The 136,929-nt window shown below is 34.6% G+C and overlaps 23 protein-coding genes, 1 non-coding gene and 2 pseudogenes across 33 annotated transcripts in view; 19 read left to right on the plus strand and 7 right to left on the minus strand.

Moving 5' to 3' along the window:
• Positions 1-270: 270 nt before the first annotated feature.
• LOC102612077 (CDPK-related kinase 7) lies at positions 271-6,980 on the plus strand. The gene is made up of 11 exons (XM_006482005.4): positions 271-1,440; positions 2,447-2,577; positions 3,090-3,131; positions 3,227-3,335; positions 3,730-3,808; positions 3,890-4,186; positions 4,460-4,572; positions 5,774-5,881; positions 5,961-6,023; positions 6,121-6,288; positions 6,423-6,980. Exons 1-11 carry the CDS (start codon positions 958-960, stop codon positions 6,558-6,560), a joined length of 1,731 nt encoding a protein of 576 aa, XP_006482068.1. The 5' UTR covers positions 271-957; the 3' UTR covers positions 6,561-6,980.
• A 1,934-nt stretch (positions 6,981-8,914) lies between these two features.
• On the plus strand, positions 8,915-13,937 carry LOC102612379 (uncharacterized). Of its 2 annotated transcripts, XM_006482006.4 has the most exons (7): positions 8,915-9,318; positions 9,617-9,709; positions 9,904-10,137; positions 10,883-10,985; positions 11,268-11,309; positions 12,442-12,671; positions 13,412-13,937. In XM_006482006.4, exons 1-7 carry the CDS (start codon positions 8,993-8,995, stop codon positions 13,632-13,634), a joined length of 1,251 nt encoding a protein of 416 aa, XP_006482069.1. In that variant the 5' UTR covers positions 8,915-8,992; the 3' UTR covers positions 13,635-13,937. The 2 variants fall into 2 exon arrangements, with proteins under 2 accessions (XP_006482069.1, XP_015386942.1); XM_015531456.3 differs by lacking the exon at positions 11,268-11,309 and having other exon boundaries at positions 8,916-9,318.
• A 2,802-nt stretch (positions 13,938-16,739) lies between these two features.
• Positions 16,740-21,999, plus strand: LOC102612683 (uncharacterized). Its single transcript, XM_006482007.4, has 7 exons — positions 16,740-16,805; positions 17,515-18,009; positions 19,482-19,534; positions 19,703-19,767; positions 19,881-19,959; positions 20,932-21,237; positions 21,463-21,999. The coding sequence occupies exons 2-7, from the start codon at positions 17,567-17,569 to the stop codon at positions 21,615-21,617; spliced, it is 1,101 nt and encodes a 366-aa protein (XP_006482070.1). The 5' UTR covers positions 16,740-16,805; positions 17,515-17,566; the 3' UTR covers positions 21,618-21,999.
• A 111-nt stretch (positions 22,000-22,110) lies between these two features.
• Positions 22,111-26,452, minus strand: LOC102612986 (rhomboid-like protein 20). 3 transcript variants are annotated; one of them, XM_006482008.4, is made up of 8 exons: positions 26,244-26,447; positions 26,048-26,148; positions 25,021-25,161; positions 24,715-24,781; positions 24,041-24,192; positions 23,859-23,960; positions 23,231-23,353; positions 22,111-22,683 (listed from the first exon to the last, which is right to left on the minus strand). In XM_006482008.4, the coding sequence occupies exons 1-8, from the start codon at positions 26,266-26,268 to the stop codon at positions 22,516-22,518; spliced, it is 879 nt and encodes a 292-aa protein (XP_006482071.1). In that variant the 5' UTR covers positions 26,269-26,447; the 3' UTR covers positions 22,111-22,515. The 3 variants fall into 3 exon arrangements, with proteins under 3 accessions (XP_006482071.1, XP_006482073.1, XP_052299630.1); XM_006482010.4 differs by having other exon boundaries at positions 24,044-24,192; positions 26,244-26,444; XM_052443670.1 differs by lacking the exon at positions 25,021-25,161 and having other exon boundaries at positions 26,244-26,452.
• A 1,184-nt stretch (positions 26,453-27,636) lies between these two features.
• On the minus strand, positions 27,637-30,466 carry LOC102613677 (F-box protein At2g32560-like). Its single transcript, XM_006482011.3, has 5 exons — positions 29,514-30,466; positions 29,286-29,365; positions 28,990-29,162; positions 28,748-28,822; positions 27,637-28,243 (listed from the first exon to the last, which is right to left on the minus strand). The coding sequence occupies exons 1-5, from the start codon at positions 30,144-30,146 to the stop codon at positions 28,056-28,058; spliced, it is 1,149 nt and encodes a 382-aa protein (XP_006482074.1). The 5' UTR covers positions 30,147-30,466; the 3' UTR covers positions 27,637-28,055.
• Positions 30,467-35,917: 5,451 nt separating this feature from the next.
• LOC102613974 (uncharacterized) lies at positions 35,918-40,454 on the minus strand. 2 transcript variants are annotated; one of them, XM_006482012.4, is made up of 7 exons: positions 40,295-40,454; positions 39,929-40,064; positions 38,255-39,115; positions 37,990-38,130; positions 36,761-36,852; positions 36,570-36,638; positions 35,918-36,374 (listed from the first exon to the last, which is right to left on the minus strand). In XM_006482012.4, exons 2-7 carry the CDS (start codon positions 40,050-40,052, stop codon positions 36,045-36,047), a joined length of 1,617 nt encoding a protein of 538 aa, XP_006482075.1. In that variant the 5' UTR covers positions 40,053-40,064; positions 40,295-40,454; the 3' UTR covers positions 35,918-36,044. The 2 variants fall into 2 exon arrangements, with proteins under 2 accessions (XP_006482075.1, XP_006482076.1); XM_006482013.4 differs by having other exon boundaries at positions 36,058-36,337.
• Positions 40,455-41,570: 1,116 nt separating this feature from the next.
• On the plus strand, positions 41,571-42,055 carry LOC102622975 (uncharacterized; annotated as a pseudogene).
• Positions 42,056-44,039: 1,984 nt separating this feature from the next.
• On the plus strand, positions 44,040-48,172 carry LOC102614459 (pentatricopeptide repeat-containing protein At1g80270, mitochondrial). The gene is made up of 3 exons (XM_006482014.4): positions 44,040-44,186; positions 44,612-45,200; positions 46,513-48,172. Exons 1-3 carry the CDS (start codon positions 44,152-44,154, stop codon positions 47,758-47,760), a joined length of 1,872 nt encoding a protein of 623 aa, XP_006482077.3. The 5' UTR covers positions 44,040-44,151; the 3' UTR covers positions 47,761-48,172.
• A 698-nt stretch (positions 48,173-48,870) lies between these two features.
• Positions 48,871-49,810, plus strand: LOC102614743 (hypothetical protein). Its single transcript, XM_006482015.4, has one exon. It carries the CDS (start codon positions 49,067-49,069, stop codon positions 49,646-49,648), a length of 582 nt encoding a protein of 193 aa, XP_006482078.1. The 5' UTR covers positions 48,871-49,066; the 3' UTR covers positions 49,649-49,810.
• A 2,290-nt stretch (positions 49,811-52,100) lies between these two features.
• LOC127903142 (putative pentatricopeptide repeat-containing protein At1g09680) lies at positions 52,101-54,827 on the plus strand. The gene has a single exon (XM_052443831.1). It carries the CDS (start codon positions 52,221-52,223, stop codon positions 53,979-53,981), a length of 1,761 nt encoding a protein of 586 aa, XP_052299791.1. The 5' UTR covers positions 52,101-52,220; the 3' UTR covers positions 53,982-54,827.
• A 4,205-nt stretch (positions 54,828-59,032) lies between these two features.
• LOC102615336 (aspartic proteinase PCS1) lies at positions 59,033-60,858 on the minus strand. Its single transcript, XM_006482017.4, has one exon. It carries the CDS (start codon positions 60,661-60,663, stop codon positions 59,338-59,340), a length of 1,326 nt encoding a protein of 441 aa, XP_006482080.1. The 5' UTR covers positions 60,664-60,858; the 3' UTR covers positions 59,033-59,337.
• A 5,792-nt stretch (positions 60,859-66,650) lies between these two features.
• Positions 66,651-67,561, plus strand: LOC102615619 (uncharacterized; annotated as a pseudogene).
• Positions 67,562-68,103: 542 nt separating this feature from the next.
• On the plus strand, positions 68,104-70,635 carry LOC102616212 (uncharacterized). Its single transcript, XM_006482020.4, has 4 exons — positions 68,104-68,264; positions 68,814-69,280; positions 69,540-69,646; positions 70,242-70,635. The coding sequence occupies exons 2-3, from the start codon at positions 68,840-68,842 to the stop codon at positions 69,630-69,632; spliced, it is 534 nt and encodes a 177-aa protein (XP_006482083.1). The 5' UTR covers positions 68,104-68,264; positions 68,814-68,839; the 3' UTR covers positions 69,633-69,646; positions 70,242-70,635.
• LOC102615919 (protein GAMETE EXPRESSED 1) lies at positions 69,601-71,985 on the minus strand. Its single transcript, XM_006482018.4, has 6 exons — positions 71,350-71,985; positions 70,668-71,255; positions 70,460-70,586; positions 70,186-70,372; positions 69,946-70,093; positions 69,601-69,856 (listed from the first exon to the last, which is right to left on the minus strand). The coding sequence occupies exons 1-6, from the start codon at positions 71,823-71,825 to the stop codon at positions 69,601-69,603; spliced, it is 1,782 nt and encodes a 593-aa protein (XP_006482081.1). The 5' UTR covers positions 71,826-71,985.
• A 1,222-nt stretch (positions 71,986-73,207) lies between these two features.
• Positions 73,208-75,657, plus strand: LOC102616693 (probable transcription factor At4g00390). Of its 2 annotated transcripts, none has more exons than XM_006482021.4 (2): positions 73,208-73,982; positions 75,299-75,657. In XM_006482021.4, exons 1-2 carry the CDS (start codon positions 73,291-73,293, stop codon positions 75,375-75,377), a joined length of 771 nt encoding a protein of 256 aa, XP_006482084.1. In that variant the 5' UTR covers positions 73,208-73,290; the 3' UTR covers positions 75,378-75,657. The 2 variants fall into 2 exon arrangements, with proteins under 2 accessions (XP_006482084.1, XP_024955299.1); XM_025099531.2 differs by lacking the exon at positions 75,299-75,657 and adding an exon at positions 75,202-75,241.
• Positions 75,658-77,904: 2,247 nt separating this feature from the next.
• LOC102617208 (stemmadenine O-acetyltransferase-like) lies at positions 77,905-79,549 on the plus strand. Its single transcript, XM_006482023.4, has one exon. It carries the CDS (start codon positions 77,982-77,984, stop codon positions 79,260-79,262), a length of 1,281 nt encoding a protein of 426 aa, XP_006482086.1. The 5' UTR covers positions 77,905-77,981; the 3' UTR covers positions 79,263-79,549.
• Positions 79,550-81,611: 2,062 nt separating this feature from the next.
• Positions 81,612-82,937, minus strand: LOC102623263 (stemmadenine O-acetyltransferase-like). Its single transcript, XM_006482316.3, has one exon. The coding sequence runs from the start codon at positions 82,935-82,937 to the stop codon at positions 81,612-81,614; it is 1,326 nt and encodes a 441-aa protein (XP_006482379.1).
• Positions 82,938-92,209: 9,272 nt separating this feature from the next.
• On the plus strand, positions 92,210-93,219 carry LOC102623563 (stemmadenine O-acetyltransferase-like). Its single transcript, XM_025100120.1, has 2 exons — positions 92,210-92,461; positions 92,557-93,219. The coding sequence occupies exons 1-2, from the start codon at positions 92,210-92,212 to the stop codon at positions 93,217-93,219; spliced, it is 915 nt and encodes a 304-aa protein (XP_024955888.1).
• Positions 93,220-98,887: 5,668 nt separating this feature from the next.
• Positions 98,888-102,387, plus strand: LOC102617503 (protein trichome birefringence-like 33). 2 transcript variants are annotated; one of them, XM_052442943.1, is made up of 6 exons: positions 98,888-99,319; positions 99,577-99,793; positions 101,015-101,186; positions 101,295-101,494; positions 101,607-101,765; positions 101,903-102,387. In XM_052442943.1, the coding sequence occupies exons 1-6, from the start codon at positions 99,049-99,051 to the stop codon at positions 102,240-102,242; spliced, it is 1,359 nt and encodes a 452-aa protein (XP_052298903.1). In that variant the 5' UTR covers positions 98,888-99,048; the 3' UTR covers positions 102,243-102,387. The 2 variants fall into 2 exon arrangements, with proteins under 2 accessions (XP_052298903.1, XP_006482087.1); XM_006482024.4 differs by having other exon boundaries at positions 98,889-99,313.
• A 4,012-nt stretch (positions 102,388-106,399) lies between these two features.
• On the plus strand, positions 106,400-111,343 carry LOC102617976 (uncharacterized). The gene is made up of 10 exons (XM_006482026.4): positions 106,400-107,000; positions 107,103-107,240; positions 107,824-108,012; positions 109,040-109,177; positions 109,275-109,396; positions 109,559-109,691; positions 109,785-109,914; positions 110,004-110,083; positions 110,203-110,337; positions 110,710-111,343. The coding sequence occupies exons 1-10, from the start codon at positions 106,551-106,553 to the stop codon at positions 110,926-110,928; spliced, it is 1,734 nt and encodes a 577-aa protein (XP_006482089.1). The 5' UTR covers positions 106,400-106,550; the 3' UTR covers positions 110,929-111,343.
• Positions 111,344-114,403: 3,060 nt separating this feature from the next.
• LOC102618255 (gibberellin-regulated protein 5) lies at positions 114,404-115,537 on the plus strand. The gene is made up of 3 exons (XM_006482027.4): positions 114,404-114,613; positions 114,949-114,979; positions 115,100-115,537. The coding sequence occupies exons 1-3, from the start codon at positions 114,539-114,541 to the stop codon at positions 115,279-115,281; spliced, it is 288 nt and encodes a 95-aa protein (XP_006482090.1). The 5' UTR covers positions 114,404-114,538; the 3' UTR covers positions 115,282-115,537.
• A 2,543-nt stretch (positions 115,538-118,080) lies between these two features.
• Positions 118,081-123,846, plus strand: LOC102618540 (senescence-associated protein AAF, chlorolplastic). Of its 4 annotated transcripts, XR_371072.4 has the most exons (14): positions 118,081-118,232; positions 118,725-119,123; positions 119,668-119,820; positions 120,268-120,341; positions 120,791-120,867; positions 120,962-121,033; positions 121,541-121,609; positions 121,877-121,923; positions 122,045-122,174; positions 122,260-122,328; positions 122,434-122,537; positions 123,154-123,229; positions 123,325-123,591; positions 123,726-123,846. XR_371072.4 is itself a non-coding variant. In XM_006482028.4 (13 exons), exons 2-13 carry the CDS (start codon positions 118,789-118,791, stop codon positions 123,496-123,498), a joined length of 1,380 nt encoding a protein of 459 aa, XP_006482091.1. In that variant the 5' UTR covers positions 118,081-118,232; positions 118,725-118,788; the 3' UTR covers positions 123,499-123,846. The 4 variants fall into 4 exon arrangements, 3 of the variants coding, with proteins under 3 accessions (XP_006482091.1, XP_006482092.1, XP_052299448.1); XM_006482028.4 differs by having other exon boundaries at positions 123,325-123,846; XM_006482029.4 differs by lacking the exon at positions 118,081-118,232 and adding an exon at positions 118,246-118,553 and having other exon boundaries at positions 123,325-123,846.
• A 2,476-nt stretch (positions 123,847-126,322) lies between these two features.
• On the plus strand, positions 126,323-130,379 carry LOC102619124 (myosin-binding protein 3). The gene is made up of 4 exons (XM_006482030.4): positions 126,323-127,776; positions 127,886-128,095; positions 128,201-129,639; positions 129,733-130,379. The coding sequence occupies exons 1-3, from the start codon at positions 126,540-126,542 to the stop codon at positions 129,601-129,603; spliced, it is 2,850 nt and encodes a 949-aa protein (XP_006482093.1). The 5' UTR covers positions 126,323-126,539; the 3' UTR covers positions 129,604-129,639; positions 129,733-130,379.
• A 393-nt stretch (positions 130,380-130,772) lies between these two features.
• On the minus strand, positions 130,773-132,711 carry LOC102619412 (uncharacterized). The gene is made up of 5 exons (XM_006482031.4): positions 132,460-132,711; positions 132,323-132,372; positions 131,798-131,924; positions 131,615-131,719; positions 130,773-131,533 (listed from the first exon to the last, which is right to left on the minus strand). The coding sequence occupies exons 1-5, from the start codon at positions 132,569-132,571 to the stop codon at positions 130,908-130,910; spliced, it is 1,020 nt and encodes a 339-aa protein (XP_006482094.1). The 5' UTR covers positions 132,572-132,711; the 3' UTR covers positions 130,773-130,907.
• On the plus strand, positions 132,156-132,228 carry TRNAE-CUC (transfer RNA glutamic acid (anticodon CUC)). Its single transcript has one exon. It is a non-coding gene; the product is annotated as a tRNA-Glu (tRNA).
• Positions 132,712-135,095: 2,384 nt separating the features above from the next.
• Positions 135,096-136,929, plus strand: part of LOC102619719 (HMG-Y-related protein B-like) — a 1,861-nt gene continuing 27 nt past the window's right edge. Inside the window, exons 1-2 of the mRNA XM_006482032.4 lie at positions 135,096-135,360; positions 136,244-136,929. The exon at positions 136,244-136,929 is cut by the window's right edge and continues 27 nt beyond it. Coding sequence (XP_006482095.1) covers positions 135,310-135,360; positions 136,244-136,747 — 555 coding nt within the window. The 5' untranslated portion in view covers positions 135,096-135,309 and the 3' untranslated portion in view covers positions 136,748-136,929. The remainder of the gene's footprint in view (positions 135,361-136,243) is intronic.

Genomic DNA, 136,929 nt, shown 5'->3' on the forward strand with positions numbered 1-136,929 from the left:
AACAAAAGCAGGTCAAAGGAACACTCACAAACAAGGACAGTCACACAAATAGTTGGAACTTGGAAGCTTCAGTTTCTTTAAGTGCTTACAATGTTCACACAAACAGATACATACATACATGCAATTAAAATTTTGCTCATATTCATTCATTTTTATCTCAATATATGTGTATGCGTATTATTTTTTCGTGATTCAATAAAAAGACAGGCTGGAAGGATCCAAAATACAACCCCACTTCCATTAATTATTAGAGAGATGACATTCAACCCAACCATGAACCATCCATTCATAATTCATCTCCTTCTCTCTAGCAAAACAAATTGATATTTCCACACACAACACGCATAACAAACCCATTCACAAAAAAAGCTTACAAAAAGCAGAAATAAAGAAGCATTGTTGCTTCTTTTCTTTTCTTTAACTCCTTTTCTTGTTGCCTCTGCTTAGCATCTTTACCTTTCTTTTTCTTTTATTCTTTCATTTTAATTTTTTTTTTTTTACTCTTTTCCTTTTTCTTTCCCCTGTTCTTTTGCCTCTCATTCTATTCTTTCCTTCGTCTTTGAGTAAATTTTCTTGCTTTGTTTCCTATCATTCTCTTCTCTTGCCTCTACCAAATTGCCTTCTTGTTTATTTGATTAGTAAAGTAGAGTTGCTTTAGTTTTTAAGTAATTTTCTCATCTGGGTTCTCTCTTTCTTTTTTTGCTTTGAATTTGATCTTCTTGGGGATTTTACAGTGATGATCTTTTCTGTGTTCTGCTCATCAAACTGTAAAATAACTCAAGAAGAAGCAAATTTTCTTTGTTGGGGGAGTTCATTTTTTTTCTTGCTGCTACTACTACGGTATAAATTTCTTTTACTTTCTTTGTTTTTCTTGTAGTTTCTTTGATCAAAATACTTAAAGTTGTTAACTTTTGTCGAGGATCCTTGAGTTTCTTATAGCTACAGTTCTCTGTTAACATGGGACTCTGTCATGGAAAACCAGTTGAAAACTCACAAAACAGATCACAAAACGAAGCACTCCCTTATGAAAACGAACCTCAGCCAAATTCCCAGAAATCAAAAACATCAAATTTTCCATTTTACAGCCCAAGTCCACTACCAAGTCTCTTCAAGAACTCACCAGCAATACCAAGTGTAAATTCAACTCCTTTGCGCTTTTTCAAGCGCCCATTTCCTCCTCCTTCGCCTGCAAAGCATATCCGTTCATTGCTTGCAAGGAGGCATGGTTCTGTGAAGCCTAATGAGGCCTCAATTCCTGAAGGAAATGAAAGTGATATTGGTTTGGATAAGAATTTTGGATTTTCAAAGCAGTTCGTTGCTCATTATGAGCTTGGAGAAGAAGTGGGGCGTGGGCATTTTGGATATACTTGCTCTGCCAAGGCTAAAAAAGGAAGTTTGAAAGGCCAGGATGTGGCTGTCAAAGTTATTCCTAAGTCTAAGGTCCCTGTTCTTTTTAAAGATTTTCTTATCGTTTAATTAATTATTTTGATCTTTGTGGTTCTGGGTATGTTTGTTTGTTTAAAAATGCAAAAGCATTGTTGAATTTTCTTTTAGCTTGACATTTTGTTTTGCAGCTTTAATTGCCTGTTCTCTTCATGTCTAGATGTATTTGTCAATTGAATTGCGTAATTGGGGACTTTTGATCAAAATATTATGCTGGGACTTGTGCTTTAACTTTACTAGATTTAGCTTCAACTTTGTTTTGTTCCTTCGGTGAAATTTTTGTGGACTTTTTTTTTTTTGCTGATTTAGAGCATCTTTAGAGATTGAATATATTTTGCGATTGTCTGATTTTTTTTTTCGTTTCGTTACCTGTTTGAATTGTTGGAAGGAGTGGTGGTTACCTTAAAAGTGATATTGGATATCATCATCTAGAAAATATTTTATATTCGGGGTTACCCATGAAGGAATATTGGATATCATCATCTAGAAAAAAATTTATATTCAGCTAAAATATTGGATGCAATCAGTGAGTGTGTTGCTCTTGTGGGTAACGAAAGAAACAATTTTTGTACTAATTTAAAGCTCATCAATGGTTTTCTATTTCATCGTGATATTCATATGCTTTCTTGCAATGTGACTACGATCCAGCTGATGAACCTCAGTGGTCAACAATCCAGCTGATAAACCTCGGTGGTCCCTATTAGTTAGTGACGATTGGACTTCAATTTTTGACTTAGATTATTTTGAAAAGCAGTAATAAATTAAAAATATAGTAGTGATTATGTCATTCTATCATAACCTGGTCCAACCCACAGTAAGGGCCTTGTAATCTTCTTCCTATTGCTAAACTTCACTTGTTGACAAAGAAAAGGATGATTGGAGTCATTTTCCTTCAGGTTCATCATCCCAGGCATGAAAATCACCAATTCACCATTCTTGATGAGTACTGTTGTCTGTTTGTTTGACTGAGGAAGGCATTGAAGTATATGTTAATATCTGTCAGATGACTACTGCAATTGCCATCGAGGATGTGAGACGAGAAGTGAAGATATTGCGAGCTCTTACAGGGCATAAGAACCTTGTGCAGTTCTATGATGCTTATGAAGATGATGACAACATTTACATAGTAATGGAGTAAGTCTAATTTCCTCAACATTTTCTTAATATAGACTCTTGTGCTGTTCTATTATTATTATGTCTTAATGGTTCTTGATTCTGATACAAGGACTTGCGTAAACGTCTGTGTTTCTTGGCTCCCTCGGATAAATACAACAGTCCATAATTCATACTAGATTGTGACTGAATTTGACTCGACATAGTTAGTTAAAAATATTGTTCGTCTGTATATTCCTTCCTTGGAAATGAAGATTCGCCGGCTAAATGGTCTTTGCTCAGTCAAAATATTTGAGCTTTAAGCTTTTAATATTAACTGGGGAAATAAGTCTTTTCAAGTGGCATATGCTAACTTATTTGGTTTGTCCTTTCTTCTTTGTATTTTTTGGCCTCTCAATGTGTTTATTTTCTTCCAAAGTCATGACCAAGATCCATTGGATGTTTAGAAACTTCAATTATTTTTTAAGCAAAATATTGGAAGCTATGACATAAGTTCTTCACGTTCTGACTTACCCTCCATCTAATGTTGCAAGATTGTGCAAAGGTGGCGAGCTATTGGATAGAATACTTTCAAGGTACACATATCTCTTGTCTATTTTCCCCTTCATGGTGAATCCCTGGCCCGTTTGCCGACCTTCTGACTAACTTACTCTCCATTTTTGTTCTCTAGGGGTGGAAAATATTCAGAAGAAGACGCAAAGATTGTTATGGTTCAAATTTTGAGTGTGGTAGCGTTTTGTCATTTCCAAGGTGTGGTCCACCGTGATCTCAAGCCAGAGGTAATTAACTCATGCAGATAATCATTTATAACTTTTTGATAATTCAGAAATTCAAATAATTTTGGATTAGCTTCCTGTATGTCAGTTTGATTGTAAAAATATATATCGAGTAAAATTAAGGTTTCATTGAACAACGCTAACAAGGATTATTTTAGAGTTAATATGCACTGCTGTGCTTCCAGTGCTTTCGTTTCTGGGTCTCGCTATGTGTTTCTTAGATACTGCTTGTGTTTTCCTATGGCACACTTAATATTCTTGATCAATTGCTGGATGCAGTTATTGAGGACTTCGTTTTAGTTTCACATTTCTTTTTCTTTTTAATTTCAATCCAAGTTTATTTACTCTCACATTGTGATTTCCTCTTCTTATTGTATTATGTTTTTTTCTGTTATAGAATTTTCTTTTTACTTCTAAGGAAGAGAATTCATCCCTGAAGGCCATTGATTTTGGACTCTCTGACTATGTAAAGCCAGGTCAGAAATACTTCCTGATGCTTTCTTCCTAGTTTATGTTGAAAATGCAAATTGATTTTTGACCATTGGAATCTGTTTCAGATGAAAGGCTGAATGACATAGTAGGGAGTGCATATTATGTAGCTCCTGAAGTACTACATCGATCATATGGCACTGAAGCTGACATGTGGAGTATTGGTGTCATTGCTTATATTCTGTTATGTGGAAGCCGTCCTTTTTGGGCTAGAACTGAATCTGGAATCTTTCGAGCTGTCCTTAAAGCAGATCCAAGCTTTGACGAAGCCCCTTGGCCTTCTTTATCCCCTGAGGCGATTGATTTTGTGAAGAGATTATTAAACAAGGACTACCGCAAGAGACTAACTGCTGCTCAGGCGCTGAGTAAGTCGCTGATTTAATCATTTATTTGCAGTTCAACGGGTTATCATCCATACTTGTAACGAAATCTCTCTTTGACGGTCGACAACTTGAATTCCATCTTTTGTGGTTCATTTTTGGTACAGAAAAGTATTAATTGCAGACAGACTAAGAATGTGGCTTGATTATCTTGCTTCTTCATGTATTGAGCCCCATAAGTACATGGTTATTTATATTCTTGTTTGACAAAAGATTTCTTGGAATTTTCATGGATACTGTTGGTTATATTTTGTTTAGGTCATCCATGGCTGGCCAATTCTCATGATGTGAAGATACCATCAGATATGATTGTATACAAGCTCATAAAGGCTTATATTAGCTCGTCTTCTCTACGTAAAGCAGCACTGGGGGTAAGTGTGACTCATGGCCCCTATTTGTTACTGTTGTATTGTTTTCATGTTTTGACATATGGTAAGTTTGAATCCTAAAATATCTCTTGTATCTGCCACTGATTTATAATTTTGATCTTATTTGTGTGTGTATGTGTGTCTACACACTAACACTTTATAACCAAAAGACCTGTCTAAACACAATTCCTTAGTTATAGTTTATTCCATAATGTTTGATTAGTAGAATCAAATGGAAAGGAGATGGAATCTGCTTTCTACTCCCTTGACTATTCCAATTTTTGGTTGATAATATTACCAGGAATAAGGATTCCTTTGGAATCAGGAATTTCTGACTACTAGAAAATTTTAATTCCAATTCTAACTATGGGTTAGGAATCCTGATTCCTTCTAAAATTTTGTTTCCAATACATTTCTTATATTAATGTATTTGAGATGAAATAGCTACATAAGCTTCCTTTTCAGGAGAGTAAAGCTTCTTTTACAGGAGATTACTGTTGAAATTTAAATTTTGTAAGGATAAGAAATAATGATTCTTGACCCGTAAATCCAAATACCTTTGTTGGCTGGAACTAGGATTCCTCCTTATTCCAATAGAGTGCTGACTCCTAGTAGAATATCAACTAAACATAGGAATTGCTGTGAGTCGGCTATTCCTCCAACCAAACATAGGTTTGAGACAACCCCGAGGTGTCAATATTCAGTAGACAGTAAAAATATTGGGAAACGAGAAAAAAGTGGTTAATTCTGTTTTCTATATTTGTAACTTTGACGTAGGCACAACACACGGGGAAAAGTTTTCATGAAATGATCATCTTATTGTCGCATCTTAGTTAAGTTAAAAGATGCACATTTGGACTGTGTCGATAAAGTGAGTCTCAGGTGGGCCAGTCGCACCACCTTAGTACACTGAGGTGGTACACCCAGCCCACCTAAGACTATCTGTGATAAAGTTGAATAGACAGCAGTAATTCCATTGCCAGAAATGGTAAATCAAGGGATGACATTGAAACTGAGATCAACATATTCAATCATCCTGAGTGAGAAACAAAAAAATTGTTTGGCGTGAACATGTAGCCATGATTATAGTAACCAAACTTCTGCTAATTGTCTGAATTCTTTAGATTTACTTGTATCCTTGTCGGAAAATTTGATGCTTAAATGTGGGAGAAAATAAATTGGTTAAGTTATGCTATCCTGACAGGCTCTTGCAAAGACATTAACAGTGCCTCAGCTTGCTTACCTCCGGGAACAATTTACGTTATTGGCGCCAAACAAGAATGGATTCATTTCTATGCAGAACTATAAAATGGTGAGATCCTTTTAATACTCTTGTCATTTGAATCTTCTGTATTTTCTCTAGACAATCTAAACAGTGTCAGACTTAACAGGCAGTGTCGAAGAACTCCACTGACGCAATGAAAGACTCACGGGTTTTAGACTATGTTAACATGGTAAGGACTCTTTCCACTTTCGTTAACTTCAAATTGATCTACTACAAAGATAAAAATAGATAGAAAAGAGCTTATTTTAATGTCTTAAACGCTGCAGATTGGTTCTCTCCAATATAGAAAACTTGATTTTGAAGAATTTTGTGCTGCTGCCATAAGTGTGCATCAGCTGGAAGGAATGGAGACTTGGGAGCAACATGCAAGACATGCCTATGATTTATTTGATAAAGATGGCAACAGACCCATAATGATTGAAGAACTTGCCTCGGTATGCTCTCTCTTTATTTCTTTACACAGGCATTGATGCTATACAGAAGATACTGACTGATACTTATGTAGACATATAAGAAAATGATATCTCCTGTTATGTAGTCTAAAATCTGATTAATTCACTTCTTACAGGAGCTGGGACTCAGCCCATCAGTACCTGTTCACGTTGTTCTCCAAGACTGGATAAGACACTCAGATGGCAAGCTTAGTTTCTTGGGGTTCGTTAGACTTCTACATGGGGTCTCCTCTCGCACATTTCAGAAAGCTTGAACAATAGAAACTGTTTTTCTTTCTTTCTCACTCCAACGTCTCAACGGGACAAAATGCATGCCCGGCTAGCTTGAGAGCTACCCTGAATAACTCGGCATTCATCTCAATTGTCGAAATGGGTGCCTCAAGTTAGAAGTACGGCCAATCGGCATGCATTACTCGTGAAGCCATCCTTGGCAAGTCATCATCTAAAGTTTTTCTTAGTCTTCTTCCCCATATTATATGAGGTTTTGGTTTCAAGGATTTAGTTTTGTGGTTGTCATTGAAAAGTAGAGGATTGTACAGATTAAGAGTAGTTGGGCCAAAATGTATGTAGTGTAGAAAAGAGCTTAAAACTTGAGTGAGTTCTGTGGCTTTGGGGTTTATCCCCTGGTGTACCCCTTGCCTCTGTCTCTCATAATAAATTATTCTTGTGCCCTATCTATGGTGAACATTTATTCCATGGTAATTTTTTCGGCTCCTTAATTTTTCTTGGATTTACCTTATACTTCTTTAATTTTATTTTTTAAGAATAGGTAGGGGGCAAAGCTTAAGTAAATTTTCAGCCCTCTGCATCTCAAGAATTGAATTCGGGTGATCATTTAAAGGACGTTAATTGAAAATTACACGATCAAGCCTTGGAATCAGGAGCTTATCAGTTAAAATTAAAATCAAGGTAAAGACATTTCTTTACATTTATTATGTTTTACTTTTTAATGTGTTATGTATGATTCATTAATAAAAATTTGCTTATTGGAAACATACGATGAAATTTGCATGCAACAATGCGAGTTCATTAAAATTAATCTGATGAGATAATTTTGACTTGCAAAACTTTCTTCGTATGTGTATATGATTGAGCGCATTAGATTATAGATTCGAGTCCAACGTGTTAGAGCTCAATCATATAGATTTGAGTCCCACAAGAACTGAAAAATATTGTTGACAAGTGTTAGAGCTGGTAGACTGTAACCTTTGGTTGTGTTCGAGAGTTTAGGATTAAGTGTGGGATTAAATTAGTTTTGAGATTAAATATTTTATTTTATGTTTCGCAACTTTGTTTGGATTGGATTAGAGAGGGTTAAATTTAAATTTAATCCTTAAATTATGAGATTAACAATTTCAATTTATAAGTGGGTTTAGATGGGATTAGAATAAGAAAAAAAAATTTGTTCATTTGTACTATTTCTTTCATATATAACACCATTTTTTATTTATCACTTAACATTTAATTAATTAATTAATTATTTTATTCATGATTTACTTGAAATTTATTTTTATTTTACTTTTATAATCTAATTAAAATAGTACTTTTACTCCAATAAAATTAACTATTTAATAATTTATTACAATAATTGATTGTATTAAATTTAATAATCACTGATGCGATATTAAAAATAATCATGAAAATTAATAATACAAGTAATTAAGTGATTTTATATATATTATTTGCTAACCTTTTGATAAAATAAAACATATCTAAAATATCTTATAAAAATTAATTAAATAATTAAATAGTTTTATTAATTTATATTTATTTATTATGATTATGACTGTCCAATAACAAATTTACTATGTATTTAATTTTCTAATTAATTACCTTTAAATTAATTTTAATTATTAATCTTAAATATTCATAAATATTTTTTGTATTTAAATATAATTTATACTATCCAATCTAATATTGTACCATACTTAACATAGTATTATATAATTCAACTTAATACAATCTAAATTAATTCAGTCTAATCATGATATTTAGTTTAATCTAATCTTGCGTGCCAAACGCAGTCTTTATACTTTATCACAAATTTTTTTATTATACCCAAATTCTAATATATTTGAGGTTACAATATCTCTAGTCTAGTAGTCTCTTAATTTTTTAAAATTAAAAACAAAAGAATAAAAGGCTTAAAAATCTTTTTTTAAAAAAATGAATTTCGTATACTCTTTCTGTTATTGGGCATTACAATTATGTTGATAATTTATAGGATGGTGCATAAAGTTCTTCATTAAATATTGAAAAAGTAAAAAATCAATTCTACAACATGACATATCAACAGACAATAATAATTTCTTTCAACAACTAGCACTCAACTATGCCAAATAAAGTAGTTATTTAAGACAATTTTCACTCAAAAGTAAAACTTACATATTAGGATTAGATTAATTAATTAATGATTAAATTGAAGAGGTCAATTATGTTCTTGTTAAAGAGAAAAAAATGGGAAAAACAAAACAGTAAACGAATTTTACATCACTGCCACGTCGCGCTGCATGGCCATATCGTGTGCCGACATGGCAAGTATCTGAGGGCCCCATGTGATGACCTGGCAAGATCTAACTCACAAAACGCCCCAAATCTAAAGCGTCTTTTTTCTTCCTTCTTCGTCAAAGGCATCGCATCATACCTGTTCAACCAACGCTTTCATGTTCTTGTTTCTGCAACTTCAATGGCGACAGTTCACAAAACGCAGAGGCCAAAAGCAAAAACGGCAGCCAGATCCCCAATTCTGATTCTCTTCATCTGCATATCCGCCATTGTATTTCTCTGCGTGTACTCCTCTCAGCTTTCAACAAACGGGTTCTCGTTCTCCAAAATGACCATAAGAAACCTGATGAAACCCAAGCACAAGAGGCATCACACTCTTCACGATAAGTACTTGTATTGGGGCAGCAGAATTGACTGTCCCGGTAAGAATTGCGATAAATGTGCGGGCCTCGGTCACCAAGAATCCAGCCTCCGGTGTGCGCTCGAAGAAGCCATGTTTTTGGGCAGGTATGTTAAAAAAATTAAAAAATTTCGTTTCATTAGAATTTTTTGAAATTGGGATCTTGGCAATTGCTCCAAAAATGAGGTAGCTGTATGCATTTTGCTTCATTTAGTAGTGCGCTTGTTAAATGACAGAATCTTGGATGAGATTGTTATGGTAATGACTCAAATGGGGGTGTATTGAGGCTTGTTTGTCACTATGTATATGTGCAATGGATGGATGGTTGATTGTGTGTTGTAAAGAAAATGTTGTTGTTTTCTTGTATTTTTTTTTAATATTAATTTGTCTTTTGACTGTTAGCAGAACATTTGTGATGCCTTCTAGGATGTGCATCAATCCCATACATAATGAGAAAGCAATCTTTCACCGTTCTGATGATGGAAATACGGAGGAAAGGTAATTTCCTGGAACTATTTTCCTGTTGTATTATTTTCATGATGGTTGTGCGTTGCTGTTTCAAAAGGAATCTCCTTTTAGGGTTATCTTTGAATTTTTTTTGTTTCTTGTTCTTGGACGTTTCCAAAAATAAAAAAAATGATCAGGTAATTAACACAAGTGAAACTTGCTTTTTTTTTTTTTTTATTTCGTAGGTGGGCTGGTACTACTTGTGCTATGGATTCCCTGTACGATTTGGAGCTTATATCAGAAACTGTACCAGTAATTCTAGATAATTCAAAAATTTGGTATCATGTGCTGATGACAAGTATGAAGCTGGGAGCTAGAGGGGTTGCTCATGTTGAAGGAGTTAGTCGGGTTAATCTCAATGATAATAGGCGCTACTCAAATCTCTTGCTCATAAACAGAACTGCAAGCCCTCTGTCGTGGTAATTTGGTGAATTTTATTATGGTGGCTTTTCTTTGCCATTTTGTTTTGTTCTTTACTTATTTTCTACTTGAGACTCGGAACCCGAGATTGTTACCATTAGGTGCCAATAGAGAGGGCGGAAAGGAGGGACAGGAGGGAGGTGGTCAGCTGGGTTCTGGGGTTAATGCAATTTGTCTTGACAAGTTTAAAGAAATAGTTTTTCTCAGAGTATTCTGAAAACTTAAGGAAAGGGTGTGGAATATTTTTTACATATAACATGATTTACATTGAGAATTATTTGAGTTAAGACTTTTTTTGCATTTCACTAATTATAGACTGGGTATACAAATGATTTGGAGAAAGTGGATATACGGTGGGAACTTTTTCCTGTGTATGACCTCTGGGTCTCGTTTTAAGAGTTAATTCTGACATCCTAATGCCTTTTCTTTTCTCATGTATTAATTTAATTGAATATTGATTGAAATAATTGTGACCTGTGGAGCCTCGTTTAAGGTTTTACTTAGTGTAGTTGACTATTGGCTTGAAGTGCTTAAGAGTCTTGAATTATTCTAGTCAAATTTGAACTGGGATTCTTATGTTGCAATTGATTTTTTGTGGTGCCATTTGAATAATTTAAGACATTGTTCGTCTTACATAACTATTTCTTGGTGGAAAATTCTTGTTGTTTCTGTTTTTTATGGATCAGTTTGAGATTATTGAATCATCCTACCTTTGCGAGACACTAAATATTTGTAATCATTCAGGTTTATGGAATGCAAGGATCGGAAAAACCATAGTGCTTTAATGCTGCCACATTCATTTCTCCCATCGATGGCAGCTGAAAAATTGAGAGATGCAGCAGATAAGGTTTGTTCTGCAATGCCATTAGTGTTCTTTTTTCAGTGGGGGAAAAGTATTTATTGATTGTCTCCTGGATGGTGCAGTCTATTTTTCATGTTCTGTTCTAACAGATCTGCAAGGAACTTGATGTGTTTCCTTGGGTGCAGGATAATTAATGCATAGATGCAGCTACATTTTATAGGCATTACTCATAACTTAAGTATTTTAGTAATTTGAATATATTTGTGGCAAGCTTGTAGTCAGTGAAGTTAACTCATCTTCTTTGATTTTGATTTTACATGTTTGAAGAAGAAGAAGAAGATGTTTTGGGGTGGGGGGACGACAATGGTGGTTAGAACTCATACTCCAACCTTTGTACCATGCATAAATCAAGTTTGCCAAACATTTGGATCTTGAATACTAAAATTTTAGAAGGAGGTGTGCTAAGTTTGGGTTTGATTCATCCTCTTTTAGATCAATGATGAGCCAACAGATGCTAATGAGGACTATATATATTTGGTTGCTAAGATGGCTAGGTGGTGGTTAAAAAGGACGGGGTTGATGGTCAGCACAAGTGGATACAAATAAGATTGTTCCCTTTAGGTTGCACGATACAACATTGCTGGTAGAAGTGATTTGTAATTGTGTTAAAAGATTATTTGCCTGTGATGGCTCTAATGTGATTAAATCAAGGACATCCACTGGTTGGAATTGAAAGAGCTATTTGTCTAAAAGAAGTAAAATGAAAAAGAAAAACTTTGGGAGAATTGGAGGAAGCAGGACGAGTTAAAGAGAATGCTAATATTATTAAATTCTAAACCTTGTTCTTCATTGAGCAGATGATTTGCGATATTCAAATGGAGGAGTGGATTTACTGATCATTTCTTATTAGTCATATAAAGAAACATTGGCTAATTGTTTTACAATTTGAAGCAGTTTCTTAAATTTGGAAACATGTTGTGGGTTGTCAGTGCTTGTCAAGATGTGTGTACATTCTTTTATGATTCCATAGGCCATTAAACCAGTCCTAGAGGTAATGCTTATAGTTATTTGCTGGGAAATAAACTCACGACTATATCCAAAACTAGTTAATCGAAATCAAGTGAGTGCTATCTTTATGGATTTCCTGCATCAGATAGTTTAGATAAGGGCGCTTTGCCTATCTATCATAATTTAGATTGATGAGTTTTATTTGTTATCGATGAATTGACTAAGAGAATATTAACCAATTAAGGTATACCTGTAAAACACTACTTTAAACACTCTTATTAATATTTGCAAGGTTCAGCAGTTTGTGTCTTTGCTTGCTTAACATACTGCAGTTTATAGTGTTCGTGGAATTCCTACTGATATTTGCAAGCTCTGGCAGTTTTGTGTTTCTCCTTGCTTAATATGCTACTGTTTATCGTGTTTGAGGAAAGACTATCCTTTATAATGCTCTTTCAACCTAATACTTAGGCCATGAAAATTTTTGTATCCACAGATAAAGGCGCTTCTTGTTGATTATGATTCCATCCATGTTCGTAGAGGGGATAGATTAAAAACCAGAAAGGACAGGTATGGGGTTGACAGGAGCCTATTTCCTCATCTGGACAGGGACACGCGTCCAGAGGCTATCCTTTGCAGGATAAAAAACTGGGTTCCACCCGGACGGACTCTTTTTATTGCTTCAAATGAGAGGACGCCTGGTTTTTTCTCCTCACTTGCTGTCAGGTAAAAGTACTAGTGCACAAATGGTATCTGTTTTTTGAAATTCAGCTATCATGATTTATATGCAAAGCAGAACTAGTTATTATCTTATGGGAACGCAAAAACTTTCTCTTATCAGACATGTCTGAAGCATGTACAGATTATTTCTTTTATATGTTCGGTTCACAGTTAGATGATGGATATTTATAGCATTAAGAGAGACTATTTTTCCTGCATGAGGGGTGGAGGGGATCAAGCTGTCTGTTATCCATGTAATGTTTTAACTACTACCAGTACATATAGGCTTTAGCAACCATGATCTGAAAGGTTCTTTTTGTCTGAAAAATGGCAAAGCACATTCAAGTGTTAGTGGCATACTGCCATATTAGTGATGGGGTAGTATTGATGGTTGAAGCAGTGGAGAAAATGGAGGTAGCTGAGATGTTGTAGTGGTCACGGAGAAAGAGGGTTGTGCATGTATATGTGCGAGTGTATAGACGTTGGGTCTCTCTGATGATATAGCTTAGATGTCGTGGTAGTGAGGGCAATGGTGAGATGATAGAGTAGCAAGCCAACTATTCAGACTTCTTTTAGATTCCAACAGTTTGCATATGATGGTCATTGATTTTGTATTCGATGCCTTTCATTTTGCTTTCTAAAGATATTTTTAGCATGCTTTTATATCAATGAGGGCTTGAAACTAACAATGAAAATTGTTCAAGAATTTCATCCATCGGTAATTTGACCTTATATTTCTTTTCCAGATACAACCTGGCATATTCCTCGAACTTTAGTGACATCCTGGATCTTGTGGTTGAGAATAACTATCAGTTATTCATGGTTGAGAGGCTTATCTTGGTGGGAGCCAGAACATTCATTAAAACATACAAGGAAGATGATAACGATCTCAGCCTCACTGATGATCCAAAGAAGAACACCAAGAACTGGCAAATACCTGTTTATACCATGGAAGATCAGGAATGCTGAAATTGCTTTCATCGGAATCCCTGCATCGACCGACTAGTTTGCTACCATTTTTTGGTGCCAGGATACACGGAGTTGAATATCAAAATCTTGTACCTTCAAGCGAGAATTAAGATTACGGGGGAAACTGAAATCATCCGCGGTTTGTCATGTAAATTTTGCTGAAAAGGACTACACAAGTGATATGTATTCTTTAATTATAGTACATTTTTTGTTTCTCAATTACAGAAAATTTAAAACCCAATTTTGTATGTACAGGAGTTGGCTAGTTCCAGCTGTTATCAATTTTTTTTATTCTTCATGTAATTCTCACAAGTGTATTTAGTCACCCATATACTTTACTTTATCCTGAAGCTTGATCGATGATGTTACCCTTCTTATCCCTATAACATAATAACATATACCCGTCCAATTTGCGAATGCGAATGCAAATGCCCATATCTTATGCCCACAACATTGGTTAATTGATGCTCGATAGCAACGCTGTACACTGCTTTCGGCTAGAGCCACCAATATATTTTCCGGCACGGACTAGACAAATCTTGGACCCATCACCAACAAATTTTCTTTTATTTCTCCTTCAACTGCCATGTGCTATTGGTCCATTGGATCCCTCAATACCTAGCACTCTCATTTTCTTCTAATATTTTCTTTAGAGCAGTTATCTTCGTCATAGGTGGCAATGACTTTAGAAAATATTTGGCCTACCTTACATGATATTTATTATATATAATTGGAATCAATTCGTTATCACATCTACTTTTTTTTTTTTTAATATTTCCAAATTATACCCGAAAATGCACTTCATCAAAGTAACGTATGTGTGGCCAATTTCGCAATTTGGGGCCTAATCAATTATCAAGAACCAACAAGCAGAGTAAGACGGCAACTCTAGTCGCTACACAAGCACACAGCACACTCACCATTCGCCAATATAGGAAAGAAATGTGTTCGAAGAGAAAATCTTGCGCTTGATATGGACATCAATTTGTACCTCTTTTCAACGGTTTTAAACCATAAATAACTCTTTTTTTTTTTAATGTGTGTTTGTATATTTCTTTTAAAAGATAGACATTTGTAATTTGAATCTATTCCTTAAAAAGGAAAATTTATCTATAACCCAATCAGCTCTCACCATATAAATTCTCTCACGTCTTTATCATCAATTGAAGTGAATTAAATTGGGGGTACAACAACATTATTGATCTTGATAATAGAAAACCAAGAAAGTTCTTATAGGAAATATCTGGTTGAGGATTATTACATTTTCTTCCTTAATTTTTGAGAAAATTACACTTTTTCCCTCATACACTTTTGTTGTAATAATAATAATAATAATAATAATCCCAATACAGTGATTTTAAGAATTTGTTTATATAGTGATTGAGCCTTCAACTTCTAAGTTGCCTATTTAGTATAACTTATCTAATAATCATAAATGTTTATTTAATCCTCATAAGTTCTTATAAAAAATTATTATTATTATTTTTAGTAGAGCTTTTGAAAATTAAATAAGTTTTTTGTTTTTTATTAGCAAAACCTCAAATTTTGGCTTTTGAAAGTAGAGGTTAAAAAATCTTTTTTAAATGCAAAAATATCTAAAATATACTCTACTTATTTAACAATCTTATTTTATACTTTTCATAATATAATTTTTTATAAAAACTCTTTTTGACAATTAGACAACTAGATTCTTTTGATTAAAAGCTCTAATTGTAAAGTTCTACCAACAAAAACTTTACTTAAATAAAATTTAATTAAAAAGTTATATCAAACAGAGTTTAAGTTAAAATATTGTGCATGAAGGTGAATTTATAAATTGATTGCCGAGGATTTCAACTATATTAACAGTGACCTACCTACAAAGACAACAACCTATTAAATGTACTGAATATTTATTAGATTAAATGAAATAATTGCGAATAGAACGCACTTTTAAAATGTGAAGCCAAATTTCGAGGAACAAAAAAGAGATATTTTTAAGTTTATTATATCTTACAAACATATTTTCAGTACCAAAATAAGTGACAGAGCAATGAAATTCTAAGTGAGCCAATTGATGAATTCCTTTTTTTTTTTTTTTTAAATGACTTAAGGAGGAAAAAAAAGGAAAATTTTTAAAAACCTCTCCTGAGGTTTGAGGCTGTTGCAAGTAGATAGTGAAAATTATTTTATTTGTAAAAGACCCCCTACCATTAGTTAAAATTTTCATTAACTAACTGTTGACTTTAAAAAGATAATATTACCTCCAATAATAATTTACCCCTAATAATAGTTTACGTCAGTTAAAATTTCCTTAAAATCTTAAAAAAAATAAAATTACAAACTTAAAAAAAATTATATTTTTATATCAAACAATTAAGATTTGTAATTTTATTACAAACTTTAAAAAATTATATTTTTATATCAAATAATTAAGATTTGTAATTTTATTACAAACTTAAAAAAAAATTTACGTCAGTTAAAATTTCCTTAAAATCTTAAAAAAATTAAAATTACAAACTTAAAAAAAATTATATTTTTATATCAAATAATTAAGATTTGTAATTTTATTACAAACTTTAAAAAATTACATTTTTATATCAAATAATTAAGATTTGTAATTTTATTACAAACTTAAAAAAAATTATTTTAAGATTTGTAATTTTATTTTTTTAAGATTTTAAGAAAATATCAATAACTTGATCATGGTAAAAATAATTGTTTTAATTACTTATAAAATTGTAAATATTTAGAATTGTAAATATTGGGGGTAATATTATTTTTTCAAAGTTAACAGTTAGTCAATGAAAATTTTAACTAACAGTAGGGGACCTTTTACAAATAAAATAATTTTCATCATCTACTTACAACAGCTTCAAACCTCAGGAGAGGTTTTTAAAAATTACCCGAAAAAAAAAATGTAATGGGGCCAGGCCTATTTTTTCACGTTATCAGACGGCTTTGCTTTTCAAATTTATTTTAACCAAAAGCAAATGGTGGGGGCCTCCGGTTTATCTCTAACACGTGGAAAGCCAAGACTAATCTCACGTAACTGGCACGTGCCATTCGTAACATCAGTTACTCGCACGTACGCAGCAGTATATATATAATGCTCATACCGTCAGCGGAAATCAAGCGAGGAAGAAAAGAGTCTTGAGATTACACCATCGCCGGAATATTCCTTATTTTCAGGTGAACGAGATATCTTTATTTTTTAAATTTAAAAATAAGATTGCTTTACACAATATTTAGTGATTCTAAATGAAGAAATTTTGAGTTTTGTAAAGTAACTGAGGATCGTGTAACTTGAGTGTTATTGTTTCTTCGTTCTAGAGATTGAAAATTTTCAAGTGCTTAATCTTTATTCAAATTCCGAATCCATTATTGCCTGATATATTATTTCTGTTGAAACGTATTCGATTGTGATGACAATAGTATTCTTTTTGGAGTAATTTTGACAGCTTCAAATGCACTTTTGGATTTTGTGTCAGTTCTCTAGTGTTTGGGTGAACTACACATAAATGCTTTCTCACTTTCTGACATTTAATGAAAACTTCAAGCATTTTTTCAGAGAAATAATTGAGAAGTGCTACTCTAAACGGTATCTGTTTTTGGAGTAAAAGAACACTTCATTGGTGATCTTTTAGTATATATAAATAAATAAATGTATATTATTGTAAGTTCTGTACATAATGTTAAAGATTGGAAACTAGTTGTTTGTAGGTCATGCTTCGTCTTACATGTTATGATTTTCTGATATTCCTTTGCATTCTTAGCGACCAAACAGAGCAATATTCCTTTATGGGAGAATCTTAACTTCTAGCCTGTACCAGCTAGATTGTTTTCAAACATCTAAAAAGTGTATAGGGGATGTGAACGGTAATTTTTAAGCTTTTTGCAGGGCGAAAAGGTGAACTAGCTCTTTGCTAAAGAGCCATTGTTCTTCTGTTGTCATGCCATACCTTGTCCGTGAGCATCTATTCATTGGAAACATATCGGATGCAGCAGACATTCTCCAAAATGGTAGCTCTGAAATTACACATATGCTATCAGTTTTGAGCTCTGCATCCATATCATTTTTCACTGAATGGCGTAGCAGTCTTACGATCCCCTCCAAGGAGATTAAGAAGGTTTATGCTGGTGGATCCGGTGATGGTGGTTCGGGCTCTGTGGATGATCTAGGTGATGGGTCAAGAAGCTGTTTGTCCCCCACAAAACTCTTGTACTCATTGGAATATGCTGGCAAGGATTTGAAGCTGGTGAGAATGACTGTGCCTATAAGAGATATGGAAAGTGAGAATTTGTTGGATTATTTGGATGTATGTTTTGATTTCATTGATCGGAGTAGAAAGGAGGGGGGTGTTTTGGTTCATTGCTTTGCAGGAGTGTCCAGGAGGTATGTTCGTTATTGATTTTCCATATTTTATTTTATCAACATATCTACTCTTGTATTTTCATTCCTAGCAATTGTAATGATATACTAGTCAAACTCCAATGTGACATATAAACATTCTGTAGCTTAAAGGCCAAAGGCTAAGTCTCACTTCTTGTTACCACTCTTTTGTGCATATAATTTTTGGATATTTGCACAAAAACACATTTTTATATAACTTCAAGGTTATTGAAAGTAGCAACTTTCTCCTTATTATCATTTTTTTTTGTTGGGTTTTCTTACATGGTTCCTCAATGCTGACAAATTATTATTAACTTGAGAGTTTTTTGTTGTCATGAGTCAGTCCCTTCAATACTCATGCAAATGCCCCAAAAAAAAAAATCCATAAATATTTTTATGCTTCTTCTGCTCTTAGATTGTAAAATTTCTGAATACTACTTTATTTTCCATAAAATCTGGGATATATACATTATATATGTTCAACTCTATTGACCTGAATTGGCATTAATGAGGATGACAGCAATGAGTTATAGTATCTACAAGAACTAGTTCTCAACACTACCTGTTAATTAATTTAAAATAACCTTAAAAGGAAAGAGAACAAAAAAAAAGTTAAAATGAGGTGCAAATATAGTAATGCTGTTTATGATCCGAAAAAACTGGAACATAGATCGTTATTGATTGTAGACAGAAACCTCCTCATAATCCTTTAAATTTTCTAAGAACTTTAATGTACCTGAGGTTTTCATATCACTGAATTTATGCTACTGATGATAGCACTGGAAAACTATCTAGTTTTTGAGCTTTTTGGAGCCTTCTTTTCTAATTTAGATATTGATGGACATTGTTATAATAATTTACGACTTACTATACATGCAAAATCATGGCAATAACTTATACTGTTATCTGTTAATTTGATTTATTTATGAGCTAAAGTGGATAACTATGAATGTTACAGAAGATATTTTGAGAGCATCTCACTGAAATAATTACTTGACTGCCCTGTATTTTGAAATTGATTAATTATAAGTTGACCGATGACAATTGATAAGACACGTGAGTTTTGATATTGGAAAGCGAAACTTTTAAATTGCCAGTAAAATTCATTTTTGAGAACAAACAAATTGGTTATTGCACGTCCTTCGAGTTTTCCAAGCTGGCTGAAATACTTTTGCTATGTTTTTTTAATTTTTCTGGTCAATGGTGTCCAAAGTTTGTACGTTTTCCCGCATTCTTATTACCCACAAAACTATTATTTGCAGGAACAGTTGATTGCTTATGCTTTTTTTTTGGGTTGTTGTGTGTGTGTAGCACGTTTAATCATCCCTATGTGTGAAAGTAATTTTGGTTAATATGTTACTTTGCTAATATATCAGAAATTGTCCAGAAGAGGCCTACATTGTTATAACTTTTCAAGTTTCCTGAATTGTCAAGTCTTAAGGGTTTACACCCGTCTTTGCATGTGTTCGTTGCAGTGCAGCTATCATTACAGCATATTTGATGAGAACTGAGCAACTATCTTCAGAAGGTTTGAACAAATTCATTTTTTCTTTGGAGTACTATGAGTCTACACAGTCGTATTGTCTGTTTCTGTCTGATGAATATGAAATATGTGATTGTCATTTCAAACTTACATATTTTTTGTTCTCTTTTGCCCTTTTTTTTCCTCTTTCATTTTGTCCATGCATTCCTGCAGGTGCACTTGAATCTCTACGGCAGAGCTGTGAGTCTGTTTGTCCCAATGATGGCTTTTTAGAACAGGTGATTTTGACATTGCATTAGCAGTCTGTGGTTTATACACTAACACTAAGTTTGAACTCATGTCTTAAAAGCTGTCATATCTTTGTAAATATATGCCTTTTCCCCTATTGCAGTTGAAAATGTTTGAAGAAATGGGCTTTAAGGTCAATCGTGGTAGCCCCATTTACAAGCGATTTCGCCTGAAAGTATTAGGTTAACTCCTAATCTTTCTTCACTTTCCTGCTTTGTGCAGCCTGATATGTTTAAAGATGCTTTTGGGGATAAGCAATGCATATTGATTTCTGTGTATTAGTTATGTTTAGATAACTTAGAAATTCTTGATACTGTCGCAGTGAAGGTTGTAAACTTTTAGGCAGATTTGAAACTATGCTGGACACGAGAGAGAATTACTATAGATGTTGTCTGCTGGGCAGTTAGTGCAATGGTTCAAGTGGCTTCAATGTCAGACTGGATTTAAGGATTATATGTTTCTAAGTGATGGGGATTTGTTGAGACTGGCTGCGCATTAGTGTGGTGTCTTGAAGGGTTTTTTCCTAGTGAGAATGGCCCTGCTAATAGACTATGTTCATTTTCATAAACATTTTCCTAGGTCATGATGCCTAGTTGGAGCACAGAATATGAATCTTTTGACTTTGTGCTTGATTACTTGAATGGTGGAAATTATTGCACTTTCTGTCCATTCTAAGTTTACATGAATGGCAGTATCGATTGCTTATCTCAGTTGTATTCTTTTTACTCCCTCCATTAATATAATAGATAATAATGTAGAGAAACATAGAATAGATAATAATGTAGAGAAACATAGAACTGTTTGACGTAAAAGTTTGTACGAATTCACCTTTTTTGCTATTCTTACAGTACTTTTTGGCAAAAGAAAAATTATCATAAAATGCCTAAAATTTAATGACTGTCCTAGTTATAGTTATTTGATGACTAAGAAAATGCAAATAGTTGAAGTAGACCAGAGAGATCTGTGAGATAGATTGTTAACTGTACTACCTAGGCATGGTTTTGCTTTGCCATGTTTTCCCATCGAAGCTATTGGTTTCTTAGGGCAACCTATAATGGTTTTGATAGGGACAAACTCTACAATTTTCTGCCCTATAATGCTGTGGTTCATCACTAAGGAGTCGTTAACAATGGTTTTCTGCCCAATGTTCTCAGGTGATTCTTATAATCGTGGAGAGAAAATAGACAGTTCCAAATTTGGAGCTGATCCTGGCTTGCCAGTGGAAGTTTTGTCAGGAGTAGAAGCAATTCCAAATGGAGGAGATAATCGTACCCCTGCGTACCGGTGCAAGAAATGTCGAAGAGTTGTTGCCTTGCAGGAGAATGTCGTGGATCACATTCCTGGTGAGGGTGAGACATCCTTTGAGTGGCACAAGCGGAAAAGTGGCAATCGTTTTAACAGATCTGATGAGTCTGAGTGTTCTTCTATATTCGTTGAGCCCCTTCGGTGGATGACAGCAGGTAAACTTGATACCTACTTTCTTACCTGAAGAATTTCTGATATTCTTGGCCGCCTTCAATATAAATATTGATATGGATGAATGTTATACCACAATCTGAAGCCATATTGATAACCTGCTGCAAACTCAGTCCAAGGTTAATTCTAAATATCAGTGATAGACAATGATAGGTTTTTGTACACTTCCAAGTTTTTATTAATATTTTTGCTGATTGTTGTCTACTCAGTTGAAGAGGGTGCATTGGAGGGAAAGTTATCCTGTGCCCATTGTGAAGCACGCTTGGGTTACTTCAATTGGTCGGGCATACAATGCAGTTGTGGAAGCTGGATCACCCCAGCTTTCCAGCTCCATAAAAGCCGTGTGGACAAGAGCACCGTCTAATATTTGAAGTAAAATCAAAAGGGAGCCCATCAGTTCGCCCTAGAAGATCAACAGCCAATGCCTTGTGGCGTTTACATATACCAATTATACAGTCATATAACATCCAGGAAGAAAGTACCCCTTGGAGGAGTTCAACATTTGCTTGCTTATGACGTTGTAATTTGCTGGGGGGTTGCACTTTGAATTGTGGGGCTTTGATAGTATAATGTTAAAAAACTGTCGTTTTGAGGGATTTCAAGGCTGAAATGTGAAGGCGGGGGGGTTTCCATCCTTTGGCATAATATTTGAGGCGGTTTCTGATTTTGTTTGTTAGATCAACTAAATAATTGCAAATCAGGACTTTGCTAAAATAATTCCACTTCGCTTTTGTTTTTCGTTGTTATTTTGGTATTGCATTTTTAAGATTTCAAACAAACTTTCCCTGCGGTCTAATACTATACATTGGGAATTTCATGTTTCATTCAAGGCACGGAGTCTCGCCAACAATCGTGCATCATGCAAAACCATGGGCTTAATTGTAGAAGAAACCAATTAAGGATCAAAGAAAATTTACATGCCCGAACAGCCTGCACGCGTGAAACAAGCTCTCTGAAACTTTTCGGTGATATGCGTGTTTTCCATAATGGTGTAAAAATTGTACGGGCTCCTAAACTGCTGCGATATTGGTGTGTGTCAGTCAAAAATCAAAGCTACAAATCTAGATAGGCAGTTACGAAGAGAAAAGGCAGGCAGAAGCCCATCAGAATTGATGGTTGCCACGGTGAATTCCTGCAAGCAAATGGATTGCTTCACCATCATGTGTATATCAGTATCAACCATCACATCTTGATGCCAATGAAATCTTGTCTCCAATTTGAAAAAGTCCAGGTTTAACATTCTCATCAATCTCGAGATTAAGTTAATGGGGCTGTGCTTCAAGAAGAATGTTCGTGGCAGCATTGATGTCATTTCTAGCCTGCACAAGCGCCTGTCTGGCTGAGTTCCTGTCAAATCCCATAGAAACCAGCATAGCAATGGAGTCTTCCGGTGGCTCTATGGTAGAAGGCACGGGCAAAGAGTAGTTACTCTGAAACCAAAGAAATTGTCTGATTGATTGTCATTAACCATGATAACATTACCGCCAGAGAAAAGCAATTTACTACAAAAAGTAATTTTCTCAAGATATGTAGCAATTACATGTTGACAACTAAGCACATTAAACCTGATAATCCAACTGCTGATATATGTACATGATTAACTTTCGTTCCAAATTATAATGCTCCTAACATGTAGGGTTCAATATGGCACCAAAAATAATCAAATAAATCATATGTGAAGCACTTGAATATGACCTACAGACACATATATCATGTAATTCATTTGCCAAAATTCATACTACATAACTATGCCAGAATAAAGCATCAAATTAAAGTGTCCTCAGAGCAGGAAAAATGCCAACAGATGTGTCCCTTGCGAATGAGATGAAGTCAGGGACAAGGGGATCAGAGCACCTAAGTTCTCAACTTTTAGTAAATAAATTCTCAGATTGTGCATCCCACATGGTACTCTTAATACAAAATTAAAACATGCTTTAGACAGATAGCAGAACTAAGACATTCATCCAAAATACTTGCCTCTGCTTGTCGTCCAGCATGGGATGGAATACTTCCACGAACATTCCTACTTGGTGCTGCAGGCGGATTCCCCATAGATGGCAAAGAAAGCCGTGAAAAGAATGAAGTGATGAACTCGGGGAACTGTGTCACAAGAAAATACACACACACTCGTTAACTTTGAATAATCTTGAAGAAAACACAGATTAACAAAAACAATGCTAAAAGAAAATTGAATTTAATACAAATTTAATTTTAGAAATTCCGATTTATCGTGGCTGAAATCCTATTGATACCATCGACTCCAATGATAGCCTTCAAGCATATGTACAAAAGAATGTATCACAACAAAATACACCACAACCACACCAACTAATGCACTAATGAAGCAAACCAATGTTGAAATATTTATTTTCAATATTCTTTTCTTTTTTAATTATTTTATTTTTTATTTTTCCCATTCAAGAGAAAAAGGAGGGAAATCTCATTTTGATTCTAACTTTTTGTCCTGTTTCTTTCCCACACATCCTTCACTACCATACTTCCGAGGGAAAAGCATCTATTCCAACAGCTGAACAGAATACCAAAAAATTGTACAGTAGTTGCAAACAGAACTTTTCTGGTTCAAATATCATGGTAGAATAATTACCTTTGCTTTTCGGATGCGGAAAAAATTTGGACGATACAAAGAACCAGCAAGGATGCCACACATCCCAGGCAATAAAGATCTGTTCAAGGATGATATAAGAAGCTGCAAGACAAAAAGCAAGTGAGATCTCTGAGGCCAGAGGTAGAAAGGGAGGAGATATCGAAAATTTATTACACCCGCACCACCTGAAGACCAGCAAGATATATGAAAGACTTATCAGAGAAGTGGACTCCAAATACACGAAACCTTGTTGAAACTGGAATGTCAAAGTAAAATGGTACGAAGGAAGCAAATATCAGACCATATGGTCCAGACGTGAGTTTCATTGCAGGATCTGTAAAAATAGAATATATAAGTGAATTCTGTTGTTCAACAATAAAATTTGAACTACACAATAATATAGGAATGATAAATGAAAGCATAGATGCTAATATAATACATCTCATCCTTTGAGCCCATGTTATAATGGAAGAAAACTCTAATTAAAGCTAGACCATGAAAATTGATGTACCAAATCATAGCATTGAAAAAGTGAACACGATATCTATAAAAAAACCATTCACTAAACCGTATTGCTTAGCTCTCTCCAAACTATATCCTGTGACTATTTCCATTCAAAACCATAATGGCTTAAAGGAAAACAAGAAAGCACGAGTTTTGAGTTTCCTTTTGAATTCAGCAAATAGAAAAAACTATCAGATAGATAAGGACTAGGTGAGTAAATCCTCAATGACTGAGCAGGATCCAGCAATGAAGGTCATGTCTTGTATTATGCATCACAGAAAGCTTCATGAAACACATATGGAAGAATTTGAAACTAGAAGAGAATTTAAGCAATCATAGAAAGCATGCATACCTTTGAGCAGTGCTAATGTAAGGACCTCAAAGAGAAAAGAAACTGTTATAGAGAACAATATGAATACCTGCACAAATGGAACATATTTACTTAACTAGGACCAAAAAATAAAAAGAAGACAAAGAAGAAAACACCCAACAGTTCCATTCTTTTATTTTTCTCAGTTCTGATTATACAGTAAAATAATACAATTCCAATTCAAAACTCCACATGAGAAGTACGAGATGCTTGTAATTAGTTTTTGAAAGAGGTAGTTCATAGGATAGAACGACAACAATGAGTGGTATCATATGGATGATTACTCACTGAGTACTTGTTGGAACCTATCTGCCTCTCAAACACCCTAAAGTAATATAGCAGGTAGAGTCCAAACATCAGTTCTGGCGCAGATGAAAAGGCAAAACCTGACACAATCAACCTCCATAATCGAAAGTTCTGGAAAATATCCTGTAATTAAATAGAGGATATCTAATTAACAAAACAACAATCATATTTCATTCAATCTCGTTCTAAATCATGCATGGTATATCCCCATTAAGAACTCCACTATTAACCCTCAAAAGTGATAAAAAAATATACCAAAAAAATTGAAAAGAAAAAACAAAAGTATAGAATATTGCATACTAAAGGAGAAAGAAAGGGAACAGAGTGCAATCAATTAAGTTTTACGAACATAAGGTTACCATACCCAATTGCACTTGCATGTTAAATGCATATCTTTCAAGACAATTAAAATGGAAAAAAAAAAATCCCAAATGAAACATAGCAGTAAATGAATAATAGAAAAGGCAAAACAGAAACGCACCCACAAACATCACAAGTACTGAAAAAATGAAACTAAAAGAGTACAATCTCATGCAAGCTATCCATACTCACATACAACACAACAATGAAATAGCACAAGGCATGTAAAGGAAACAGTCCGACCAGCTCTACCCAATGCACAATACATCCAATATAGTGAAGCCCGAGCATGTTAATTTTTATTGAAAAGAAAAATAGCAACAGAATCCAGTCCAAATTCAAGTTTTCTAGCCATAAAAGCACAAGACACATCTAATTCATCTTGAAAGCAAATCAACCTAAGTACTATTAACATACCCAATACTAATCTAAAACAACTGAATTGATCCGGTAATGCAACTTAAAAAGGAATTTACAACTACACTCAGACTCGCACAAGTAAACTCCTGCTACCATCATAACATGCACATACAAACAAACCAAAAATAAATTTTGATCGTGAATCAAGCCATAACTACCAAAAAAGCAAAAACCCAATTGCAATTTCACATTTTAAAAACAAAGAAAAAACCGAAAGAAAAAAAAAAACCTGATATGACAACCCGAGCTTATTAAAGCGGCCTTGGATCCCAAAGAAGACGGTGAAGAGGGCACAAGCGATGACGAACGCTCTCGTGACTGGAGCATTATCTGTAACGTGACCCACCAGAAAAACAAGAAAAAACAACAAATTCAAATTCAATTGATCAATATAAGCATGCTTTGATAAAAAAAAAAATACGTACTAAAACCAGAGGGGCCGCCGTTCATCTTCTCTTTAAAGAGAAGGAGAAACCAACGACCAAACTGCTTTGGATTTTGACTTTGATATTGATTTTTTTTTATTTGCTTTCGTTTCGTTCAAGTTTTTGTTTTGTTTTGTTTTGGTTCGCGACTGAGACTCCTCTCCCTCTCTCTCTCTCTCTCTCCTCTTACTTTCTCGTCCTCCTCTTTAGTTTTTACTTTCTCTCTTTTTTTTTTTAATTATTATTTTGCTTTAAGTTTTGACAATCGGGCCATGTACCCTAATGGGCTTCATCTAGACTGACCTAGATCAAGCCCAATTTGAAGATGGGTCACTAGCATCGCACGCCCATCACTTGTGATTTTCTTTTCTTTATTTTTTAATATATAGGTTTTTACAAGAGGTGATTCTTTTTTTTTTTTTTTTGATAAAACAAGAGGTGATTCTTAATTCTTTACAAGTAGGCTATTCTATTCAGGGTATGGAAAACGGGTGCATTGGGTCCTTGTTTGTTTCTTGGTTCTCAATTCTTCTCTTCATCACGGCGTAGAGCGGTTTGGTAGCTCGCAAGGTTCATTAACTTGAGGTCACAGGTTCAAATTTCGTCTCCATCACAAAAAAATGAGGTTTGATCTCATTAATTATTAATTAATTTAATTAATTGACACTTAATCAATTGCTGATTTTTGTCTACCCGTATGTTACATAAAACGTAACTTAACAAGACCTTCGAATTCGTTTATTAAATGTATCTAATTTCGTTGTCCTGTTTTCTGCACGTAGATGGTTGACTTGTCCAAAATTTTTAACCCTATTTAACATGCTCTAAGATAATAATTCAATAACAACGGTAACAATCTTAGCAGTTAGCACTCGTGTACGTTAACAATAGACAAAAAAATTAGATTAAAAAATAAGGATATTATGTCTGATAGGGAGCAACTATTACCCTGTATAACATTCTTGAGTGGTTGGTGAAAAATTTTTGCGCGGCAGGATTTGAATTTTTTTGTGAGACAACATGCTTACAGATAAATAGATAATCGAATAATTATCAAAAGACCCGTAACTTGAAATTTTCAACACTAATATGATAATGATAGAATTACTAGACAAAAGTCACGATTTATGGTAATCTGCCGTGACCTAAATAGTCAGCTTTGATTACTCTTGATCTTAAAATCTATGACATCACTTGACCATTGGCTTCGAAATACTGCAACTATTGTAATGGAGTTTAGAGAATGGAGCTAACACTATAATTGACATCAAACTATATTGCTTAATATTAGCAGCAGAGACTTTTTTTATTTTATCGAAAGGGAACTTTCATCTCATTCTCATCAGAAATTATTATCTTTGCTTCCAAAGCAAATGTCAGACGCAAAGGAACATAAAAGAAAAATAACAAATCAGCTTTGATTTGAGAGCATAACGTCTCGTATTTGAAGAGTGTGTGGTAACAAAACAACTTCAAATCTCAGCAAATTAATACTACAATGCATATTTATGTACTTCTAAACAAGAGAGACATGCCTTAACCCTGAGTATGTTTCTAATTTGAAGCTGAAAAAACCATCCAGCTTCAGATAGTACAACTACTAACAATCATGTTCATTGCATATCTTGGTGCAGAAGATACATCCAAGTTTTACTCTTTCACAGCCTCTTAGTGAAGGGCTAAAATAATTTAATGTACTCTATGATCTTCTTCGAACTTCTCCTATGAATTTAATGCTTTGTAATTCACAGTTCAAGCGGGGAAAAAAAGAGAGGGATTGTGTATGTACAGAGTCAAAAGCCATTCATCGTACTATTCCAAGGCATGTCTTGGCCACAGGCTCTTCCACATTGATATCTCCTCCTCTTTGTAAATCTTTCTGATTCCTCCATAAAATCCATCAGCTTCATTGCCTACTTCCCGATGATCCTTCCTGTTAATCATCATTTGCCTCCATCTTGAGCCAGTCGGGTACTGGTTAAACTCCAAAACCACCGTATCTGTCGGCAAACTCATCTTTGTCAGATTCTTGACCGCTAATGAGAAAATTTAAACATAGAAATAAAAAATGAAAGAGAAGTAAGATTATAGAAGACGTGCTTGATATCAAGCGCATCGGTGGAAATTGGATGATCTATAAGATGTCCTAAATTTGAGCATGATGAATCACTTCAAGCACAATTGTAGCTGACAATCCTTTTGACCTCAAATACAAGCAAGCAAATCCTCAAAAGCAAGAGGCTTTCCAGGAAAACTACATAGTTAACAATAAGCTACAACCAATGGTAATGACACGATAATCCTCCAGGTAGAATATCATAACTTGACAGAAAACCAACAATAGGTCCGTAGGAAAAGCTACTGGATTAAGTGTCTAAACTGGAGTGGCAAAACAGAGGTCTAATACAGAGAATGATCAAGAGAAAAATAGACCATATACTCTTGCGTCCCATGTGCAACAAACTCATTAAGATTAATTACAGAATCTAATATGATTTACATACCCTTATAGAAGCAAAGGCAGTGATGTTCATTTCTACCACATGATTCCAAGTGCCCAACAACACCGTACCACCAACCTGCATTACAATACGCTCAAATTATTTCTCTATTCAACCATCATCGTGTCCAATTACCTACCGTTCTGGATTTGTCATATTTGAGAAAAAAACTGAATGAATAGGGAAGAGCCCAATACTATTCAGTCCACAATGAATAGAGAGCAAAATACAAGACAAAAACGCACCATAAGGAAATTCTTTGTTTCTTCTCCACTGGATCTCAATGTGGTCACCAGGCTTTAAGTCATGTAAACAATCTGAGTTGTGAAGAACATGTGAAGGAGTATCAACTGCTGGTGCTCTCAGCCTATCCCAGGATATATTTTCCTCTACCATTCGTCGTCCATGGGGTGAGTACCTGCAATACATAATGAATGTCAAAATTAAAGTTGAAAATGCTAAGATATGTTCTCCTCTGTTGATTGTAATTTGAAAATTCTGAATGTTCTAAGGTGTAAAAGATGGGAATCTCTTTCAATACCTTGCCCGAAAAGTATCTGTCCGGGAATCATAGCTGAGCTGAGCATCGTAACAAGACAGCATAAACCCAACATGCCCATTCTGCCACCAAAGAGACAGAGTTTAATTCCGTTGTCCTAGATCAGTATATAATAATAAAGCTGCAATCAACAACATGCATGCAAACAGAACAAAAAGGAACAATTTTTTCAAAGCTACAATTAAGGCTTGAAGCAAATTATTTAATTACCTCACGGTTATAGACCTGAGCTGGGAACCAGAATTTGCCACTTTCAAGAGAAACATACCAAGCCATGATTGAATCAACTGGTAATGAACTTCTCGGCTCAGTATTGCTCTCCGTCTTTCGTTCACTCCAAGAAAAAGGCCAACAGCTATAGAGAGACCAGAAAAATCCTGTTTGTTTCTTGTTATTCATAAGGCTTGATCTCTGTCTTGAGACCAAGTGCCATTGCCATTCTCTTTTGGCAACATCACCAATAACTCTCCCCCATTTCTGCTTCATGTGTTTCTCCCACAAACGATCACTTGTACATCTATCTCGAAGAGAACTGCAAACTCCAGCCATGTTACACAAACCAGCTGGTGAAAGCTTCTCAAGAATGCATTCCAAGGTTAAATCAGGCAAATCCAAGAGGGAAATTTTCTCTTTCTCCGTATTTGCAGGTTTTGATCCAAAACTCATCTTCTGCTTCAATGGCCTAATGACAAGGCCGCCTTTTTGAAACCACGAAACCAAAAAGCTTGATAATTCCCTCCAAAACCATGGAGACAACAATCTCCAATCACTCTTCATCGGTGGTTTAGCCAAAGACTTTGATAGTAATATGACAGAGAAACAAGAAATCAAGAAGAAAAGCATGGAACTCGGGAGCTAATTTCTAAATGGGTTGGTTCAGTTTCAGCACTAAATGCAAATGCAAGGGAACATATAAAAGCAGCAGGCTGTCAAATGAAAAACAATGGTGTCATCGTATGAGGGCATGCACATATTGAACATGTCACGCATAGGGAACATGTTGTGTACATAGATTTTTTACAAGGAAAGATCCACCAATGGGAGTCAAAAGAGTGTTGGGTTAGGAGAAATCAACGGAGTTATCAAGTGAAGCTTAAAGATTTTGAAAACCTATTATTAAAGTATTGGGATCTCTGTAGACACCTCAACCGACAAAACATTGATTGCTAGTTGGTTATGATGCCACCAACCTGAAGGCTTTGCTTCTTAAATGCAACAACGAGACCGAGAGGGGCTTGGCTGCTTTTGCATTTGGCATCTACATACACTGAATTTCCCACAAATTGTAACGTGAATTGTACGGAGTAGAGGACAGCTGGCAGTTCCAGATTTAATAATTTTTGAGAGGTGGGATGAATTAAGAAAAATCATGCGGGGGAATAAAATCCAGGGAATAGTGCTTGTTAGATTTGGCTTTGATATGAATCCATGAAGATGCCACATGTCAATCTCTGTGAACGTCTAGAGAAGCAGCCGAAAAAAAATAAATATTTGAACATAAAAAAATAACAGAGAATATTTAGATATGGTTTGGTTAACAGTTAACAGAAAATAAATATTAGACCCAGAATTAGGTGAAATTAGCAAAATTTCAGCTTAACTAGAAGTGCTTCTAAAGTTGGTAACCACCCATCAATCGGGTAGTAGACTACTTTCTACATCTGTACATTTTTTGAGTAAAAATTTTCTTTCAATTATTTGAGGTTATATCTTATTCATCTTAAGTAAGTTTTTGACTTTTAGATAGGTGAAGATTTTTACATTTATAGTAAAACTCTACAAGTCTATATAACAAGGAATCAGCTCTCATTATTTTTAAACAAATAAATAACCCAACAATTATATCCATGGAGACCTAAAACCCCTACTGCTGATATGAAAAAGAAGTGGACGGCGGAGGGTTGCAAGTAGGGGTGAATAAAAAAATCGTAGTCTTAAAAGTATCGAATCGAACCGGTGGTTTTTTCTAATTCGGATCGATTTTTATTTTAAAAAAAATCAAAATATATCATTTGTAAAAAAAACCGAAATGTCGGTTCAGTATTTGGTTCACTCAGCTAAACCGAAAAACCGAATTAATTTTAGATTTTATTCAAATCGACATGTGTTAAATTTTTTTTATAGATCCAAATATTGAGTTGGAAAACGCCTAAAATTGATGTTGATATTGATGAAGATGGGAGAATGTTGTTGGCGTTTGTTTCTAAATTTTCTTTTCATTTTGTGTTGTAAGTTGTAATTGTTGTTATTTTTATTTGTCTTTACAACATTATGATTATGTTTATGTAGATGGAATATTGGAGTTTGGTAATGTATTTTGAAATTTTAATATTTTATATTTTGTGAGTATCTTATTAGTAGTTAGTAAGATATTAGTGATAAAATGTGTTTTGAATACTTTGTATTTATTATTAATATTTATAATGAAATTAGAATGAACTAATTGTTGAAAAAAATTATTATATTTATGAGACTCAATGAGCTAAAAATTTAAAAATTCAAAATAGACATAATAGGCCTAAAATCAAAAAAATAAAATTAAACCGAATCGATCTAAAAAAATTCAGTTAAATTTAATTTTTATTGAGTTCGATTATTATTAAATACTTTTTATAAAATAACTAATTTAAATTAATTCTACTTAATTTTTATTCGAACCGTGCCCACCCCTAGCTGCAGGAGATGCAAATAGTTGAGAATTGGCATTTTCAAAAGAAAGAAAGGATAAACAACTGGTACCGCGGCATCATGATGACTGATGATTGATGAGGATGAGGATGAACTTGAAGTGGGACCTCTAATCGCAAAAGAAGAAAGAGACTGTTATCCAATTAATGGTCATTCATTTGAGAGGCTAAAGACTTGAGAGCATTAAAAGTTATTCACTTGTTTGATGGGTCGTGACCAATATGAATGTGATACGATATGTACAAAGCCATAAAAGCTCACCTCAATTCCTTGCCTAACTCCCACCAAACTCTCAACACTCACAACGAATCGCATTTCAGCCATGGAAATTGGGAAAACAAATCATGCTCAACAAGGTAAGTGAATAAGAAGACTGTGATTGTTGATCTCATGGCTTGCTTTGAATTTGAAGCCAATAAGTTCAAATTTTACTGGTCGATTAAAAAGACACTTGATGGGGTGGGGCCGTTGGGGGGCCCACCCAACGGCCCCACCCCATGTTGTTGTGTTCTCCCATGTTGTTTTTTTTTTTTTTTCACCTTTTGCCCTATTGATTTATTTATTGAATTTTGTCATTATCTAAATGTGGCAATTGTTTATAACAAGATGCCACCGTCTTTCTCTTGGTTTGTGGATTGGGATCCCCATTAATCGAAAATGTTTATCGCGATTCAAATAATAAAATCATGCTTTTTTTTTCTTTTTGGATGCATGTATTTGATGATTCTTCGAGCATGGTCAAATCTAGCCTACTACTTTTTTATAATTTGCTTCTGAAACTTCAATGCATGAATTTTTTTTTTTTCCTTTTGTTTTTAGATTTAAATATTGATGTTGAGTTTCTGTTGGGGGGTTTAAGGTTTTGTATTGAGTAATTACTTAAGGAGATAAATAAAAAAGAGCTCTGGAATGGACAAGAAAAATGATTTGACGAAAAAGAAAATGGAAGAAGAGGAAGGGGGAAATGAGAATAATAAGAGCCCTGTAGTGACAAAATTATTGAAACTTTGGGATTTTACCCAATGTTCCAACATTTTTGGGATCTCTTATCGGTTTAGGTTTATGTCTTTATTAGTTCATTAATAAGGGTTTACTTTGTTGCCAAATTTTTCTGGTTACTTTAATTTATCTAAGGAAGTACATTTTGCCTGGGTTGCTATTAAAAGTTAAGTAGAATGAGATGTTCCCATTTCATTTCACATTAACTTTAAGTCTATTTTTATATTATTATTTCATGAAGCTATAAATTACTACACATGATGGTGCCACTCACAAGAATATGATTTATTTCATCTACTAAATTATTATTAAAAAAACATACACACACACACGCAACTGTGAATAATAATTAGTTGTCCTGTCACAAGTTTATATGAATTTTAAAATGATATTATCCATCAGAATTAAACTAGTAAAAATATGAGATTGATTATATGGGTAGAGGGGACCACCCCCCACCCCCCCCCCACTCGTCAAAGAAAATTTTGATTTTGATTTTTGATGCTCCATATCTTTTGATTCACTAATTTAGTCTGCAAAAGAAGAAACTCAATTAGATTTTAGACCACCATTTCATAAAGGCCAAAAAAAAAAAAAAACCCACCACCAATAAGATTTAATATTAGTTGGCGTGATGTCAACATTACCAAATGGATTCCACGAATTTAGAAAAAGAAAGGGCCCAAAGCCCAAAATTAAATTATAGCTTTTGAAGATAGTTTAAGTGGAGCTTTAGAGTCAATGAATGAGGTTCAGCGAGCATTATGATTTGTTATGTTTTAGGTAATAAAGCAAACAACCAGATTTGGATTTTTTTTATTTTTTTTTTCCCACTCCTTCCTTGATTATTGTAACGAGATTTGGATGATAGGATAATGATGTGGGTCCTTTTTTTTATTTTTTATTTTTATTTTTTTTATGATGTGACATTGGGAATCTATTCCATGTGGCTGATGAGAGAAACATATATTCCTTAAAATTTCTTTTTGTTATTTTAGAATTTGGTTGAACTATTTAAAAATTTTAGTTGGAAAAAAAAAAAAAAAGGATGCTCGGTCCACATGTAGTCAACTCGAAGCTTTGCTTTAGACGAGTCATTCAAAACTAATTGCCAAAAAGCTTTTTCATATTTTTTATACTTATTTTGTCGATCACATGTTGGAAAATTTTCAAGTGGCTGAGATTATGACTTTAATTTCAAAATTGGTTGACCATGTTAATCATTCAGCTATTTATTCTTAGATTATTAAACTATTTTAATCAAAATTTTTTAAAAAAAAAACTTTTTTTTCAATGCCAAATGATTTCATTTGAAAAGAATAAAGTAATTAAAATAAATGTCAATTTCTTTTGGAACGTCCTCGACCACACAAGAGATTTCGAAACAGACAAAGTCATTTTTGCTATACCATGAGCTATAATTGAATTACAGCAGGAACTAGGAGTATCTTATATTGATTATCCTTTTTTCACTAAAACTCTAAATTAATTTCAATAATTATCCAATCCAACTCTCGCCTACTAGAGGTACCATTGAGAATGAAGTTCGCAACGTTCTTTAAATCTCACACTGTAATTAGAGGAGAGAAACACCAGCTTCTTCTTCAGCCATCTGACTTCACATAGCTGAAGCCTCAACAGTTTCCACATCTCCTGAACAACGTTTCTTTGATGTTGCAGCTGGCCATGTAAGCACTTTCATAATTTCTAATGATGCACCCCAAAAAGCAACAATACTGTCTTCTTCTTCTTCTTTTTTACAGCATTATTAAGCTTTTATACCAAGGAGGTTCTGGAGGATACCAAATATTAGTTCGAGGAGGGAAACAATTTTGCTAGAGATAAGTGTGCTTTGGTGACCCTCATTTGATAGACTTCAACAGGATTCCAAGAAGCCCTCATAAAACTTGAGGACGACCCTCCCTTGAATTACTACTATACACAACTTTATTTCGAGATTTCCAAATTGAACAAGCCTCCCGCACAAACAATACAAACATTTCTTTTTAATCATGTGATGATTGCCGGTTCAATCACATGGGATCTATCTAACCAACCACTTACAAGTTTAAATCTGGGTTTACAATTTATTTTTTCACACGTAATTTTTTTTTTTTTTTGTGGGGGGGTTAGTGCGCCTTGTGAAGCCACTTTATAAAGTTAAACATTTTTCAATAATAGAATATAATGGATAGAGAATTGTTAGATAAAATGATTCTAAATTATATGGACATGTAGTATGGAGAATTCACAATCAAATTATCAATTGGTTGTAAGATGACACACGTGTGCTTTATTACCGTGACATCAGCTTTATTGTACAAATAAAATGTTGAAAAAAGAAGCTATTATTCTCCATTCAACTTATACAAATTATTTGGGTAGTCAATCAAGTGGCTCAATCTCAAATCACTAGCAATAAAAAAACTATCGTATTCATATCCTTTGCAATAATGCAGGTAAATGTGACGTTGGAAAAGTTAGCCTAGTGTCCGAGCCCTGGCCCTGGCCCTTAGCCATAAAGGATTCATGCAACTGATGGTATTAATTATATCCTCCAAAAACCAAAACCATAGCGGCTTTAATTAGCTTTTATATTTGTTTTGGGGAACTCGGTGCTTTTAAAACTATGCTTCAAACATCTTTAACTTCCGAATTAAAAATTAATGGTTGCAACCACCGGACATGATAAGGTGCCGTGTGGTCCATCTGGGCTTCCTTTTGTTGTGCCGCTGTCACAGTTGTAGGAGACCTGCGCATTATGAACGCTCTGAAACGCAACTGGGGACCAGGTGGGGTTTTGCAACTTTAAAATCATTTCTACGACTACAAATACAATGATTTTGAAATTTGGATTCTTCTAATTTCTAAATCCAGTGGGTCAATTACTTAAATTTACTGTGTCTGTGTAAAAGATAAATAACACATTTTTAATCCGAAACCATTTTAACTCTTCTAATTTGCCGCAGCTCTTGTCACTACTGCTGTCTTGTTGCCATCATTAGAACAACAGAGACAAAACATTCAAGAGAGATTTAAAAAAAAAAAAAAAAATCAACAGGCAACAGATGAGAAGTTACCTAACAAGCCATATAACAACATAACAAACTGGGTTCTTAAACACAAATACAACAGAATGTCACAAAACATGGTGGAGAGAGACCTGAGACATGCACTCTTGATGCTTACAGACCTAACCCAACTGTGCGGCCATCTCTCCTTCGAAGTCCAGCAGTGTACTGCTTCTCCAAATCTAGCTGAAGTTCCCTCTGCTTCTCGGCTTGGAGGTGACCGCCACCATCTTGATCGCCGGGCCTGTGCCCTACGCTGGCATTGCCCTTCACACCCTACAATTGGCCATATGCACCAAGGCAACCTCAGACTCTAAAACAGTGTTAGTAGGCGAATAAACTCTAATTGAGAGCTACTCAGACAGGGACATCCAACAATTGGTTCTATTTCATTGTAACCAATGCAGGGAGAGAGGAAAAAAAAAAATCATACTGGCAGGATGACACTAGGGGCATTAAAACACATGCATAACAGCTCATACAACAAAAGGCTGAAAGTGGAATGTACCATGAGTTTGTTGAACTTCTCTTGTCGATCCTGATCACCAATTAGTGCAGTATCCCACCGACGAGCAGACTGCAAAATTTGTAAACCGGAATTTAACTAAACAACTTTGCAAAGGAAAAGGATAAACTGATGGTAAATAGCAAAAAACAATCCAATAAGATGGATATAACTAGGATAGTTTGCAAACATACCTCTTCTACAGGTGTGCTCTTTTTGTTCCCCCACAGTAGCTTCTTCTTTTGGTCGGTGGACATGTAACTCCCTCCAACAAGGTTTTTATTAACTGCACAAGTCAAAAAACTTCCAAGTGAGAACAACTTCAGGATGATCATGATTATTGCTTCTTTTACTTTAACGCGAACAACAACCAGTGTGTGCAGGAATTATTTCCAGAAGCATTTGCAGAACCACACCCCCCCCCCCTTCTCTCTCCTCTTGATACATAATAGAAAAAAGAAAATCCACCAGTGTAAAGCAAAGCAGAATGAGTTGCAGAAGTTGACCAAATGAAAGCAAAAATCAAACTGCGGCTACAGAAGTAACATAACAAAAGAAAAACAATGTCCAACTGTGCATGATGAACAAACTGGCCCTATAACCCAGCACAAAACTGCCCTCAAAAGACAACCATAAGGAAACCCTTTCCCTGTTTGAAAAAATGAAAAGGAAGCACGAATCTGGGAACTTCATTGATATGGAGTTTTTTTTTCCCAGAAGCAGTTGGAAAACAAATTAAATATGCTATCCAATGAATGTATTCCTGACTTACCACACTCATGATGTGTTCAATAGGAGTATAGGAATAAAGGTAAAGGACAGTCTGGCAAGCAATTATTAACCTCTCCAGGTAGAAGATAGATATATTATACCATCAAAAGTTCATTCAGAAACAATTAGCAAGAAAACCAAAAACCGTGCTAATGTGTGCCTACAGAGTTTAAACATTAACCAAGTTCCATGAAAATTTTCATTTGTTCGTGACCCAAAAAACCATACATGAGAACCAGAACACTGGGACAAACAAACTCAAAGAAACTGTTCATAATCAAAATCTTAGGAAATATTAATCAATTTCATTTGGCTTTAGGACAAATAATATTAACGACATCATAATTACAATGACATTAGCATCTATCGAGGGATTTGATAAAAAAGGAGTCAGATGGAGAACAGAGGATATAAAAATCAAGCACTTCACTCCTAGACAACGGCTATGCCAAATGCTAATTCTCGATCAATCCATAAACAGGTGAAAGAAATAACTCCAAAGCATTTGGTCTTGAGGCACAGACGTTTAAATCACAAAGAATCCCAATCATATAGTAAAATTGAGAAGTGCAATTAAAACGTTTCAAGCATTGTGTTGAAATAAACGCAAAACCTCACATGGAGGTGACATTAGTATGCAGGCAAATCATACCTAATTCTGCTGCTCTCATTGCAGCGACTTTTGCCGCATCTAAATCATTGGCAACAGCGTCATTGGCATGTGACTGTGCAAGAGCATCAGTATCACCAATATCCTGAGATTGCATTGAACTTGAGGACATCGTCCCGGCAGCTACAGTTGTAGATGACTTTTAAATTAATCATACAGCAATGAAATAATGATTAAATGCATATCAAACAAATTGAAACAACTATAGATAACAAGTAATGCAAGAAAATAAGAATACTGATATTACCATCTTTCACATTGTCAGCACCTTTGTCCCAGTTAGAAAACCTTTGTTTTTTGGTTGGATTTTCTTGTTTTCCACTTGCAAAATCAGGTTTATCTGCCCTGTGGTATCGGTCCCTGTCCCTATAGGTTTCACTGTCATTGTGTTTCTTTTTTTCCTCATTGGCAAGCTTCTGACCATCCAGTTCCTTTGGGTCACTCCTGTGAGCTTCTTTCAAGCGATAACTGCCATAGTCCCTCCCAGAAGATGAGTAATTTCGATGACCTCTGGATTCGTCATATGTGACTGTGCGATCATTTCTATGATCTCCAGAACTCCTACGATAATCTCTTTTTTCATCTCGGCCATCTCTGTCCCGCTTATGCCAATCTCTATCCAACTCTTCTGAATAGGCGACTGTGTGTTTTCTACCAGATCCAGCTCTGTCAGATGAAGAATCTTTATCTTTATTTTTCTGACGCTCTAGATATGATGATTCCTTCTCCTTATCCTTGCTTCCATGCCCAATAACATCATACTTATCATGGGATGATCTCTCCTCACTGCTCAAATAGTCTTTAGACCTACTATGATCCCTTGACTCTCGACCAGAACGAGAGGATAACCTCTGATAGTTTCTATCTTCATCATTTTCATGCTTGTCATGTCTGACATAGTCATCATGCTTAGAGTAATTATGGGAACTCCTGGACGATTGACGATCAGAATGTCTATATGAATCACTGCCTCTACCATGGTGACTTCGACCAGAATCCCTGTCTAATTCCCTCTCATCATCCTTCCTTCTTTGTTGATGTTCAGGGACTTTTGAAGGATCATCCCTTGAATAGATTGGACTAGCATTATGGTCACACTTAGGACTCCCTGTATACAAACAAATGTCATCATTAAGCACAAATTAGCCAATCAGAACTGCGGGTAGCAAACTATCCAAAGTACAAAGAGATCTTTAAAATAAAATTAGGACATCACTTCATAAAGCACTTTTGTTCACTGTAAAGCACCACTGGTAAAATTATTAATTTTTTTTTCGTTCTTTGGGAGAATATAGTAAGAAATATACTAAGCGAAGTAAGATATACAGATGTGGACCAGGTGTTACAAAGAAACAAAAAGTGAAAAAATAGGAAATACACACACTTAACACACATACATATACATACACACAAAACAAATCAAACATTCCATAAAAGTATCCACCCTTCCTACCCAAAAAAGTTTTAAACAAAACTGCCACCAAAAGAAAGAAAAAAAAAACTCCTTAATTACTTCTTATAAAAATGCAAATAGACTAGAGGTTGAATTGTCCAACCATAATCCCAAGGTTAAAACCCAATGCAAATGCGCAGGTGAAGCTGAGAGTTTTTCTATGAATCTACATAGACCCTAGATAACACATGTATCGTCTGCAACAAATCATTTCCATCCCGCAGCATAAACTTAACAAATTTATCTGCTACTATTTTACTAACTTTTAAAGTAAAAGGCAGCCACATATGGATTGTTAGAGATATATATAATTTACAATTACACAGCACTAACGACTTAATAATTACTTACTCATGCAACAGACGGTTCATAAGAGAAACCGTAGTTACCAAAAAAATTTGAAAACAAAGAGTATAAATTTGGCAACATCACAGAACTAGAATATGAAAGAGCATTTGAAAGACAAACCATCAGATGAAGACGACCCATTGGCCGGCGAACGACGACGATATCTCCTATTAGCTGCATCATTTGAAGGCTTACGAAATGACGCTTTTGTGTCCGGAGTATCAGGAGGCGACGAAGATTGCATCCTGAGAAAAACCTAAAACAAAATTAAAAAAATATAATAAGCATTCTCACTTCATCTGACACATTTTCTCAGCAGTCAAATGGAACCCAGAAATCCTTTCAGCACAACATGTCATCGAATAACAAAAAAATTTACAAAAAAAAAGGTTTAAATTCGAATTCACTGCAATAAAAATCGCGAAAATTGAAAACGTTATGGCTGAAGATTAAACGAAAGATACTGCGATAAAGTGAATACAGAACCTGGAGGAGTCTCTTGACTTCAATTGAAGAGATATTGGTTCATTGACTTGGTACCTTCTTCTTCTTAGGATCGATTTGGGTTTAGGGTTCGATCGTTTGTTTATTTGTTTGTGAGGGGAAATTTGGGACTTCAAAAGGGTAATTTTTAAAAACCTTCCTGAGGTTTAGGCTTATTACGAGTAGATGGCGAGAGTTAATTTATTTATAAAAAAAATTTTATCGTTAATTAATATTAATATTGACCGTTAGTTAACTATACAAAAATAATATTACTCTTAATAATAATTTGTAGATAAAAATAATTAAAAAAAATTAAAATTATTAATTATTTTACCCTTTTTAAATTATTGATATTTTTTTAAAGTTTCTACAAGAAAGATAAAATTTAAAATTTAAAATTTAAAAAATTCTCTTTAAATTATTGATATTTTCTTAAAGTTTCTATAAAAAAGATAAAATTAAAAACTTAAAAATAAAATAGTTATAATTTTTACTTATGATATTGTAAATTTTTGAAATTGACAAGGATAAAATTATCAAAAAATAGGATTTGTGCTTTTCGCGCCAACAATTTTAATTTTTTTTTAGTTATTTTCGTATACAAATTGTTGTTGAGGGTAATATTATCTTTGCACAGTCAACTAACGATCAATATTAAAATTAACTGATGGTATAAAATTTTTTATAAATAAACAGATTCTCGCTATTTATTTACAATAAGTTCAAACCTCATGGGAGGTTTTTAAAACTTATCCGACTTAAAAATTAAGCTATGTGCAGACAAGAGTTCTGATCGGCCTAGCTCCAGTATGCCGTGGGGTACTCCACGTGTTGCTTGCACATTATTTCTTAGAAATTCAATTTTATTCTTTTATAAAAATCTTATTCATCCTTCCTTACAAGTTATGGATATTTTCGGATACGGTTATATAGACTCCGAATGTACATTCATTTATTAATTCTAAAAAAATAACTATATTTTATACACTTTTTAAATACCAAAAAAATCTTCACTTAATTTTTTAAAAATTAATTATTTTTATTTACTTTACACACCCATAAAAATACTATACACACTTAAAAATTTTCTCTACGTGCTTTTTTATTATTAAAATTTAATTATTTAGTTATATAATAAATTTCACCAATAAACAAAGAATAATAAATAAATAAATAATAGAAACAGCTAACGAAACGGTCAAAATATTTCACCAATGAAAACATGGTGAGAAATAAACATTATAAACCAAACAAATAAATCGATTAACCAACATAATACACACCGACTTTGTTACGACTCAGCAGTAAAGCAAGAAAACGAAACCATGGTGTTGACAAATGGATCAGATCATTCTCAAAGCTCCTCGCTTCCTCCCAATCGCTTGTACCCATTTCAGTGAACAAGGCTTTCCACTCAACTGGAGTGAAGAAGATGGGGGGGGAGGGACGTGGGCATAATGAACCATACTACCTTCAGGCCAAGCACATGCTATAACTTAGACAGGATGAAACATCAGGGGCTGAAGATGCCTCTTCGTTGTTCTCCCTGCCTTCGGCATCGGTGCTGTTGTTCCTATTTGTGTTGTCATTTTCCAGCTAAGAAAGACTGCGTCTGGTTAAGACATACGGCTTATTTTCTTGGCTGCAATAGCAGAAACAACTTTGAAACGTACCTGTAGCTAACTGTTGCTGTATTGGTGGTTTTATTTTATGGCAATTTCACAATATCAAGGCTTTCTGTCTTGTCTTTGCTGCGGGATGTTTTCATTCTTTAGATCTTTAATAGGAATTTCATTTAATAATAATAATAATAATAAAAATCAATCAACCGATATAAACTTGTTTAATATCATCATAATACAACTAAAAAGGAAGTAGTTATGGTCATTCATACAAAAGTAATTAATCTTCCAAATAAAAATATATCAAGAAACTTTTAGAGAATTAGAGTAGCTAGACACTAAATATTTCCTTGAAATGAGTGCTACGTGTAATAATAGAATTACATATAGTCGTAATAAAGTGTCCTTAATAGTAATTTATATCATAAGAATTTTTGTAATAAAAAATTTATAAAAATATGAGTGTTCAAAATAATTTTTAGAGTGTATATAATCTCATCCTTTTCTAATTTTCTCAAATATAACGAAAAGGGTAAAAGTTCGTTTATTCCTTATATTTTAAAGTTAGTGTCCGTTTAGTCCCTATATTTTTTAAAATACCTCAAACCATCCCTACCATTAAATTATTGACACTTTTGCCATTATCTTTTGTTCCCTTTAACTTATTTTTATAATATTGCCCTATTATAATAATTTTTAGACATTATTAAAAACAAAAAAAATAAATTACCAGTTTAACACCAAAAAATAAAATAAAATAAAATAATATATATTAATTTTTGTGGAACACACTCTTGAGTTAAAATATTAATTTTTCTAAAAAAATTGATAATGTAATTTTTTACGATATTAATTTTTTAGACATACGTGAGCTTCCACAAAAATTAATATATACCTTTTTTGTTTTTATTTTATTTTTGAGTTTAATTTGATCATTTAATTTTTTATTAATATGCAAAAAAGAAAAATTATTGTAAAAATGTAATATTGTAAAAGCAAGTTAAAAATAATAAAAAATAATGGCATAAGTGTCAATATTTAGTAGCAGGGACGTTTTGAGGTGTTTTTAAAAATACAGGGACTAAATGGACACTAACCTCATAATATAGGGACTAAACAAGTTTTTACCCTAACGAAAATTACATAAATATAAAAATAAAAGAATATCTGAGAACATCTGAAAAAAAAAAAAAAACAAATTTTTTTAGAGAAACCATTTTTAAGTTATATTTAGTTCATGTTGGGCTATGTTACTTAACAACCAAAAAAAAAAAAAAAAAATTGGACTCTGCTCTTATAGGTGAGAAGAAAATTTGCATTAAAATTAAAAATACTAAAAAAAGGATTTTTCTAGAATTTTGTATGAATTTTTACTATATTAATAGGATCATTACGGTCCCTAGATTTAAATGTTTTAATTTTCACCATTATTTTGATTTAATGGATAAATGACTAATTACTTAATAATTAGTAGATAATATTTAATTTTATGGATAAGTTTTTTATAATTTGATTAATATATTTCTAAATCACCAACAAAATTAAAAATTAAAATATTTTAATATAAATTAATTTAGATGTGTAAATAACAAATATCGACTATTCAATCTTCAACAACACATGTTAATATGTATCATTTTTGTTAATCATAATTAAAAAATTATAATTTTTTGAAGAAAGATAACAATAACAAGATAAACTAAGATGAGTTGTCTTATTATTAAAATACATAGTTTTTACAAGAAAACATAGAAGTTTCAATAGAATATGCTTGTTTCTTTTTTTATTTATTTAATCTTAAAAAACACGCTAACAGATTTGATAATCAGTAAGTTTAAATTTTAAATAATTGAAATTAAAATATTATCCTTACTAATTTTTAATTTTGTGAATTGTTGAGCAAATCTAACAAAATACATTCATGCTACTATTAATGTTGTAATTGTTATAACAGGATTAGTGACCCTTTAAAGAAAGTTAGAGTAATAATTTTTATTACCAAATATCTTGGGGCTACGATGAAATAATGGACCTTTTTTGCCCCCTCCAGCCCGGCCCGACGGGGCCCAAATGTTTTTTGAAAGGCGGCCCAATTAATTTAACTCCCCAACCAAAAATCGTTTCGAGAGGGTTTTTAGGGTTTAAGACCTCACCTCACTTTTTCTCTGTAGGGTTCGAAGTTCATTTTATCATTTTCTCTCGCCTCAATTGCTCCGTTTCTCTTTCGTTTTCACCATGTGGGCACTCCGTCGAGCTTCAAATCCTCTTAAGTATCTCTCTTTCTCTCGCCCATATTTACTGGAATTGTTTTTTAATATATTTTGTTAGTAGTATGAAATTAAATGTTTTCCCATTGGATTTTATTTGTGTGTAATGAAACATAAATATTTGATTTAAATGGTGTATCAATGCGTTTGCGGTGGATATATTACGGTAGTTAATTTTCTTTGTTATCTCTACTGCTGCCGGGAAATGAGGAGCGTATTAATGTTGTTTCAAGAGTTCAATATAAGAAAAATGAAAATTTATTGCTAGTGGCTTTTGGTTGTATTCTGCTACTGTCCACAATTACTTGTAATTACACATCATCCGTGAGCTGCTAATATTTTCTAAGAGCATTCATATAACAGCGTGATGCCCTTGATTGTTTTTTGCTAAAAGATGAGATAATATATTTTTTTTCTCCTGGTTTTAGGAGTCAGGGATTTGGACTTGGAACTGCTCGTGCTTGTTGCTCAAGATTAGAAGTATTGTGTGGTTGTGTGGACGATGAAGCTGTTATTCTTGCATCTCCAAGAGCAGTTTCTGATGGACGTTTACCTTTATTGAGATTTTACCACCAGCCTCATGATTGTTCAATTTTCTTCGGTGGGAGGCGTGGCCTTTCCTCACAAGCCGGTGCAGAAAGCAGTGGAGAAGAAGATGACTGGGAAGAAGGGTTTTCTGAACTTGAAACACCTGCTACTACTGATGCTGTGCAAAAGAGTATTGCCGATGATGAAAAGGAAGATGGATTAATTTCTGAGTCTGAACTCTCTGGTGATCATGATGATATTGAAAATGATCTCGAGTTATCAGAAACGGAGACTGAGCCAAGTAGGAAAACCACACCAAGTAAGAGGAAGCTCTCAAAACTGTTCAAAGCCATCATGGATGCTCCAGATATTTCTAATAATAGTACTCTTACTACATATGTTGAAGAAGGCAATGATTTGAGCCGTGCTGAGATTTCATTAGCCATGGCCAATCTTCGTACGCGTCGAATGTACGGGAAAGCCTTGCAGGTGATTTGGCATTCTTGTATTATGAATTTCATTTTCCTTTATGTGATGCCGTCAATTGGTTTATTTTGTGTTCAATTACTGATATTTCAGGCATTTGCTATACTTTGTGTAGACACATAGAACATAGAAATGATGCAGTCCATTTGCTTGAAAGCATACATTTCATTTTTATTATCTCTGAAAGATTCCCATACGGTTATTACATTATGGTTGGATCTTGATTCTTGAATTTTCTCTTGTGCTATCAACCTCTTGGGGTGGTACAAGAGGTCTGAAGTTTGAATCTGCTCACATGGATGGGGTGGGTGTTTTACTTCGAGTCATTCTATGCTTTGCAAAGAAAGAGAGAGAAAAAAATCTTTCTGTTGCCAGTCATATTGTACAGGTTCAACATTGGACAGAGCTTGATTTTGGAACCTGCTCATGTTGTTGCTATAAGATTGTATATAACCGCAAAAAATTACAAACTGTAATTGTAGTAATATAATCTTGTAGTACGAATATTTGTTTTTCATATAGGTTATTGTGAAATTTGATAACTAGGTTCGTCTGGGGACCAGTTAGGGCTGCTAGATTTGATTGGATGAAGGGAACGCTAAAAAGATATTTATGCCTAGGTGAAGTTTACCTAGAATATAGTCTCTGGTTATGATACATTCTTGCTGTAGTTTACCCCATTCTAGGAATTAAGTCAATGAACAAGCTCTTCCTGTAAGTGTGACGTTTATTTTGGTGGATAAATTTGGCATTTTCGGAACTTGACAGGCCAGACTTGCTTCATTACTCATCTTTGTGCTTCCTTTGCTTATTTTCTAGGAATAAAGAAATTTTATTGACACAAGAAGAAATGACAAACGGAGATTTTCAAAACACCCAAAACAATAACATAATTACTTCAACTTACACGGGAAGCCTCAATGTGAGCATACAACCAACCTGTTGGTCTTCTCCTCTGAAATGCATCATATGTGTTAAGCTTAACAAGTGATGCCAACCAAGCTACAATTTGGATCCTTGGAGGCACCGTAGCCTTCCAAATCACTCTTGCTGGTTGAAACAAGGAACCACAGAATCATAATGCTAATTTGTACTGATTTTATTTACTAGCACAGCATCTGTGGGTGTGCATGTACATGTCTGTTGAAACAAGGAACCACAGAATCATAATGCTAATTTGTACTGATTTTATTTACTAGCACAGCATCTGTGGGTGTGCATGTACATGTCTGTTCTTTTGTTCTGATTCAGATTGTTCTTGTCCTGCTGCATATTTTTGCTTTAGTTAGCATTTAACACAGTATTGATATCTCAGTTCTCAGAGTGGTTGGAGACAAATAAGAAGCTTGATTTCATTGAGAGAGATTATGCTTCTCGTCTTGATTTAATTGCAAAGTTACGTGGCCTCCAAAAGGCAGAAAGCTATATCCAGAAGATCCCAGAATCCTTCAGAGGGGAGGTAGTCTACCGAACTTTGTTGGCCAGCTGTGTTGCTGGCAACAATGTGAAGAAAGCAGAAGAAGTATTCAATAGAATGAAGGACAAAGGATTTCCAGTTACATCATTTGCTTGCAATCAGCTGCTCATTCTCTATAAGAGACTTGACAAAAAGAAAGTAGCTGATGTCTTATTATTAATGGAGAAAGAAAATGTCAAGCTCACTCAATTCAGTTACAAAATCTTAATAGACATCAAAGGCCGATCCAATGATTTAACTGGGATGGATCAAGTTGTTGAGGCAATGAAGTCTGAAGGCATTGAACCTGACTCCGGCACACTAGCAATCTTGGCTAAGCACTATGTCTCTGGTGGGCGCAAAGAAAAAGCTGAGGCTATTCTGAAAGAGATGGAAGGGGACAACTTAAAGGAACACCGTTGGACATGTCGGCTCTTGCTTCCCCTTTACGCAGAGCTTGGGAAGGCTGATCAGGTGGCGAGAATTTGGAAGTTGTGTGAATCAAATCCTTGGCTTGACGTGTGCATGGCTGCTATTGAAGCTTGGGGAAAGCTAAACAAAGTCGAGGAAGCGGAGGCAGTTTTCAAAAAAATGTCTAAGACATGGAAGAAACTCTCTACAAAGCATTATACTGCACTCTTGAAGGTTTATGCAGATCATAAGATGTTATCCAAAGGGAAAGATTTGGTTAAGCAAATGGCAGAAAGTGGTTGTCATATTGGACCGTTGGCTTGGGATGCTCTCGTGAAGCTGCATGTGGAAGGAGGAGAGGTTGAAAAGGCTGACTCTATTCTGCTTAAGGCACAGCAGCAAAACAAATTCAAACCTATGTTCAGTTCTTATATGCTCATCATGGATCAATATGCAAAACGGGGTGATATCCATAGCACAGAAAAGATTTTCCATAGGATGAGGCAGGTTGGTTATGTGGCTCGATTCAAGCAATTCCAAACATTAGTCCAAGCATATATAAATGCGAAGACTCCAGCATATGGAATTAGGGATAGAATGAGAGCAGATAATGTATTCCCAAACAAGGCTTTAGCAGCACAAGTGGCTCAGGTTGATGCATTTAGGAAGACAGCGGTGTCAGAGTTGCTTGACTAAGGCTTTCACTCATTCTGGACGTCCAAGTCTTTATCTATGCACAGCCTATATCTGTCTTATAGAGAGACATTTTTAATTGCTTGTATTGACACTTCTAGGATTTCAAGAATTAAGCTGCTAGTTGTTCTTAGTTTATTTGTCTTTCTTAAAAGTTGGCTTCCCCTCTTGGTCGCAAATATAAATGCAGCTATCAAGGATTTCAAGAGTTGAGCTGATAGTCATGCCTAGTTTATTTGTATTTTTCAAAAGTTGGCTTCCCCTCTTGTTGGTCGCAAATCTAAACGCAGCTTTCAAGGATTTTAAGAGTTAAGCTGCTAGTTTTATTTATATTGTCAAAAGTTGGCTTCCCCTCTTGGCTTGATGAAGTGTGATAAGAGAAAATAGAGATCCAGTAACTAAGTCTTTCAGATCATTGATACCATTATACAGAATGCATGGGGCCTTGGTTCGTTGGCGATCTGGTCACATATATGCATTAGCTCTATCGCTCTATTGCTGGTCGCTAAGAATGTCTACCGTTTGAAGCACGATTTGCTGTGTTATTCTACTGAGCTCTGTCCCCCAGTTTAGCATTTTATGTAGAATTTTATTTTGACTTCTGAACTTGAGCTCGCGAAATTGTTGAAAATATATTAAAAGTATGTTGAGATATCTACTGACACTGACACGATTAAAATCTTCTGGCGTTTGACTGTTCACTTTCTTTCTATTTAGACAAGTCATAAGAACGCTTTATGCTGGATTTTTAGAACAAACCAGCTGAGTTTTTATGAAAAGAGACTCTAAAGTACAAAAGAAGTAAAGTATTAATGTATATATGTATAAATAGTGTTCTTCTTTAATGAAGATATCCTCATCTTATTAACTTTTACACTAAAATATAAAAAAAAAATATATATATATATATATATATATATTTTAAGATATTAAAAATTATATTTGTTATTTATTAATATATTAAAATTTATTTATTTTTATTTGTTTATCAGTGGTAATCAATAAAGTCAAAATGTCCTCACTTTAAAATTGGGTGTAGTAAGTATATGTAATTGAGTGTAGTATTTCCCGTTCATTACAACCTCGTCTCCGACCTAATGCCAACATTAAGCTTTAAGTGGACCCCAATGCCAGTTTTCTTTATTCAATTCTGACAACAAAATCCTCCAAAGACGGACCCCTTACACATACCTTTCTTCGCAAAAACTTGATCCACCAGGCAAAATAATAAATAAAAACCACCCTCGCTCTCTGCAGCCAACTTTTTCAAAACTGAATAGCGTGGAGGTTGATATCTCCACATATCCTCATGCCAATTACAACAACATCCTTCAACTCTTTCATGGCCAAAAAGAAGCCCAGAAGCAGCACGGATGAATTGGCTGTTGTCAAAGCTGCTGCATGGGCATGGTACCAACGTGGCTCTGGCTCTGAAGGCAAGCCTATGGGTGATTTTGATGTTGCAAGAACACGGAGGGTTGTTTATAAGCCTTCACGTTACAAGCTGGAAGCCATGAGAATCTCAGAGCAAGAAGAAGCTCAAGCTGCTGCTGCAGAAGATAGTATTAGTATTGATAATACTAATCATTCTCTTCTCGACAGATATGAGATTGAGAGCATTTCCAAGAGATTTGATCAGCTTATAAACTCAAGTACTGCTACGAAATTGTTGAAAAATGCTTCACAGAGCAGTCAGAGAACTAACGGGTTAACGATGAATAAGAAAAAGTCCAAGATTCGGAAAGGTTTCTGGCCGAGGCATGCAGTTGTTTGTGGCACAAGGCAAGATGCCGTGATGGATCCAAGAATTTATGGCGTTAGTCGGCAGCCCGAAAAGCGTGCTCCGATGGTTAAATTGGCTACCTGTCGGCCACGGCTTACTCATGCTTAACCAATTAATTTGCATTATTGGGTTCCTGGTATGGTCGTTGGCTATAATTAATTCGCAATTTTTTTTACTACTTTTGAGTTTGAGATGACTACACAGCAAGTCAGCAAGTAGACATGTAACCTGTACATTTTGGTATAATTTAGTATTGCTTTCTTTCTTTTATTTTCGTGCCAAAATCAATGATATGAAATTATAAATGGTATTAATCTGAGGAAGGTTTCATGGCTGTATATTTTTGTGCATGCGCAACGGTTCACATGGGTTTTCCACGGGTCCTGTTACTGTTAGTGACTGATATCTAATTTGTATTATGCTCATTGTCTTTTGTTAGGAAGGAGACAGAAATTTCATTTTCATAAATCAGAATTGTGAATTTCGTTAGGAACAAGAAAACGAAAAGATTACAAAATGGTACCCACCATTTTTTATGCGGTTGATGAATTATTGTACATTTTGTGTGTAGTGCCTGGCTTGGCCCCAGAGAAGAAAATGATTGGATTTACAGGCCCTTTCTAACTTGTTGGGTACAATTTTTTTTTTCTCTCGTGCAATTTTGAATTTTTGATGAGTAAACAGTAAATATAGTTTGGTAATTATGTAGATCACGTTTAGTATTTAGCATTTATTTCGCTCCAATTCCATTGAATCTGATTACTTGAATGCGGTGAACCTCCTTCACGGGAAAATTTTTCAGCAAGTGGGGCAGTTGCATTGGATCATAAATGAAATTAACACTAAAGCTCTCGCAGGCTGTAGCAAATACATCCTAAGACTGTGAAATAAGAGGTCATTTCACTGTTTAGCTCGCATGTGGACTCATCTCTTTTGTAACCTCATATTTCGTATTTTGGATATTTATGGTGAAGGAAGTGGAGTCTTTGCTGTAATCTCTTGTTCTGTTTGAGTAACATTCTCTTTCTTCCAAAATAATAATATTAATAATAAAGTTATATTGAATGCATTGAAAATTGAAATTTTGAGTGGTATAAAAAAATTCATGTTACGATTTCATTGGGTAAAATAGCAAAACCTCCCAATTTGTTTAATAAAACTAATTGAAACTCTTCAATTGTTTTAAAACACATTCGCATCTTCCTCAATGCTTTTTTTTTTTTTTGGCTGATCTTACCATTTTGTTTTTGGTAGCTATTTAACATTAGGAAAATAAATATTTCTAATTACTTAATTAATTGAATAATTTTTTACATATAATTAATTGATAATTTAAATCAAAATCACGGGAAGAAGTAAAGGGAACTGTCATAATTTTCAATTAATTGTTTTTTTAGAATTAATTGAAATATTTTAAATATAAAATTAATATTTAATAATATTTAATTAATTATGATTAAAAGTTTTTTAATTAATTAAATAATTAAAGATATTCATATTTCCAACATCAAACAAACAGTAAGGGTAAAATAGTAAGATCAGTGAAAAAATTTGACAATCTAAGGGGTTTGAAAATGTTTTAAAACTTTTATAGAGTTTCGATTATTTTTGTCATAAAACATGGAATTTTAGCTATTTTTCCCCAATTTCACTCCTATATAATTGAGCACACGTGTTTTTAGCTATTGCCTGCACTTAATTTTCAAAGAATAGTAATCAATTGTGCTATCATTTTTCTTTCAAAACTTTGTGATAAGAGGTTCAAGTTTTGTAAATGACAAAATATGAGTAAATTCTTTTATTATTTATTTGAGTAGATTCCGTAAAGATTATTGGAGAAAAATGCCATAGGCAATTTCAGTACACTACCATGTCAATATATTAATTTTCTCATTTAATTCATGTCGCTACATATACACATGCGTAGCCATACACACACAATTGGATAGTATTATTGAGATCGTTTAAGACTGTTTTTGGGGTTTAAAGTGAATTTTGAAAATTAAAAGTTAATTATGGTATTTGGCAAATTTTTTCAAAAATCACTTTTGCCAAAATCTCCCTATCTTATTACAGATTTTAAAAAGTAAGAAAATAATAACTTTTCAAATTTTAATTTTAGGAATTATTTATATATTTAATACAATTTCATACATATCCTCATATATATTATAAAAATTTAAAATTATCCTTATTTAGGAAATAAAATCATTAATGTTAACAAAATTATTATTATTATTACTAATTATACTGAGATAACAAAAGTAAAAAAATAAAATTGATAAAACTACAACATTACTAAACTAATCGTGAGTTTTTTTAGATATGATTGAGATATGATGACAACGACGAAGACCTTATACTTTCTAACTACCTTCATTCTAAGTGGAGTTGTTTTAATCATCCCTAAAATCATTAAATAGAATATTAAGTAATTCATTAATTACAAAATTGATCATCTAACTTAAAACTTAGGCGAAAATATTAAGATATTACAAAAAAGAAAATTGTAATATTTATATTCACTTAAAAGATATACAAAGGGTTCCATTAGCGTTTCAACATATAACATGTTAACATATGTCTGACCGTCCAAAAAATTAAAACAAGTTTTACAAAATTAGTATCTTCTCCTATCTTTATTTTATTGGATTGGCAATTTCAGCAACGAACTCAAGCGATGGCGACACTCAAACTCTCAAGGTCAAGAACATCAATTTCTCAGAGAAGCCTGATCATTTTGAACAACTACTCATCGTGGTACTCTCCACAATCACCTTACCAAGACGACCCAATTCTTAAAACAATTTCTCAAGCAATAAAATCAAACAGTTTATCTTCACTCACAAAATTCCTCCCTTCAATTTCATCCCTTCAAGTTACCAATCTCATTACCCGCAATCCTCACTCCCTACCCCCTCACTCTCTCCTTTCCTTCTTCAACTTCCTCTCCTCACAGCCCCACTTTCGCCTCACTCTCCATGCGTATTCCACAATGGTCCATTTCCTCGCGGCCCACAAAATGCACTCCCAAGCACGGGACCTTCTTCATTTGATCGTCTCCAAGAAAGGAATGGGCTCCAGTGCTTCCCTTTTTGCTTCAATTCTTGAAACTCGAGGTACCCATTTGCCTGGTTTGGTTCTTGATGCTTTGATGATTGTCTATGTAGATTTAGGGTTTTTAGATGATGCTATTCAGTGTTTTAGGTTGCTTAGAAAGCATAATTTTCGGATACCCGCTCGCGGTTGTAGGTGTTTGATTGATAGAATGATGCGTACAAACTTGCCAACGGTGACTTTAGGATTTTATTTGGAGATTTTGGATTATGGGTATTCGCCTAGTGTGTATGTTTTTAATGTTTTGATGCATAAATTGTGTAAAGAAGGTAAAATTAAGGATGCCCAAATGGTCTTTGATGAATTTGGGAAGAGGGGTTTGCATGCCACTGCTGTTAGTTTCAATACTTTGATTAATGGGCATTGTAAAGCTAAGAATTTGGATGAGGGGTTTAGGTTGAAGAGTGTTATGGAGGGGAGTGGCATGAGACCTGATGTTTACACTTACAGTGCTTTGATTAATGGGTTGTGCAAAGAGAATAGGTTAGATGATGCAGAATTGTTACTTCATGAGATGTGTGAGAGAGGCTTGACACCCAATGATGTTATTTTTACTACCTTGATTGATGGGCATTGCAAGAATGGGAGGATCGATATGGCAATGGAGATTTATCAGCTAATGCTGAGGAAAGATTTGAAACCTGATTTGATAATGTATAACACACTCACCAATGGTCTTTGCAAGGTTGGGGATATGAAGGAAGCAAGGAAGATTGTTGATGAGATGTGCACGAATGGCTTGAATCCGGACAAGATTACTTATACTACCCTTCTTGATGGTTTTTGCAAGGAGGGGGATTTGGAATCAGCATTGGATATTAGAAAAGAAATGATTAAAAGAGGAATTGAACTTGACAATGTGGCCTTCACAGCCCTTATTTCAGGATTTTGTCGAGGAGGGAAAGTAATAGAGGCAGAGAGAATGTTGAGGGAGATGTTGAAAGTGGGTTTGAAACCAGATGATGCCACATACACCATGGTCATTGACTGTTTTTGCAAGAATGGGGACACCAAGACTGGTTTTAGATTGCTCAAGGAGATGCGAAGTGATGGGCATCTACCGGCGGTGGAAACCTATAATGCCCTAATGAATGGGCTTTGTAAACATGGGCAACTCAAAAATGCTAATATGCTTTTGGATACTATGCTTGATTTGGGGGTGGTTCCAGATGACATTACATACAATATTCTATTAGAGGGTCATTGCAAGCATGGAAACCCTGAAGATTTTGATAAATTACAAAGTGAGAAAGGGCTTGTTTCAGATTACGCTTGTTACACTTCTCTTGTAAGTAAATCATCAAAATATCGCCAAAAGAGATGATTGTCCTGTGTCAATGAATTCCAAGCCTACCAAAGTAGGTTAGTTTGACCATCAAGTGAATTCAAGTCTGTTTCATGAATACGGAGGAGATTGAGATGATTACTATTTTACTAACTTATCAATAAAGTAAGATTGACAAAAAGGACCACAGTGGTTAGAGATGGAATACTTACTACACATGCATTTTGGTAATTGCATCTCAACTCAGGAGCAGTGATTAAGAGTTTATTGAGACTCTCACCATACGTTGGAATAACATATACTATTTGTTGCAAAACCTTGAGAAAATTTGAGTTGATAATTTCCGTCATCAATCAGCATTGAAGTCACTCGATTCGTAAGTTGTGATTTGACGGCTGGATGAATCGTTCAAGCGGTTGCATTTATTGCAACCAGGTGGTTTGATTGGCACCTTTGGCAATAAGAATTTATTACTTTCTGCAGGACCTTTGTGATCACCGCTCGCAGTTTGCAGATACCAGGAACCAGCGGACCAGACTGAAAATGAGGCCCGTGGTTGGCAAAGATTTGTTTTCAAAATTTTCTGGGCTGACCCTTTTTGGGCTTCCAATTAAGGTTTCGCGTGGGCTACGATAGTGCTATGGCAACATGCGTTAGATAACATGCATTTTCACACCCTTTAATATCCTCATCAAAGCCCATTTTTGTACTCATAAAACCGCATTCTTGTAACCGTAGTTTTCTTACTGGATGAAATTACATTAAAGGACAAAATCTCTTTGCAAATCATCAGCCCTAACTATCTTTAAACGCTAACATATGATAAAATTATTATTTTTGGATAAAATGAAAATAATTTTAACAACGAAAAAATAAATTCCCTAATAGTATGAATTTATTACGAAAAAAATATTTACAATTTAATTAATTTATCCTGGATCATTGTAGCTTTAATTAAATTATTTTAAATTATCTTTTTTTATAATTTTACCTGAGAAAGAGCTCCACTGAACAATATCAAAAGTGGGGTTTCACAGGATTTCTAGAAGCTCCACTGAACAAGCAAACCCCGAAACTCCATAATAAAAAGCCAAATTTTTTCATTACTAACATTTCAAATTTTATTATTATGTAATGACTTATCGTAAGTCGTGGGCAACAAAAGCTTCAAAACTAAGAAAGCATGATAGAACTGGGTGAGAACACTACTGAATTAAATAAGTGTTGGAATGTAGTCATTCATTCTTTGATAATTTGAACAATTATTGTGAACTTCCTTTTTCTTTACGTTGTGGACCTTTGCCTCAAGCTAATCAAGCCAAGGCAACCTGTACATATTAAGGGTGTGTTTGAAATTGAAGTGTTATAGTTTTTACGTTATAATTGTTGTGAAAAAAATTATAATTATAAAATAAAAATTAATAATACGTAGTAAATATAAATTTTAAATAATAATTTTAATAAAACTATTAAAAATATAATAAATTTTATAATATATAAATAAAAAATTATATAAATATAATTTTTAAACTATAATAATTAATATTTATCAAATATTTTAATATTATTTTTTTAAAATTATAACTGTTTAAATTTAATCCCAAACGCACCCTACAACTAAAGGAGCAGCTGGAAAATGGGATGCAGAATTAAGAAGCGTGGAAAAAGAGTACGATGGGGACCATTTCCCACTTGAGGCTTCAAAATTTTCTCAGTGAAAAATAGCTAGTATCCACTAGCAGCACTACACAGCAAATTGTTTTGTTTGTGGGTTTGGTTGCTGTTGCTTTTTTTTCAATATTCAAAGGGCGGTGTGGCGTTTCCTTCCAGAAATCATTGCTTCGATCTTCCTTCTTTTTTTTTTCTTTTTTTTTTTAAACCCTTCCCCCCCTTTAAATAAATAATTCATTTAGCCATAAAGTGAGATTCTAAGAGCGTGCATGGAAGTGTTCGGTTGTCGAGAAAAATTGGTTGAAAGTGATTTATTTACAGGAATTGCAGACTCTGTTTATTAGCTTTGCCAGCTGTTCTCTTCTTTGTCTTTTTTAACTTTACTGCTATGAAATTAAAAATAATAATGCTGCTTCCAAACCTTACAAGTTCTTTCTTTTTTAGCACTTTTGTTTTGTCCACGTGTTTAGGGGTTTTCTTATATTCTTATCCTTTTGCCTTTTTCTTTTTTTACCTCTTGAGTAAAAGAGTTGGACCTTCATGCATATATTTTCTTCGTGATTTAGTTTAATTCAGTCAAGTCACGATGATGATGATTGATTGATTGATTGATGTGATGACAACCTCACTTTTTAGTTCTGAAGATTTGGGACATTGGGCAATTTTGGGCTGTGTTAAAAAGTAACACAGAGTATTAATTATAATGACACCTAACGTTGAAATACATGTGCTAATTATCCTTAAAATACATGTGCGCTCACTTTTACAATTAAAAACATAACATTTGCTTCAAGAAAAGAAAAGCCTACCCAAAGTGAGCTAGTGTATTCTAAATTGTGTAATTTTCTTATTATTTAATTTAATAATACTTTAACTTCGTTATCACTCGTATGTACATGATTTAAACTGTAAAGCGTAGATACTATTGAATAATAGTAATCTCCTAATAATAACAATAATAATAATAACACATTATGAGTTTTTGAAAAAATAAAAATACATGTCATATTCTCATTAGTTGGTTATATTACTTTTTAATGTTAATACGTTTTTATTTCAAAATTACGGTAATCATTTTTCAAATTATGCAACACACAATTTCGAAAATTATAATTTGTAATAATAAAAAAAAAGAACAGGATAATGACATCTTATAATTTTGGGAAATGATAGACGACTTGGGTGGACACGTTTACCACCAGGTATAACAACAGTGGAAAAAAAAAAAAAGAATAATTATCACTGACCCGTTTCAAATCAATCATGTGGAATGTCCAGTTGATAATCTCATCTGAAAACGATCTGAATAGTCGGCGGATGAATCCCTAGACATGCATTCCACTTGGCATGCATCTTTAACTCCAATGGGCCCCACTCCCTCCTCCTAGATTCATGTCGCATCTACACGCCTGACACGTCTTAACATCAACCTTTGTTTTCTATATATATATAAATAAATAATTCTGGCTTTTGAATTTTCATTATTCTTTTTTGCGGTCAGTCAAAAGCACATTGACTCTAGCGTATTATGAATTTTGTCACTCACATACCGTCCTCGTCCTGGCTGTAAAAATTTTAATTAATTTTATCTTATTATTTTGTGTGTGCTCATTTAAAATAATAACACAATTACTTGTTGGTCATGGCTATATTAGAATACATCTAAAGTAAAATGTGAATCATAACCACACATAAAAAAATAATAAATAATAAAAAATAGCTTATAATTTTAATCGTGTAGTTATAAAAAAGTATTCCACCTATAGTGATTCTAACATAGTCAAACCCTTATTTATTTTATAATAAAATTCATACATATATTTTATTATTTATGTTGATTGAATTCACGAACTTAGCTATGGTACAACTATAATACTATGCCATAATTGCATCTAACAATTGGATTCAATTACTTAACCGTTAGATCTCTTACCATAACTAAATTCAATGACTAGGTATAATTATGGTATGATATCACAGTTGCACTATAGTTGTACCCTTGTATTGACACTCAATTTAGAATGTTAAAGCAGCCAAAGTGGGAAATCATTGCCCTAAACTTATCCAAAAAAGAAAATGTAATTAAGTTTGTTGAGAAGAGAATTTATTTCGAGAACACAGTGTCGCTCTATTCATTGGTGCCTTCCTACCTTGCAGTTTTCCATAAGGTACAGCATGTGAAATCATAAGATAGCCGCTAATAATTTGCCACGTGTATTTAACACTGAGTTAACATCATACACTTGACCGATTGGAGCTGGTTGCAAAATTTTAGTTTTCCATTGTTTCTTATGTTTCTCTGCAAATCTTCTTCTCTATATCCTTTGCTTCTGCTGTTCTCATTCTCCCAATATAGACCCTTAATTTACTGTAATAACTTGAAGCAATCTCTTGTAAATGTATATTTGGTCGTGATTTCCGACTCTTCTCTATATTTAATTAATAACGGATAATGCTGATTTTAAAGTTTAATTAATTATTTTCTTATATCAATATTGGGAATGAGCTCTTGTACCTTGTTGGTTAATTAATTTTTACAATACGGGGGGGGGGGGGGGGGGGGGGGGGGGGGGGGGGGAAACACCAATATGGGTGGAGGAAATTTCATCTGCGTCCACAGAGTTTTATAGACGAAATCAGATCTGGAGTCATGATTTCCGACTCTTCGTAAGAAAAGTTAAAAAAACTAGAACAAAATATATCATTGAGAAAATTCACTGTAAATTTAATCAATCATGCCCTTCTCTTACATTTTTCTTCATAGTAGAACTAATAGTGGAAACATGAAGTAATGTAACTTTGTTTAGGCAGTACTATTAGCCATCACACGTGTGTGATTTTTCAATTCAAAATCCAAATTCTGCATTTGCTTTAAGCCTTTGAGCAAATCTGAAGTTGAGTTATTTATTTACACAAAGGATGATGAAAAGGGAAAATGCGATGCAGCTGAGATCAAATTATCTCCGATCAGCCAAAGTGAAGGTGGTGCGTATTTTCAACCGTGGAGCAGCCACTTCGGGTGATGAGAGTTTTTTGTGGTTCAACTAGTTGCCCATCACACATTCACACTTCAAAACCAAAAAGGATTTCAACCGATTGCCGGCTTGTTACTTATTTGCGTTAGTTATATTGTATGTAAACCGTTGGATTAAGTTATTCTAAATCAAATGCTTGCAATTGACCAGATTGTTGCATGCGACAGAGCACTGCAAGGTAGCAACACCCCATTAAATAATTCATTAAATGTGGGAGGGGCTCTGTTCAACATAATGTAAGATTTTTTTTTAATATCTTTTACCAAACACTAATTAATTTTCAATTGATATGGACAAAATTCAATCTTAATTAAGGACTCAAGTCTCCAACAGACATTTGGACTTTGGATTATAGCTGTTTAATATTTAGAAGGCAAAAGGAAGTTAGGAAAATAGTTGCATAAATATATATATATATATATATTATCCTCGTATGTACATTGAGTACTAGTCTCAAATTATACAACCACCGTAGTCATAGAGCGTGGGCTTACATCAATACATCATGCCAACAGTGGGACACCATATGCCCCACTTCTTAAATGCCCCGATCTCACTTAATCCTGGCCCTAGCTTTACGTAGCCCACAGAGATGGTCAAGCCAGATGTTTTTGTGTACAACATTTCACGAAAATATCTTTTATGTACATGTCCCTGCCCGTGAACATAGGTAATCCAGCACCACGTCTCTACGCTGATCTGCTACACTCAGCCTTAGCAAAACCCACCCTCCTGCTGGCAAGATCAAATTCCACCCACAGATTCTGCTGGTGAAAATTCCCGAAAATATTACTTGCTAGCCCGAGCATTTCCGACCGTCCAATCCCCACGCAGTGGACCCCACCACCGACATCAGCTAATACTCTTTCTTTTTCAATCAGAATCTCCACGCCTCTCTCAAATTCGAATACCATGTCGCCTATCAACCGCCCGACCTCCATCGCATTTCCATCGAAACACATGTCGGCTACTCCACCGTACACGTACCCCTTCTTCATCCTGGGTCCCGCGAGCCTCACGATTTCTTCTTTAATTTTATTATAAGCCACGTCCACCAAGTAAGTGAACTCGGATCCCGAATCGACGATGGTCTGACCCGACCCGCTAGCATCCGGGTGGAAAGCCGTGGCTGGAATATCCAGTCTTTTGCCTTGAATTCGAACCCCTTGCATGGGAACACTGTACGCCAGAGGATCCAAATTTGGAGAGCGTTGACTTTGAGGGAAAGTCAAGAAGCTGACGTAGCGGAACCCGGCTGAGTTCGGGTTCTCACCAAGGTAAAACGACCCGGTTGGTGTGTACCCGACTCGAGACACTCGGGTCGGGACACAATAGGAGAACTTGGATATTTTCGCTTGGGAAGCGAAAGACAACCGTCCAAGGTTCATTCCCAGAATACCCTTGTCCTCGCTCGTATCCTTAGCGCAGCCGAGAATCAAAGGAAGGGTGCTCTGGGCAGCAGAGAAGGTGAATTTTTCTTTGACGAGATTACCCTCGGCGAACGTACCATCTGCGTAGAAGTAAGAGTAATGGCACAAACGGTTCTGGTCGCAATCGGTGGGGAGGGTAAAATCGACGATCCGAGGCTTACAAAGCGGGTGAGTACAGGGGAGAACAGAGAAAGAAGAAGAACGAGAAGGATCAAAGGACGTCGTGGGAGGAGCAGGGGCTTTCTTGTGACACTTAATCCAGGAGAGCTGGCTGCCGGTGTCTAAGACCATCTCCTGAGTCTGAGGTGGAGTCCCTATGGGGAGAGACACCACAAGAGCCATTGAATATTTAAACTTGGATCTATAGCGTAGAGACGGAGCTCTCGCTACTTTGCGGTTTTGTTTCGTCTGCGAAACGAAAGAGGAGTAATATGACGGAGACAAATCGTCATGGGAGAAACGGCGAGATATGAGGGCAAATGAAACGGAAAAAGTGGTGTTGTTATTCGAACTTGCTTGGGCTGAGAGGGAGAGGACTGTGAGGAGCAAGAGCAAAAGAAGCACGGTTTTGTTGCAGAGAAACATTTTTTTTTCTCCTTTTTTTTTTTTTTAAACTTCTATCGTTTGGGTTTGTTTGATTTTGAAGTTGGAAGTGGTCTGCGCCCTGGGCGGTATTTATAATATGAATTTTGGATGAGGGGAGAGAGAGAAGGCAGAAGAGTGGGAGAGAGTGAAGAAGACGCCAAAAAAGAAAGACTGAAAAAAAGAGACGCGGTTTCTTAATTGAGCGGTTAGATCTTATGATGACAGAGGTTTAATTGCAGATGAATATATGAGTATGAATGTGAATAAGAATGGGAATTACGTATTTAAAAGGTAACACAATATTTGTTGCCTCCCTGTTTGTGGAAGCAATCTACAGTTTTGCCAGCCTGTTACTTCCTGTTTTATTACTTTTTTTTTTTCAAAGTAGTTTTTTTAGGTAAAAATTTTCAAAAATGAAAATGAGTAAAAAAATTAGTAATTTTCTTTTAAATATAATATTTTCAAAGAAAATTACAATTTACAACATAAGGGTAAATGACATTCATGTCCCTATCTTTTGGCCTTTTTCATTCTTTTATTTCTCAACTAAGAGCATAGTTGTTTAGTTTATATCAAATAAGTCCAGTTTTAAATTATCAGATGAAACATGTTCTATCCAAATATCTGAAACATGTTAAATTAATTTATACCAAACAGAGGAACTATGTCTTCGTTTGGAAAAATAAGCAAAAGTTAAGGACTCATATGTTATTACGCCACGTGTTTTTTTTTTTCCGTGATTCTTTTCTTCTAGCTTCTGTCCTGATTGGCTTTCGTTTTTCGCTTTCTGGTGGTAATGTTTTATGCTACGTGGAGAAGTAAGGAGTTCAATGCAACGTTTCCAATTCTAACGGATAAAAGATTTTCAAATCAAACTTCATTCATTTTCTAATTTTGATTTTAAAAAAATTAATACAGTTGTTGATCTTAAACCATAGTTTTCATTACATGATTCTTTACTTCTGGCTTTATCATAATTAATTTCTTTCCCCCTCTTTTTTTGCTTTTTGTGGTTACGTTAAGAAGCATGTAGAAGGTGAATGCAACTTTTTAATTTGCTTAATTTTAAGAGAATTTATTTGACTAATGATGCATAAGAACCTACTTTTGATTAATTCATGAATACTAAAGTGACAGCTTATAATAGGAAACTGAAATCAATTTAAAATATTTAAATTAATGGTTCCATTTGTACTTCAAAATGAAAGCTCCAAAAAAGTTTAGGATTTTCTATTTTTATTCTTTTTTTAATTTTGAGCATCCACTAATATTAAAATACTTTTTAAGTTTCACTTAATATAGCCAAAACAAAAAAAAAAAGGCACTTGGGAAATCTTGGTACAGTTCAGATTTGATAGCTGGGCACGCCCCTGGTCATATGTTTTCCCTTCTTGCATTTGAATAATATTATTATTCTTGTTGTAGCGTCAATTATATTTTAAAATTTAAATAATTAAATTTGGGACCAATTGACTATATGGTCCACATAGTTGAAATATGCTAATAATCATCACTTTAATATAAAATAAATACAATGCACGGGACCTATCAATGAAACACCGGTGCTCTATGGTTTTCACTTCCCATACATGTAGTGGCTTAAAACCCTAATTACATGTTTTTAATTCACAACCACTCCACTCCACTCATTATGTTCACTTTAAATTAAATGATTAAAGACATAATCTTCTGAATCCTATCTATTTTTTTTTAAATTTTTGGAGATGCAAATAAATTAATATTATTTAATTAGTTATGTAACATAAATGTGACACTCGTACTTATCTCATTAAACATTGCCTCGAGAGTTGAAGTTTTCTTGGGGTTTTGTGTACAAATCCAACTGGAAAGTTTGGTGTGCGAATTGCGACTGCGGCCATATCTCTCTGGTCAACACTCAGAACTCCAGCTGTCTTGCATTACAACTACACAACACACCTATTCATAGCTGGTCAAATTCTTCGAGAAAAAAAATTTTCTAATTAATTCTATTCTTAGTCGATAAATTTTATTTTTTTTATTACTTAAGATTATTATTTAAATTATAATTCATATTTTATAATAATAATATTATTATTATTGATATTTATAATTAAATAAATTTACATTAAATTTTATATAATATTATTTATATTTTATCCTATTTAATATTTGAGAAACATCTATTTAACTCATATTTTAAAAGAGAGAATACTGCATTCACTCATAATTTAAAAAAATAAATAAACACTCACAATAATTTATGGGGGCACGAACCCAATTGTGAAGACATAGTTCTTACCACTGGGTTTTTTAATCGACAAACTTGAAATGTATATTACCATCGCATTCGCATTCTGTTTCTATACTTGGTTTACAAGTGTTGGAAATTAAGCACGCTATCAAAAATCATTTTATGAAATTGATGACTTGTGAGCTGTGATCCATGTATTATTAATTAATTTTTTTTTGGATTACCATACTCAATTATTACTGTACTATCACTCGCCTAGTAAAACGAAATTCACATTTTGCTTCTTTAAATAAAAAATGTGAAAGGATGAAGCAGAGAATACGACAGATCAAAACTTACTGCTAACATTGTAATCGTTCATAGATTTTCACATTTATAACCATCATCAAGAATTGATCTCGAGATTTAATCACAGTTCACTTCAATCAATGATGAAACAACGACGCTTCACACATCTTTTTATGATTCGTGAAATTGAAAGGCGTTGATAGAAAGGGGTTGGTAGAAAAAAGACCACAGCAAGGCCGGGCACGTGTGAGGATTCCATACGAAAATCTCTATCAAATTCACGGGGGCTGGTGAGGTTGTAGTTGCGGATCATGTTTGTTTGTGAAATTGTTGCTTTCTTTCCTTATTAGGATTAACTGTTCCTTCTTGTTTTTTAATTAAACTGATTGATCCTATCGCAACTGCCATTTTGCAGGCCTCCTGTGATAAGAACACATGCTCCTTGCTCACCAGTCACCACACTTTAAAAAAAAAAAAAAAAGAGACGAGATGGGGACTTGACTTTTACCCCGAGAATTCCATGGACCAAAGAATTCATTGCATATTCACTTATTAATAAGATGAACAAAAGGAACGAAAGACGAAGGGTCTAAGAGATATCTACTATGAAACCATTATTATTTTACAGTACGTTAGAAATTTGTTGAGAGGACTTTTTTGTTTTTTGTTTTTTTTCTCTTTTTTTATGATACACGGTTCATTTCTTAAAGACTTAGAATAACTTGAATCTACTTTCAAGAAAATTTTCTCCAAAGTCAATCACTAATTCTAATATGTAAAGCTATATTAATAATATTCATAGTCAATGAAACTTTTAAGTGAAATTAAATGTTACCGACAGCATGTTATAACCGTTTAATTAGTAGCTAGTGTGGTTCTCGGCTCATTAAAATAATAATAATAATAAAAAGGAGTAGAAATTGACACACTATATTAGTTAGGTTGTAGAAATTCATACAGGGTCTCCATATAGATGCCTCGCCAATTAATGATGACACATAAAAACTAGGTAATGTATGACTTTTGGAGTTTTTATTTATTCTATTGTCTTCCTTTTTCATGTTATGCTAATGATATCTAGTACTAGTACTAGTTAGTCTCATCTAGCTCAATGTATCGGATTAGGTCGTTAGATATTTAATATACGATCACATTAATCATATCCTCTCTCATGGGATTATAAAATTTCCACATGCATGTATATTCTCCTAGCTACTGCTGATAGATTGGAATATATATATATATTTCACAATAAACAATGTAAAAATGTTTAACAAAAGAGGGAGAGAGAATAATCATGTCTTGTTTTGTATATATAAACAATCAGTCTCCAGATGCCTCTGCATTTATGTTTCTCACGTTATCGAAGACAATGAACTAAGTGACAAGCTCCTGCCCATGTTTGTGTTGGGAATATTCGTCACTTGCTAATTCTTTGATTAAATCTTGTTCCCTTATGGTTTTTACTTTATATATTTACACACACACACACACACACACTGCAAAGTAAAATCTTGAGTGATCGGTGTGCGTCCATTTTGACAAAATCCTCTTGATATCTGAGCAATAAAATCACGGGCTATAACAAATAAATTTGGATTGATTGGTTTTAGCGATAAATTCATCAAAACTTTTTAGAATATTGCTTGAGTTGTTGTGTTGTCTGATTTGTCGCCAAAAAAGTTTTGTCTTACGCAGGAGGACGGACGCATAATTTCAACCAGGTGATTAAGTGGTAGAGAATTAATCATAGTTTTGGCTGAAATTTAAAGAAACTTTCGTGTTTTAGGATTTATTATTATTATTATTATTATTTTTTGGGGCAAAATTCAGGTATATATATTTATCCTTGATGCGTTGCGTGGTGCCACCTAGTTTAGATGATAAAATTGATTGTATTGAAAATAAGAGAGGTTTGTAATTTGAAATGGGGGTGGAAATTAGGTTGCTGTTAGGCTAATGGTTAGAATTGATTTTGTTCTTACCTGTAACATTAGAGCCTCGCAATTAATTGATTGTTAATTCAAAGCCAAAAATTCATAAAATCCGGGAACAGTCTTAGCCACCCCATCAACAGTAATTTCTTCTATAAATACAGTAAAATTAGGGTAAAAACCCACCAAAATCAAATCACGAAAGAACTCATACATCTCTATCGAATTATGTTTTAAATAATGAATCAGCTAGATCAACGAATCATGCTCAAGCATGCATAATGGCCTATGAGGGCAGGCTTGGGGCTAATGATGCTAGCTGGTGACACGAACATCGTCCGATTGATTTGATTAACTGGTTATAAATGTCATTATCTTCCACTCTTTATCATTTTTAAGTCAATACCGATTGCCCACACATCATGGACCACTTGTATATTTTTCAATTAACTCATACATAATGGCATAATTATGCACTGAGCACACACACACACACACACACACACCATTGGGCATTCGTGGTGCTTATCCTCTGCCATTTAAAGAGTGTCAAAGAAGAGATTTTTAAACGGCGTTCTTTTGTTCGAGAAGATTCAATAATTGAGAGTTAGGTCGGTGGTGTTATTTACTAGGAAATTTCTTGCTTATCTTAATCAACTCGTTCATAAATAATACAACATCCCAATTCCCATGCATGACAAAGACGGGTACGTGTTTATCGGTTAATAGGATCGAATTAGTAATCCCTCTTTATTCTTCACTATAAAAAATTAAATAGTAGCCTATCGAGTTCACACAGTGGTCCAAGTACTAAATGACTTTTCCCCATTTTCGGCCGGAAAGGAAACCCATACGTCCAGCTAAGTCTACCTTCAATTATGCATATGAAATTCTAAAATGTTTGTTGCTCAATGCTGCCGTCTTGCCTGACTGATTTGATTGAATTAATCGAATATGGAGGGAAGCTAAATTTGCAATCTCCCTCAATTAGCTAAGAACATAATTATTTTATTGGGAAAATGTGGTCCTAAACTTTTATTTATTTATTTATTACTATTATATGATAGTAATCCAATTCTCTTCTCCCCCACCTGAGCAAGATTTGAATTTGAATCCCTTGTTTTTCACCCACTCTGTTGTTTTTCACGCAAGATTTGACAATTTGAGTTAAAAAAATATGGTCCAAAACCTGAACACGTATCTTTTAATCGTAATAAAAGTTCTTTAAGCTTTGGAGATGGCATATATATGGCTGGAAGTGTCCTTTTCTTTGACCTAGAGGCAGCACCAAGCAATCCAGCATCATCATTTTTCAAGTGGGTCTTAAATGCCTAGAAACGTTGGTGTTTCTTGATTTAAAGATGACACATGCTATAAGTGTGAATGGTTTGGCTAAGCCTAAATTTAAAGTCTACTCGAGTCGCATTCAGGATCATCGAAATTGGAAAGGGAGAGATGAGAGCAAGATTTATAATAAACAATTAACTTGGGTTTTGTTAGTAACAAGTAGAAATATTAGGCCCAAGGTCCAGCCCACACGACAAATAAGATTTTGATGATCAATATTTTTTGTCAGTCTACACATCATTAAGAATGTAAAGCTGCTGCGCTTCTGGTATTATTTATATATTCTACTTTGTTATGATGCATCTAAAATAATTGCGTACCTCTAGATCACAGCTCAATTAATTATCATTTTGTAGTAGATGCACAAGGCCAAGAGTTCGAGTTCAAAAGACGGCGTTGGATTTGCTTGATCAACATGTGGCAGCAAGCCAGCAACACGTTTAACACTTAAATCAGGATGTGGACAGATTGTAGCTTGAAAAACTAAAAATGGAGGCCATTCGGTGGAAAAATTCCTGGTCTCTAGGTGTAAAAGCGGGACACTACCATATCATCGCAACACACCCCAGATGGTCATACTGCGAGAGTTTATCATCAATGGATCAAGATTCAGGATTACATAAAGGAGGCTGCCGCTGCAGGAAAGTGAGATGGCGAGTGCGAGCTCCCAGAAGCGTTGAAGCTTGGAAATGCAACTGTTCCGACTGCTCAATGAGAGGCAACGTTCACTTCACTGTTGCTCCCGAAAACTTCGAGCTCTTGGGAAATTCTGAAGAGTTTCTTACAACTCACACCTTCGGCACTGGGACTGCCAAGCACGTGTTCTGTAAGGTTTGTGGCATCACTTCGTTCTACGTTCCGCGAGGAACTCCAAATGGGATGCTGTTACTTTCAGATGTGTGGATCCTGGAACTCTGTCACATGTTGAGATTAAGCACAATGATGGGCATAATTGGGAGAGCTCACTCGATCAATTATCATAGTGTTCAGTAATTGTGTAGCCATTGAAGAAGTTAGAAGTGTACTTATTAGAGTTTACGTAGCATGATGCAGGTGAAGTAGAATGTTGTTGAAGAGGAATTTTGAATTTTATGTCTCTCTCTCTCTCACTCTCTATATACGTGTATATACATTTGGGGTGGAGTTATTTAAATCCACTAAAATACTTTATATATCCATTTACTAAAAACACTCTACTAAAATATAAAAATTAAGATTTTACCCTATTCACCTACCTTAATACTAAACATACCCTTAGATTATTTTAAACACATAAATATACCAATTAATACACCCATTAATTTCCTTCAAATAAAAATTAATTTATTAACATAAAAATATTGTGGATCAATATCAATCATCTAAACATGTATTTGATTGGAATTAATCATATAAATTAACCAATTCGATTTAAGTTTTTGCTTGAATTTTTCGTTTGCAATATATCCAGATGAGTTTAATATAAATTGCCTAATTATTTTTCGTTTGTAAGTAGGACTTTGATATGATCAAATGTCCTCGTACTTACATTTGAGTTTTGTACTTTTGTTGCTTTCTTCTGGATTGCAAGGCATCCTATTTGAAAAGATTTGGAGCAAAGTGTAATTTCATTAACCTCAGGGGAAATAAGCAATTATCCCTTATTCCAATCTTCAGCTATGAATTCACCTTTTTGTCCCTTACACTCACAAGTCAACACTCAACAGTAGTACTTGCCTGCGTATTGCACATAAGCACATTGATTTGGGGCTTGTTGGCGGGGGCTTCATTCGTTTGGTCAATTTGCTCATTCTCTGCAGGTAATTAAAAACTCATCTCTTATAAGCCTTAAATATCAATCCCTTACGTTCTATCTGTTTCTCAAAGGAAGATAAATATGTGGATTTCTATCTGTGTTTTATCTGAAATCATGTTCAATAGATGTAAAAGTGAAGGGGTTGTTGGGGGGGTGGGGGGGATTTAATGGAGTAACAATCTTTCGAAAGTTGTCTCTTGTTTGAAGTGTCCTGTGCTATAAATTTAATTTTCTTAAACCCCCCCCCCCCCCCCCCCCTTTTTTAAATTTTGACATGCAACAGTTCAAAGATTGGAAAGCAATTCAATGATATTAAACTAATTAATGAGAGTTGAAGACTCTTCCACATTATAGGCTAAGTTTGCTTCTGAAGAAATTTTCCATTCTTGCACTCAAACTAGATCGAATTTGCTATTGTTGAGAATAAGTAATCTTTTTTTCTTTCTGTATTTGCTCTGTTTCTTAATATGTGTGGTAAATTATATGACTAGTTTTCAGGATCACGGCTTCAATTCACAACATTATATGAGCATTTGTTAATTGTTCTATGCAGCCGAAGATTTGATATAGTACCAAGGAATGGATCATGACATGATAGTACATAGCGGTGGATGCCACTGTCGAAAAGTAAGATGGAGAGTCCGAGCGCCAAATAGTGTTGTAGCCTGGAACTGCAACTGTTCTGACTGCTCCATGAGAGCCAATGTTCATTTCATTGCCCCTTCTAAAATGTTTGAGCTTCAGGCAGATTCCGAAGAGTTTCTTACAACTTACACCTTTGGCACTCATACAGCAAAGCACACATTCTGTAAGGTTTGTGGCATCACTTCATTCTATATTCCACGTTCTAATCCGGATGGTATTGCAATAGCATTTAGGTGTGTGGACCCTGGAACTTTGTCCCATGTTGAGATCAAGCAATATGATGGAAGAAATTGGGAGAGCTCATTTGGTCAAACAGAGATTGCTCCATGTTCAAAACCAACTAAAGGGACAATAATGATTGACACCCAAGTGCAGGTTACAAGCAGTTGCATTTATTGTTATTTTTTAGTTTCTTTTCTTTCTTTCTGTTGTAATTACAAGTGCATACAAATTTCAAAAACAACAATGAAAAAAAAAAAGTACATTGATTTGATTATTTGATATATACTTATATAATTAATGTTCATGTAGTAGATAAATTGTAATTAAAGCATCAGCTGTTGGTAATCTGATTATAACAGTTCTAATTTTTTAATGAATGACACTACTGCTAAAATTTAGCTTTTGTACACAGAACTCTGACGGGTACCAAAAAGAACTTCCAAGTCAAAACTGGGGTACACATGAACAAGAAGTTATTGGCGACGGGGGCGGAGATCATATCTAGTTGCAAGTGAAGAGGTGGTGATCCAATTCTCTCCAACTTCTTCCGGAACTATGTAGTTAGGGTCCTCATAATCATCTACTTCCTCTTGTAAATCTGTGTCAACCCATGAAGACCAGTCTATCTCACTGTTTGTATCCCATGACAATTCTTCTTTGTCTCTTTCCATGCCATTAATTTTCTCAAGTACTGTTTGCAGCATCTGATAATTCAAGATTTCATAGTCCCTGCATCAACAAAAACATTCTTTCAGTTCTGATATCTGTATTATCTATCCTTTCTTCCTGAATATTCCTGTGATTTTCATTGCATATACCTGTATGTAAAAATGGAATGTAGAAGCTGAATTGCAGCCAGGAGCACAAATAGTGATCTGTCGCAATTTACCATCCATGTTTGTTGCTCAATGTCATATGTTGTGAATCGGAAGGTCACGACTTCTATCAAGAATGTCAGGCACAGCCCTGTAGACACACAATGTTGTGCTTCAATCAGTTGATGTATTGTAGTTTCCAGTTCTAACTAATAGCAAGAAGATAGAGAAACATGTGCTTACCAATATATAACCTTGGTCTGACAGTGTATGTTTGCTTTGTACTGGTGAGCATGTAGATGATAAAGATGGACAAAGAGTAAATGAAGAAAGCCTTGATCATTCGCGATTCCAACAACATTGCATTGTGTAAAGCAAATAGCTTATCCAGAGCAATGAACATGCTAGCTTGCTTTGATTCAAAAGCTTCCTGCAAAATGAGGAAACCATTTAAACACAGATCCAAACAACTACTTAAGTCAGTTTATTGTGATAATGGCTGAGAGGAACTGCAAACCTGAGCTGCCAATATCGACCTTGAGTTTTTGAACAGGTGATCATGGACTTCTTGTAGCTGTTCTTGCCGCTTGAGAAGCTCTTCCTGTTGTTTATGGCCATATTCAGCTAGTTCTTGCAGAGTATTCCTGTAATTCAGTGACAAAAGTTAATAGAGAAATTTACTTGCTTCTTGAATTTTTATTTGACCGCACCAGTTTGTTTCTTACCTGCTCTCTGCAAGTGCTTCAGATTGAAATTTAGTTAAAAGCTGAAGACTCTCGAGTGCTGTGGACTGCCCGTGAAGAAGCTGTTGTTGCTTGTCTAAAGAATCCCCAGCCATGCTCCCAATATTATCAGCTTTTCGTTGCAGTTGTTCCATGCTTGAAAACATTGCATCTCCAGCTTTGCTGATCTCCTTCTCTATTTCAATAGCTTCATCTCTCAAGTTGTTCACTTCTTTGCCCAAATTACTGTAAGCATCAATAAGCGTTGCCATCCCCTCATCCAGTTTCTCTTTTATTCTCACTTGTCCTTCTTGCAGCTCAGTTTGAGAAGCTGCAATTTCCTTGGATTGGTTGTAAACAACTTCTGAATGCCTTGATAAAATGTCCATAAGATCTCTTACACCCTTTGCTGTTTGAGCTACATTTTGAACTCGGTGATCAATCGAATCCAAGGAATCGTGAATCTGGTTTGAGCTCTGCAATAGAGTATCAGATTTCTCTTCTATGATTTCCAGTTTGTGTTCTGTGTAATCGGCCGACTTTTTAAGTTCATTCACCAGTTTCTCTGTTTCATACTGGAATCCATGAGCCCTGGTAAAAAAAGGCACAGCATTGAAACTCAAGTCAGTCTAATATAAGAAACTGAAAATTCAAAATTCAGTTGGGTGAAACAATTGTACTTAACTGTAACTGATAGCAGATAGAGTTAGTCTCCAACAAGAAAGCAAGGTAAATCTTATGCTCCTCGCCATCTATCTTCTTTAGACAATTAATCATGGCAGATTTCTGATCACAATTCGGAAATGCGGGCCTCCCGGAGTCCTTCTGAAAGCAATCACTAAGATGCCAAGCAAATCTCGACCGTTTCTCTTCAATGGCAATAATCTCCGAGCACCCGGCAAAGAGATGTCTATAAGCATTTTGCCAACAAGCATTTGAACCAATCAATCTTCTTTTGGCATCTTCAACCAACTGCTTCCCCTTCTCATTGTGGAGACCCTTCATAGAAAATTCAGCAACAAAACCATTGGAAATATCTCTCGGGTAATCACTTTGTTGGGTTTTCTCCGCAGAAGAACCTGAAGAGAACCAACCCCAAGACTGGCATCCCGGCAAAACCAAGAACAAGATTAACATAAATAGAATATGAGGACGACCCATTTGCTATTTTATTATTGATTTCTCTCCCTTAAATCTTAACCTTAGTTTGGATCTTTCAACAATGTTTTAAAGCCTGCAACAAAGTATTCAATCAAGTTCATTAAGTTCATGCTTCCATTTGTTAATGAATACAAATAAATAAATAAATAAATAAATAAATAAATAAATAATGTATGCGTCTTCTTTGTGTAAATCATGTGTATTGTACATGCTTATATACAAACAAAGCTACTTGGAGTGCAAGAAAAGAAAGCTGAAAAGCGACAAGTTGATAAAAGTGGAAAAAAATATATATATAAGGGGTTGCGACTGAAAAATAAACAAAGAGAGCAATAGATGAAAGGAACAAGCAGAAGACGAAGAGCAAAAGTCATCTAAAAGTCGTTCTATTCATATCTAGTATTGACCTATACGTAAATTACAGACCTGTGTTCATAAAGAAAATGAATTAAGCTTTCAATACCCTGCTAGTTGTTTTCAGGCCATCATCAAATAAAACTTTCGTGTATATTTGGACAATGTAACGCACACATATCAGACAATTATTCACCAAAAGCAACTAAAAGATACCCAAAAAGGAAGAAAAACCGTACACATTATTACACAGAACTCAGCAATGAAAAGTAGCCACAGAAACTGATATAATGAAAAAAAAAAAAAGAGATGGGACAGAGCGAGAGAGAGACCTGTGTTTTGGTTGCTGTGTGTATTGTGTCTTGTGTGTAGTTGTAGAGAAAGAATGTTAACAAATTGTCAAAAATTTATAGTATTATTGCATGGGAAGTGAGGAGTTGTGATGTCTGATGAGTCAAGGAAAACAAAGAAGGCGGTTAACTTCCTCAAAAGGGCGCGTGCCCGTTTATATTTTGTTGCTGTTTTATACTCTCTGTCAATTTTTTTTTTTTTTTCTATTTTGGTCTCCTTGGTTTCCTATTTGTGTCCTTATATTATTAAATTCTTATTTAATAAATATTGGGGTTACAAAAGAAAAATTAAGCAGTTGGGTGGAGTTATTGGGTTGATAAAAGGTCCAAGGAATTAGATTTACATGCAAAGCTAGTGGTGTAATGTAACTGCTCATCTGACACTAAGCAGCGAAGAGAAGAAAGGAAAGCTCATTAAACTATTTACCAATTTTGAATTTGGCACTTTTGGCATTTATGCATCACCCACTTGGATATTTAATACTCCAATATTTTATTTCGTTTTTCTAAAATTTATTTTTTAAGTTTGGATGGGACCATAAATCTTGCCCTATTCTGTAAAACTCACGGTCACGGACACGGTAAAAGGATTTTCCTTCAATGAATTAGATTTGATAAAATCTTGGTAAACAAAAATAAAAAAATAATAATAATTTTGTTAAAATATTTATTTATTTATTATTATTGTCGCACGGTGCAGGAGCAGCATCAGCATGCTCACCCTCACCCACCTCTCGCTCAGCCGAACCCTAGCGTAACCCATGGACTCGCTTAAACCCTCTTCAGCTTCAAAATCAAAACTCCCCATCAAACGGAAATCAGAACAATCACACAACCAAGATCAATCAATCACCACCGTTGATTTCACGGACCCCACCAACATCAATCCCCCACCGTTCAAATTCCACCGCATTTGGACCGAACCCGACGAAATTCGCTTTCTTCAGGGCCTTCTCGACTCTGCCTCTCTCGGCCTAACTTTCCCACGCGACCTTCCAATCTTTTATGAAAGATTTTCCAATGCCATGTCACAGCCTTACTCAAAATACCAACTTTCTGAGAAACTAAGGAGGCTTAGGAAGAAGTTTCGTGTCACCTCTTCGAGAATCTCTCGTGGGCTTAATGTTTCTCACTTGAATTTCCACGATCGTAATTTGTTTGAGCTCTCTATGAAGCTGTGGAGTCCTGAGTGCTTACCCACCTCCCCCTTTGGCAAAATTAGTGTTTGTGGAGGGAATGTGGATGTGGATTTTAGTTCTTGTGGGAAAAAAGAGAAGGAGACTATTGAAGAAGTGGCGGTGGCCAGGAGCGTGTTGGATGTGTTTGATGAGTGTTTGAAGGAGGTCAGGATGATTGTTGCCAATCAACCGAAAGAAGAAAGAGAGAAGGATTTCGATAGGCGGTGGAGGGAGCAGCGGTTTGCTGAGTTTGATGTGTTGACAAGGCGTTTGAGGTTGGTTCTCGATGATTATTTTAACTGGCAATGAATGAGTTTGTGAATTGCATTGGTACATAATGTTCAAGTGGTTTTTAGCTTCTTTTTTTCAAAATGGATATTTGTACATATTCAGCGGTTGATAATTTTTGTTAGGTAGGTTTACAGCTATTACATGTAATGTGCTTGCGTCTTATGTTCGAAACTTTGAACTTGATAATTTCTTTTATCATGTCCTTGTATATATTGGCTTAGAGCTTCCTGCAAAATTAACCTTGTGAGAAATTGAACTTCACTGATTAGGAGTTGTGTTGTTGGGGAGTTGTTTTTGAATTAAAAAAAAAAAAAAAAAAAAGAATTTGAGATAGCAGTTTTTGGACATTTGATTGCCATTGTGTTCTGAATTTTTTTTTTTTAAAAAAAATTCATGTGCATCAAATAACTCTTTCCCTGTTTTTTTTTGGTAATAATTCTTCCAAACTAGATATGAAATATCCCATTGTACCCTCTCGTCATTGGAAACATTGTAATTAGAACCTTTAAAAGTATGCTCAAATTCCAACAGGCTTCTCAAAATTAATATGTTCCTCTGAATATGGCTCAAGGCAGACATGCTGTGAACCTTAATCAGTGACAGTATTGATAGAAATAGTATTTGTCTGGCAAAACTTGATGGTCCCATATCTCCTTAGACCACCCCAATGAATTTGATCAGAATGAATTTTATGTGATTAGCTAATATATTATCAGAGGTATTCCTCCATAAACTCCTATGCCCGGTGTTTCTTGAAGTTTTATTTTTATGGTTCCTTCAGTATGTGGTTAGGATATGAGACAGATGACATTAATGAATTAGAAATATTTTATAATATTGACATGCATTGAGATGGAAACTGGGGGGCACGAAATGAAAGGAAAATGATTTAGCAATTTATGTTAATGAATTAGAATATAGCATCTTGAAGAGTTGAAGGTGAAAGCAATTGTTCGACAAAGACAGGTAATTAAAACGAAGGCGAATGTTGCACATTTGATGAACATTGAGAATCATAAATGAAACTGAGACGGTAGTAAAGTTTATATTATAGAATTTGTTAGAATCAAGACATTGTTGGATGCGTTATAGGAACCGACCGAGACCTTGGTTTAAGAAATGTTTTCATTTAGATATCTTCTCTTCTAGTTAAATTTTGAAGCATTTTGATTTCCTGACTATTGCAAACTGTAATTCTGTTAGTTCTTTACCGAAAGTCAATCTTTGAGCTTCTGGATTCACGATTCAAGAAAGGCTAATTCTTTTGATCTGAAAATTTCTTTTTGAAATTGTGATGAAGGATGAAGCTCTGCGAGGTGCAAACTGTCGTGCTTGCTTATTTTAAGAATAATAACATCAATTTGTGTCTATGCACATGATTTTCTTTTAAGAAAGGCCGGAAAAAGAGGAAAGGAAGTTTTAGAACAGATTTGGTACATCACTTTAATTATGGTGATTTTATAATTCATAGGAATGAGGGAGTTTGCAAATGTCTCCCCTGTTGATAAAATAATCTTAAGCCTGCCTCGGATGTTCATCAATATGTAGTGCATGTTAATGTTCTGATACAGATATAAGATTGAATTTAATTTATGAGGTTGTGAAAGAAACTTGTACAAAGATTGTGAAGTATAATAGATTCTTTAAATGGTATTTCTGGGTCCGAGTTGTGGTCGCTTTTAATTCAAAGCTGCTATGAAATGAAGGGATTTAATCTAATGCGCGCTGTCGTGCATGGCAAGCTCTCTTTGGCATGCGATGGGTCCTAGAGCAGAGCTCACTCAATGTCAATGGGAGGGTGCGTACTATATCAAGTTCCACGAAATGAATTCAATATGTTAGGTGTCAAGTAAAACTGGGTAATGATAGTGCCTGAATTGCCTGGAAAATTCGACCCACCCATCATTTTCCCAATTTTACTTGGCACAATTCATTTTATAGCAGCGACTTTTTTGTCATTTCATCATGTTAGACAAAATTAAGATGGTATGAATTTAGAGTAGAGTTGAATGTTTGAATTTGAATAATATATAAATTATAAATGTATTTTTATATTTGTATTCTTACAAATTATGAATGTTAAACAAATAATAAACATGTCAATGAATATAAATAAGATAATATATCACCATAACATAAATCAAGCTCAATTGAATGCAACCCTTTAATATCTAAACTAATATATGTTAATTTTTTATATGAAAAATATTCATAAAAATTAAGTAATGCTAATTGAAGAAAATAAAAAGATAAAAAAAAAAAAACAGTTAACCGCTATATTACCACAAGTTATAGAAATAAGTTATAATACTAGTTATTTTTTTGGTAAGGATGAAAATTAATTAATTAGATAAAAATATTTTGGAGAACATTTGTTAATGATGTCATTTAGACATTTTAAATTAAATAAAAAGTAAAAAAACGGCTTAATAATTTAATGATTGTTCCTCTTATCAGGGGATAGTAGTGTTGTTCTTTTTTGTGGTTTTATATTTTTCTTTCTATGCTATATATTTGCATTTGCTTTTGGAGGTATGGTTTATGTCACCCTCCCTATGTATTTGTTGTTTTTATGATTTATATTATGGGTAGGGGTTCCGCCTAACCTCCCACCATCTTAGTGGTTAAAAAAAAAAAACACAATGATTGAAAGTTAAAAAAAAAATTAAATAGACTTAGTACTTATTTGGTATAATTTATCTAATTGTCATAACTATTTATTTAATCTCATAAGCTCTTTTAAAATTTTGTTGTTATTTAATTTTTTTTAGTAGAGCTTTTAAATCTTAAATAAGTTATTTTATCTCTACTAATGAAAGCTCAAATTTTAAGCTTTTAAGAGTAGAGGTTGAAAAGTTTTTTTTAAATATTAAAATATTTAAAATATCATCTACTTATTTAATAATCTTATTTTATTTTTTTGATAACATAACTTTAAAAAATTTGTCTATTAAAATAATTTTATAATTTTTAATAAAAACTCTCATTGATAACTAAATAACTAAAATCTTTTTAGTAAAAGCTCTACTTAAATAAGTTATACTTAAAATGTTGTATCAAATGGAGCCTTAATGACTTAATTGAAAAATGCATTTAAACACAAATAAGCACAACAGTTACAAATATATCATCTTAGAGTGAACTTTCAATTATGAATTTTTATTTTGTAGTCCATATTTTTTTTATCTTTTAATTTGTCTCCAATTTTAATATCATCAAGAATCCGAAAAATTATTCAATTATTCTGTTATGGATTGGCAGTTCTTTTTTTTTTTTTTTCTTTTTTATGTCGACTTTTCTTGACTGATAACAAAGATAAAAGCACCTTATGCTTGACGTTATTATTATTATCACTTTTTAGTAATGGCCAACACCTCATTTCTGTTTCTGCTATTAATATTTTTTTTATGTCGACTTTTCTTGACTAATAACAAAGATAAAAGCACCTTATGCTTCACGTTATTATTTTTACGTTTTAGTAATGCCCAACACGTCATGTCTGTTTCTACTATTAGTAATTCCAATTTCCCACTCTTTAAAGAAAACTACTCATTTTTAATGCTTTGATTGATTCCAAGGACTATCAGAATGGATTTGGTCTTATTATTTTGGATTGTAGAGCCTTGGCTCAAAGCTTAAAAGAGGTGACTTTCTCTTTTGTAAGGAGATCTGTGAATACCGCTGCTCATGTTGTGGCTAAGGTGGGGTGTTCTTTGTCAAGTCCGAGTGAATGGAGACATGTTCCACCACCTTGGTTATTTTCCAATTTGTCTGTTTAATGAATTTCTTCCTTTCTTCAAAAAAAAAAAAAAGAAAAGTACTCATTTAACTACGATTTTGTAAAATATATTATATTCTATCATCATATTGTATGGCCTTTTTCTTGGTCCTATATAACACCTCACATTTGGCGCTACCTAACACATAATTCAGAGCCAAATCAGTGCAATATCCACACTAATAATTCTTTCATATACTCGGGGATGGATCTCCAAATCACCTGCACCGAAATCATCAAGCCTTCTTCGCCGACTCCTCAACACCAAAGTACCTATAAACTTTCAATTATTGATCAATTAACTCCTAATGTTTACTTCTCAATCATTCTCCTGTATTCAAACGCCGGTGAAAGTACCGCCAAAACTTCAGATCACCTCAAAAAATCTCTTTCAAATACATTAACCCACTACTATCCTTTAGCTGGGCAACTCAAATATGATCAACTTATTGTTGATTGTAACGACCAAGGTGTCCCGTTCATCGAAGCACACGTCGCCAACGACATGCGTCAGCTTCTTAAAATACCAAATATTGATGTTCTCGAACAACTCCTACCATTCAAACCGCATGAGGGTTTTGATTCTGATCGTTCCAACTTAACCCTTCAGGTCAATTACTTTGGTTGTGGAGGAATGGCGATTGGTCTTTGCTTCAGACACAAAGTTATTGATGCAACAACGGCTGCGTTCTTTGTTAAGAACTGGGGTGTAATTGCTCGTGGTGCTGGAGAAATTAAGGACCTGATCATTGACCATGCTTCCCTGTTTCCCGCAAGAGATTTATCGTGCTTAGCAAAGAGTGTTGACGAAGAATTTTTGAAGCCAGAGTCTGAAACAAAGCGGTTTGTGTTTGATGGTCCTACTATAGCTTCTTTTCAAGAAACGTTTACAAGTTTTGAACGACGTCCAACACGCTTTGAGGTTGTGTCAGCAGTTATTTTGGGTGCTTTGATAACTGCAACGAGAGAATCTGATGATGAGTCTAACGTTCCTGAACGTCTGGACACGATAATTTCAGTGAATCTACGGCAGAGAATGAATCCACCATTCCCGGAGCATTGCATGGGGAATATAATATCCGGGGGATTAGTGTATTGGCCACTGGAGAAAAAAGTTGATTACGGGTGTTTAGCAAAAGAGATTCATGAATCAATAAAGAAAGTGGACGATCAATTTGCGAGGAAGTTCTATGGGGACGCAGAGTTCTTGAACCTGCCGAGGCTTGCGGGTGCTGAGGATGTGAAGAAGCGGGAGTTTTGGGTTACTAGTTGGTGCAAAACTCCGCTGTATGAAGCTGATTTCGGGTGGGGGAAGCCTAAGTGGGCAGGCAATTCCATGAGGCTTAATCAGATTACTGTTTTCTTTGACAGTAGTGATGGTGAGGGAGTTGAAGCTTGGGTGGGATTGCCCAAAAAAGACATGGCTCGATTTGAAAAAGATTCTGGCATCCTTGCTTACACTTCCCCTAATCCAAGCATATTTTGAGGGTTTATTTATTTTTATTGCACTGTTTGTTATTTGTACTGGCTTGCTGGGAACAAATTCTGACAAATTTCGCTCAGGCAAGTATCATTCTCCGTAAAAATGTAAAAAAAAAAAAAAATGGCCTATGGAGTTTGGAGATCTCAAAATTTACTTAGGTCTTATTTGATTTTGAGGTACTGTAAAAAGAAAAAAATGTAGTTATAAAATAAAAATTAATACTGTATGGTAAAAATAGCTTTTACACAATAATTTTTTTAAAAATAAAGATACTATAAATTTTTGTCTAACACTTATAATTTCCTACAATTCTCAAACTGCTTCTAATAGCTTGTTTGCTTCATGAATACTCGAAGAATTCCTCACTTAGTGGTGGACTAGTTCTTCAAAGCAGCTATGCATAGAATTGTGAGAAATTATTTCTGACCACTTCTGTTATGTTATATGTATATCTAACTATCATAAAATTTTGACATATTCTTTACAATACCTTTGTTTCTAAACTTGTATGAACCAACCACTTTGACACTAAGAATTTAAATAAAATAACTATTTTACCCCCAAAAGAATGAAAAGACCATTTGAAAGTTGGATTAGACTATTATTGTTTTGGTGATTAATTTAAACAACGAAAATCAGTTGATAATTGTGATTGTATGATTGATAAAGAAAAAAAAAAATTGAGATGAGTATTACATGTTTTTTAGGTCAAAAGGAATAAAAAATCAATATTATTATTATTATGAAATAATAAAATGGTGCTCGCACACCTAATTTTTCACTAATATATCAGCTAATTAAATGGTAGTTATAATTTTTTTATTTTTAAAAATTTTTAGGATGAAATAGTCTTTGAATTCATATAGAGGTAAAATAGTCAGTTTATTCAAATTATTAGTGTTATAATGGTTGATTGACAAGTTTAGAAATACAAGTGATGCAAAGAACATGTCAAAGCTTATAGTGGTTAGATAAACATATGACAAAATAAAGATGGTCCAGAGATAATTTCCCTAAAATTATTTGTGTGAAGTGCCAAAGCGTTCGATAAATTGCCTCAATGAAGACACTTGATCTGGTTTCTCATCATTAGCTCAGGCATAGGTGGCAATGACATGGCGCAATAAGATGTTAATGTTGGAAGTGTAAAGGTGACTCGACATAAATTGAGAATGCTCTAGAATAGATTGAGGATAAACTCTAATATAGCCACCCCTTTTTTGTTTGAAATCTGAACAAGTTTTAATTTTTTTAAAGTTTGAATGTGTCTACAGATAAATGTTTAAATAAAATATTTTTTAATATCTAAATATAAGTGGCGTCTTCTTAACTTTTATAAATAAAAAATATTTTAAATATGATATTTAATATTTATGTTCTTTTGAAAAAAATGAAAGAAAAGGAGTAAAATTTTATAGTTTAGAAAATAAATATATTTAAGATATTTTTGGAATATTATATTCACTTTACATTGAGACATTTTTTCATTTATATATAAATGACAAAATTTTATTTTTTTTATTCAAATGTAAATACTTAAAAATCATAGATAAGTTTTAAAAAATAAATAAGTAAATTTTGAAAAAAAAATTAATAAAATTTCAGATTTAAGGTGTTTAACAAATAAGCTCTAGGATGACATCTCACAATATAGTGCAAGGTCCTAATAGCTAGCCATTAGATCATTACTACAGTTGAGTATGGTACCAGAAAAATCTTGATGATGAACAAGGCATGTATTCGTATATTTTCAAGTAAAAGAAATGAATGAATAATGTGTGCTGTGATTCATTCATTCAGTTTTTATGAGTTTTAAGTGCTAAGTATTTCTTTACAGTTTTCATTAAATCTTATCAAAATTTTAAGTGCTAATATATGTCGTATTTGTCAACATTAGAATATTATTTCGTTGACTCTTCTTGCCCCAAGGTGGCAAAGGAAATTTAACGCATTTGGATTTATATGTCACCCTTCGTTCAATTGGAGAATAGGTGAATAGAGAGTCTTTCTTTGGTGCTTTTAAGTAAACACAATTCACATTACAAAAATGAATAATGTTTTTAGATTGCTCAAGACTTATACGATAGGTGATATTTATCCAACAACCACCTCAGAGTCAATTTATTAACAAGGGAATGGAGACAAATGAATGAAACAAAAGGAGACACTACCTAATCTGCACCCTATGCTTATATAATTGGACCTCCCAAATCATATTCTTTTAAAATAAAACGGTTGTAAATGCCTTATGTCACCCTTAGAAGAAAAATAAATGTAAGCAGATATCGATGTCAAACAATTTATTCTAACAATCCAATAATCAACCCGCTTACAAAATCAACAACCCTCAAATTATGCCTTATCAGTAGACGAAGATGTGTACGCAAGGATGCCGGGGTGCTGTTCAAATCGAGCCATGTCTTGTTTTGATAATCCCACCCATGCTTCTATTCCGTCAGTCTGACAGCCATCGACCAGAACTGCAGCCTCCGTAAACCTGGTGCCAACGCCAATGCTTACGGGCTTTCCCCACCCGAAATCTGCTTCATAAAACGGCATTTTGCACCAACTACTTATCACAAACACCTTGTTACTCTTCGGTGACCCCTGAGCTTCAACCGCTTTGCGTATGTTCAGTATCTCACCTTCTACATAAAGCTTCCTCACAAATTGGTCATCCACCATCCTTATCGATTGGTGAAGTTGCCCTGCTAAACTGCCGTGGTTGATTTTCTTCTCATGATCATGATCACGATCAATTGGTAAATTTAAAAATGCTGCTGAGCAGATATTGCCAAAAGACTCTTCTGGCAACGGTGGATTCATTCTCTTCCGCAAATTCACAGCAATGATTGCTGTAACATGCGTAAGAGGAGCAGTAGTAAATTCTTCATCACCATCTCTTGATCCTCTGTATGCTGCTAACAAAGCCCCCAAAATAACAGAGGACACAACCTCAACACGCGATGGACGACCCAAACCCGGCTCAGCTTGGACGATCTTTTCTCTTAGAGAAGCTATCTTTTCACCTTCAAACGTAAACCTCTTTACCACAGAATCTAACGAGAACAATACCAGACCAAGATTAACCGACATGTCTGGTAAATCTTGAGCAGGAAAGATGGAATTGCTATCGTAAATCGCGTGCTTAAAATCATTGGTATCACCAGCACCAGCACCGCGAGCATGTAAACCCCATGTTTTCAGAAAGTTAGCCGCTGTGGCTGCATCAGCTACTTTATGATGAAAGCAAACACCGATTGCCATTCCACCGCAACCGAAGTAATTGACCTGGACGATTAGGTTGTGCTCAACTCTTGTACTTTCATGTGGTTTGCATGGTATTAGCTGTTCGAGAATATTAGTTTTCGCTTGTTGTATGACCTCAGACATGTCTCCCCTGTGGAAGTGGGCTTCAATGAAGGTGACACCATGGTCGTCACAATCAACAAAATGATTGTCTTTGAATTGTCCTGCAAAAGGATAGAAATGGGTTAATGTTTCCGAAAGAGATTTTTTGAGGCGCTCAGAAGATGCTCCAGCCGAGTAAAAGAGAATGATGGAGAAGTAAGCACCGGGATTTAACTGATCTATAAAAGAAAGCTTATGGGTTCTTTGGTGGTCTGGTGTTGGAGAAGATGGTTTGATGTTTTCTGTGGAACTGATACGCAACTCCATTTCTGATTTTGCTTTGATTCGGTCAGAAATGTGGAAGTTTTATAGAGGGGTGGTCAACAAGGTGGTGCATATCTCTCATGAAACAACATTTTGACAAATGACACAGTTGTAACGGACGATTAAAAGATTTAATGAAATTAATTAATGTGGAGACAAAAGCCATCATCACTACCTATTAAAAAATTGAAAACTAAGACTGCAGATTGAGTCTGTCCAGTCCAGTTCGTCATGCATCTACCGGATTGCTTAATTAAGCCCCACTTGTAGCGAAAGCAAAGGCCTGGGGGATCCATCTCCTCACACCAATTTTGAGGCATTTCCAGTAAATGCAAAGGAAATTGTCATTGTAATATAAAATTTTCCAATTAAACCTTCTATAAAATGTGTAAAATTCAATCATTTTCTTGTGAATTGTCCACGGTGCGCGTCAACTGGCCGCCAGAGTTCGACTAAGAGTAAAGAGAACGCCCAAGTGATTGAATTACAGTTGTGGAAAAGAAATGGAAATTCCCTTGTTTTCAGGGTTTTGACTAAGAGCGATAATACATTCATAAATTCTCGTATAATCTTATTTTGTACAAATTGATATGACATTAATTCATTAGTTGAATGAAAATATAAAATAATAATTAGTCGTAAAATTAAAAGACAAAATTAGTACAAACTGATGTGACATTACTTATTTTGTACAAACTGATGTGACATTAATTCATCATAATAATTATATCAGTGTCTAGGGATTAAGAGAGAATTGGTCCTTTTTTCTTGTTTCAGAAAAAAGGGTAAGTTCACGACTTCACATTATACTCCAAGACCAGCTGGCAATTTTAATCTCAATATTTTATACAAAATTTAAGTATTTGACAGTTGACATTGTATCCTACAAGCTGGCCACGTTTATCACTCAATAAAAACGGGATTTGTATTCAAGTTTTTGTAGCCTTTCCCTTCAACATATTGCATCAAAAAAGCGAGAAGTCGATAATTAATCATTTAGATGATTATTTTAGACTGAATTGCTTAATTACAGAGAATGGTTAATTAGTAGAACGTGCTCTATAAATTAAAGTATGTGTTTGATAGGCTTCAATTTTCCAGTTAATTTTGTACACATTGTCAAGTTTGCTCAAAAGTCAAAACTATTCCCCCCAAATGTTTTCGCTCTAATCTTTTAGAAGCATGTGATGTCCACTTCATTTTAGAGTTATGATATGCATTTTGTTTTGTTATTAAATAAAAAGAAAAGCGAGAGAGATTGAACAAAGTCTAAATTAATTTTTTTTTAACTCCTACATTTTTTTAATTCAAATTCTAATTATCTAACAAATAAAACTATTTAGAAAGCATTCAACCAAACTCTAGGGACAACAGGAGCAACTTGAAAATCATAAATTTTAGTAAAAGAATAAAATAATTATTTTATTAAACATTGTAGCACGTGAACGTGTATGTGTTCGTGTGGAGAGATTTTAAAATACATTTCTTGTATTACACCCACTTAATTAATGTATGATATTTGTGTAATTTATTTTGAAAAAATATCATGTAATTAGTAATTATATTTAATTCATGCACACTTGTGATACATTCATTAAATAGGTGTAGTACAATAAGAGTACTCTAAAATCTCTCATTTATGCGTGAGAGAGTGATTTTGAGCATCATGGTTACAATAATTGAAGCTCTAAATCCCGTTTGGTATTGAAGTGCGTAACTTTTAAAGTACAACTGTTATAAAAAAATTGTAATTATAAAACAAAAATTAATGGTATATATAAAAATAATTTTTAAATGATAATTTTGATAAAATTAGTACATATATAATAAAATTTTGATCATATAAGGGAAAATTAATTAATTTAACATCAAGTTGTAGCAGCTAGTGTTTACCAGTTGACCCATGGGCTTAAAGAGTAAAAAAGTAAAATAAAAAGTAAAAATTTTGTTAAAATAAAGAATAGAAAAAATTAATTAAAAAAAGTTTGCTTTTTTACCTTTGTATATTCTAAAAACATTATGAAATTTGACAATCACTCTTTGGTTGAGTGTTTGACAGTTCTTTGCTCAATGCTCCATTCATAAGGTCGAGATTCAAGATTTCTAGTCCCCACGTATGAGTGCATTGCAGAAGTAAATTAATAGTAGTAAAACTAAAAGAAACAGAAACATTATTAATTATTAAGAGAAATGATAGCTTTCTAATATTTGATAATGTTTTCAATTCCTAAAATTCGAACGAACGCACCAGGGCAGTCTGTAATTGTCAACGCTCCGTCCTTAATTTGGCTCATCAACTTATTGATTTTGTACAAACCTGACATTTCTTACCGAACCAAACAAAATCAAAGCAATATATTTTGTATAAACCTGACATTTCTTATCGAACCAAACAAAATCAAAGCAAAACTCCGTAATTGCCAACGCCAGTTTTTTCTTGATGGATCTCCGTATCACTTGCATAGAAATTATCAAACCGCCGTCCGTTACAACTGTGTCATTTGTCAAAAAATTGTTTCATGAGAGATGTGCACCACCTTACCGACCCTTTATAAAACTTTCACATTTCTGCCCGAATCAAAGCAAAATCAGAAATGGAGTTGCGTATCAGTTCCACAGAAAACATCAAACCATCTTCTCCAACACCAGACCACCTAAGAACCCATAGGCTTTCTTTTATAGATCAGTTAAGTCCCCGTGCTAATTAGAATTAGATCTATTGATTTGGAATGTTTGTTTACAGAGAAAATCTGAGCAAGAGAGAAAGAAAATTTATTCTTGTTATTATTAACAGAATGGGATCACCAGCTTATATATGTTGCTTGCTGGAATCTCTTTTACACACTCATCACTTTCACGTGTATTTCACCTTTTTAGAGAAGCTAAATAACAAACTAAACAGACTAACGACTACTTTGCTGACTGGACTGCCACGTCACCATAACTGAATTAACTAAACTAATGCTGTTAACACATATTCTTATCATCCCCCCTCAAGCTTAAGTTCGGGGAAGAACATTAAGCTTGGTACGAAGATAAGCAAACTGATCAAAGAAGAGGGGCTTGGTGAGAATGTCTGCAAGTTGTTCTGAACTAGAAACATGACTGATAGTCAGTTGCTTCTGTGCAATGTGCTCTCGAATAAAATGAAGATCCAACTCAATATGTTTTGTACGAGAGTGATACTTGGGGTTGCTAGCTAGTGCCTCAGCACTCTGATTATCACAATACAAAATTGGACTGTGAGTAGGCTGAATATGCAGCTCTTGAAGCAAATAAGTAAGCCAAAGAATTTCAGAGGTTGCTGAAGCAAGAGCCCGATATTCGGATTCTGCTGAGGAACGAGAAACAATTGTCTGTTTCTTAGAAGACCAGGAAATAATGTTGTTGCCTAAGAAGACACAATACCCTCCAGTAGACTTTCGATCATCTGGATCAGCTGCCCAATCAGCATCAGAAAATGCTGTTAAAGTCACTGATCCTGAATTGAAGAACTGAATTCCAAAGTGTGAAGTAACTTGTAGATATCGAAGAACCCTTTTGCAAGCTTGCCAGTGTGCAATGGTTGGATGAGCTAGGAACTGACTGAGTTTGTTTACAGGGTAAGCTATGTCAGGTCTGGTAAGCAACACATATTGAAGAGAGCCTACAATGCTTCGATACAAGGAGGGATTATCAAAGGCTGTACCACTGTCCTTTGTAAGCTTAGCACCTGGACTCATAGGAGTGTTAAAACCTTTGCTGTCAAGCATATTTGCTTTGCTAAGGATATCACCAATGTATTTGGCTTGAGATAAATGCAGTCCCTGAACAGAGGGTGTCACTTCAATACCAAGGAAGTAGTTAAACTCGCCCAGATCTTTGAGTGCAAATTCTGAATGAAGATATTGAATAACAGCCTCAAGATGTTGAGAATTAGAACCAGTAACCAAAATGTCATCAACATATATAAGAAGGAGCACAATATCATTGCCAATATGTTGAATAAACATAGAAGTATCAGATTTGGAAGAATGAAAACCTTTATTGAGTAAGGAACCCTTCAGCCTCTCATACCAAGCCCGAGGAGCTTGTTTGAGACCATATAAGGCCTTGTTTAATTTGCAAACATAAGATGGATGTGCAGAGTCTATAAAACCTTGTGGCTGATGCATGAACACATCTTCTTCAAGCATGCCATTTAGAAACGCATTATTAACATCCAGCTGTCTAATTTGCCAATGATGCATCACTACGAGGCTGAGTACAACTCTGACTGTGCACGGTTTCACAACTGGGCTGAAGGTCTCAAAGAAGTCCACTCCTTGAGTTTGATGGTAACCCTTGGCAACCAACCTAGCTTTATACTTGGAAATGCTGCCATCAGGATTATACTTCACCACATAGACCCACTTATTGCCAACTATTTTAGCAGCACTGTCAGAGGGTACTAGAGTCCAGGTTTGGTTCCTTTGTAGAGCATCAAATTCCTCCTTCATAGCATGAAACCACTTAGGATCATGCAAGGCACTTTTTACACTGGCTGGCACAAGATTTTCAGTAGCTGCCAGATATGATTTGGGTTTAAAAACACCAGCTTTAGCTCTAGTAATCATTTGGTGAGATGGTAAAGAAGATGAGTGAGGTGGTTCAGCTGAAAAATGAAAGGAAGGAGAAGGCTGTGCTGAACTGGAACTTGATGGAGAAGACATTGTTGGCTGAGGATTAGGAGATGATGACTCTACAGTGCTACTGTCAACCTGAGCAGAACTTTGAAGAAAGGAAAATTGTACTGGTGAAGATGAGACATCAACAGTGGAGACTGATGAAATAGAGTGTTTCAAAAATAATTCTTTGTAAGGAAACTCAGTTTCATTAAAAACAACATGTCGAGCAACAAACACTTTACCAGAGGAATTTAAACATTTATAACCCTTGTGAAGGGGACTGTAACCAATGAAAATGCATTTTTGAGTGTGAAAGTTAAGTTTATGCTGGTTATAAGGTCTAAGGAATGGAAAACAGGAGCAACCAAAAACTCTGGGAAACTGGTAGTCAGGTAGTTGATTATGTAACTTCTGAAATGGAGATAGATTGTTTAGAACTGAGGTGGGCATCCTGTTAATGAGGAAAGAGGCAGTGTGAAAGGCTTCCCACCAGAAGGAAAGAGGCAATTGGGATTGAGCTAGAAGTGTTAAACCTGTTTCAACTATGTGCCTGTGTTTCCTCTCAACAACACCATTTTGATGGTGTGTGTATGGACAGCTATACCTAAAGCATATACCCTATTGCTGAAGAAAGGTTTTAAAGGCTATGAATTCACCACCCATATCTGACTGTAGTGTTTTGATAGACAAGGAAAACTGTTTTTCAACAAGAAGTTTGAAGTGTTTGAAGGTTTCTAATGCTTCTGATTTTGTTGTGAGAGGAAAGATCCAAGAATATCGTGTGAAATCATCCACAAAGGAGATATAATATCTGTATCCATTCATAGAATATTCAGGAGCTGGTCCCCATAAGTCTGTATATAGAAGCTCAAGTGGTGCTTTTGTTTTAATGGTAGTAACAGAAAAATGAAGCTGATGCATTTTGCCATATTGACAGGCATCACAAAAACTAATGAATTGATTTGAAAAACAATGCGTAGAAAGACTCTTAATAATTGTTTGCAAAGCATGTTTATTAGGATGACCATATCGATTATGAAGTAACTGAACTGACATCTTTCCAGTTCTAGAAGAATTTCCAGAAACAGAATATGCAAAAGATTCAGTAGTATTTACACTGTGCAACTTTGACACATGATTATTTGACTCTGGTAGAGAGTTTACAACTTTATTATCAACACACAAAGACAGCATGGAACTTGGTTTAAAAGAATTTGGATTGCAATCTGCAGAATGGGGAGAGAACACATCAAGTGACAGTAGCTTGTAAAGACCATCTTTAACAATCCCATGTGCCAGCAAAATTCCCTTCTTCTTGTCCTTAATAAAACACATGGTAGAATAAAATTCAATGATTATATTGTTATCCAAAAGAAGTTTAGATATACTGATGAGATTTTTGGTTATTTTGGGAATACACAAAGTATTGGTTAAGGATTAACAGGTGCCAAAAGAAGTAGAAAGATAAGTGCAGCCAATATGTGTGATAGTGAGACCTTGACCATTACCAACAAACAACAATTGAGTGCCATTATAAGGGTTACCTTCAACCAAATTTTGCACACTGTTGGTGAGATGATGAGTGGCTCCACTGTCCAGATACCACCCCTGATCAGCAACTCCTTCTGAAGTAGCCATATAAGCTGTTCTTGGCCCTTGATTTGGCATTGGAGAATTTGGAATAAAGTTTCTGTTAAATCTGTTTCTGCAATCTGCAGCTGAGTGGTTTGGTTTGAAACATATTTGGCAGGTGATATTTCCTCTGCCACCTCCTCTACCAAAACCACCAGAGGATGCTGGATTTCCACCATTAAAGCCACCATTTCCAATAAATCCACCAGTATTACCATTAAATCCACCAGAGTTTGAGCCTCTACCTTGATTTCCAAACCAGCCTCTCTCTGAATTTTGATCCATGAAGCCACCTCTGCCAGATCCATAACCTCCTTTGTTGTTGAAATTACCATTTCCATTTCTATTTACAAAATTTCCATTCCAATTGCCCTGATTATTATTATTCCAATTAGCATTGTTTCCTGACTTCTTTTGATTATTGCCAGTATTAGCCACATTAGCACTAAAATTCAACTTAGTTTCCTTAGCTACACCAGAATGATTACTCTCAAGCCTAGCTTCATGAGATAGCAGCATAGAATAAGCCTAATTGATACTTATTTTAAGAGCATTTGCTTCAATATAAACCACAACAGGGTAATAAGACTATCCTAGACCTGAGATCAAATGTGTAATGAAGTCAAGAGAAGAAACTGAACTTCCAGCCATTGCTAATTCATCAGTTACTGACCTCAGTTTACAAAAATATTCAGTAATGGACGTGGATCCTTTCTTAAGATTGTTTAACAACATCTTTAAATGCACTTTCTTTGCTGCTGTTTCAAATCCAAATTGTTCCTCTAGACTTATCCAAAGCTCTCGAGAGGTTTTAGAATTTACCACAATGCTTAAGATCTCCACAGTGATTGAAGACAGAAGCCAGCTCAAGATCATCTGATCTTGCCTTTTCCAAGTGATGCAAGCAGGATTCTCTGAGACAACCACTGCATTTGTGCTTGTTGATTCTCCAGTCAGCAGCTGGTTTGGACAGGTACGTGATCCATCAAGAAAACCTTCCAGATCATTTGCTCGAATGGCTGAAAGGATCTGAGATTTCCATATGGTGTAATTCGATCTGTCAAGCTTGATTGGTGTGGTGAAAGTAAATGTTGAGATTGCGGAAGAGACATTTGTACTAAGACTCGAAGAGGCCATGATCATGAAGTGATTCAAGGCTCTGATACCAAATTAGAATTAGATCTATTGATTTGGAATGTTTGTTTACAGAGAAAATCTGAGCAAGAGAGAAAGAAAATTTATTCTTGTTATTATTAACAGTATGGGATCACCAGCTTATATATGTTGCTTGCTGGAATCTCTTTTACACACTCATCACTTTCACGTGTATTTCACCTTTTTAGAGAAGCTAAATAACAAACTAAACAGATTAACGACTACTTTGCTGACTGGACTGCCACGTCACCATAACTGAATTAACTAAACTAATGCTGTTAACACATATTCTTATCAGTGCTTACCTCTCCATGATTCTCTTTTACTCGGCTGGAGCATCTCCTGGGCATCTCAAAAAATCTCTTTCAGAAACATTAACCCATTTCTATCCTTTTGCAGGACAATTCAAAGACAGTCTTGTTGTTGACTGTTGATGAGCATAATTTATATACATATTTTACCCTTTATTATATAATTGCTAGTTAATTTTATTTATTATTTTTAATTAATTGAATTATTTTATTGAATAGAGAATTAATTGGAGATTATGGATGAAAAGTACATAAAGAATAGTAAATGGATAGCATTAAAGATCAAGTCAATTTGTGGGGGCAATTAAATAGATGTGTATGAAATTCAATCCGAAGAAGCTGAAGCCAATAAAGTGAATTCTCCATGCTAGTGTAAACAAAGAAGAAATTTAAAGCTAAAGTGGCCAGCACGTGGGAAGCAAATGCATGGCATTCTAATATTTGGAAGCAATTTAAAGGGACCCACACTTGGCTTTCACAATTACAAAAGGAATCCTAAAGCAATTCTAAGAGTGATCACGTGTGAGAGCAAATCAAGTAAAAGGCCAAGCCTTTTGGCTTTAGGATTTAAGAGGTAGGGTCCATTTTAAATATTATAAAAGAGAGTTTTTGCTTTTGGAGGGTGTGGCTGGACGGAAAGAAGAAGAGAGAGCCGCCAGTGGAGGAGAATTCGGCTTTGGAAGAGAGCAATCCGCAGCAGCAATATTTCGGCTTCCCATGACTGATTTTATTTCTTTTGTTGCTCTCAATTCAAGTATGTCTAGCTAATTTTCTTACACTGAGGTTAAGGATGAAACCCTATTTAATAAAATAATTATCTTTTTATTTAATTAATTCCCTATATATGTTCTTTGATGATTATGGTTTTTATTTCACATGATTAATTGGATGTTAATAAAATCTTTTCATCAATTATGTCATGCATTATTGATTGTTAGGATTAATATTCAATTAATTCTATGCTTGAATCTATAAAGTTTATACATGATTATCTTTGATTTTATGTCTTTCATTAAATTGTTTACATTGAGTGCTTAGGAAACTTTGACTCTTTGTTATTCAATATGTTTACATGAGATTCTTAGATGTCATATTATTAAGCAGAAAAAGAACCTACATTAGATTTAATTACTTGGGCTTAATTGTTATATTCATGAGATGACATAGATTGATTTCGAGTTGTCACTCTAAAATTAGGGATTAATTAATAATTAGATAATTACTAGTTGAATAGTGGTGGATTCTGAAACCTTGGTAATTCTTATCTTATTGAATTCTCCTTTATTTTAATTGCTTCTTTAGTTTAATTGGTTTAATTTTCTTAAAAACTCAATTTGCTCAACTAGGTTAGAATTAATATTAATTTTAGATTTAAATTAGACTTTTCAATTTATAACAATCCCTGTGGGATCGACCTCGTTACCACTATTCTATCTCTAGATTCGTGCGCTTGCGAGTACATTAAAATTTTCACAACAACTGTGACGAGCATGGTGTCACCTTCATTGAAGCTTATTTGGCCGAAGAAGACATGTCTGAGGTCATACAACAAGCAAAAGCTAATATTCTCGAACAATTAATGCCATGCAAACCCCATGAAAGCACAAGAGTTGAGCACAACTTAATCGTCCAGGTCAATTACTTTGGTTGCGGTGGAATGTCGATCGGTATTTGCTTCCACCATAAAATAGCCAATGCAGCCACAGCAGCTAACTTTCTGAAAACCTGGGGTTTACATGCTCGTGGTGCTGGTGCTGGTGATACCAATGATTTTAGGCACGTGGTATATGATAGCAATTCCATCTTTCCTGCTCAAGATTTACCAGACATGTCGGTTATCTTGGTCTGGGATTGTTTTCGTTGGATTCCGTGGTAAAGAGGTTTACGATTGAAGGTGAAAAGATAGCTTCTCTAAGAGAAAAGGTTGTCAAAGCTGAGCCATATTTGGATCGTCCATCGCGTGTTGAGGTTGTGTCCTCTGTTATTTTGGGTGCTCTGTTAGCTGCATACGGAGGATTAAGAGACGATGATGAAGAATTTACTACTACTCCTCCTAAAAATGTTACAGCAATCTTTGCTGTGAATTTGCGGAAGAGAATGAATCCACCATTGCCAGAACAGTCTTTTGGCAACATCAGCTCAGCAGCATTTTTAAATTTACCAATTGATCGTGAGAAGAAAATCAACCACAGCAGTTTAGCAGGGCAACTTCGCCAATCGATAAGGATGGTGGATGACCAATTTGTGAGGAAGCTTTATGCAGAAGGTGAGATACTGAACATACTCAAAGCAGTTGAAGCTCAAGGGTCACCGAAGAGTAATAAGGTGTTCGTGATAAGTAGTTGGTGCAAAATGCCGTTTTATGAAGCAGATTTCGGGTGGGGAAAGCCCGTAAGCATTGGCGTTGGCACCAGGTTTACAGACGCTGCTGTTCTGGTCGATAGCTGTGAGACTGACGGAATAGAAGCATGGGTGGGATTATCAAAACAAGATATGGCTCGATTTGAACAACACCTCGGCGTCCTTGCTTACACTTCTTAATTTGTAATCCTCATCCAAGCACATACTTGACCGATAGTTACTCACTTTGGTTTAGAAACTTACTCGTTTCAATAGGTACTTTTATTTCTAAAGGTGAATAAGCACTCGTGTAGTTTTTTGTGTGTTTTACTGCGTAAGATTGTGATTTGGATTGTTTTGAGATGAGGATTTTAAGTTTTTAACTTAGATATGTTTTTGTTTTTTGTTTTTTTTTTTCAATTTTGAACTTAATTTTTAGTAAATTACTCATTCCATTTGATTTATCCTCGAAGATCTAGAGTCAAAAAGTAGTTTTGGATTCACTCTTTATGATCATTTTTCACAAAGTTCTGATCTGTAGTTATAAAAAACAAAAATATGTGTAATTAATTCTTAACCATAAATTATTGTAATTGCATGAATAGTATTTAATCTTTAAAAAAATCAATCCAAATTCTAAAAAGTAACATTTATTGTTGTCAATTTAGTAATAATACTTTCAGGATTAGATAAAGTGCGACACATAGTTAAGAATTTGTACCGAAATTATCAGATTAAGCACTTACAAGAGTTTTGATATAAGTTTAATAATAAAAAAATTATAAATTAATGGATTTAGATTATTTTTATGGATTCAAATATTTCCACTCATACTTTCATGCTTTTCTTCCTTTGGTCCAATAACAAGCCCTATTTCAATGTGATGGGATCGCAAAACTTTTTAGTTTTTAAGACGTGTTGTTTATACAACTCTTAAGCCCTTGTCTATTGGATTAAAACGGATCGGCTTCCAATTATAATACAGACAATCGAGCAAATTGGGGATTAATTTATAATTCTTTGCCGGCGATCAGTGCTAGGAACCATCTTTCTTGTGAGCATCATCTTGAACTGCAAATTATAACCGAGGCTTTTCTGGAACATTTAAAAGCATGCGGCGTCACTTCAGAATATTTAATTAATAATGTTTCATTTCATCTGGATATCAACTTCTTGAATCCCGTATATATGTTAAAACTCCCACAGCCGTTGCCTGCTTGCCTTACATCGAGTCTAATTAAGCAAAATGAAACTCCTTATCACTTGCAAAGAAACTGTCAAACCATCTTCTCCAACACCACACCTCATAAGAACCCATATGCTTTCTTTTTTTTTTCTTCCCTTGATCAGTTAGTTCCCGGTTCTTATTTTTCAATCGTTCTCTTTTACTGAAGACCATCTCATCAAAATAAGACCACTAACACTTCCAATCACCTCGAAAAATCTCTTTCAAAAACATTAAACCGCTTTTATCCTTATGCAGAACAACTCAAAGAGGAGCTCTATGTTGATTGTAACGACCATGGTGTCACATTCATCGAAGCCCATGTAGCAAGTCATGACATTGATAAGAACATACGCAAGTTCAAATGAGAAGCAAAACCCAACAGCAAGCCAATAACGAAAATGCATGGGCACATGCAAGTAACCATGCAAGCCATGCATGAGGTGGGCATCACGTTCCTTCAAGGACTCTTCAAATCAACGGAAAGCTTACTACATCAAGCCGTATTGATGAAGAATTCAGATTTAATCATGTTTCCTTTAGGATTATTATTTACTTCGAAATTATAGCTAAGTGGTTTAATTGATTTTAACTACTTTATTTCATTAATTTTGTCTATAAATAGACTCAAATATTTCAATAAAAGGATATCAGACTTTTATCTAATTTGATTAGCAATTGCGGTAGTTCTCACCCTAAGAAGAACAAATTAATTACTTGTTATTTCCGCTAATTCTGACTGGGACCTATCAATTGGTATCAGAGCTAGGCAAGGATGACAACCAACAAGGAACGCATCGAACGGATAGAAACGGAGCTCGGGGAGATGCAAGATAAAATGCAGCGCATGGAGTTAGGAGTTAACGACAAGTTGGCTCACATTGAAGAAACCTTGAGCAAACTTGCAGAGTCTTTCCATACATCCAAAGACGCACCTAGCATCAACAACAACATAGCAACATCGCGACCAAACCGAGAAGACAAGGATGGCAGACGGCAGCAGTTTCAATCAAGAGTGGCAAAACTGGAGTTCCCACGTTATGCCGGCAACGACCCCACCGAGTGGTTCAACCGCGTCGATCAATTCTTCGAATACCAAGGGTCAACAGAAGACCAAAAAGTTGTCTTGGCTTCATTCCACTTGGAGGGAGAAGCTAACCAATGGTGGCAGTGGCTTAGGAAATCTTATCAAGAGGAAGGACGAGACGTTACTTGGGAAATCTTCATGGAGGAGCTATGGGCGAGGTTTGGGCCAACCGATTGCGAGGACTTCGACGAGGCGCTATCTAGGGTCAAGCAAACCGACACTCTTCGAGATTACCAGAAAGAATTTGAGAGGCTTGGCAACCGGGTTCAAGGGTGGACTCAAAAGGCTCTTGTCGGCACATTCATGGGAGGATTGAAACCCGAGATATCTGAGGAAATCCGGCTGTTCAGACCGAGAACTCTTAAGGAAGCGATCAGTTTGGCAAGAATGAGAGATGAACAATTGCAGCGCCAGAAGAGGCTGGTGAGATCACCGGATTTCAGCCGTTCACCGCCACCACAAATCTTCAACAACCGCGCTTCACCAACAGAACCAATTAAAAAGCTTTCTTGGGAGGAGATGCAAAGGCGAAGAGCTCAAGGCTTGTGCTTTAATTGTAATGATAAATTCACTGCAGGTCATAAGTGCACAAAACCACAGTTGTTAATCCTTGAAGCCGAAGACGAAGAGAACATACATGAAGAATCTGCAGCAACGACAAAACTTGAGAGTGAAAAAAGGGAAGACACAACAATGATCCATCAGCGGTTTCCTTCACTAACCCTTGGGGACAAGGGTTCTTTTCGAGGAGGGGGTGATGATAAGAACATACGCAAGTTCAAATGAGAAGCAAAACCCAACAGCAAGCCAATAACGAAAATGCATGGGCACATGCAAGTAACCATGCAAGCCATGCATGAGGTGGGCATCACGTTCCTTCAAGGACTCTTCAAATCAACGGAAAGCTTACTACATCAAGCCGTATTGATGAAGAATTCAGATTTAATCATGTTTCCTTTAGGATTATTATTTACTTCGAAATTATAGCTAAGTGGTTTAATTGATTTTAACTACTTTATTTCATTAATTTTGTCTATAAATAGACTCAAATATTTCAATAAAAGGATATCAGACTTTTATCTAATTTGATTAGCAATTGCGGTAGTTCTCACCCTAAGAAGAACAAATTAATTACTTGTTATTTCCGCTAATTCTGACTGGGACCTATCAGACATGTTCCGAGGTCATAAACAAAAATAATCTCCAACAACTGTTACAGTGCGAACGGCCTAAGCACAACCTAATAGTCCAGGTCAATTACTTTGATGCGGTGGGATGGCAATGGCTATTTGCTTTCACCATATAATCGGTGATGCAACAACAGCTGCCAACTTTGTTAGAACCTGGGCCGCACTTGCTTCCGGTACAAGTCATAACTTTATTAATACGGACATGATTTACAATAGCAACTCTATGTTTCCTGCGCGAGATTTATCAGTTTTAGCTAATAATAAAAAATATTTTACAAGACCTTTCTTGTCGTTAGATTCTGTCACAAAGATGTTTACATTTAGTGGTTCAAAAATAGCTTCTCTAAGGGAAAAGATTGGGAGTGCAAAACGTTTTGAAGTTTTGTAGGCGATTATTTAGGGTGCCGTGATAGCAGCATATAGAGAAACTGATGAAGAATCCAGTTATTCAAAGCTGGTCAAAGCATTTTTTGCCGTGAATTTTCGGAAGAGGCATCCACCGATGCCGAAGCAATCTTTCGACAACAACTTTCAATTGCGGCGTTAAATTTGTCAATGGAGAAGAAAGTGCATTATAGTGGCTTGTTGGGAGAACTTGGGCAGTCGATAAGGAGGGTGGATGACCAATTGGTGAGGAAGCTATATGGAGATGGTGAGTTCTGGAACAAAATGTCATCAAGATTTGCAGCTGCAGCATCATCAGAGGATTCTTATAATTATAGGGAGTTTCTGATAACAAGTTGGTGCAAAATGGGGTTTGATGAAATGCATTTTGGGTGGGGAAAAGCCACGTGTGATCCGCAGTGGCATGAGGCTTAATGAGGCATTCTGTTTTGGTGGGTGGCTTTGAGGGAGTAGATGCGTGGGTGGGATTGTCAAAACAAGAAAGAGGAATGCTGCTTATCCTAACATCTAAATCTCAAATTGAATCTCAACTAATGTGACATTTATCTATTGGAGGTGGTTAAATAATTATATTAATTATAAAATCTGTCATTCAATAGATGAATGACATATAGCAATAGAACTCAAGTTATGACTCAAATGTTGAGATCCTATTGTTAAAAAAAATATAGCTCCATTTAAGTAGGACTCTGGCATCCAAGCATATGCTAAGCGCGTTAATATAAAAAATAAAAATTCATCTCTATATTATTGACTATTTGGACCGCAATTAACAAAAGTAATGTTGATTTAAATTTATGACTGTAAAATATCAATAGTAAATTGTAATTAAAAAAATAATTGGTTTTCTCATTTGTCTGTCGGGATGCAGGTGAAGTGGTGAACTGCTTGTAATTAGAAAAGCTAGTAAGAATTTATGTATGTATATATATAGAGCGAGAGAAAGAGAGATAGAGATAATCATCATAATTTAAATAGGCAGTTGAATGAATTGTTGTTGCGCTTCGTGTGCTCTTTTATTCAAGTGAAATAGAGCTTTTCTTCAATTAAATTTGAATTGATCAAAATTTTATCTCCAAAATTCAAATTTGAAATTGAATAATAACATCTACGTTGTATGACTTAAATATTCTTTAGTATTTTATATCTTACTTACTCTTACATTGCTGTGGTCGATTGGTATTTTGAAGATAATTAATTGAATTTGATATGATTTCGAATCTTATTTTGATACAAATAGGCAAACCGTATTAATTTCGTGTAATTATTTCTAACTAATAAGAACAATGAGTTGATTATTTTATAAGGCTAAATTAAGGAGATACATTTAGTTACTAAAACTAAAACCAAAATAATAATACTAATAATAATAATAATAATAATAATATAGGGTGTATTTGGAAGTGAGGTGTTGTAACTTTTAAGCTGCAGTTGTTGTAAAGTAAAAGTTATAGCTGTGAAATAGAAGTCGAGAAAAAAAAATTGTTAAGCTGTCAAAGTCCAGCTACAAATGTTACCAAATACCTTAGTAGTTGGGCTGCTACCTCACAACACTTCCAAACAGGCTAATAATCTTTCAAGTAGAAATTTAAGTCACATTAATCCCCATCAAATGTTAAACGAAAGTTAACAATGTTAATTAGTTCAGATAATCTTTTTGTCGGAGATTGAAAACCATGGACCTTCAAGCACAGTGATGCTTCGCCAAAGATTCGGGACTTGCAAGCAAAGAATGCCTCAATGCCACATGCAGCCGGTGTGGGGTGCCCTTTGCATTGAGCCATCTATGTAAACATCATGTGGCTGGTTGCCACGTGCAATACGGCTGTAACTAGTAACAAACCATTCTTACTCTTTTCTCATTTTTCAATCACATGTTGCGTTGCGTCTCCCCCACACGTTTAATTACCATTAAACATATTTTTTAAAAAATATATATATTTAGAAACTAGCTATTAGATCCTTGTCTAAGGAACAAAGGTCAAACAGTTCAAACAAATATATCAAGTTAAGTTAAAGTCATCTACTAAAATAATTTTCTCGATTTCACCGACACTCCCAGAATCAATGTTTTGTGCTCTGCTGTAGTACTAATGCTTACTTAATTACAAGATATAAAGAAGATGAGGCTAACTTTCTCTGCTTCATCTCCTTCTTCTTCTTCTTCTTCTTTAGATTTGAGAAAATCTCGCCTTTCTGCTTATATCTTCTCCTTGTTATCTTTCGCTTTCATATTCTTCTTCGCTGCCATCCTTTACGGCGAAGATTTGGTTTACATCTTTATCCTGGGCAATTCCGAGAACAACCCTTTGCGCCAGCCCATCTCAACAATTAATGAGTCAACTTGTCCGAGCTGTTTAAACTCCTATTCCTATACAAACTCTACAGGTAAAGGTAAAAAGTGATGTGAAGCTGTTAATGTTGTGCTTAAAATTTTCCCCCAAAAGAAAAAAAAAATTGAGGGAGTAAATCGAAAATTTCTCATCAATTTCTATGCTCATTTTATGTTTGACCTCCTCATCTCTACCGTTTTTTAAGTTATGGTAGATCCGAGTTCATGATTTCGTCATTATGGTCCTCGGAGTTGGTAATGTAACTCCCGTGAAACCAAAATTTTCAATGCTGAGTTTTGTATTCTGTTTTGGGTTAAGAAAAGAACAGGGCAAAGCTAGCGTTTGCTTTATGGGAGACGAAGGAAGGGTGTGATGTGTTCAGTGGGAGATGGGTCAAGGACGAGTTGACTCGGCCACTTTACAGAGAATCTGAATGTCCTTACATAGTGCCGCAGTTGACGTGTCAAGATCATGGCAGGCCTGACCAAGATTATCAGCATTGGAGGTGGCAGCCTCACGGCTGTGATCTTCCCAGGTTCGTGCATATTTGTGGTTACCTTTGTTTTAATTTTTTTTCATTTATTTATTTTCGGTAAAAAAGTTCATGGGCTCTCGGATCAGGGCTCTGTCCGTACAGTAGTAAAGTTTTCATTTATTATTTCGTTGCATCAAATTATTTCCATGTTGATCCCGATCGGGAAGCACTCAATTACTCAATAGTTTACTGGCAACTCGCTTGTGAGGTAAGGGATTTGGTCATGTGTGTATTAATTAATCACTTGTGGGGTAAGGGATTTGGTCACGTGTGTATTAATTAATGGACGAAAATTTCTTCAGTGCTTTGGATTTCGGATTAGCATTCACTTGGGCCCATATAATTGGACTACGCCCTAACCTAACTAAGGGCCCGTTTGGCTTAGATTCCGAACTGGTGGGCTGCACGGGTGTTTGGTGCTGCACAACCCAGCCGTTTGCTTTTTTTTTTTTTATTTTTACTTCGTTCATTATGTTATAGTTGTTAAATATATAAATTAACAAATAAATTATTATTTACCGTACAGCTAAGCTTTTGCTTGACATGCATGCCTTTTATCCGACAGCAGCCGCGTAGCGATAGCTTAAAAGCCACGTCATCTAATTACCAATAGGCCCAAGTACCGATTTCCAACTCTTTAATGTATAAAAATGAGTAATGTATTCCTTGCATAATTAGGATGTGGCATACACATGAGGAATGGCCCCTCCCTTTACCAATTTAATTCAGTATAAGACTTGATAATTATCAACAAGATAATGCTTGGAGACTTAGAAAATCGTTGATGGAGAGTTCCATCCAATTGTGAACAAAAAGGTTTTAAGTTACATTGAGTTTTATCCAATTTTAAATTAAAGGTTTTAAGTTGTATCTTCGCTCCATTGTTGTCATTTATTTGTTAACAAGATAAAAGGGAAGCAGAAAAATAGAAACTAACTTAATTAGAAAGTGATTATTATTTGAAGCAGTGTTTATTTGTTCACATTATTTGACTGGTTTTATGAGTCACACGTACACATTCATCAACGTCTATTGTCTAACAGCATTAGTCTTTTCAAGAAAAGTGTGATCTGATGGGATCATCCGGATTGTAGTGCAGCTATGTTAGCATTTTCACTAGAATATTATCTTTATATATATATATATATATATATATATATATATATGTATAAATTATTTTCTTAAAACTGTACATATAAATTATTTACTTAAATTGTACAGTTTTAATGCAACATTGATGCTGGAAACACTTCGAGGGAAGAGGATGATGTTTGTTGGTGACTCATTGAATCGAGGCCAGTATATTTCCATGGTGTGCCTTCTTCATAGGCTCATCCCTGAAAATGCCAAATCAATGGAAACCTTCGATTCACTAACAGTTTTCACAGCAAAGGTGACATTTATATACAATGCATTTTAAGATGTCAACAATCTCATTGCTGCTTGTTTTCATATTATTAATTATTAGCTTGTGTGTGTGTTTTTTATTTAATTAACACAGGACTTCAATACCACAATTGAGTTCTACTGGGCACCGTTTCTCCTTAAATCAAACGCAGACAATGCTGTGATTCATAGGATAACCGATAGGATTGTTAGGAAAGGTTCGATAGATAACCATGGACAACATTGGAAGGGAGCTGATATTCTAGTGTTCAACACTTATCTATGGTGGATGACCGGCCAGAAGATGAAAATCTTGTAAATTTGTGTATAAATATATATGACATAGCTTCATTATCGCACTGTATTAGTCCTATTGTTCTTAATCTAGCAAAGGGCTCTCAGGTTCTGTTTCTTGATTAATTTACAGGAAAGGATCTTTCGATGATGAAAAGAAAGAAATTGTGGAGATGCCAACTGAAAATGCCTATCGAATGGTGATGAAAAGTATGTTAAGATGGGTGAAGTTGAATATGGATCCAAAGAAAACCAGAGTCTTCTTTACTAGCATGTCACCTACTCATGCCAAGTGAGTACTAAATTCTCTAAAGTACTAATAATTGTTGTTGCTACAGAAAAGCACTTATAATTTAACTATTAATTATACACATTCTTAGTTCGTTCCCCAACTCGTGACTAATTAAAGTTTTTGAAGTTCTATTATAGGAGCATAGAATGGGGAGGTGAACCGGGAAAGAACTGTTACAATGAGACAACTCCAATTGAAGATCCAAACTATTGGGGATCAGATTGCGACAAAAGAATAATGCAGGTGATAGGGGAAGTGTTCGGGAACTCAAAGTTCCCCATTACATTTCTCAACATTACACAGCTCTCGAGTTATCGCAAGGATGCACACACATCGATTTATAAGAAGCAATGGAATCCATTGAGTCCAGAGCAGGTAGCTAACCCTGTGAGCTATGCTGATTGTACGCATTGGTGTTTGCCCGGCCTTCAGGATACTTGGAATGAACTATTATTCACCAAGCTATTTTATCCTTGAAAACCAAACGGGTGATGGGGAATTCGGGCCGGGCTGTTAACTTTATTAAAATCGGGCCCTATTATTGCCTCCATCCTCGTCGGAAACCGAGGGGAGATGCTGGATGTTTGGCATGCTTTATGGTTTATATATATGTTCTTTTCAATCTTTTTATATTGAGGAATTTTACTGCAAAAAGCACAAAATCTTTTTTGTGTATTTCTGTGGGTAGTGGTCGTCTTTTGCGCTGAAAACTTGCAACTTTACTTGACAAGCACAAGCGGTTTTGGGACCTTTTCGCCATTTTAAATTAAAATGTGTAACTGCCCGAGCTAGAGACAAAACAAATTAACAAAGACATATTCCCTTTTATTCAAATGTGCCATGAGAAGAAATAAACTTTGAATTTCTCTTACTAGATAATAATTAAGTAAATATAACTCTATATAATTAGCAAATGCAAACTATTTTAATAATTTTAAGATTTCTAGTTTTGTGTTATTGTTTCTATTTTAGATTATTTTTGTGTTGAGAGTTTTTTTTTTCTTTTTGTGTTAAGAAAAGTAAAATTATTCTCTAGATCTGAAAATTGAAATCAAGGGACTTCAAAATATTTTAAAAACGGGGAGCGTGTTAATGATAAAATTTATTTTTAAAAAAATGGGGGTAAGTTTTCATTTTTAAAGATAAATCAAAATTATCATTTTAAGGGGAGTATAATATTAAAATTTATCTTTATTATTAATAATAATATTATACTTACTTAATTTAGATAATTAGTGCATGTATATCACCAATCAATGAATATATGGATTGACTATCTAAAATGAGTAAAGATAATAATAATATTATTAATATTATACCAGAAAAAAATAACGTCCCAAATATAATTTGTTGGCCGAAGGGATGACATCATAAAACGTAGATCTGACGGTGGATGGATGGAGGTATGCTTGTTTGAGATAAAATCATAAAAAGTTCTGTTGGGCCATTTAGTGAGAGAAACAGGAAGGATTTGAGTTGTTTTAAGTAGGGATGGCAAAAATCCCCACGGGGACGGGTACCCTCGGGGATTTTCCCCATTCGGGGAGGGTATGGGGATAATTTTATACCCAATTTTTTATTCGGGGAGGGGACGGGGAAAATTTTTTACCCAATTTTTTATTCGGGGAGGGGACGGGGATGAGGTGGAATCCCCATCCCCTACCCATTTCCCCATTTTAATTTTTAATTTTATTTTTATTTTTAAAATTACTAATAAATAAATAACAAAATTATAAATATTGTTAAAAATAATAAATATCAAAATATTTATATTATTAAATGCTAATAGGTATCCTACATTAGCTCGAATTGCTAGAGATATTTTGGCAATTCCAATTACAACAGTTGCTTCTGAATCAGCTTTTAGCACCGGTGGTAGAGTTGTGAGCCCACACCGTAACAAACTTCATCCAAGCACATTGGAGGCCTTAATGTGCTGTCAAAGTTGGTTACGAGCTTACAATAACAATATGAGTTTATTTTACATTGTGATTATATTATACAGTTATTAATATTTGCACTTATAAGTTACTTTACTTATATTATTTTCATTGTTTTATAATTATTTTAATAATTTATATTTTGAATGTGACTTTGTAATGGATCAATATTAATGTAAGATATATTTTGAACTTTATTTTTATCTGAATTTTTTATTTTAATATGATTAATTTAAAATCGAAAATAAAAATAATGTATTAGACTATTAGTTATTCGGGGACCGGGGACCCTCGGGGATCCCCTGTTATTATTCGGGGAGGGGATGGGGATTCTCTCAAGTAATTCTGACGGGGACGGGGAGGGGACGGGGACATATGCAAAATATCGGGGATGGGTATGGGGAGATTGGTCCCCTCCCCTCCCCTCCCCATTGCCATCCCTAGTTTTAAGCTTGATCCCAACAAAAAAAGTCCGTCTCCTTCTGTGGGCGCAGTGTGGTCCCCATGTAACCTGTCCTTGTTTCCGTCGTATGTATGAATGTATCTATCAACGTTCCAATAATGCCCTCGATGGTATTTCTAACTACAAAAGTACCATCCACAGTAGTCTCTTTTTGTAAATAAAAATACATAGTTTTTGGAAATAATGCTAATCTTAAAAATAGAGAAAATATCCACCGTCCACCCATTTTTTATACTTTTTTTAAAAATACTTATAATCTCCTTCTGTGGGCGCATTTGATGGTTGTGGAATTAATTTCTTTATTGACCAATGAGAAAAATAATTAGATTTAATCTAATTATTTTTTATAATTTTTAAGCTGAAATTATAATTTTCGTTTTAGGGATAAAATGGTCATTTTTTTAAGTTTCCGTTAGTTTTGTTAACGGATTTTAAATAGAAGTGGAAAAGTTAAACAAAATGTAACTTTAGGTGGATTCCAGCCAAAAAATAAAAGAATTGTGTATTTTTAAAAAATGTGTAAAAAATGGGTGGACGGTGGATATTTTCCCTTAAAAATATTGCCAACGTTGATAAACTCCCCAAAAGAAAAAGGAATCCCGTGCCGATTATTGATTTTTATTGTTTTCTACTTTACTTTGATCGTCATCAAATATGGGGCGTAGAGTGAAATTCAAACAAAAAGACTTATTTTATCAATACAAAAATTTTCAATCAATATATTTACTAGTGCCTAATTTTTTATTTTTTATTATATCATATTAGACATTGCTAGATTATTAGAATAGGTGCAAAATCTTTTTTTTTTTTTTGGGTATCACTTTTTTATTTATTTGTTTATATATATTCAAGAGACACGTTTTTATCTAATAAGAATATTACATAAACATTATGAAATGGTTGTGGTGGAATAGCAAATGACTTTATAATTTTTTTTTTTAAACGAACTTGTAAAAAAAGGAAATTTAAAAAAAAAGAGAGAAAAGTCGATATTTTGACTTTTAAAATATAAAAGTTAAATTTTGGACTTCTTATAGTTTCTTCTTAAATACAACATGATCATGGGATTAAAGATTTAGAGCTTAAAAAAAAAAAAGCCAAGAAAAATCCCAAGACTCAGATGTTAGTGGAGCACTAGCATTAAACGGTAAGGTCAAATTGTCAATGATGGGATAAATTGATAATGGTATTGCATACTACGTAATGCTTGACTTATTAAATTAAACAAATGTTGCGAACCATTAGTGGCTTGGGTGGTTGAGTCAGATCGTCAGATCGAGACCGGATCGAATTGATTTTGATTTTGATTTTTTTTTTTATGAATATTAGTAAATTGCATTAGAGTTAATTAGATATTTAATTTTTTATATGAATATTCAGTTGAGTATGAGATCGCAATTAGCCAAATGAGTTAAGTGATCCGTTTTATTCCTTTCAACATCAAGGATGAAGGTTTAAATTTTTATTGTAGGCTTAATTTCCGCTTATATGAATAATTTTAAGTAGGGACTTTAATTTACATTAATGTTAAGTAAACATTTTATGCATATAAGAAAAGCAAAAAAAGAGCAATGTCTATAGAGAGATTGAACATATTAATTGAATGAGAATAACATTTGACTTTGTCATTTAAAATAATTATATAAGTTAATTTATTTTGTACCGCTCCAATTGTAAGCAACAGTTTTTTCAAAATTCAAGTTATCTGTACGAATATCAATAAGTATAAATATTTATATAATATAATTTTTTTTTTATAAATTTAACTATATAAAAATAGAGAATTATTATATAAATACAATAATGACTTTTTCATCCATACCTTAATCTGTAATTTAATTGTATTCACACAATTAACAGCTCGAATATTAATTATCTCCCAAGATAATCACCCCACACTGGTTCCAAAAAATTGCCATTCCTATCACAACAGGGCAAAACCAACCAAAATAAGGATCCTACAACTCTTAAAAAGTTTATTTAAAGGCTAAATCATATTAGGAAATCAAGATAATGCTGACTAAGTAAAGATATGTTAAATAAAATCCACGTAATGCATCCAAAAAAATATCTAACTCAAGTAATTATGGTATGTTTAAGTTATTCGTCCAATAACGTAAGGCCAAAAACGTCAATTAACCAAACATAAATAATCCCACGTGCCACGTGTCGTCCAACACAGAGTTCCTCTCCTTGTCGTCTCCTCAAATAAGAAAAACCCGACCCGCCCTCTCTCTGTCTATAACTCTTAACTGTGATCTCTCTTCGACGTACACACTGATTCTTCTACGTCTCTACAGAAAACAAAAACTGTCCGTTTCAAAGAGAACTTGAAACAAATTAAATTTTGTTTTATTTTCTTTTTCACGACAGTTTCAAGTCATGGACGAGAATTCAGCTCTTATCGAGCAAATTCTGAGGGAGGATGAGTTAGAGTATAGAGGATTGAGTAGAAGTTACAATAAGGATGAGGAGTGGCAAACGGTGTCGTATAAGAAAAGGCACTCGAAGCAGCCGAATTCCGATAATTCTTTGCCCGATCGCCGACCTGACGACGGCGCCACCACCTCCGACGTGTTCCGGGCCATCGAGGAGCACTCGGAGGAGCGGCGTCGTCGAATGTCGGTGCCTCAGGTGGCTACACCCGTCACCGGAGAGGGATCGAAGAGGCATTCTGACGAGGATGACGACAGTGATGCAGAGGTGTCCGCTGCTGTGGTGGAGGTTAAGAAGGTGAAGCAGAAGAAGCCAAAGAAGCCGAAAGTTACGGTGTCTGAGGCGGCGGCGAGGATCGACGCCGGTGATCTTGGCGCATTCCTTGTTGACATAACTGTGAGTGAGAATTTCATTCTTTTCACAAAAAAAAAACTGTTTGGTGAATTTAGTTCTGTGGTTGCATGGCTCGGTAAATATGTAATTTTGTTTGTTTGATAGGGATCATACGAGAAACAGGAAGATATACAGCTGATGCGATTCGCTGATTACTTTGGTCGGGCGTTTGCTTCAGTCAGCTCATCTCAGTTCCCTTGGTTGAAGACATTCCGGGAGTCCACTGTCGCCAAGATGGTTGATGTGAGTGAGATTGGAAAATTTGAATGTGATAGATGATTAAACAAGAATAAAATGTCTATAATTGACTAATTATCAAATGGAATGAGTTATAATGCATAATTGGCTTCGATTATGTAAAGGGTGTCATACTGATGTTGACTTTTACATCTTTTTCAGTTTTTATTTGATGGTTATAGGAGAATCATATTAAAAGGATCTGAGCTCAGATGAACGAATTTGATCATTGATTTTTCTTTTTTATTTTTCACTTGGATGCATACGCATTTACACCCTCAATTTCACTGTCTTTCAGTTGTGAGCATGATATCAAGTTTCTTTGTCAGAAATATCTGTGGATACATTGGCAAATCGATACTGGGTCCTTATGGAGACTTGGATAAGAGTGAGATAATTCTTATTAACGGTCCATAACAGACTCAGTATCAAAAAAATCTCAGCATTGATGAAAAAACTTTCTTTGTCATTCTGGCTTTAATATTTCAGCCGTGTAATTATGTCATGATCGTGTTTTGTCTTTTTCGAACATTATTTAATAGATCTAGGATTCTTATTAAATGCACATTGTGATATTTCTCGTCAACAGATCCCGCTTTCGCATGTTCCTGAAGATGTATATAAGATGTCAGTTGACTGGCTTAACCAACGATCTTTTGATGCGCTTGGGTCCTTTGTGCTATGGTCATTGGACAGCATTCTTGCTGACCTTGCAAGTCATCAAGGAACTGGAAAGAGTTCTAAGAAGGTTGTTCAACAAGCTTCATCAAAGTCTCAGGTAACTTCAAGTCATTTCTCACTTTATACATGCTTTATGCACACTTGATGCTGGTTTATATGCAAGTGATGGAATCTATTGAGATTTGTGGAATTGGACACGTGTTTCACATTTTGATATGGAAAGTCGGCATCCAGAGGACAGCTTCAGAACAAAAGGTTTTGGCTTCTAGTTGAATTTAGTTTATTATGGTAAGAGCATTGTATAGTGTTAGTAGATCATTTAGCTATTAACAATGTGGAAACCATTGGACAGTCCATGGTTCTATTTTCAAGGCCCATCCATGCTCGTCTGTGAATTTAATTTGATGGAATGCCTCTTCTATCTGTTTGCCTAGCTGATTTTGAGACTTGTCCTGATATGGACAATATTTCTCCCTTTTGTCAATTTATAGAATCATAGATTAATGTGTGGTATTGCAAATATTTTATCAGTTTAAGATTTTCTGGAAGGGCATAATGTTTTAAGATATCTGTATGTCAACTCCCCATCAGATTTCTTACTTTCTTGGGGTTTGTTCTTGGTTGTAGTGAATGAAAGCCTTGTAGATATAAAATATCTGAGGATGTTTCATACTGAAAATGCTGTGGACTATCAATCGATTTGCTTCTTGTTTTCTCATTGTAAGATATTCCACACAGAATGTGAAAATTTTCTGTATCGATGCTGTTTGGAGGCTTAGAAATTGTTTTGACCATCTTTTTATTTATCATTAACTCACGCACTTATTGAAGCCCGAACCCAGAACTTGAGTCCTTGGAAGGATGCTCTTTACCGCTAGAGCTAGACCTTGAACATGAAGCATGTTCAATGGAATTTGTCTGTTTAGTATTAAAAGTAAGAGAGATATTTGATATCTTAATGAATGATGTCTCATTTCTTTACACATGACTTCTGTTAGTTGACATGAAACTTCTTTTCGAAGGTCTATACCTCAAAGCTATTGAACTTAATTTAGATGCCGTTACAGTATTTTTCGCTACCTACAGTGGATTTTCCTATTAACTGAGTAGTGTTGGAACTGCAGGTAGCCATATTTGTGGTTTTGGCCATGGTTCTGAGACGTAAGCCTGATGTGTTGATCAGCTTATTGCCTATCATGAGAGAAAATCCAAAATATCAAGGACAAGATAAGCTTCCGGTCACTGCCTGGATAATTGCTCAGGTGACTGTAGAGAACATTGAAGACATGATATCATGTCCCTGTTTTAAGCATTTGAATTTGAAACTGGGAACTTTATTTATTTATTTATTTTGTCTAGACTGCCCAAGGAGATTTGGCGGTGGGGCTATACATGTGGGTGCGAGTTCTTTTGCCCATGCTGAGTGCGAAGTCAAGTTGTAATCCGCAGGCCAGAGACTTGATTTTACAGTTGGTGGAGAGGTTGGACATCACTGAAATGAACAATCTCATAAGTTTTGCACCATCTTCTATAATTCATTTTTGTGTTTGTGTTTACATCTGTGATTTTATGGCATTCCACATTGCAAATTGCATGATTATATTCTGCTTCTTTCTAACTTTTCTTCCTCTGGGTGAAATTAGAATATTATCCTTCCCAAAAGCACGCACTATTTTGATAAATGGTGCTGTCAAAAAGGGAGAGCGCCTTGTGCCACCGTCAGCTCTTGAGGTTTTGATGCGAGTCACTTTTCCAGCACCATCTCTTCGAATTAAGGTTGGTTCTGCTGTGGAATATTTGCTATATACCTGATTGAACATTTACTGCAAAGTTGGGGTTTGAGAAAATTGTAATTTATGTTTCACATAGGCAACTGAAAGGTTTGAAGCTATATATCCAATATTGAAGGAGGTTGCCCTAGCTGGTTCCTCTGGGAGCAAGGCAATGAAACAAGTTGCACAGCACATATTGACCATTGCCATCAAAGCTGCTGGAGAAGGTTTGATAAACTCAAGTAGACCTCCTTTTTGGTGATCTTTGAAAGTGGAGTTGTACCTGATCAAGTTGTGCAATGACAACATTTTGCAGGCATTCCTGACCTATCAAGGGAGGCAAGTGATATTTTTATATGGGCTTTGACTCAGAATCCTGAGTGTTACAAGCAATGGGTGAGCATTGTCTGCTTCATTATGATCTTTCATTTGTCCATTGAGACTTTGTGTTATGCTTTCTCTAAATCAGTAAATATCGTTGCTGCTTCTCAAAATATTTTCAAACTCTTGAATAGGATATGCTTTATCTGGATAATCTTGAAGCAAGTATTGTTGTCCTGAGAAAGCTGTCTGATGAATGGAAGGAGCACTCTGTTAAAGATCCTAAGGGTGACCGTTTGAGGGAAACTCTAAGTAGTTTCAAGCAGAAGGTAATATGCTTCGGACATTCTGGACAAGATGTTTTAATTTTAATGCACTACAATTCTATTGCTATGAAATCTTCCGGATACAAACTTACCATGTAGTTCTCTCAATCTGGTTTATTGGTCTTTTGGTTATTATCAGTCACATATTGATTCCAACAAACATATGTTGATATCTTTTTTCTGAAGTATTGTTGACTTTTGTTACTGCATATGGCAATTGAATAAATTTCACTGACTGAATCGAAGTTCCTAGTGCCAATTGACTCTCTGAAATTGCATTTACAACGAACAATTGGAATCTGAATAATAATGCACTTTATCAGTCTATTTGATTTGTGCATCATTGCTAACTTGTTTCCTTTTGTGTTTATACAGAATGAGAAAGAGTTGAAGAAGGCAGAAGATGCAACCCGCATTGCGTTATTGAAGGATGCAGACAAGCGTCGCAAGCTGATATTGAGAAAATTGTCGCAAGGCCGTGGATGTATGAAACACATGGTTATTGTCTCTGCTGCTGTGGCTGTGGGTGCAGTTGTTGTGTCCCAAAACATGCAATCTTGGGACATGAAGAAAGTGTTGGAAATATTTAATTGACCTTTAAACTTTTGCAACACACTCGAAGAATTCAGAGCAGTCAGTGCCGCAAAACCAGTCCTATAGGCTTAAATTATATCCGGCTTAGGTCAGTTCTCCAAGGTGACCCCTCGCAAAATGGGCAGAGGAGGTGAGTTTCTTGCTGTAACCTGTTTGGTTTCTAAAGAACCAGCAGTAGGAAGCCAGCAACCCACTTGTGTGGTGGCTGTCATCTGACATGGTGTGTAAAATGCTCGTGTGTGGTGTTCAGTTGTCGAGTCTGTTGAATGACTTGTTATCTTTTCATAGGGACTAATTTTAATAGTGTTGTGTCCTTTTCCGGATTTAAGCATTCAGCAAAGCAAAATTGCTACAGAGGGGTAAAAATGAATGGCGAAAAGAATGTGCAAATAAATTAGTTCAAATTTATTATTTATCTGCTTTTGCTAACTTGAGTATTCGTTTGTTATTTTCTGCTTTCAATTAATAGAATTACCTTCTCAAAAAAAAAAAATTAATAGAATTACATTATTTATTATTATTATTTTTTCCCTCAGCTCGGTTAGAGATGAATTGTGGGATTGGGTAAAAGAGTTGCACTGAACTCTTTTGAGACTTGCCCCCTAATTCAAGTTCTGGGGTAGGTGAAAGTAAGGGCTAAACTTGAGTTGGACACAAATGGACGTTTCTAGTTCGCTATGAAAAATTACTGATGGTCTTGAGCAACCGTGATTTTATGGTAACCTTTACTAAAATTGGTACGAAAATTTCAGAGACTTCATTCGTGAAGCCTTTTAAAATTGCAATGTAACCGAAATTGCTGATTCATTACTCTTAACACATTAACATGCTGGATCCTGCAAAACTATAAAAATTTCAGAGACTTCATTCGTGAAGCCTTTTAAAATTACTATGTAATTCAAATTGCTGATTCATTGCTCAACACATTAGCACGATGGATCCTGCAAAACTGTAACATAATTACAAGTGATCCTGAGCACAAGACGGACAGAGTAAGACGGTAATTACAAACGATAATGCAGTACGGATATATGCATTCAAAGAATGTCAAAAAGGTGAAGAGCTAGATTCTTGCAGTCCCTGGATTTGAACAAAGGATTTCATTAAATAAAGGCATTCACATTGACTGAAAGAGTATCTAGCATAGCAGTGTTTTAGTGTCAATACATCCATGCATCAACGTTAATTAATTGTTAACTGGAATTATAAAAATTATTATTCGTAATCAAATATTTTGTACCATCCACTTCTTTTATGTTTTGAGTAGTTTTACAATGAGTGAATTTACCAATTACCAGAAACCTCTAATAAAACTTACCCAAAAAAAAAATCTAGTAAGTGTGTCAAGAACATAATTGATAAATTAACTTAAAAAGAAAAGTTGACATCTTTATTTTATGAAGGTGATGAAACCTTCATGTTTGAAGTTATTTATAAACTAGAAATCTGGAGGAAAACCAATCGCTACTTGAGCTAAAAGTGTTTCCATCTTTTCATTGTACAAAAACAGAAAAAATTAATTAATTATACTAACTCATTTTTTCCGTTCTTAATTTCTTAGTCAGGTGAGATTAGGGATGGCAAAAATCCCCACGGGGACGGGTACCCTCGGGGATTTTCCCCATTCGGGGAGGGTATGGGGATAATTTCATACCCAATTTCTTATTCGGGGAGGGGACGGGGAAATTTTTTTACCCAATTTCTTATTCGGGGAGGGGACGGGGATGAGGTGGAATCCCCATCCCCTACCCATTTCCCCATTTTAATTTTTAATTTAATTTTAATTTTTTAAAATTACTAGTAAATAAATTATAAAATTTAAATTATAAAATTATAAATATTGGTAAAAATAAAAAATATCAAAATATTTATATTATTAAACTTTTAGGCCTAATTAGCTAATTAAAGTTCTAAATTTTTATTTAGGACATTAAAAAGACTGAGTAGATTCTATTAGCCAAATTTTTTTTTAATTTTGATATTCTTTAAATATTTTAAACTTAAATCTATTTTTTATTTAATTTTAGATGTTATAATTGCCCACAGCGAATCACAATTTTAATATCTAATCTAATCTAATCTAATATTTACTTTTGATTTGCTCCGATTTAACTATTGTGTTGTAAAGGGAATAGTCCACATTTATAAAGTGCCCACGCCACCATTGAAAAAGTTAATTTTGAATCTAAATTTGATTTTATTTGTAACAATTTTGTATTAGACTATTAATTTGTTCATGATAGTTTGTAAAATAAGTTTGTATCTCTTGTATGTTGCGTTACTTACTAATTTAATGTATGTGACTTTTGTAATAGATATTAATGTAAGATATATTTCGAACTTTACTTTTATTTGAATTTTTTATTTTAATATGATTAACTCAAAATCGAAAAAAAAATGTATTAGTTATTCGGGGATCGGGGACCCTCGGGGATCCCCTGTTATTATTCGGGGAGGGGATGGGGATTCTCTCAAGTAATTCTGACGGGGACGGGGAGGGGATGGGGACATACGTAAAATATCGGGGATGGGTACGGGGAGATCGGTCCCCTCCCCTCCCCTCCCCATTGCCATCCCTAGGTGAGATTGATATGTTTCATGCTATTGCACTATTTTTGAGTCGGTGGATCACACAATATTCAACTGAAAAAATCATCACGCTAGTTGGCGTCCTCTCTCTCTAACCCATGTGCCCAAAAAAAAAAAAACAACAATAATAATAATACATAGTACAAGTAACAAAAAAAAAAGGGTTAATTCAGTCATGCCCCTAAATGTCTTAACATATTCCACCGCGCACCTAAATATTTTAATAATCCCTAATTCACACTTAAATTCGTTAATTTGACCGTTTATTCTAACAGTCAAAGGATAAATTTGGAAGTTCATACCCTAAATATTATTTGATGATGATAAATTAAATTTATTTGATAAGTTAATTGATGGGATTATTATTAATTAAGAATTTTTAATGTAAATATTAATTATTGGATTAATAGTTTATCTCATTTCATTCTTTTTTAATTCAAGATAAGGGGTATTTTAGATATTTCATTAAATTTCAAATAGCTCCGTTAAAAATAACAGTCAAATTAACGAAATTGGATGCGCAGTGAAAAATATCAAAACCTTTAGGTGTACGGTAAAATATATCAAAACATTTAGGGGCTGAGTGGAAATAACCCAAAAAAAATCGAAAATTGTAACTGTTTAACTACCACTTGAAAAATAATATCATCAAAGATATCTTAAGAGAGAGAGATGAAAAAAAAAAAAGACACAAATAACGTGGCAAAGTTTGACAAAAGTGGCAAATAAAGCTCCAATAAATAAATAAACCCCCAGACACGCCGCTTTTATCGGTCACCTTTTCCATCAAAACCCTATCTCCATTTCTTTTGTTGCTTAACCCTTTGTTCGCGCCTTCAATTTTGCGTTTTATTGTGTGCTTTTATAATGCATATATTATAATTTCCCCAAATCAGCTATATATATCCCCCACAATATCTCCATTTTTCTTCATTCCAAATTCTTCTTCTCTTTTTCTTTTGAAAGAATCATCTCACAGAGTGAGCGAAGTGAGGTAGCTCTAGTGTAGAAGACAATACACATGGCCACCTCTCGCAGCTCCATTCTGTTCTTGGTGTCAATTCTTCTTTTGATCACACTCTCCAATGTGGCTGAGGTATACGTTATACCTACACTTTAATTAGCATGTTGTATGTGTACATTTAGAATTAAGTAGCTACTGATGACTCATAATTTAATAATTTATTTCTCGCCCACTATCATCACGTGGATTTTCGGAATTTATAAGAGTATTTGTCACAATGTTAAAAGTGAGTGGGTTAATCTAAATTTATAAATTTTTATGTACCGATTTTTTTTTTAAGTTTATAGTTTCTCCATTATGACCCGCATTGTAAACACTTAATTAGATTTAGTATATATGTGTAGCCGCTCTGAGTTAGTGGGCTCTAACTTGATCTTGTTTGTTTTTGTTAATGAACCCTCAAACAGGCTTATGGTCGTGGCAAGCTCCGGTCATCAGGTAATTAATGAGATGTGTATATATACGTAGTAAGGTGTTTTTTTTTGGTGTCTTTGAACTTTTTTTGCCACATGAAATGTAAAGAGTAATATAATAATTTTGTTGCAAATGTAATTTCAGAATGCAATCCAAAGTGTTCTTATCGGTGTTCGGCGACGTCGCACAAGAAGCCATGCATGTTCTTTTGCTTAAAGTGCTGCTCAAAATGCCTGTGCGTGCCTCCTGGAACTTACGGAAACAAGCAAGTTTGCCCTTGTTACAATAACTGGAAGACCAAGGAGGGAGGACCCAAATGCCCTTGATTGAGAATTTTTTTTTTTTTTTATCGAATCAATTTTATGTCACTAATAAACAGGGCAATTCAAAATCAAGAGACTTAAGAATGTTTATTTTCTCTTTAGAAAAATCTGCGGCTTGGGTCCCTCGTGCTTAAGATTTTATTCTACTTTGATTTGATGTCAATTAGCTGCCTTCTTAAGAAGGGTTACTTTGATCACATGATGTAATCTTTTTATCTGAATTTCTTCTTAAAAAGATCATATGCTTGATTATGGTTAACGAGGGTGTGAAAATTAAATCTGCTTGAGAAAATTGTTCAGGAAAATTAAATTCATGGGCGATTAAAGCTCTTTTTGCATACCCATTGTTTCCCATGTAGAAATTCATTAATTCGGCAAAAAGATTTTTTTTTTTCTTCCAAAAGTATTCTTCATTCCTAAAAAATCGAATGATTGTTAAGCTAATTCTTGAAGAATTGATGTCAATTATAAATTTTGACTAAATTTGTAACCGGAAAATCAATGCGACAATCTTTGTTGCATGAGTCACCCACCGACTACACTAGTGGTTGGTAGTCGCCTCAATAATGTGTTGTGGGTTTCTCTTTAGTCATTTGGACCGGCTTAGTGCTTACGCGTTTACACCTCTTGTCCTCAACAAATTTCCACCCTCATCTCACTCTCCCTCTTTTTTTTTTTTTCTTTTTTTTTTTGGAGTATTAGGATATAATTACATTGACAAGTTTTCTTATTAATTAATCACATGAATTTTTAATTATTAAGAAGCTTACATCAAGAAAAAAAAAATCATTACCCATCATCAATATAATATATTTTTAATTTAATTAATTTAATAATGTCATGTCAATTTAAATAAATAATTTTTTACTATATATATCTTTTCGTTCTAGAATTTGATGCAATAACTTATTTTATTCATATTTTTTAAACAATAGTTTAAAACATATTTTTGTAAATTAAGATAATTCATCGACTGCAAAATAAGATTTTTAATTAAGAGTAAATAAATTATTTTAAAATAAAACTTTTGAAAATAATTAAAGAACATGTGATTTTCTTTATAAATTTAAAATTTAAAAATAACTTAATGAATAAATATTATTATTATTATTAAATAATATGAAAAAATATATATTTAGGACAAAATAAAAAATATAAATTTTATAGCACTAGAGTATTTTTATTTTGTCCTTTAACTTGTTCCTAACTTTAATATGATCAAAAAATAAATAAATAAACAATCAATACTGTACTTTATCAAAAGTAAACACAAACTCCTTTATTTACATGAATAAAAACACACATTATAGACACAAAACACAAATTTAAAATACTACATAATAGAATATAATGTGTTATAGTGTGTGTGTGTGTGTTTTTTTTTTTTAATTTATCCCTAATTTTGATATAGACAGTAATCTTAGATCGAATAATAATAATAATAATAATAATAATAATAATAATAATAATAATAATAATAATAATAGTTGACTTCATTAAAAAAATATAATATGTATATGTAGTGTTGTTTTTGTTTTATTAAGTTATCTTTAAATTCTAAATTTGTCATGACATAATCCAGATCTAGCGTTTTGGGCCTTAACAAGGCTCACATTATTTTATTTTTGGAGCGTTTATACATTCTAAAATGCATCTATTAACAATTAAGGTGTGAATCACCCCTAATAAACTCAACATCTCTCCTATGGTTTGTCAATGTGAGATCTACGTAGGGTGTTACATACACCCCCCTTAGGAACTCAGCGTTCTCGCTGAAGTTTGCCCCACCATCGCTCAAGAGAACACGCAGAGTCACTCTGACACCATCTATCATGACCCAACCCAGACTTAATAAGATATTGTTTGCTTTGGACCTTAACATGACCCACACGGTTTTATTTTTGGGGCGCCTATACACCTTAAAATACGTCTTTTGCTAATTAAGGTGCGGATCACCCTTTATAAACCTAGCATCTCTCCCGTACTTTATCGATGCAGGATTCGTCTAAGGCGTTATAAAATTTATGTAAAAAGTCATATATTATTTAATTGTTCTTGAGGTTTTTATTTTTAAAATAATTTGTATTTATTTAATTAAAAATATTATTTTGCCCTCAATAAATTATATATTAAACTAACTATAAATTAACGTAAAAGAGTTTTGGACTATTGTTCGAAAAGTAGAAATAAAATGAGTTATTATTTAAAAAAGAAGAATGAAATAGGTTATAGCATCAAATTCTGATGATGAAAAAGGTTATGTTCCGGTTATTAAATGTTAAAAAAAATTAATGGATTAATGATTTAATTAATTAAATTTAAACTTTATGGACAACAATTTAACTCGTTGGAGAAACAATACGTGTCCTTTAGGATCCAATCTTGATCAAAGTTCTTTTTTTTCCCCCAAAATCTGCATATGCTGTCAATGGATAATGTGCCAAAATTATTCTTCATTTCTGAATATATTTTTAGCTATAGAAAAAGTTATTTGAAGTAAATTCCTAATGTACACAAATTACAAATAACAAAAATTTTAAAACATGTATAAAAACCGGGCTTGAAAGAGACACCCATATCCATACGGCCACTCGCAAGAATTATCCGCAATGGATAGGCATTTTTGTCATTATGCAAAAGAGCAAGGCAGTAATGTGATGTCGTGGCATAAAATCTGGCCAACCGACGAGACAACTAGAATCGTAGAGTAACCAACACAAACAAACATACATACATGCATGCATGCATGCATGTGGACCCACAAAGCACAAGGCAAGCTCATCGGCCATCGCTAGTAATAAGTTTGGTCAGTTGTGGCAAGCACTGGGCCACAGGCCTAGATTGTGGTTCACATTTCACTTGACAATTTTCTTGGACTAAATTCTACTCTTTTTAAACTAACGTTCTCTGTCTCTGCAAAGTCATCCTAGTAAAGTCCTTGAGCTTGCTAACAGGTTTGTTAGTCTGTAACTTAATCTTCTTTGCGTGCAACTCATGCTTCCTAAGCTGACTCCTTGACTATTACTATAGCTTATTTCCCTAGTGGGTTTCTTTTCTTTTCATCATTGTTACTGTTTGCTGGGTTCATGACTGAAGCTGCGCGATCATTTTACAGTTGTAGAATTATGATTCTTGTGTGGTTCGTTCTACATTGATCCACAATGAATTTTCTGTTCAGATTAGATGATAGTTGTTGGTGTTTATGGTTTGTGTTCAAAGTTTGATCTTTGATCGCCAGAAAACTTGCTGATCGGATTTTATAAATTGTTAAAGAGGTAGTTTTTCGATAGCTGAAGAATCTAATAGGAATTTGCTCAAATGAGTGTAAAAGATTGAACTTTTGCATTTCTAATTCAATTGTTTAAATTGTGGAAATTAAACTAGTTATATCCTGATTAGGGCATATATGACTCCTGGTCAGTGACAAAGTGTTGTTTTGACTGCAGTTTTGGCCTATTGTTGGGGGTGAGTGCTGGTTGGGATCATTTCATTTCCATTTTGATCCTAACCATGGCACTTACTGCAAGCAGGGTTTCAAATGGACCTGTTGTTTCGAAGGAGATAATTACCTCTAGATCACATGGAATTGTATATTCTTTTACCAAGACGGCAGTGCAACATAAACTATGTCCTGCTATTCAAGGAATTGAGCTTCAGCAAGTAAGCGATGGACATCTTTCTGCACAAAAAATGAGCTTTTCCAATGACGGTTTGTCTAGCTTATCTCGGAAGCCTATTAGCTTTGTCTCTAGAAGGTCTTCGATTTTATGCTTCTCAAATGGAACACGTAATGCTGAAGCAAAAGAATGCATTAGACCTTATGGCGATAGCTCTGATGTGTCAAGGTAATTGTAGTTTATGATTATTTCTTCACTCTGTTGAATGTGTGTCGAGTTTCATGAGAGTTTTATTTTAGTATGATTTGTGAAGATAGGCAAGGTTTGTTGTGTTTGGACATCGACTGCTGGAATGACAGTTGACAGAGTTTCATAATTTGACCTTTACTCTTTGGAAAAATGCTATGCTGAAAAAGGATGGGTTTTCTTGTTGTAATGGACAACCAAAGAGGATCTGAAGACAATTGATTACCATCCAAAAGGCATATAAAAATTAATTCCAATGTTAACGTTCAAATGTATTGGATGGTGGGCTGAGGTCTCATGTAGATGTCACTCATGCAAGTGCAAAAGTCTCCAAACCATCTTATAGGACATAAAGTAAGCATATGATGCAAGATGAAAATTTTTGTGTAAACAATTCTCTTATGCTCCTTGTTCCTAATGATTTATCTCCACTTTTTTTTTTTTTTTGGTCAGTGCATGTATTTTATTTGTTGTTAGTCGATGCTACCTCGTCTGTTACATTTAGAAATATCCTTTTGTGTATTAGTATGCAAGTTGCAGAAGATGAAGATGAGCATCCAGTCATGCCTGGGAGAACTATTCACTCAAGTCAGGTTTTAGCTGAAGCTTGCAAATTTGTGTACAACGATGCAAAATTTGTTAATGAAAGGGCCCGAAATGACATTGTCTTGCTTTCTCGGTAATTCCAAAATCCTTTTGTTTACCTGATTTTTTGTGCAAGTGTTTGCTGTAGTGATCATTAATCTTGGCTTCCACATCCGCTGTGCTTGCTCATGAAAGCAGCATGCATTCTCATTTAAGATTCTGAAACTTCGAAGAGAATTTAGCAATTTCATGCAAAATCTGCAGCATCTGTAAGTAGTGCACCAATTACTCATGGCATGATGTGAATATTAAGTATTATTAAGTGTATGATTTAATTTTGAATTCATATTTCCTCTGAATATGCGAGGAATGTGCTGGAGTGTTTCTATTTAGGGTATTTTTGTAACTGTTGTTTATCTGCTTAATTTTGAAAGCAGAAATAGTTGAAATGTTTGGCAAACACCCATTTTTTTGTTTGGCCATTATATTTTACCAACTACCCACCCGTTTCCGCTTTTTATGGTTTTCCAATTTTCTTCAGAAGCATTATGAGGTTGGATGCTCGCGCACGTCAAGACATGGCTATTCTTGGGTCTGAGTTTCTTAAGCTTAATGGTAACTATTTAAACTTCAGTTCAATGTCTTGAGATGTTCCAATATAGCTTTCTTAATGTATTTATCTGCTACAATGATAATTTGGATACAAGAACTAAACTTTGCAATGAAAGCATGGGGAATGAGTTCGATTTTTGCCATTTCTTCAAAGTCTATTTTTATGCATGCAAAGATTCATTTTGAGTTTTCAAGGAGCACATTGGTTATTTCAACTGTGGCAATGGCCTTTTTTCAATTTTCAGTTTTCATTTGTTCTTTTGCTGAGAGAGTAGGTTATTGGCCGAAATGTGATGGAAAGAGTAAAGGAATCATTATCCTCCATTTTTTTTTCTTAATAAAGGAATCATTAGCCTCCATTTTTTTTCTTTTAACTGTGGGTGGAATTATGCTATGATCTTCTTTGTTTGGTTAAATTGATATTTTTCCTTATGCTGACCTTCTGCTGGTAGCTCGGGCAAGAGAAGATACAGAGAAAATTGACCGCGATGTGAAGCAAAAGGCCGAATGTCTTCATCATATAGCTACTGTATGTATATCTAGCTATTGAACTTTGATTTTTTTTGGAGATATAAATGTGCATCTCTGTTCTCATGTGATGATGAATTAATATTCTCTTCTAGATCTTGAAAGATAAAGCCGAGTCTAGATTGAAGCATGCTGCTGATAAGCACTGGAGTGACGGGGCCTTGGAGGTATCTTCATCTGTTCCATTTCAATTTTCTTTCATCTATTGATTCACTTAATGCATGTGGTACTTTAAAATGAATAAATAAATGAATATGTAATAAGTAGCTCTGCAGAACTACAGATAGATCGTTTGTCTTTTATGTTTGTCATATAGTTGATGTGTCCGTTTGCCATTTATTATCTCTGAATTCACACATAATAAGATTCTAGTTGAATTAGATGTAAGGTCATTGTATTTGCTTGGGAAACAAGAAGATGGTTGGTTACCTCTAAAAGTTTTAAGAGGAAAGGAATTAATTACCTGAGTGCTAGATTCAAGCTAAAAGGCAATGATGAGAAAGACTAATTATTTTTCTTCTTCTATCGTCCTGTTTAGGCTCCTACTTAAATTAAATCAAGAGGCATACATATCTATGTGATTTTCAGGACTTTGAGGATAGATTAGTGTATCTGTTGTGAATAACACTGTGTTGTAATAATAAATCATGGTGTACTTATTTGGCTATGTTTAGGCTGATCTGCGCCGTGCTGACTTCCGTGCCAAGCAACGTGCAATGGAAGATGCCCTGATGGCATTGGAGGTGATTCAACTGACAACTTTTCTTTCCCTTTCATTCCTTTTTGTGTGCACATTTCACATTATGTTATCAGTTTATGGAATCAGTTTTTGTGGCGGTTTCACATGTCCCACGTTGGACAACTGATAAGAACTATTCCTCCTCATCTTTTTCCCATTGCATATGTTTCTACCAATCTTTAAAAAGTCAGTATGTGATTTTTGTATTCTATTTTTCATTTTTGTGCTTCTAAGAAAGAAATTTAAGCTCTTTTCACTTATGGTTTCACAGTTTCTCAAAAATATCCATGACATGATGGTGAGAAAGATGTACAAATTGTAAGTTTCTTAAGTAATTGCACATATCCCTTACCGTTATTTTTTCTGCTTCTTTTCCTCTGGAATGTCACAAGTCATTCTGTTTTCAAACTGTAAAATTCTGACATGTTATGGAATTCAGCCCTCTGCGTAGGGAAAAGATTTCTCTATCAGATCCTGAGATGATGGGATGTATAATGCTTGAGAAAAATGGGAAAACACTTGATTTCTTCCCCGGGGAAGTGTCTACCGATCGTATTACTGCTATTCAGGTCCCTTTTCTATGTATGTCTTAATATTCCTTTCATCCATTGCATCTTGAAGAACATTGATACCATTGCATTTGACAATGTTCAGGAAGCTTATTGGAGTATGGCATCTGCCCTTTCTGAAGCAGACGGAATTGACTATACTGATCCCGAAGAGGTTTAGATCTCGTGGACTCATATTTGTGATTTAATGGAAAAGTTGATAGAATTAAGATTATTTTCCTTGTTCGTTTAGTTACCTGCTCTCTCTTGTTTGGATCAGCTTGAGTTGTTGGTCACAACTCTTATAGGTCTTGATGCAATGGATGGAAAAAGTAGTGTATCACTATTGGCAGAGTGTTCAAGTTCTCCTGATGTGAACACTAGGTAAGCTATTCATGTGTTTTTGGTTTCAAAGTTCAGTCTAAGTAGTGTAAAACTTTTAATTGTTCATTCCCAAGAGTGTCTATATCTGGAAGCTAAGTCTTTTGAGCCTGTGGTAGCTTCTAGTGAAAGTGTCGTAGAACAATCTTTTACACAGACCATTTCCCTTGTTACTTCAAGACAGTTATTTATCTAGAGGCCCTGTTTTGACTGTTAGTTTGTTCAACTGACAATAAATTTTTCACCATGACATACTTGCATACTACAAACGGTTGAAGCATAAGACTGTAATTGCAGTCCTATCTGAACTATCTCATACTATTTTCAGAGTTTTCAAATCACGTATTCTTATGGATGTTGACCATGGTGTGCTGGTAATGTTTGCTTGTCGTTTAGTTGTATGAGATACAAAAATCAAAATGGCTATTTTTAATCATACCTACAAACTTGAAAGTTGGGTATGTACATAAATTAAAGAGGTAACTGTTGGTAATCGGACAAAAGGATGCAGACATGGAACCTATGAGAACTTTAGAAACATTTTGCCACGCTGGTTATAAAGTGTTTGCAGATATATTTTTCCCTTATTCACTTTTGCTTTTTCTTTGCTGTTGTATAGACAAGCATTGGCAAATGCATTAGCAGCTGCTCCGTCCATGTGGACTCTTGGAAATGCTGGCATGGGGGCATTGCAGGTGCCTGTTTTTCTTACCCTGATGGTTTCCCAAATGATAATAATTATGTCTCTTTCCTGTATGGAACTAACTCATGTCCTTGCTTCCTCTTGCAGAGACTGGCTAAAGATAGCAACCCTGCAATTGCTGCCGCAGCTTCCAAAACAATTTTTGAACTGAAGAAGCAGTGGGAAATAGAGGAAGGAGATAGCTGGAGGTTTATGATGAATCCAAAGCCAGCTGAGGGAGAAGAAACTGAAGAAGCCAATGACGATGCTGATACAAACTGAGAAGTAGTCAATCTGTTATATTGTAAATATCTATATGTAGGTTCACCGGATTCCTCATCAGGACCTGCTGACTATTGAACCCACCGGCAATAGGTATCGGAAGAAACCACTTGTCAGTTGCAGTGATAACTGACAAGTGTTGATGTAAAGAAAGGCTTTCATATGTTTTATTAGTGTTTCATTAACTCACAAAAATGCCGAATCTCATCTGAATCATCATTTGGCAGGACTGTTCGGAAGAAACCACTTACCACTTACCACTTGCAGTGATGACTGGTGAATTTTGATGTAAAGAAAGGATTTCATGTTTTTAATAGTGTTTCATTAATTTATTTTGGCAGTTACCTATGCTTAGTGTGCAAAACTAACTTCATATTATGTTAATAAAGATGTAGAGACTAATCTTGGATGTACCAATGAGTATGATTGAACAAAATGACCACCAAGATAAACAGCTTTGTAATTGTTTTGACGTTAACGCCGTCTGAAGCTTATAATAAATCACACAAATATGCAATAATGTACGGAGAGACGATAAATAATCAATAAATAAAACTAAAACTAAATTCGAAATGCCGATGCTGGCTTCCACAAGCTCACCAACCAGAAGAACTCAATTCATGTTTCTCATGTATGGCTGCCGGTTCATGAACCAAGTTTTCCAGGTTGTAATCCTAAATCTTTAAGTGCCTTCAAGTTCCAAGTTCTGACCATGAGTGCAAAGGATTAGGATTATCTGCTGATTATATTCTGAACAAATTAATTAATTGTTGATTAGTTGTTAATAAATAAAAATAAATAAAAGAAGTTAAATTTTACTAATACATTAGTATTAAAAGACACATGACAGAAAATTTGTTAATAAATAAAAATAAATAAAAAAAGTTAAATTTTACTAATACATTAGTACTAAAAGACACATGACAGAAAATTTTTAAAAGATTAGTATACCTCATATAAGGAGAGGATGCTGTTCAGAGTGGAAACGCCCCACATGCAATTCTGCTTGGTACTCTCCAGCTAGGCTCATATGCAAATGGACCCACTTGATAGTGGGCTCCATGTATAACAAGTGGCGACATCCGGCCGTCATTTGGGCCACAGCAGGGACTGGGTTCACCAAAGGTCCATTGCTGGATCTGAATTCCTGCAAAAAGTTGAATTGTGACATTTATTTACTGTTTTATTGTCTAACAAACATCTACTTTTGGCATTTGGTTTTGGCAATCTTGTTCCCTCTTTTAATATAATTTCTGTAGCAAATTTCCCTTTTCTTAACACCTTGGATTAAAATTCTTCATGATTCCCAAATCCGGGAATAAACTGTTGAAAAAGCTAAAAGAAAATAAAGCCGATGCACCAAAAGCAAAAGCAAAGTGATGAACCATCATCCCAACACATTAATTAATGCTTTATTTCACACAAAGGTTCTCAAGTCGCCATCACAATCCCTAATTTGATCCATTTCCCTCCCTTTTTCCACCCAACTTTATCTTTCTTCTTAGCCTTTTAATGATGCCTGCCACTGTTTGACACCTAATTTTCATCATTCTCCCCTCTTGCTTTCATTCATATATAGAATCCCAAGTTTCCTTAATAAAAATATAATCTATAGTTTACGTTAACATTTATGCAGAAAAAAATTAGAAGAAAAACATTGTAATCAAAGAAAGCAATGAGGTAAAAGAGAGAGTGGGGATAGCAAAATTACCTGCAAACCCATAAATTTATTTGTAGAAATTTTTTCACTACGGATAATTTACTAGTTGTGGACGAGTTTGATATTTTAAATTTAAACTGGTTGCGGATTGTGGGTAAGTTTGAAATTGAGAAAAATCTAGCGAATATTCGAGCAAATATCTGTTGACCCACATTCTTTTTTAAAATTATTTATATTTTGAATTTTAATCATAAAATCTTAAATTTTTTTAATCATATATATATATATATATATATATATATATATATTTATCACTCATTTTCCTAATTACTAAACATAACATAACTCATTGCAGCTGCATGCCCTTCTCCTTCCAGACACATACACACAGATATATAATTTTTAATTTTAATATTAGTGATATTTTATTTTAATTTAATTAATTTTACTTATTTGGTAATTTATATTTTGGCGGTAATTACGATGGAACAGTTCTAATGTAGAGTGTTGATAATGATTGTCAGATCATAACAATAAATGCAAATTTATTACTTATTTTTATAATCATATGGTTATCATCAATACTTTATCATGGAGCAATTCCAACCTAAGCGAATCCTTAAATTTTTTACAAATATAAGTTTAACAACGACAAACCCACGAGTTGTACCAATTGTCATCCATAAGAGAGAGCATGGTTTAATTTTTTTAAAAAGCTCAAACAATCCAAAAGAAAAAAAACAACTGGATGTGAGTTGGAATTATTCATGTGGCTGTACTTTATTACGGGTGCATTGTAGATTTTATTTAAAAATTTAAAAACAAAAATGATATAATATAAGTCGCACAAAGCTAAAATGTAAGAGCGTCTGTCTTGCATTGCTATTGCAGGTGGGCCATTTCGATATTATAAATATCATGGCCCCTCGAGCCATTTTGGTAGGCCACAGTCACTCCTTTGCGCATGGAGTGACCTTAATCAATTTTGGTGGACCAAATTGGCAAAACCGCAAAAGGGATAGGTGGGTTGCAAATTCTGACTGTGAATCAGTTAAAATATTTGACAAAAGTAACAAAGCACTCGCCTCCATTTTAGAATTTTAGCAGCATGTTAAGTCATTTTAATCAACACATATTTTTCTAATAAAATGTTCAGACGACGTGTTTCAAGTTTTTAAAACCTACACGGGAAATAATTTTACAGTTAAAAGTATAATGTATAATACAACATTCTAAGAAGAATCTCGGCTTTTGTTACTTTGTCACCTTTTGAAAGCTTTCTTCTTTTATTGTTGCTTCTGTTTCATATTTCTCTGTGCTCTCTCCCCCATTCTCTTTCTTTCATTGTGTGTAAATAACGAGAAAACTAGGCAACAAATACATGGCTGCAAACAAGTTTGCAACTATGTTGCACAAAAGCACCAACAAAATCACTGCAATTCTAGTGTACGCAGTTCTTGAATGGATTTTGATCATTTTCCTTTTACTCAACTCTTTGTTCACTTACTTGATCACAAAATATGCCAACTACTTTGGCCTTAAACCACCCTGCTTATGGTGTTCTAGAGTTGATCATATCTTGGAGCCTGGAAAGAACACAAAATCTTACAGAGATCTTGTATGTCACACACATGCAACTGAGATTTCAAAGCTGAGTTATTGTTCGAGTCATCAAAGATTGGCTGAAACAGAAAATATGTGCATGGAATGCTTGGCTTCTCGGGAGCAGCAGAACGAGGAATCTATTGGTATGACAAGAAGGATAGCTTTCATTTCATGGGTGAGTTCACACAAACCTGAAAAGGGTGATCAAGATTTCAGATGTTATTGCTGTAATGAGAGCTTGAACAGCGAAGCTTATCCTCCTTACTTGCTTTTCAAGTCATCTTGGGGTGCTTTGGACTACAGCAAGGAAGGTAGGTTGATTATAGAAGCAAGAGATGACGACGACAATGGAGGTGAGTCCAAAGAGCAAAGACTATCAAGTCATAATGGAAAAGATGCTGCAGAAGAGTTTCAGGTAATTTCGGATATTGATAGCTTTGGCCTCACGGAAGTTGCAGAGGAAAACTGTTCAAGGTCTGTATCAAACTTGCAATATGAAGAAAAAGAAGCTTATGAAGGTGAGGACACAGGTAAAAACTCCGTTCGTAGTTCTTGTGATGATACAATAATTCCATGCTGTTCTGAAGAGGATGATTCACTTGAAATTATCAACCTGGCTTCAGAAAGAAATGTTGATTTTGGTTTTACTCGCGTAATTCCCCTTGGATTGATTGATTCATTAACCATTGAGAATAAAGGATCTTGCAATCTAGAAGAGGAACTGCTGAAAACACAAGATCATGGAAATGAAACTTTTCATCCCGCAATACACATTGAAACACAAGTCAATGTCTTACGGCAGGCACAATTAAATGGAATCGATGAGGGTACAACAGAGAAGACAGGGTACGAGAAACTTGAAAGACTGGTGAAGATTGGAGTGGATGAAATTGAGAATTCTCCAGTTCTAATGGCTGAAGAGTTCAAACAAGTTCTTAATAATCAAGTAGATAAAATTTTATCCGTTGATGAAGTTGGAGCAGAAACAATGAATGAACAAAATAGGCCTACAGGTAGACATAAATAATTAAATATTACTATAACTTATATTATCCATTAGCATTAAATCCCCATGTGCATCTCTTGCATTACTAATTTCGTTATTTAACGTGACTCATCCAGAAGAAACAAATGGATCTAACTTACGCGTGGATCAAACCAAATCCAAGACTTTGGAAAGCCCGGAAGCAGCTGATGATGCAGATGGACAGATTCAAGCTGGGGAACCAATTTCTTCATTGCCATGCCTACAAGAAGATCAGTCTTCTGAGGACAACAATGATGCTGAAGTTGTTAACACCTCTGAGTCAAATATGGTTCAGAATGATCATGGTAAGCATCAAAGCTGTATCTTTTTTTTCCCTCCATAATGAAGTAATCAATTCTACGGATGAAATTTGCAGATAAGAATCTAACTCTAGTTTGATTTTTTACTAGATAAAAAGCAGGAAGAAACAGGTCTCACAGGGGAAAAACTGAATTTGGTTGGTGAGAATCAAGAAGGGATCCTATCCACACATTCGGAACCGAATGAAGTAGAGGAGGAAAAATTTCCTGACACCCCAACTTCTCTCGACAGTTTCAACTACTTGCACAAGAAACTACTATTATTCGAGAAAAGAGAATTGGGAACAGAGGAGTCTTTAGATGGAAGTGTAGTAAGTGAGATGGAATGTGGTGATCCTATCTTAACCATTGAGAAGATGAAATCAGCTTTAAGAGCTGAAAGAAAAGCCTTTAGTGCTTTATATTCAGAACTGGAGGAAGAAAGGAGTGCTTCAGCAGTTGCCGCTAATCAGACAATGGCTATGATAACTAGGCTTCAAGAGGAGAAGGCAGCAATGCAAATGGAAGCTTTGCAGTACCAGAGGATGATGGAAGAACAGGCTGAATATGATCAGGAAGCCTTGCAACTTCTGAATGAGCTCATGGTCAAGAGGGAGAAGGAGAAGCAGGAACTTGAGAAAGAATTGGAGATATATCGCATGAAGGTTTTGGATTGTGAGAAAAAAGAGAAGATAATGGTGATGATGAGAAGCATTAATGGAAGCATAAGAAGTGGAAATTCTTCTGCTTCTTGCAGCAATTCAGAGGATATTGATGACCAATCTATTGATCTTAATCGTGAACCAAGGGATGATGAAGATAGTAGCTTCTGTGGCCACCATGAAAGTAGTAGTGACAACTCTCCAGCTGATGGCGTTCTAAATCTGGAGGAAATGGCCCTAGATTGTGTTAAGCATGTGACAACTCTTGATGAATCATTGACAGAATTTGAGGAAGAGAGGCTTTCCATTCTAGATCAGCTAAAGGCGTTGGAGGAGAAGCTAATCACAATAGGTGATGATCAATTCATTGAGGATTTAAAAGCATTAGAGCAGTCCTCAAAGGTTAGTTTCGATGAGAATCATGATTCTAGCAATCAAGTAGGAAATGTTATCTCAAATGGTTCTGCAAAGGATAGGCCTAATCTTGAGAGAATGTCTATGGCTTCCATGGCAAAGAGTCTCCTTCCACTTTTGGATGCAGCCGATAATGAAAGAGAACAAGGTTTGATATATGAACAAGAAGTGGAATTTGATTCTGTTGAAGCGAACAACTCTTCAGTTTCCATGCTTGATCCTGATGGCAAAAGACTAGCCATTGAAGAGGAGGTTGATCATGTTTACCAGAGACTACAAGCTCTTGAAGCAGATAGGGAGTTCCTGAAGCATTGTATGAGCTCCATAAAGAAAGGAGACAAAGGGATGGATCTTCTCCAAGAGATTTTGCAACATCTTCGTGATCTAAGAGATGTTGAACTCCGCGTAAGGAACATGAACGATGATAATCTGGAGTGAACTTATAGAGAATAACAATGCAAGCTAAGACAAGAGGTAACTTTACAGGAATTTTCGTTTTTATATATTCATTTCAGTCTTATCATAGAGTGATTGAATTGATATTAACAAATTATTCGACAAATGCAGACTGCTTTTCTCAGGAAGAGAAGGATGGCATTGTAGATATAAATGATATGAGAACTCAGCATTGAGCCAGCTGGCTAAAAATGCTCTTGCAGTTCTATGTTTTCTGCAGAAAGCCAGGAGATCCCTTGATGGAGAGTTGATCCTGGTCTGGTTTCATTAGATTATTGAATGTCATGCAGACTAAAAACAAAAAGGTTTGCTAAAACCTCGAAGTTGTCTTTCAGGCTTTCTACAGAATGATGTAAAGCCTGAATTTTTCAGAGTTTCCCACCTCACTGCCTTTTTCATGGCAAAGGTGAGAGATGATTGGGAGTGTGTCTACAAAATGTGAAAGTTTATACAGCTAGGGTGAAGTGGGGCTCAAGTTAAGTCCTTTTTCAATTACATTTCATTTGAGAAAGTACCGGGAAAGGTTTAAGGGGAAGAAGAATGGATAGTTCTTGTTCCCCTGGTTTTCGATTACTGAATAGGTTTCCACTATCTGGAAACACTCAATTCAGAATCAATGTTCATTGTGCTTGTCATCAAATTTCCATTAGTAGGCTTCATATAATAGGAGAATGAGTCTCAATTAGGTGTCTATGAGTCCAGTAATATTTTTGTATGTGATAAACCTGAGTATATTTGCAGACATTCTAATATGAAAATTTTATCGTCCCAACCAAACCTTCCATATAAAACTCGACAAAGGCATATCCTACCAAACTGGAATAATGTACTCGAAATTGAATTTTACTTTAAATTTAGTGTTCCATAAAGAAGCCTTGTAAATTTATAGTGCCAGGTCTAATAAAAATGTAGACACAGATTTTGCCGAAAAATAGTAGAAAAATCTATACATCTGATGTTTTTATATTGATGTGCAGGGAAGCCAAGAATTTTACCAGAATAAACTTAGCAGAATAGACTTATCAGGACACAAGATATTTAGTAAAATGGGTATTAATATTGATGAAATGCTTCTACAAATATTAGAAACTTAGCTGATCATCTGATATAAGACATGCATCATCATCATATACTCATCAACTTGTTATATCACTTATATTTACTGTAAACGTGAAATTCATTTAAGGTCCATAGAGCAATAAATCACCCAAAAGGAAAGTCAACACTAAATTACATAAAAATGGAAAAAAATGGTATTATTCCCATGCCTCTATAAAATATAATATTTACTCAGCTGAGAACTCAAACAACATGGTCTGTTTATACTTTTCGCCTGGTTGAACAACAATCGAAGGAAAATTTGATTGGTTAATGGCGTTCGGAAACCCCTGTGTCTCCAAGCATAACCCCGAATGCTTTTCATAAACAGCCCCTTCTTTCCCAGCGACACCGTTCACATAATTCGCTGTGTAAAACTGCATGCCGGGTGCATCTGTCCATAAGTCCAAAACCCTGGAACCAGATGGGTCCTTAACCTTAGCTGCGTGTTTCAAGCCTATTTTCTCCTCCCCACAGTCAAGCACATAGTTGTGGTCATATCCTAAGCCAGGGACATCAGTGATAGAGTTGCCGATTTTCTTTTCTGAAGTGAAGTCAAAAGCAGTGCCTTTAACTGGCAAGAATTCACCGGTTGGAATAGAATTCTGATCTACAGGGGTAATCTGAGATCCCCATATCTGAAGTGAATGATCAAGCACGTCCCCTGAGTTGTGCCCCGCTAAATTCCAGTATGTGTGTTGTGCTAAGTTAATTGGTGTAGCCTTATTCTTAGGCACTGCTTCCATGTCTAGTCTCATTGTTTTGCTCGAAGTAAGTGCATAAGTAGCAGTTGCAGTAACATCTCCAGGGTACCCTGCATTCAGGATTCAATCAAAATATAATCTCGAGAAAATGCGAAGCATAACAACAAGAATGTGATTAAGAGCAAACAAACCTTCTTCTCCATCGCGACTTTGATACTTGAAGGTAATTGATGGATGATCACCATCTTTATGGTCCACAACCTCCCATAACACTTTATCAAATCCCTTATTACCACCTAACGAGACAATAATAATCAAGAATAATGTACACTCATTAATGAACTTTTTGTGTAGAATCTTATGTTAGCATTTACCATGTAGACTGTTTGGTCCATTGTTGGCAGGCAAAGTGTAATGCACTCCATTGAGTGCAAATTTCCCATCCCTAATTCTGTTTGCAACTCTCCCCACAATGCAACCAAAGTAAGGTGAATTGTCTTTCTGCTCGGAACAAATCCCAATAAGTTACTTTTGATGACAGAGAACAGTGTTGCGAAGAATTAATCATCAACAAGCATAAACCAATTCAACAAAGCTTAATAAGCAACTGCTATGAGATTACTTAAATGACCAGCAAAGACCCTCAATTTCCCAATGTTCACTGTGGTCCATTTGTCCATTAATTTTTCTCAGTCAGTAAAAATTATATCATTTCTAGTCATTAATAACAAATCCGTTGTAGTCTAGTCGGTTAGGATATTCGGCTCTCACCCGAAAGACCCGGGTTCGATTCCCGGCAACGGAAATACTTTATTTTATTTTCCTTTCTGTGGAACTGTCGTGATATTTATATTTATAGTCTAGTATTTTTAAATATATATTTTAAATCACAAACTCACCATATAGGATTCGATGGAGTCGAAACCAAGAACAATATCAGCCACATTCCCTTTAAAATCCAACATCAAAATCAGCGTAAATAAAATATAAATTTGTATATATATGAAAAAGGATTAAAAAAAAAAAAACGGAAGACCGTGTCTGTCGGGGACGAAAAGATGAGTAACGATGGCGCCATAGTTAGTGATCTTGATACGTATACTTCCATTGTTAAGTTCAAACAGTTCTGGTTTTGGCTGCTCCCCCATTGGCCTCTGCTTTCTCGTATATACGTATAAGAAAAAGAAAAAGAAAAAGCTCAGAATATTACATTGATCGAAGCCAAGGATTATAAGGAGATTTGTTATTTTTGGGAGATTATAGTTATAATTTTACGGGCAACGTAAAAGAAGAGGAATCAGATTTTAAGCTTTTGTGGATGGATTTGGATAAATATTAGCTAAAAGCAAATGATTCAGCCACCTGTCCACTCTTAATTGAGCCTTAATCTTAACAACTGGGGCCACACATCCATTATGAGGTTAGTGTTCATTTAGTCCCTGTATTTTTAAAAGAGTAATGATACAGCCACAAACTCTTGTACAAACTTATTTTGTACAAACTGATGTGGCATTATAAGATTGGTTGAATTAAATATCACTTGGCCCACATGATTTGTTTTTATTAATTTATATTTTCATTCAACCAATGAATTAATGCCACGTCAATTTGTACAAAATAAGTTTGTACGAGAGTTTGTAGCTGTATCATTACTCTTTTTAAAAACACCTCAAAACGTCCCTGTTATTAAATATTGACACTTATGTCATTATTTTTTATTTTTTTTTAACTTGCTTTTACACTATTATATTTTTACAATAATGTTTCTTTTTTGGATATTAATAAAAAATTAAATTATCAAATTAAACTCAAAAATAAAATAAAAACAAAAAAATATATATATTAATTTTTATGGAAGCTCACGTATGTCTAAAAAATTAATATCGTAAAAAATTACATTATCAATTTTTTTAGAAAAATTAATATTTTAACTCAAGAGTGTGTTCCATAAAAATTAATATATATTATTTTATTTTATTTTATTTTTTGGTGTTAAACTGGTAATTTTTTTTTCTTTTTAATAATGTCTAAAAAAATTATTATAATAGGGTTATTTTTTCTTTTTAATAATGTCTAAAAAATTATTATAATAGGACAATATTATAAAAATAAGTTAAAAGGAACAAAAGATAATGGCAAAAGTGTCAATAATTTAATGGTAGGGATGATTTGAGGTATTTTTAAAAATATAAGGATTAAACGGGTACTAACTTCAAAATATAAGGACTAAACGAGCTTTTACCCACATTGTTTCGATAAATAAATTAATATATTTGCGTTTTTTATAGCTAAACAAACTTTTAGTAAACTATACTGATAATTGTGTTGGATCGCCATAAAATAGGATTAAATTCCATAATCAATTGGGACACCTTTCATGTTATTAAAAGCTTATAAAATAAATAAAAAAAAGACCTAATCTTACATGTTATTTAATTTGAAGATTCTCAATTTAAAAAAAAAAAAAACGTATGTTGGGGGAGTAGGGATGGCAAAAATCCCCACGGGGACGGGTACCCTCGGGGATTTTCCCCATTCGGGGAGGGTACGGGTATAATTTTATACCCAATTTTTTTTTCGGGGAGGGGACGGGGAAAATTTTTTACCCAATTTTTTATGCGGGGAGGGGACGGGGATGAGGTGGAATCCCCATCCCCTACCCATTTCCCCATTTTAATTTTTAATTTTATTTTTATTTTTAAAATTACTAATAAATAAATAACAAAATTATAAATATTGTTAAAAATAATAAATATCAAAATATTTATATTATTAAATGCTAATAGGTATCCTACATTAGCTCGAATTGCTAGAGATATTTTGACAATTCCAATTACAACAGTTGCTTCTGAATCAGCTTTTAGCATCGGTGGTAGAGTTGTGAGCCCACACCGTAACAAACTTCATCCAAGCACATTGGAGGCCTTAATGTGCTGTCAAAGTTGGTTACGAGCTTACAATAACAGTATGAGTTTATTTTACATTGTGATTATATTATACAGTTATTAATATTTGCACTTATAAGTTACTTTACTTATATTATTTTCATTGTTTTATAATTATTTTAATAATTTATATTTTGAATGTGACTTTGTAATGGATCAATATTAATGTAAGATATATTTTGAACTTTATTTTTATCTGAATTTTTTATTTTAATATGATTAATTTAAAATCGAAAATAAAAATAATGTATTAGACTATTAGTTATTCGGGGACCGGGGACCCTCGGGGATCCCCTGTTATTATTCGGGGAGGGGATGGGGATTCTCTCAAGTAATTCTGACGGGGACGGGGAGGGGACGGGGACATATGCAAAATATCGGGGATGGGTATGGGGAGATTGGTCCCCTCCCCTCCCCTCCCCATTGCCATCCCTATGGGGGAGGGACCATATTTCCTTTTTTTTTTCCCCCCACTTTTACTTATTAATTCAATTTAATTACGTGTCAAGAGGGGACCATTAAACCCCACGACAAAAAACCTAATGAAAAGCTAACCTCATGCAATGGATAATCCCGTAATTTCAAACCACAAAAAAACTAATAATAAGCACTCGCCACGTCATCCATCCGGGTGAACCCATCATGACAAAACATGAACCGTCAGATCATCATCCACCGATTCACTTCCAGCCGTCTATTGCATCAGTTCAAGAGAATATGTCAGCCCCCTCTCATAAATCCCGTCTCTCAAAATCATTATCTTTTTGAGTTTTAATTCACGCAAACAAAAATCAACCGGTTTTCTGTTAGTTATTGAATTGAAGCTGGTCGTGACTCGGTGACCTGGTGACTCAGTGACATAGTGGACTCAGTGAGTGAATTTTTTTAATTTTTTTTTGAAAAGAAAAGAAAAATAATTGGCGTGAAAATCAGAAGAAACAATGGCAGCTGAAGAAATTAACAAGCTACCAACACTGCCTCCATATCCTCAGGTAAATCATAACTCTTCTAATTAACTAAAAATTTGAACTTTTAGCAGTTATTGATCTGAGTTGTTTTCATCTTGGTTAGTTTTAGTTTTTTTTTTCCCTTTTTTCTTTAATTCTGGCTACGGACTACTGAGAGAAAATAAAAATAAAAATTTGTTTTTAAAAAATGGAGAAAATTTTTATTGGTGTACATTGCTTGGATGTGAATACAAAGATGAGTTTTTATTTTTACTCTTTATCTTTGTTTTTATTTCACAGTTTTGTCTTAATTGAGCTATAATTCGAGTACTATGAGAATTATTGTCAATCTTTGATATGCAAAAATATTAGATGGGCAATTCTACATTTAAAAAGTTTTTTTTTTTTTGGCTTAGTGACAACTGACAAATGACTTTCAATTACTTAGCAAGTCTGTCTGTCTTTTTTTTTTTTTTTTTTTTTAAGAGATTTGTTGCAAATTCTGGGAGATGCCAATTTTATTTCAATTCCTATTTACATGTTTTAATCCATAATTAAGTTTTTCCCTCCTTCTAAAAAAGGATTCATCGACCTTCAAGTGCAGTGTAATTTAGCTGATGCAGTGTTTTAGATAGATGTTTGAATGGAACTGTGATACAGATTTTGTGTCAGCCAGGGAAAGCCTTGTTATTCATTGCTTCATTACTTCTTATTTTATGTTCTTCCCCTTAAATTTGTATAGTCTCAAAGGAAAGAAAAAAAAAAAAAAGAGTGGTTTTATTCCAGCTTATTTGGATTTATTTTCGCGGTTTTAGTTGTGTGTTCATTTTGTGTATACAGTTTCTAAATCACAGTTTTTATTTTCATGAACGAAAAACTCTCATTTGTTTTTCTATTGTGATTATGTTTGCATTTTGTTATTACATAGATGATTTTGTCAGCTATTGAAGCACTGAATGAGAGTAATGGCTCAAACAAGACATCAATATCGAAATACATTGAATCGAAATATGGGCACTTGCCAGCTGGGCACACAACACTCTTATCGCACCACCTAAACAGAATGAAGGAAACTGGGGAACTGGTGTTTTGGAAAAACAATTACATGAAACATGATCCTAATGCACCACCAAGGCGTGGCCGTGGCAGACCGCCCAAGCCAAAGGTTCCAATGCCAGGAGGCTCAGATTCGTCTCCAGCAAGGCCCAGGGGACGCCCACCAAAGGACCCCAGTGCTTCTCCGAAGCCAGTGAAACCTAAGGTTGCAACAGGGAGTGGGAAGCCAAGGGGACGTCCGAGAAAGATGGCAAGGCCCTCTGGTGGGATTAGTGGAACTGCTACAACTACAGCAACTGTGACAGGGACTGGAAGGGGTAGAGGTCGGCCTCCAAAGGTGAAGCCTCAATTCCACGAAATGAGTGTTGAACACTAGGACATCTCGCATTTAACGGCGGCGGCGGCGGCGGTTGCTTACTGCTTTGTTGTTTGCATGGTTGTAGAATTTGGTGACGTTGTTAGCTTCGTTATTGTTATTGTCTTGTAAGTGAAATGTAGAATTGGATGATGTAGTTGATATTGAGGCTTTGATTGGTTTCTTACTTGACGCAGAGGATG

The sequence above is a fragment of the Citrus sinensis genome, chromosome 6 (genome assembly GCF_022201045.2).
Source record: "Citrus sinensis cultivar Valencia sweet orange chromosome 6, DVS_A1.0, whole genome shotgun sequence".
Classification (NCBI taxonomy): Eukaryota; Viridiplantae; Streptophyta; class Magnoliopsida; order Sapindales; family Rutaceae; genus Citrus; species Citrus sinensis.

Excerpts from the sequence above, each read along its gene's own strand:
- LOC102612077 (XM_006482005.4), top strand. The coding sequence starts at position 958 with ATGGGACTCTGTCATGGAAAACCAGTTGAAAACTCACAAAACAGATCA. Across the intron at positions 4,187-4,459 it reads AACTGCTGCTCAGGCGCTGA|GTCATCCATGGCTGGCCAAT; the intron begins GTAAGTCGCTGA and ends TATTTTGTTTAG. Across the intron at positions 6,024-6,120 it reads TTTTAGACTATGTTAACATG|ATTGGTTCTCTCCAATATAG; the intron begins GTAAGGACTCTT and ends TAAACGCTGCAG.
- LOC102612379 (XM_006482006.4), top strand. The coding sequence starts at position 8,993 with ATGGCGACAGTTCACAAAACGCAGAGGCCAAAAGCAAAAACGGCAGCC. Across the intron at positions 10,138-10,882 it reads ACTGCAAGCCCTCTGTCGTG|GTTTATGGAATGCAAGGATC; the intron begins GTAATTTGGTGA and ends GTAATCATTCAG. Across the intron at positions 10,986-11,267 it reads TGAGAGATGCAGCAGATAAG|AAGAAGAAGAAGATGTTTTG; the intron begins GTTTGTTCTGCA and ends ACATGTTTGAAG.
- LOC102612683 (XM_006482007.4), top strand. The coding sequence starts at position 17,567 with ATGCCATACCTTGTCCGTGAGCATCTATTCATTGGAAACATATCGGAT. Across the intron at positions 19,960-20,931 it reads ATTTCGCCTGAAAGTATTAG|GTGATTCTTATAATCGTGGA; the intron begins GTTAACTCCTAA and ends CAATGTTCTCAG. Across the intron at positions 21,238-21,462 it reads CCTTCGGTGGATGACAGCAG|TTGAAGAGGGTGCATTGGAG; the intron begins GTAAACTTGATA and ends TTGTCTACTCAG.
- LOC102612986 (XM_006482008.4), bottom strand. The coding sequence starts at position 26,268 with ATGAACGGCGGCCCCTCTGGTTTTA. Across the intron at positions 25,162-26,047 it reads AGCTCGGGTTGTCATATCAG|GATATTTTCCAGAACTTTCG; the intron begins GTTTTTTTTTTT and ends ATTTAATTACAG. Across the intron at positions 22,684-23,230 it reads ATGCTGGACGACAAGCAGAG|AGTAACTACTCTTTGCCCGT; the intron begins GCAAGTATTTTG and ends CTTTGGTTTCAG.
- LOC102613677 (XM_006482011.3), bottom strand. The coding sequence starts at position 30,146 with ATGCTTTTCTTCTTGATTTCTTGTTTCTCTGTCATATTACTATCAAAG. Across the intron at positions 29,366-29,513 it reads CTCAGGTCTATAACCGTGAG|AATGGGCATGTTGGGTTTAT; the intron begins GTAATTAAATAA and ends CTTTGGTGGCAG. Across the intron at positions 28,823-28,989 it reads AAACAAAGAATTTCCTTATG|GTTGGTGGTACGGTGTTGTT; the intron begins GTGCGTTTTTGT and ends ATTGTAATGCAG.
- LOC102613974 (XM_006482012.4), bottom strand. The coding sequence starts at position 40,052 with ATGCAATCTTCGTCGCCTCCTGATACTCCGGACACAAAAGCGTCATTT. Across the intron at positions 39,116-39,928 it reads TGGGTCGTCTTCATCTGATG|GGAGTCCTAAGTGTGACCAT; the intron begins GTTTGTCTTTCA and ends GTTTGTATACAG. Across the intron at positions 36,639-36,760 it reads AGAGCACACCTGTAGAAGAG|TCTGCTCGTCGGTGGGATAC; the intron begins GTATGTTTGCAA and ends CAAATTTTGCAG.
- LOC102614459 (XM_006482014.4), top strand. The coding sequence starts at position 44,152 with ATGTGGGCACTCCGTCGAGCTTCAAATCCTCTTAA. Across the intron at positions 44,187-44,611 it reads CGAGCTTCAAATCCTCTTAA|GAGTCAGGGATTTGGACTTG; the intron begins GTATCTCTCTTT and ends TCCTGGTTTTAG. Across the intron at positions 45,201-46,512 it reads TGTACGGGAAAGCCTTGCAG|TTCTCAGAGTGGTTGGAGAC; the intron begins GTGATTTGGCAT and ends TTGATATCTCAG.
- LOC102614743 (XM_006482015.4), top strand. The coding sequence starts at position 49,067 with ATGCCAATTACAACAACATCCTTCAACTCTTTCATGGCCAAAAAGAAG.
- LOC127903142 (XM_052443831.1), top strand. The coding sequence starts at position 52,221 with ATGGCGACACTCAAACTCTCAAGGTCAAGAACATCAATTTCTCAGAGA.
- LOC102615336 (XM_006482017.4), bottom strand. The coding sequence starts at position 60,663 with ATGTTTCTCTGCAACAAAACCGTGCTTCTTTTGCTCTTGCTCCTCACA.
- LOC102616212 (XM_006482020.4), top strand. The coding sequence starts at position 68,840 with ATGGATCATGACATGATAGTACATAGCGGTGGATGCCACTGTCGAAAA. Across the intron at positions 69,281-69,539 it reads TGATTGACACCCAAGTGCAG|AACTCTGACGGGTACCAAAA; the intron begins GTTACAAGCAGT and ends TTTTGTACACAG.
- LOC102615919 (XM_006482018.4), bottom strand. The coding sequence starts at position 71,825 with ATGGGTCGTCCTCATATTCTATTTATGTTAATCTTGTTCTTGGTTTTG. Across the intron at positions 71,256-71,349 it reads TCTATCTGCTATCAGTTACA|GGCTCATGGATTCCAGTATG; the intron begins GTTAAGTACAAT and ends TTTTTTTACCAG. Across the intron at positions 70,373-70,459 it reads GGTCGATATTGGCAGCTCAG|GAAGCTTTTGAATCAAAGCA; the intron begins GTTTGCAGTTCC and ends CTCATTTTGCAG.
- LOC102616693 (XM_006482021.4), top strand. The coding sequence starts at position 73,291 with ATGGACTCGCTTAAACCCTCTTCAGCTTCAAAATCAAAACTCCCCATC. Across the intron at positions 73,983-75,298 it reads GTGTTGACAAGGCGTTTGAG|GATGAAGCTCTGCGAGGTGC; the intron begins GTTGGTTCTCGA and ends ATTGTGATGAAG.
- LOC102617208 (XM_006482023.4), top strand. The coding sequence starts at position 77,982 with ATGGATCTCCAAATCACCTGCACCGAAATCATCAAGCCTTCTTCGCCG.
- LOC102623263 (XM_006482316.3), bottom strand. The coding sequence starts at position 82,937 with ATGGAGTTGCGTATCAGTTCCACAGAAAACATCAAACCATCTTCTCCA.
- LOC102623563 (XM_025100120.1), top strand. The coding sequence starts at position 92,210 with ATGTCTGAGGTCATACAACAAGCAAAAGCTAATATTCTCGAACAATTA. Across the intron at positions 92,462-92,556 it reads CCAATGATTTTAGGCACGTG|AGGTTTACGATTGAAGGTGA; the intron begins GTATATGATAGC and ends TCCGTGGTAAAG.
- LOC102617503 (XM_052442943.1), top strand. The coding sequence starts at position 99,049 with ATGAGGCTAACTTTCTCTGCTTCATCTCCTTCTTCTTCTTCTTCTTCT. Across the intron at positions 101,495-101,606 it reads GGCCAGAAGATGAAAATCTT|GAAAGGATCTTTCGATGATG; the intron begins GTAAATTTGTGT and ends ATTAATTTACAG. Across the intron at positions 101,766-101,902 it reads ATGTCACCTACTCATGCCAA|GAGCATAGAATGGGGAGGTG; the intron begins GTGAGTACTAAA and ends GTTCTATTATAG.
- LOC102617976 (XM_006482026.4), top strand. The coding sequence starts at position 106,551 with ATGGACGAGAATTCAGCTCTTATCGAGCAAATTCTGAGGGAGGATGAG. Across the intron at positions 109,178-109,274 it reads CTGCCTGGATAATTGCTCAG|ACTGCCCAAGGAGATTTGGC; the intron begins GTGACTGTAGAG and ends TATTTTGTCTAG. Across the intron at positions 109,692-109,784 it reads CACCATCTCTTCGAATTAAG|GCAACTGAAAGGTTTGAAGC; the intron begins GTTGGTTCTGCT and ends TGTTTCACATAG.
- LOC102618255 (XM_006482027.4), top strand. The coding sequence starts at position 114,539 with ATGGCCACCTCTCGCAGCTCCATTCTGTTCTTGGTGTCAATTCTTCTT. Across the intron at positions 114,614-114,948 it reads CACTCTCCAATGTGGCTGAG|GCTTATGGTCGTGGCAAGCT; the intron begins GTATACGTTATA and ends ACCCTCAAACAG. Across the intron at positions 114,980-115,099 it reads TGGCAAGCTCCGGTCATCAG|AATGCAATCCAAAGTGTTCT; the intron begins GTAATTAATGAG and ends ATGTAATTTCAG.
- LOC102618540 (XM_006482028.4), top strand. The coding sequence starts at position 118,789 with ATGGCACTTACTGCAAGCAGGGTTTCAAATGGACCTGTTGTTTCGAAG. Across the intron at positions 119,124-119,667 it reads GATAGCTCTGATGTGTCAAG|TATGCAAGTTGCAGAAGATG; the intron begins GTAATTGTAGTT and ends TTTGTGTATTAG. Across the intron at positions 119,821-120,267 it reads GACATTGTCTTGCTTTCTCG|AAGCATTATGAGGTTGGATG; the intron begins GTAATTCCAAAA and ends AATTTTCTTCAG.
- LOC102619124 (XM_006482030.4), top strand. The coding sequence starts at position 126,540 with ATGGCTGCAAACAAGTTTGCAACTATGTTGCACAAAAGCACCAACAAA. Across the intron at positions 127,777-127,885 it reads TGAACAAAATAGGCCTACAG|AAGAAACAAATGGATCTAAC; the intron begins GTAGACATAAAT and ends TGACTCATCCAG. Across the intron at positions 128,096-128,200 it reads TATGGTTCAGAATGATCATG|ATAAAAAGCAGGAAGAAACA; the intron begins GTAAGCATCAAA and ends ATTTTTTACTAG.
- LOC102619412 (XM_006482031.4), bottom strand. The coding sequence starts at position 132,571 with ATGGGGGAGCAGCCAAAACCAGAACTGTTTGAACTTAACAATGGAAGT. Across the intron at positions 131,925-132,322 it reads ACTCCATCGAATCCTATATG|AAAGACAATTCACCTTACTT; the intron begins GTGAGTTTGTGA and ends TGTTCCGAGCAG. Across the intron at positions 131,534-131,614 it reads AAGTCGCGATGGAGAAGAAG|GGTACCCTGGAGATGTTACT; the intron begins GTTTGTTTGCTC and ends TCCTGAATGCAG.